This window comes from Ranitomeya imitator, chromosome 5 (assembly GCF_032444005.1).
Source record: "Ranitomeya imitator isolate aRanImi1 chromosome 5, aRanImi1.pri, whole genome shotgun sequence".
Classification (NCBI taxonomy): Eukaryota; Metazoa; Chordata; class Amphibia; order Anura; family Dendrobatidae; genus Ranitomeya; species Ranitomeya imitator.
This window is the reverse complement of record NC_091286.1, coordinates 583,757,818-583,901,996: the sequence shown is the minus strand read 5'-3', so window position 1 is coordinate 583,901,996 and position 144,179 is coordinate 583,757,818. Positions and strand designations below refer to the sequence as shown.

At 45.9% G+C, this 144,179-nt stretch overlaps 2 protein-coding genes across 2 annotated transcripts; both read left to right on the top strand.

Annotated features, from left to right (window-relative positions):
- Window positions 1-41,658: 41,658 nt before the first annotated feature.
- Window positions 41,659-104,944, top strand: LOC138638532 (apolipoprotein L3-like). Its single transcript, XM_069727912.1, has 4 exons — window positions 41,659-41,674; window positions 100,296-100,353; window positions 100,444-100,473; window positions 103,529-104,944. The coding sequence occupies exons 2-4, from the start codon at window positions 100,351-100,353 to the stop codon at window positions 104,288-104,290; spliced, it is 795 nt and encodes a 264-aa protein (XP_069584013.1). The 5' UTR covers window positions 41,659-41,674; window positions 100,296-100,350; the 3' UTR covers window positions 104,291-104,944.
- Window positions 104,945-107,812: 2,868 nt separating this feature from the next.
- Window positions 107,813-125,908, top strand: LOC138638531 (apolipoprotein L3-like). The gene is made up of 4 exons (XM_069727911.1): window positions 107,813-108,017; window positions 122,477-122,533; window positions 122,624-122,653; window positions 124,095-125,908. Exons 2-4 carry the CDS (start codon window positions 122,531-122,533, stop codon window positions 124,857-124,859), a joined length of 798 nt encoding a protein of 265 aa, XP_069584012.1. The 5' UTR covers window positions 107,813-108,017; window positions 122,477-122,530; the 3' UTR covers window positions 124,860-125,908.
- Window positions 125,909-144,179: the final 18,271 nt, after the last annotated feature.

Genomic DNA, 144,179 nt, shown 5'->3' with positions numbered 1-144,179 from the left:
GCCCAGTGCTGTTAACCTGTTAAATCCCACTGTCAATCTTTGTCATTTAATGTCTGCCGGCAGGTCTATGGTCTGTCATGGGCACCGATGGGTTGACTTGACAGCTGGGGGTCTGCTGATGACCCTAGCGCCTGTCATTACGATCAACCTGTGAAATCCTGCTCAGGGCTAATGCACTGTTATGTATGGCACAAGCAATCATATGATCGCAGCTTCAAGTATAACAAATACAGTAAAAAATTTAAAAAGAGTTTTTCAAAATATGGAGAAAAAAAATCAACCCTATGCTGCATTAAAAATAAAATAATTAAAAAAATCCACATATTTGGTATCACTCCATTTGTAAAGGTCCAATCTATCAAAATAAAAGAAATTAATCCAGTCGGTAGACAGAGTAACGAGAAAAGAAATAAAAAACGCCCTAATTACTTTTTTGGGCAGTCACAAAACTGCAATAAAATGCAATAAGTGGCGTATATCCAGACCCGGTGTTCAGCCACGCCAGATGGTTTTGCTTCAGGTCTGTGAACAAACAAGGCCCTACTCTTGCTGGCAATGTGGGTAGAACCAAAGGTGCACCTTGAGGGTGCCAGCTATTTACAGTGACAGTTTTTGGGCAATTCACCGTCGATTATCCTATTGTCCATTTTAAACCTGCAATAAGCATAAGCAAACATTTTTACACAGGTAACACCAATTATTGACAGTTTACTAGTCCCTGTAACGGGCTGGGAGCTGACCTCGGGTACTACGGGTTGCTCTACGCAGCACATTATGTAGAAAATGTTCAGCACAGCCAAAAGGAGGAGGTGCACGGTCATAGGTTCCCAAGCCTTTATGTAAAATGCAAGTGACTAGCACACTCCAAAAGTGTTGTGATGCAAAGTGGGGGTTTTATTTACATACAGTATTCACAAACGTTTCGGTCATTACTGGACCTTCATCAGTGTGCTAATATACTAGTATGCTTAGAGAAGCCCCGAGTAGCAAGGTTAGATTGCATCAATAAAAAGCCTGAAGACATATAGGTCGCGGGGGTAGGCACAAGCCGCAGAGATACAATGGTGTCACAAGTGACACTAACTGCTGGATGGAGCAGGAGCCACGCGGAATGTACTGCCAGTATGGGCTGCAAAATAGTGCGCATGAGGTAGACACAAGCTACTGAGATAGGGTAATGTGTAACGGACTGACACTATCTGCTGAATGAAGCAGGAGGCACGCGGTATGTACCGCCAGAATGGGCTGCAAAATAGTGCTCAAGGGGTAGGCACAAACTATGGAGATAAGATAGTGTGTCACAAACTGACGCTGTCTGCTGAATGAAGCAGGGGCCACACGGTATACACCGCCAGTCTGGGCTGCAAGAATAGTGTGCACTATCCGCCTCATCAGACACAGGAAGCACACGGTGTCCACGCGGTGTCATTCATCAGATAGTGTCAGTCCGTGACACATTACCCTATCTCAGTAGCTTGTGTCTACCTCATGCGCACTATTTTGCAGCCCATACCGGCAGTACATTCCACGTGGCTCCTTGTGATACACCATTGTATCTCTGCGGCTTGTGCCTACCCCCGCGACCTATATGTCTTCAGGCTTTTTATTGATGCAATCTAACCTTGCTACTCGGGGCTTCTCTAAGCATACTAGTATATTAGCACACTGATGAAGGTCCAGTAACGAATACTGTATGTAAATAAAACCATAAAAAATGGTGTGATGTCTGCTGTTTGAGCCCGCTGGTGTAGTCTCTTCTGTTTCAGGACGGTTTTGAGTCAAATCTTCTTCCGGTATTTCCAACTCGGGAAAATTAAAAAAAGGCACCACTAGCTTGATGTGCTTGAGTCCAAGACTGGGGAAAGTCTCCAAGAACGATATGGATTCTCTTTTCCTCTTGTTCCGTAGGTTGAGAAGTACCTGGGTCTTTCTCCTTGTCTCTCAGTTTGTTAGGGCACACTTTAAGATGATCCCTTGATACCGCAGTCGAGGTTTCACCTCCATCTTTGCTTATTAGACACCATTTGGTGTTATCAAAGTTTGATGGTAAGATGGTATATGGTTCTGCTTCCCACCGGTCATCAAGTTTATGTATACTCCTTTATCGTTTTAGCACTTGTTCACCTGGTGACAAGGGAATTGCAGGGGCACACTTATTATAGTTTCTCTCTTGTTTTTGTCATGCCTGGGACAAGCTTCTTTCCACACACTCTTGAACTTGGCGGTATTTCTGATATCGCTCAGTATCCCAATCCACATCTGGTGATGTTGCTTCTGGTGAGAGGACTCCCATTTCAAGATCCACAGGTAATTTGCAAGATCTTCCTCTCATCAGGTAAGCTGGAGTGCAGTAATTCACTGGGGTGTGATTGTACAGATCTACCAAGTCTGGCAACTTCTCTAGCCATAAGTTCCTTTTTTCTAAAGGCAAAGTTTTCAGTAAGTCAATTACCACTTGAATCATCTTCTCACACATACCATGGCTTGTGGATGGTACGGCGTTGTTCTTATCTTCTTACACTCGTACAGGTGACAGAATTCCTGGAATACTTCTGCTTCAAAGGCTGGGCCTTGGTCGGTGAGTACCTTTTCAGGGTAACTGTGTGGTCAACATAAGTGCTGCTGAAAGGCCTTGGCTGCCGTCTTCACTGTCTGGTCCTTTACAGGCACGACTACCAGGAATCTGGAATAATGGTTTACAATGGTCAGAGCGTAGACATAGCCTGACCGGCTTGGAGTTAACTTCACGTGGTCTAAGGCTACCAGTTCAAGTGGCTGTTTGGGGACTATGGGCTGTAGGGGTCTATGGGCTGTCATGGTCCATTCTGCGCAGGTTGCATGGGCAACACTCTCGGCACCACTTTTTGATGGCTTTTCTCATGCCAATCCAGTAAAACCTTCCATGAAGTAGGATCTCCAACTTCTTCCATCCAAAGTGTCCTGCTCCATCATGGTGTGCTTCCAGAACCATTGGCGCATCTTGTCTTGGGACTACCACCTGCCAGACCAGCTCGTGAGTGCATGGTTCTATATTCCTCCGACACAGCTTACCATCGTAGATGAACAATTTGCTCTTCTCCTCCACAACTGCTGAGTCTCTTGTGGAGCTTCTGGACCAGGGTGTGAATCGGCTTGTGTTAGCAGCTCTTTTACCAGATGGACTGCGGGGTCACTATCCAGCATCTCTGCCCATCCATGATTGGGCAATGGGTTCAGTGTGGCTTCTCCCTTGTCATTACGCTTGTCCTCACATAATGGGATTACTGAGTCACCCCGGGGCGATGGAAAGCTGGTAACTCAATCTCTTCAAGCTCTGGTAAATTGGACATCCTGGACAACGTATCGGCGTTTGCGTTCTTGTGCCCTGCACGGTACTTGATGGTGAATTCGTAGTTAGACAACCGGGCCATCCATCGTTGCTCCAAAGCACCTAGTTTTGCCGTCTCTAGTTGAGTCAGCGGATTGTTGTCCATGAAAACGGTGAATCTTGCTGAGGCCAGGTAGTGCTTGAACCACTCTGTTACCGCCCAGACTATGGCTAGAAACTCCAACTTGAAGGAACTGTAGTTTTCAGGCTTCCTGTCAGTGGGACGAAGCTTCCTGCTGGCGTAGGCAATTACTCTCTTTGTCTTTCTGCACCTGGGACAATGCTGTTCCCAATCCCACGTTGTTGGCGTCTGTGTAGAGCACAAACGGTTGGTCATAGTCAGGGTTAGCCAGTACCTCATCTCCCATGACAGCCAACTTCAACCGAGTGAAGGATCCTTCCAGCCTGTCATTCCACTCAAACGGAGTGCCCTTGCTCTTGGTCTTCTTGGATTGGCCCACTAACAGGTCTTGCAGTGGTGCAACTATCTTAGTAAAGTCTTTAATGAACCTTCGGTAGTAGCCTACCAACCTGAGGAACTGCGGAACTTCGTGGATGTTGCCAGGTTTCAGCTAGTTCCTGATCACGGTGACCAGCGTCGGACTGGAGTACCTTGGGCCCACCAGAGAAAAATCATTCTTGGGGCCCACCATGCCGTTTAAAAATACCACACAGGATAGATCCTATATACCACCCCACACACGAGAGCTGACAGATCCTCTATATACCACACCACACAGGACAGATCCTCTATATACTACACCACACAGGAGAGCTGACAGATCCTCTATATACTACACCACACAGGAGAGCTGACAGATCATCTATATACTACACCACACAGGATAGATCCTCTATATACTACACCACACAGGAGAGCTGACAGATACTCTATATACTACACCACACAGGAGAGCTGACAGATCCTCTATATACTACACCACACAGGAGAGCTGACAGATCCTCTATATACTACACCACTCAGGAGAGCTGACAGATACTCTATATACTACACCACACAGGAGAGCTGACAGATCCTCTATATACTACACGACACAGGAGAGCTGACAGATCCTCTATATACTACACCACACAGGAGAGCTGACGGATCCTCTATATACTACACCACACAGGATAGATCCTCTATATACTACACCACACAGGAGAGCTGACAGATCCTCTATATACTACACCACACAGGAGAGCTGACAGATCCTCTATATACTACACCACACAGGAGAACTGACAGATCCTCTATATACTACACCACACAGGAGAGCTGACAAATCCTCTATATACAACACCACACGGGAGAGCTGACAGATCCTCTACATACTACACCACACGGGAGAGCTGACAGATCCTCTATATACTACACCACACAGGAGAGCTGACAGATCCTCTATATGCTACACCACACAGGAGAGCTAACAGATCCTCTATATACTACACCACACAGGAGAGCTGACAGATCCTCTATATACTACACCACACAGGAGAGCTGACAGATCCTTCATATACTACACCACACGGGAGAGCTGACAGATCCTCTATATACTACACCACACAGGAGAGCTGACAGATCCTCTATATACTACACCACACGGGAGAGCTGACAGATCCTCTATATACTACACCACACGGGAGAGCTGACAGATCCTCTATATACTACACCACACAGGAGAGCTGACAGATCCTCTATATACTACACCACACAGGAGAGCTGACAGATCCTCTATATACTACACCACACAAGAGAGCTGACAAATCCTCTATATACTACACCACACAGGAGAGCTGACAGATCCTCTATATACTACACCACACAGGAGAGCTGACAGATCCTCTATATACTACACCACACAGGAGAGCTGACAGATCATCTATATACTACACCACACAGGAGACCTGACAGAACCTCTATATACTACACCACACAGGAGAGCTGACAGATCCTCTATATACTACACCACATAGGAGAACTGACAGATCCTCTATATACTGCACCACACAGGAGAGCTGACAGATCATCTATATACTACACCACACAGGAGACCTGACAGAACCTCTATATACTACACCACACAGGAGAGCTGACAGATCCTCTATATACTACACCACACAGGAGAGCTGACAGATCCTCTATATACTACACCACATAGGAGAACTGACAGATCCTCTATATACTACACCACACAGGAGAGCTGACAGATCCTCTATATACTACACCACATAGGAGAGCTGACATATCCTCTATATACTACACCACATAGGAGAACTGACAGATCCTCTATATACTACACCACACAGGAGAGCTGACAGATCCTCTATATACTACACCACATAGGAGAGCTGACATATCCTCTATATACTACACCACATAGGAGAACTGACAGATCCTCTATATACTACACCACACAGGAGAGCTGACAGATCCTCTATATACTACACCACACATGAGAACAGTAATATAGGTCCAGTGTGTGTAGTAAAATACTTACCGGTGGCCATATTCCACTGCAATGAAGAAGACAGAAGCAACGACACAGCGGCAGAAGACGGCGACTGCTGCGTATTTTATTACGCACAGGGAAGCTCTCTGTTGGGGGCGAGACATTGTTTTTATTAGTATGATTTTGGTATAGATGTGATTTTTTTCATCACTTGTTATAGCTTTTTTTGTGGAATTGTGGCGACCCGAAAAAAGGATATTTGGAATTCTTGAGTTGTTTCTGTTTACGGTGTTTACTGATCGAGTTAATTGTTTTTATATTTTGATAGATCGGACGTTTCTGAACCCAGCAATACCAAATATGTGTTGTTTTTTTTTTTTTTAAATATATTTATTTTCAATTGACTAAAAAGGGGTGATTTGAACTTTTAGGAATTTTTAAAATTTTGTTTTTACCTTTCACTGGTACAGATAGCCCGCTTAGAGGACATGAGGATGCGATCATCCGATCACATGTGCCATTAAATACAGTGATGCCACAGCATCACTGCAGATAGCAGAAATCACAGTCTCCTTTAAAGACTGGCCACAGGAAGAAGACCCCTGGCTGTCATTACAACCCATCGGTGACCCACGATCACATCATGGGCGCCAATGGGTTAGAGAATGATGCGCATGCATGTTGGCATGTGTTATATGCTGCTGTCAGAGATTGGCACTGGCATTTAACACGCGCCATACATGTAAGGCTGATGTCGTAAAGGTGTTACCTGAGGACCCCCTTCACCACTGTGTCACCTCTATTTTCCTGTGGGCTCCCTTCACCACTGTGTCACCCAATATCCTGTGGGCCCCCTCCCCCACTGTGCTACCTCTATTTTCCTGTGGGCCCCCTCCCCCACTGTGTCACCTCTATTTTCCCGCGGGCTCCCTCCCCAACTGTGTCACCTCTATTTTCCTGTGGCCCCCTCCCCCACTGTGCTACCTCTATTTTCCTGTGGGCCCCCTCCCCCACTGTGCTACCTCTATTTTCCTGTGGGCCCCCTCCCCCACTGTGCTACCTCTATTTTCCTGTGGGCCCCCTCCCCCACTGTGCTACCTCTATTTTCCTGTGGGCCCCCTCCCCCACTGTGCTACCTCTATTTTCCTGTGGGCCCCCTCCCCCACTATGCTACCTCTATTTTCCTGTGGGCCCCCTCCCCCACTGTGTCACCTCTATTTTCCTGTGGGCCCCCTCCCCCACTGTGTCACCTCTATTTTCCTGTGGACCTCCTCCCCCACTGTGTCACCCAATATCCTGTGGGCCTCCTCCCCCACTGTGCTACCTCTATTTTCCTGTGGGCCCCCTCCCCCACTGTGCTACCTCTATTTTCCTGTGGGCCCCCTCCCCCACTATGCTACCTCTATTTTCCTGTGGACCCTCCCCCACTATGCTACCTCTATTTTCCTGTGGACCCTCCCCCACTGTGCCACCTCTATTTTCCTGTGGGCCCCCTCCCCCACTGTGCTACCTCTATTTTCCTGTGGGCCCCCTCCCCCACTATGCTACCTCTATTTTCCTGTGGGCCTCCTCCCCCACTGTGTCACCTCTATTTTCCTGTGTGTCCCCTCTCCCACTGTCACCTCTATTTTCCTGTGGGCCCCCTACCCCACTGTGTCACCTCTATTTTCCTGTGGGCCCCCTCCCCCACTGTGCCACCTCTATTTTCCTGTGGACCTCCTCCCCCACTGTGTCACCCAATATCCTGTGGGCCTCCTCCCCCACTGTGCTACCTCTATTTTCCTGTGGGCCCCCTCCCCCACTGTGCTACCTCTATTTTCCTGTGGGCCCCCTCCCCCACTATGCTACCTCTATTTTCCTGTGGACCCCTCCCCCACTATGCTACCTCTATTTTCCTGTGGGCCTCCTCCCCCACTGTGTCACCTCTATTTTCCTGTGTGTCCCCTCCCCCACTGTCACCTCTATTTTCCTGTGGGCCCCCTACCCCACTGTGTCACCTCTATTTTCCTGTGGGCCCCCTCCCCCACTGTGCCATCTCTATTTTCCTGTGGGCCCCCTCCCCCACTGTGCCACCTCTATTTTCCTGTGGGCCCCCTCCCCCACTGTGTCACCTCTATTTTCCTGTGTCCCTTCCCCCACTGTCACCTCTATTTTTCTGTGGGCCCCCTCCCCCACTGTCACCTCTATTTTCCTGTGGGCCCCCTCCCCCACTGTCACCTCTATTTTCCTGTGGGCCCCCTCCCCCACTATGTCACCTCTGATTTCCTATGGGCCTAGTCAGAGAGGGAAAGGGGAGCCACAGTAAAATAGAGGTGGATGACACAATAGGGGAGGGGGTCCACAAGAAAATTAGAATATCACTGTGGGCCCCCTCCCCTAACTGCCTCTGTGCAGGCATCATAGAGTTATTTACTTACAGTCACAGTGACTCTGACTGCAGCCATCAGACTCCTTCTGCTCCACTGCTGCTTGGGTAGGACTGCAGTGCTGACCAATCACAGCACAGCTCCTTGCCTGAGCTGTGCTGTGAGCTCACACAAAGAAAACTAACGCTGATTGGCTGAATTGCAGCCAATCAGCGTTTACACTGCTGCCCAGGGCTTTGTGGATTGTGGAAGAGGAGCAGAGATCATACCCAGCACAGGAAACAGGTGACTGCGGCAGGTCAGCTGTGTGTGCCGCTGTGCATGTCTGCTCTCAGCCTCACAGTCAGCTGTTCCTTTGACTGTGCTGCTGGCTGGAGTGAGGGTCGGCACACACACACACACAGCTCTCCTGGCAGAGGAATGGCAGCGGCAGCAGGTGATGTGAAGGAGCTGCTCCTGCACTTCCCATCACCTGTGCAGTCTGCCAGCTGCGCCGTCTATACAATAAAGTGCGCACTGCTGTGCGCAAGCTATGAGCATGCAGGGCAGGCACAAATGAAGGAGGCAGGAGATGGGGGGCGGGGCCCACCGGAGGATCCTCCGGTGTCCCGGTGCCCCAGTCCGACCCTGACGGTGACCTTGTCAGGGTCCAGTGCCACTCCTTCAGCACTTACCACATGGCTCAGGTACTGCACTTTGGGCTTTAACAGGCGACAGTTAGATGGCTTTACTTTCAGGCCAAAGTTAGACAGAGCTTCAAACACCTTGGCCAGGTGTTTCAGGTGGTCTTCATATACAGTATCTTGGAGAAGACAATGACATCATCCAGGTACAACAGGAAAGTTTCAAAATTCTTGTGCCTGAGACAGCACTCTGTCATCCCCTGGAATGTTCCTAGTGCGTTGCACAGTTCAAACTGCATGTAGTTGAATTCAGAGAGGCCCATCAGTGTCGTGAATGCAGATTTTTTTCCTTATCCGCCTCTGCCACGGGAACCTGCCAATACCCACTAGTGAGATCTAAGGTGGAGAAATAGTTAGCAGATTTTAAAGCAGCTAATGACTCTTCGATTCTGGGCACCGAGTATGCATCCTTGTGTGTAATGCGGTTTATCTGCCTGTAATCAACACACATCCTCATTGTACCATCCTCTTTCCTGACGAGGACTAATGGAGCTGCCCAGGGGCTACAACTATCTCTGATTACCCCAGCCTCCTTCATCTCTCGTAACATACTTTTGGCACATTGGTAGTGAGCTGGAGGTACAGGTCGGTACCTCTCTTTAATGGGCAGATGACCTCCAGTGGGGATATGATGTTGAACCCTTTTTACCTGCCCAAAATCTAGTGGGTGCTTGCTGAATACCCGTTCATACTCATGGACCATCCAGTAAGTCCCTTGTTTTTGGTGTGATGCGGTAGAGTCAGTGCCTACGTGTAACTTCTGACACCAGTCCTCCAACTGCCCTGCAGAGCCATTGTCCTCTGTCTGGTCAGACGAGACCAAGTGTTCTGTTGCCTGTATTGCATTATTATTAACAGTGAACAGTTTAGCAAGTGTGGCATATCTGGGTAAGTGGACCTCCTTCTCCACAGTTAAGGACATGTACTGGTACCCTCCCCTTGCAGACATCACCCACCCCTCTGGCTGTCAGGATGGTGGGCCTGCTGTCTGAATACACAGGTTCTACTAGGGCCTGGTAGTCTTTACCTCTGAGGCCTATTGCTGCCCGACACCATATTAACATTTCACTCCTGGGGGGTATTGCAATGGGGATCGGATCACTCACTGTGACACATCCAAATTCTCCACCAGACAATTCTACCTGTTGTCTCTGCATCAGGGCTCTGATTTCTTTTTGCAGGACACGTTGCTCACTGGAACCAGCAGTTTCGGCCTCCTGTTGTAACAAGACAATAACCTCGGCAAGAAAGTTTTCTATGACCTAAGGTCCTCATGGGGTTAGATTCTTGTCAGTCAATATCAACAATCACCAGTCCTTGGGCCTTCAATTATACCCGCACCACCTTAATGGTTACCTCCTTGTACCCCACCTGTAGCAAAGGCTGGGCCATGGGTAATGTTTGAGTCAGCCCAATACCGTTTGTAGAGAATGTAAGGCATAGTCGTCACCTGAGAGCCGGTGTACAGTAAAGCTTTCATCAGGATACCGTTGATCACAATGGGAAGGACCAGTCATCCTCCGATGTACTTGGCTCGCCAGTTTTGTGGGCCTGGTCATCCTACCCTTGGGGGTTGGCCCTCTGCCCCAGGGGTCCCTCGTTAAAATGGCAGTACTTTGCGATGTGTCCTGCCTGGTTACAGCGGCGGCAGATGGGTCATCCATCCTGATAATAGTGGTCATTGTCTCTTCTTCGGATCGGTGGGATCCTTTTCTGTCGTCGCCAGGGGGCGTCCTCCGGACTGGAAGCCAGCTTGATTTTCTCCTTTGGGGATTCCTGCAGGGACAGCACAGTCCTGGCTAGTGCAGTGATGTTTTTAGTAAGCTCCTAGACCTGGAGGTGCAGTCCTGCCGAGGGATCATCATCCAGGATCCGTGTGTCGGCCTCAACGGAAACCTGAGGAAAGGATGCCACCTTCTGGTGGTACGTGAGGGCTGGACTCCTAGGGGGCACTGTGTGGCTGGGCTGAGGTTCATGCAGCACCCGGATTGCCCTGTCTTTAAATTGTGCAAAGTCCATGTAACGGGGTCTACTGGGCTGTAGTACCTCTTTCAGCACCCCCCGTGTTTCAGGAGGTCCACTCCGCGTCTGCTGGACTCGGAATTAAGGACGCTGGCTAGAATTTCTTGATTACATGGGAGCATATAAAAGCTGACTGCTACTCCAAGTATTTCCAGTCTAAAAGAACCCCCTTTATTTACAACACACAGAATATATAACACAGATACACAGGGCGGGCCAATAGAAAAAGCAGGCCAGACATACATTACAATAGCCGCAGGGGGCCGGAGCCTGCTGGTATTTACTGTGGGAATTACAAAGGTGGGGGAAGTCAGAAAGAGAATATCTTGTCCAGGGGCGCAACCTGTGGACTGATGCATTTCACATGGAAACTATTATACAGAATATATATATAGCATAACATATTCTTGGTGCTGGGGGTTCTGTAACACGGCTCCCCTTTTCAGTGACGTGATCGGCATACACAGTCTGATCTTTAACGGATCGGTTTGGGGATGACCGAAGTTTATGGGGTTGGTACAAGTTCCATTTGTCGACTTAGTCCATTGGCATTACCATTTTGTTAGCCGGGTCTGTAGTGGATGGTGAAGTCCAGAGGATGTAGGGCTAAACTCCACCGCAGCAATATGGCGTTGTCTCCGGAGACCCCATTAAGCCAGACTAGGGGATTATGGTCCGTTAGGAGGGAAAACTGTCGTCCATACAAATATGGTTGTAACTTTTTGATTGCCCAAACTATTGCCAGGCACTCCTTATCGATGACCGCATAGCTTAATTCACGGGGCAGTAGTTTCCAATTCAGGTAAGCTACTGGTTGTTCTTGGCCGTCCGGCCCGACTTGGCTTTGTACTGCCCCCAATCCAAACATAGAAGCATCTGTGTGGACAAGGAAACATTTAGTTGGATCGGGTGCGGCCAATACAGGGGTATTGGTGAGGGCGTCCTTTAGCTGGCGGAAGGTTTCCTCACACTCTGGGGTCCAGGTTACCTGGCGGGGTTGGTTCTTACGGGTCAGATCAGTGAGGGGCTTGGCTACGCTGCTGTAATTGGGAACGAATTTCCTGTAATACCCCGGTGTCCCTAGAAACGCCATGACCTGGGTTTTAGTGCGTGGGGTGGGCCATTTGGCTATGGCCTCAATCTTGGCTGGTTCTGGCCTCTGTTTCCCACTTCCCACCCAATGCCCTAAATACTGAACCTCTGCTTTGCCCACGTGACACTTGTTTGGGTTCAGGGTGATTCCGGCCTTGTGGATCCTGTCTAATACTGTCTCTAGGTGATTTAGATGCTCTTCCCATGTCGCGCTGTAGATAGCGATGTCTTCCAGGTAGGCACATGCATTGTCCTGGAGACCATCTAGAAGCCGGTCAGCCAACCTCTGGAAGGTCGCCGGGGCAGTCTTCATCCCGAATGGCATAACTCGAAACTGGAATAAGCCAAATGGGGTGACAAATGCCGACTTGGGAATAGCATCAGGACTAAGGGGAATCTGCCAGTAGCCTTTGCATAGATCGATGGTGGTCAAATACTTTGCCCCCGCCAGCCGGTCTAACAAGTCATCCACACGCGGCATGGGATATGCATCCGTCACTGTTTTCTCATTGAGCTTACGATAGTCTACACAAAACCGTGTAGTCCTATCCTTCTTGGGCACTAACACTACGGGGGATGCCCAGGGACTATCTGACTCTTCAATGACCCCTAAACGCAGCATCTCTTGTATCTCTTGCCGAATCCCTTCTCGTACAGACTCAGGGACGCGGAAGGGGGGTTGTCGTAGGGGGTTCTGATCCTGGGTCTCAACCTTGTGTTGTGCCAGGTGAGTGTACCCGGGTTTCCCCAAAAACATCCTCTGTCGCTGCCTCAACAACTTCTCCGCCTGCTGTCTCTCCCGGGGACCTAAGTCTTCACCCCAGTGTACCTGATCCCATGTTTTAGACTGAGTCATCTCCCCTAAGACATCAGGCAAGGGAAGTCCAGCTAAATCCTCTGCTTCAGGTGCACAGATGGCCACCACCTCTTCAGGGCGCTCACGATAGGGCTTCAGCATATTCACGTGGAACATGCGGATAACCCTGGGGTCGTCACAATCGGCGACATTATAGGTGGTGTCGGCTATTTTCCCCACTACCTGGTAGGGCTCCTGCCATGCAGCTTGGAACTTGTTCTGCCTTGTGGGCTCTAACACCAGGACCTTCTGCCCTATTTCCAAGGTACGTTCTCTGGCCCTCCGATTGTACCATACGCGCTGACGCCGCTGGGCCACCTGCATGTTCCCCCGTACAGCCTGGGTCAGCTCCTGTAGGCGGTCCCAGAATTCCAGCACATAGGGTACAATAGGAACCCCTTCTATGATGCCCTCCCCTTCCCAGTGTTCTAGCACTAAGTCTAGGGGTACCCTTACCCGTCTCTCGTATACCAGTTCGAATGGGGAGAACCCCATGGATTCTTGGGGCACCTCTCGATAGGCAAACAGGAGGTGAGGCAAGAATTTCTCCCAGTCCCTGTAGGTCCTGGTAAAAGTCCCAATGAGTTGTTTTAACATCCTGTTAAAGCGTTCACACAACCCATTGGTTTGCGGGTGGTACGGGGCGCTTCTAATGGACTTTACGCCGCACAGCTTCCACAGTTGGTTGGTCACCTCTGCTGTAAACTGGGTACCCTGGTCTGAGATAATCTCCCGGGGAAATCCAACCCGTGAGAAAACCTGGAGCAGGGCAGCCGCCACCGTCTCTGCCAGTATGTTAGGTAACGCAACCGCCTCTGGATACCGTGTGGCATAATCTACCACTGTCAATATATACCTTTTCCCTGATGGACTTGGTTTGGCTAACGGCCCTATCAGATTGACCGCTACTCGGCTAAATGGTTCCTCCACAATGGGGAGGGGACGTAATTTGGCCTTGCATCGATCTCCCCTCTTGCCAATGCGTAGGCAACTGTCACAGGTCTGGCAGTATTGACGAACATCATAGGTTACTCCCGGCCAAAAGAAGTTTTGTGTCAGACGATGCCTGGTGCGACTGACGCCGAAGTGCCCAGCCAAGGCTATGTCATGAGAGATTCACAGTAACTCCTGCCTATACTTCTTGGGAACTACCAGCTGTCATTTTATAGTTGGGCTCGTCCCTGTGTGGTGCTGCTCTGTGATCCGGTAGAGGAGTCCCTGCTTCCATATAATAATAATAATAATAATTTTATTTATATAGCGCCAACATATTCCGCAGCGCTTTACAAATTATAGAGGGGACTTGTACAGACAATAGACATTACAGCATAACAGAAATCACAGTTCAAAACAGATACCAGGAGGAGTGAGGGCCCTGCTCGCAAGCTTACAAACTATGGGGAAAAGGGGAGACACGAGAGGTGGATGGTAACAATTGCTTTAGTTATTCGGACCAGCTATAGTGTAAGGCTCAGGTGTTCATGTAAAGCTGCATGAACCAGTTACCTGCCTAAGTATGTAGCAGTACAGACACAGAGGGCTAATACTGCATAAAGTGTATGAGAACATGATGCGAGGAACCTTTTTTTTTTTTTTTTTTTTATTATAAATAGGACACACAGGGATCGTTAGGTTAATGCATTGAGGCGGTAGGCCAGTCTGAACAAATGAGTTTTTAGGGCACGCTTAAAACTGTGGGGATTGGGGATTAATCGTATTAACCTAGGTAGTGCATTCCAAAGAATCGGCGCAGCACGTGTAAAGTCTTGGAGACGGGAGTGGGAGGTTCTGATTATTGAGGATGCTAACCTGAGGTCATTAGCGGAGCGGAGGGCACGGGTAGGGTGGTAGACTGATACCAGGGAGGAGATGTAGGGTGGTGCTGAGCCATGGAGTGCTTTGTGGATGAGGGTAGTAGTTTTGTACTGGATTCTGGAGTGGATGGGTAGCCAGTGTAATGACTGGCACAGGGTAGAGGCATCGGTGTAACGGTTGGTGAGGAATATGATCCTGGCTGCAGCATTCAGGACAGATTGGAGCGGGGAGAGTTTTGCAAGAGGGAGACCGATTAGTAGAGAGTTACAATAGTCCAGACGAGAATGAATAAGTGAAACAGTCAGAGTTTTTGCAGAGTCGAAAGTAAGAAAAGGGCGAATTCTAGAAATGTTTTTGAGATGCAGGTAAGAAGAGCGAGCCAGTGATCGGATGTAGGGGGTGAATGAAAGGTCAGAATCAAGGATGACCCCCAAGGCAGCGGGCATGTTGCTTTGGAGTAATGGTGGAACCGCACACGGAGATGGCAATGTCAGGCAAAGGTAGGTTAGTAGAGGGAGAGAACACGAGGAGTTCAGTTTTTGACAGGTTTAGTTTCAGATAGAGGGAGGACATGATGTTAGAGACAGCGGTAAGACAATCACTGGTGTTTTCTAAAAAGGTCGGTGTGATATCGGGAGCAGAAGTGTATAATTGGGTGTCGTCAGCATAGAGATGGTACTGGAAACCAAATCTACTGATTGTTTGTCCAATAGGGGCAGTATACAACGAGAAGAGTAGGGGGCCTAGGACTGATCCTTGAGGAACCCCAACAGTAAGGGGAAGGTGAGAGGAGGAGGAACCAGCAAAACATACAGTGAAGGATCGGTCAGAGAGATAGGAGGAGAACCAGGAGAGAACGGTGTCCTTGAGGCCGATGGAGCGGAGCATAGTGAGGAGGAGCTGATGATCCACAGTGTCGAATGCTGCAGAGAGATCCAAGAGAATTAGCATGGAGTAGTAGTAGATATAAACTGTTCCCCTTCCAGTACCCCTCTCCCCTCCTGTGCCTTCCCCCGATATCCCTCCAATGAAGGATCCTCAAGTAACTCCTTCTTAAATTCATCTGGGGTGGCCCAAGAAATGTGTCTGGCTATGGGAATACGAGTAGGGCTGGGATGTCTTACCTGGGCCTCCTCTGAGTGTGATTCCGCCTACGCAGCTCGAGCTTGTCTCCGGGTGGTCACAGGATATGTCTCAGCCAGAGGGGCAACCGAAAAGGCAGACAACATGGGCCCCAAGTCATTTCCCAGCAAAATGTCTGCAGGCAAATCCTCCATCAAGCCGACCTCAACAAGGCCATCCCCAACTCCCCAGTTCAGGTGAATCCTGGCAGTGGGCAGTCGATGTATGGCTCCCCCTGCTACATGGACTGCCACTGTCCAGTCCGTCTTCTCTTGGACCCGGATGAGATGAGGCTTCACAAGGGTCAAAGTTGCTCCAGAATCTCTTAGTCCCTGCATGCGTTTCCCATTAACCCACACGGCCTGTCGATGCTGTTGTCGATTATCTGCCCGGGCTGCCTGCACGGGGTCTACTTCATGCAGCACTTCCTCCATGTCTTCCACCCCTTGGTTAGTTGTAGCCCCCAATGCCGGGTCAGCTTCGCCTTGGTAGCAGTGTACAGCGGCCCGGCGGAAGGTAGCTGTTCCCGCCTTTGGCCACTGGGTATGCTGAGTCCGGTTGGGACATGGTCTTTACAGGTGGCCCAGCTGACGGCAGGTGTGGCATCGCGCCCCAGGGGCACTGTGGTAGGCCGGGTTTCTAGCTGGTCCCCCTACAATCTTTGGTGGTTTGGGGCCCTCCAGGTCCATGGGCAGACCCCTAGTGACCATCTTTGATCCGGACAACTGAGGCCTCCTGGCGTCATGATGTTCATCGGCCAGACGAGCGGCTTCCTCAAGAGTCATTGGCCGCCTGTCCTGAAGCCATTCCTGTGTCTCGGGGTTTAGTCCATTAAAGAATCGTTCTAACAAGAAGAGCTGGATTATGTCCTCCTTAGTGGTTGCTTGGCTCCCTTGTACCCACTGTAGCAGTGACCGCCGTAATTTACAGGCCCATTCAGTGTGGGTATCGGTTACTCGTTTTATAAGTCCGCGGAACTTTTGGCGGTATGCCTCTGGTGTCAGCGCATACCGGGCCAAGATCACTTCTTTGATCTGCTCATAGTCCATACAGTCCTCATCAGGTACCGTGCGATAGGCGTCCGCTGCCCGGCTTGTCAGCTTGCTGGCCAGAATTTGAACCCGTTCCTCCGGCTTCACTTGATGAAGGGCACACTGCCGCTCAAAGTCCTGCAGAAAGCCATCAATGTCTTCCTCTGCCTCCCCCAACTGTCGGAAGGCATTATACTGGATCTTTTTGTGGCTTACTGTTGAAGGTACCTGGGCAGAGGCCAGAGCTCCCCTTGCTCACCGACTCTCCTCTCTTCGCTCTGCCATCTCCATCTTGGCCAGCTCCGTTTTGGTCCGCTCTGCCATCTCCATCTTGGTTAGCTCTATCCTGGTCCGCTCGGCCATCTCATCCTTCAGATCAGTACGCACATCAGCCATCACCTCTCGTATGATCTCTGCAGGGTTTGGGCCATAGAACGCCAGTCTGTTCTTTACCTCCCTCTGGAATTCAGTCTCCTCCACGTTCACATTGGGGGGCGCTACACTGTCGTGTTCCATGATGGCTGCTATCAAATCCGCTTTTGTTTTGTTGCTGGCAATTTACCCTCGGGCTTCCACCAGATCTTTTAGTGTAGTCCTCTTTAACTTCTGGTAGTTGTCATCCATTCATTCCTTTCCTCCTGTAGAAGGGATATCACATCCCACTGCTGCCACCAGTGTAACTGGGTCTACTGGGCTGTAGTACCTCTTTCAGTACCCTCTGTGTTTCAGGAGGTCCACTCCGCTTCTGCTGGACTCGGAATGAAGGACGCTGGCTAGAATTTCTTGATTACATGGGAGCATATAAAAGCTGACTGCTACTCCAAGTATTTCCAGTCTAAAAGAACCCACTTTATTTACAACACACAGAATATATAACACAGATACACAGGGCGGGCCAATAGAAAAAGCAGGCCAGACATACATTACAATAGCCGCAGGGGGCCGGAGCCTGCTGGTATTTACTGTGGGAATTACAAAGGTGGGGGAAGTCAGAAAGAGAATATCTTGTCCAGGGGCGCAACCTGTGGACTGATGCATTTCACATGGAAACTATTATACAGAATATATATATAGCATAACATATTCTTGGTGCTGGGGGTTCTGTAACACGGCTCCCCTTTTCAGCGACGCGATCGGCATACACAGTCTGATCCTTAACGGATCGGTTTGGGGATGACCGAAGTTTATGGGGTTGGGACAAGTTCCATTTGTCGACTTAGTCCATCGGCATTACCATTTTGTTAGCCGGGTCTGTAGTGGATGGTGAAGTCCAGAGGTTGTAGGGCTAAACTCCACCGCAGCAATCTGGCGTTGTCTCCGGAGACCCTATTAAGCCAGACTAGGGGATTATGGTCCCTTAGGAGGGAAAACTGTCGTCCATACAAATATGGTTGTAACTTTTTGATTGCCCAAACTATTGCCAGGCACTCCTTCTCGATGACCGCATAGCTTAATTCGGATTATTGTATGGCGAACCTAACTCTGTAGAGCATGCTGAGAAAACACTGTTGGCCCTGTGTCAGGGTCAGGAAGCGGCAGAATTATACTGCCAGAAATTTAGAAAATGGTCTGTGCTCACTAGATGGAATGAGGACGCTCCGGCAGCCATTTTCAGAAAGGGTCTTTCTGAAGCCCTTAAAGATGTTATGGTGGGGTTTCCCACGCCTGTTGGTTTGAGCGAATCTATGTCTCTGGCCATTCAGATAGATCGGGGCCTGCGCAAACGCAAAGTGGTGCACCATATGGCAGTGTCCTCTGAGCAGAGTCCTGAGCCCATGCAATGTGATAGGATTTTGACTAGAGCGGAACAGATGGGATACAGACGTCAGAATGGGCTGTGTTTTTACTGTGGTGATTCTGCTCATGCTATTTCTGATTGCCCTAAGCGTATTAAGAGGGTCGCTAGATCTGTTACCATTAGTACTGTGCAGCCTAAGTTTCTCCTGTCTGTGACCCTGATTTGCTCATTGTCATCTTTTTCTGTCATGGCTTTTGTGGATTCAGGCGCTGTTCTGAACTTAATGGACTTAGACTTTGCTAGGCGCTGTGGTTTTTCTTTGCAGCCTTTGCAGAGTCCCATACCCTTGAGGGGTATTGATGCTACACCATTGGCCAAGAATAAACCTCAGTATTGGACTCAGCTGACTATGTGCATGGCTCCTGCACATCAGGAAGATTGCCGTTTTCTGGTGTTGCATAATTTACATGATGTTGTTGTACTGGGTTTTCCATGGTTACAAGTACACAATCCAGTGCTGGATTGGAAATCAATGTCTGTGACTAGTTGGGGTTGTCAAGGGGTACATAATGACGTTCCTTTAATGTCAATTTCCTCTTCCCCCTCTTCTGATGTTCCTGAATTTTTGTCAGATTTCCAAGATGTATTCGATGAGCCCAAGTCCAGTTCCCTTCCTCCACATAGGGACTGTGATTGTGCTATTGACTTGATTCCTGGCTGTAAGTTCCCTAAGGGCCGACTTTTCAATCTGTCTGTGCCAGAGCATGCCGCCATGCGGAGCTATGTTAAGGAGTCTTTAGAGAAGGGTCATATTCGGCCGTCTTCGTCACCATTGGGAGCGGGATTTTTTTGTTGTTGCCAAGAAGGATGGCTCCTTTAGACCCTGTATTGATTATCGCCTTCTTAATAAGATCACAGTCAAATTCCAATACCCTTTACCTTTGCTCTCTGATTTGTTTGCTAGGATTAAGGGGGCTAGTTGGTTTACCAAGATTGACCTTCGAGGGGCATATAATCTTGTTCGTATTAAACAGGGTGACGAATGGAAAACTGCATTTAATACGCCCAAAGGCCATTTTGAATACCTGGTGATGCCTTTCGGGCTTTCTAATGCTCCTTCTGTATTTCAGTCCTTTATGCATGATATTTTCTGCAATTATCTTGACAAATTCTTGATTGTGTATTTGGATGATATTTTTATTTTTTCCAATGATTGGGAGTCTCATGTGAAGCAGGTCAGGATGCTATTCCAGATCCTTCGTGATAATGTTCTATTTGTGAAGGGGTCTAAGTGCCTATTTGGAGTTCAGAAGGTCTCTTTTTTGGGGTTTATTTATATGTTAAGGTCCAAGCCATTCATGACTGGATTCAACCCACATCTGTGAAGAGCCTTCAGAAATTTTTGGGCTTTGCTAATTTTTATCGCCGTTTCATTGCCAACTTCTCTAGTGTGGTTAAACCCCTGACCGATTTGACGAAGAAAGGCGCTGATGTGACTAATTGGTCCTCTGAGGCTGTTGAGGCTTTTCAGGAACTTAAACACCGATTTACTTCTGCCCCTGTCTTGCGTCAGCCGGATGTTTCTCTTCCTTTTCAGGTTGAGGTTGACGCTTCTGAGATTGGGGCAGGGGCCGTTTTGTCACAAAGGAAGTCTGATGGTTCCTTGATGAAGCCATGTGCCTTCTTTTCCCGAAAGTTTTCGCCTGCGGGACGCAATTATGATGTCGGCAATTGGGAGTTGTTGGCTATGAAGTGGGCATTTGAGGAGTGGCAACATTGGCTTGAGAGAGCCAAGCACCGCATTGTGGTCTTGACCGATCAAAAGAATCTGATTTACCTTGAGTCGGCCAAGCGGCTGAACCCTAGACAGGCTCGGTGGTCCCTGTTTTTCTCCCGTTTTGATTTTGTGGTCTCATATCTTCCGGGATCTAAGAATGTTAAGGCGGATGCCCTCTCTAGGAGTTTTTTGCCTGATTCCCCTGGAGTCCTTGAGCCGGTTGGCATTCTTAGGGAAGGGGTGATTCTTTCTGCCATCTCCCCTGATTTGCGGCGGGCGCTTCAGGAATTTCAGGCTGATAAACCTGACCGCTGTCCTGTAGGGAAGCTGTTTGTTCCTGATAGATGGACAAGTAAGGTAATTTCTGAGGTCCATTGTTCTGTGTTGGCCGGTCATCCTGGGATTTTTGGTACCAGAGATTTGGTTGCTAGGTCCTTTTGGTGGCCTTCCTTGTCGCGGGATGTGCGTTTTTTTGTGCAGTCCTGTGGGACCTGTGCCCGGGCTAAGCCTTGCTGTTCCCGTGCTAGTGGGTTGCTTTTGCCTTTGCCCATTCCGGAGAGGCCTTGGACGCATATTTCCATGGATTTTATTTTGGATCTTCCTGTGTCCCAGAGGATGTCTGTTATCTGGGTGGTTTGTGACCGGTTCTCTAAAATGGTCCATTTGGTACCTTTGCCTAAATTGCCTTCCTCCTCTGATTTGGTTCCATTGTTTTTTCAACATGTGGTTCGTTTGCATGGCATTCCGGAGAATATTGTGTCTGATAGAGGTTCCCAGTTTGTTTCCAGGTTTTGGCGGGCCTTTTGTGCTAGGATGGGTATTGATTTGTCTTTTTCTTCGGCGTTCCATCCTCAGACAAATGGCCAAACTGAGCGAACTAATCAGACCTTGGAAACCTATTTGAGATGCTTTCTGTCTGCTGATCAGGATGATTGGGTGACTTTTTTGCTGTTGGCCGAGTTTCCCCTTAATAATCGGGCCAGTTCGGCTACTTTGGTTTCGCTTTTCTTTTGTAATTTTGGTTTCCATCCTCGATTTTCTTCTGGGCAGGTTGAGCCTTCTGATTGTCCTGGTGTGGATTCTGTGGTGGACAGGTTGCAGCGGATTTGGGCTCATGTGGTGGACAATTTGACGTTGTCCCAGGAAAGGGCTCAGCGTTTTGCTAACCGCCGTCGGTGTGTTGGTCCTCGGCTTCGTGTGGGGGATTTGGTCTGGTTGTCCTCTCGTCATGTCCCTATGAAGGTTTCTTCCCCTAAGTTCAAGCCTCGGTTTATTGGTCCTTATAAGATTTCTGAGATTATCAATCCGGTGTCTTTTCGTTTGGCCCTTCCAGCTTCTTATGCCATCCACAATGTTTTCCATAGATCTTTGTTGCGGAGATATGTGGTGCCCGTTGTTCCATCTGTTGATCCTCCTGCCCCGGATTTGGTTGAGGGGGAGTTGGAATATGTGGTTGAGAAAATTTTGGATTCTCGTTTTTCAAGGCGGAAGCTTCAGTATCTTGTCAAGTGGAAGGGTTATGGCCAGGAGGATAATTCTTGGGTTGTTGCCTCCGATGTTCATGCCGCCAATTTGGTTCGTGCTTTTCATTTGGCTCGTCCTGATCGGCCTGGGGGCTCTGGTGAGGGTTCGGTGACCTCTCCTCAAGGGGGGGGTACTGTTGTGAATTCCGCTCTTGGGCTCCCTCCGGTGGTTGTAAGTAGTATTTTTGTGAGTTCTGCTCTTGGGCTCCCTCCTGTGGTTTTGAGTGGTATGGCTGCTTCTTGGATTTAGCTTCTGCAGCTGTTTTCACTGATCGTCTTATGGGCTCGGCTATATTAGTCTGGCCTTAGCCCTCATTCAATGCCAGTTGTCAATTGTTCCAGCCTGGAGTCATTGCTCTTTGGATTTTCCTGACACTCTGACCAGTTCTGCAAAGCTAAGTCCTTGCTTGTTCTTTGCAGTTCACTTATTGTGGACTTTGTTGTTCAGTACTGTCTTTGTTTTTGCTCATTTGTCCAGCTTATCAGTATGGATCTATTCAGCTAAGCTGGAAGCTCTGGGCAGCAGAATTTGCCCTCCACACCTTTAGTTAGGTGTGGAGTTTTTTTGCATTTCTCTGCGGTGGACTTTTTCTAGGTTTTATTACTGACCGCACAGTGCTCTTTCCTGTACTTTCCTATCTAGCTAGAAGTGGCCTCCTGTGCTAAATCTTGTTTCATACTATGTATGTCATTTCCTTCTCCTCTCACTGTCATTATTTGTGGGGGGATAATCTATCCTTTGGGGATCTTCTTTGAGGCAAGATAGTTTTCCTGCTTCTATCTTTAGGGGTAGTTAGCTCTTAGGCTGTGACGAGATGCCTAGGCAGAGTTAGGAGCATTCCACGGCTACTTCTAGTGTTGTGTTGAGCTTAGGGACTGCGGTCAGTATAGTTCCCACCTGCTCAGAGCTAGTCACATGTCACTCCTTAATCACCAGACCATAGCAGCTTGTCTCCATCCTGCACTCCGTTAGGGTCAACCTGTTTAATGGCCTGTAGTGGCTCCTGGAGATTAAGGGCATAGTGCCGTATGCTATCCTGTGTTCTTTGCTTGCCCCCGAAAAAACTCATTTTGATTTCTGCAGCGGTGCGGGTGTCAAAAGTGGTTTTAAGTTTGGCTAATATCTGCTTAACAGTTCTTTTTTCCTTATCCGGCCAGGATTTTACCTCTCTTAGGGCTGCGCCAATCAATTGACCAGTTAGAATGTTGACCTTTTGATGTCCTGTCAGGGCATATGCTTCAAATAGGCTGCATAACCTTTCTTTAAAATCACTTAGCGTACGGGATTCCCCTGAATATTGTGGCAGCCAGGCTGCTCCTGGTTTATAGGGCATGGATAGCGGCATAATAGGAGCTGTTACTGCGGCAGGGTCTGGCCTGTTTACAGGAGCTGCGGGCACTGGTGGTATCATGGGGCCTGCGGCTGCGACCGCCGCCAGTTCTCCTCCCGGATCAGACGTGTCCCTTCCCCCGTGCTAACCTTGCAGAGGCCTGACATCTCTCCTCCGGTGTCAGCAGCGGTTCCTTCTGCGATCTTTCAGAGGCTTCTCGCGATGTCCTCACTTGCAGCTCTCCTGCATGGTGTCCTCACTTGCGGCTCTCCTCTCAGCATGGCACCCACTTCCTCTTCTCGCTCTTTTGCCAGCTCCGCCCACGAAGGTACGCCTCCTTCTTCCCCTCGCGCTCCACACGGTGCAGAAATGGCGGCTTGCAGGCCAATTATCACAGTCTCTGGCACACAGTACCTGGTGATGCCAGGGCACGAAATCCTGTTCGTGATGCAAAAGTTGAGTCGCCCGCCAGGGTAGTGGGGTACTCGGTACCTGGTCCGGTCGCAATTAAAGGGGTGGTCACAGCGGCAGCGACCCGGTCCGTGGCCCTGGGCACTCAAGTAAAAGGGGAAAGGTCTTTAAAGTGTTCAATAAAGTTTGTATTTGTGACGCCACCTGTGTTTCTCGGTCAGAGGTGACCCATGCTGCTTAAAGGGGTCCTCTGGGGATGATGTTACTGCAGCAAAGATGGTGACGCTTCCCACAGGTGAAGCGGGGTCCCCAGGGCTCCTAAGGTGTATGGCAAGGATGGTGTTGTGGATGCCGGCAAATAAATGGAGGACACGGGGTTGCAGTCTTTACCTGGTTTACTGATGTTGTAGTCAGCCTCAGTCCAGGGTAGTGGCAACAGGTGTCCTTGGGGTCCCGGCAGCCTGAAGACAGGTGGAAATCCCTTTTTGCCAGGTCAGTTTGGGAGAATTCAACTATACGCTGGTTTCTAGTCCCTTGCTGCCTGTGGTGTCCTAACAAGGTTTTCTTGCTCTTCTGTCCTTGGACAGTATCTGCACAGTAGGCAACTTGAGCCATTCCTCTGGGGTCTCTTTACATGGTGACTCCCAGGCTCTGAAATGCTCCTGTACCTCAGGTTTAATATGGGCAAGTCACTTTTAGTTTCCTGCCTTCCGATTCTGCTGTGGGACTTGCAGTTCCACACAGCCTTGGGCTCCCTGTGTACAGTTTCTGTGCTCTGTTTAGAGGGGCCCAATCGCAGCCCTTCTCCAGCTCTTAGGTTCATCTGTGCTCCTTCATTCTCTGCTTGTCTGCACCAAATTGTCTACCTTGGTCTCCCTGGACCGACTGTCAACTCTTCCTCCAGACCAGGATGTATATTGAGGGACGCTCCCCTAAAACTGGGTTTAGAGCTCCCCCTTCTGGCCTGGAGTCAGAAAGTGTTGCATGTACAGCTTACCTGCCAAAGGGATCCCTCCTGTCCCCAAGCATGGCATTACCCTCCCCGAGAGGAAGGCAGCACCACTGTGGTACCCGGACTCCTGGGGTGCCATAGGCACATTATATTCCGAGGGGGCTGCATTATACTCATATTCTTTGGTTCATTTGGTTGCTATATAACCCTCAAATAACTTGTTCAAAATTTATCAGTATTACATAATGCACACATACAGTTGTGGCCAAAAGTATTGACACCCCTGCAATTCTGTCAGATAATACTCAGTTTCTTCCTAAAAATGATTGCAAACACAAATTCTTTGTTATTATTATCTTCATTTAATTTGTCTTAACTGAAAAAACACAAACAGAATTGTCCTAAAGCCAAATTGGATATAATTCTACACCAAACATAAAAAAGGGTGTGGACACTGTTCGAAAAATCATGCGACACTTCTCTAATTTGTGCAATTAACAGAACCTGTAACTTACCTGTGGCACCTAACAGGTGTTGGCAATAACTAAATCACACTTGCAGCCAGTTGACATGGATTAAAGTTGACTCAACCTCTGTCCTGTGTCCTTGTGTGTACCACATTGAGCATGGAGAAAAGAAGGAAGACCAAAGAACTGTCTGAGGACTTGAGAAACCAAATTGTGAGGAAGCATGAGCAATCTCAAGGCTACAAGTCCATCTCCAAAGACCTGAATGTTCCTGTGTCTACCGTGCTCAGTGTCATTAAGAAGTTTAAAGCCCATGGCACTGTGGCTAACCTCCCTAGATGTGGACAGAAAAGAAAAATTGACAAGAGATTTCAACGCAAGATTGTGCGGCTGTTGGATAAAGAACCTTGACTAACATCCAAACAAGTTCAAGCTGCCCTGCAGTCTGAGGGTACAACAGTGTCAACCCGTACTATCCATCGGCATCTAAATGAAAAGAGACTGTATGGTAGGAGACCCAGGAAGACCCCACTTCTTACCCTGAGACATTAAAAAGCCAGGCTGGAGATTGCCAAAACTTACCTGAAAAAGCCTAAAACGTTTTGGAAGAATGTTCTCTGGTCAGATGAGACAAAAGTTTTTGGGCAAAGGCATCAACATAAAGTTTACAGGAGAAAAAAAGAGGCATTCAAAGAAAAGAACACGGTCCCTACAGTCAAACATGGCGGAGGTTCCCTGATGCTTTGGGGTTGCTTTGCTGCCTCTGGCACTGGACTGCTTGACCGTGTGCATGGCATTATAAAGTCTGAAGACTACCAACAAATTTTGCAGCATAATGTAGGGCCCAGTGTGAGAAAGCTGGGTCTCCCTCAGAGGTCATGGGTCTTCCAGCAGGACAATGACCCAAAACACACTTCAAAAAGCACTAGAAAATGGTTTGAGAGAAAGCACTGGAGACTTCTATGGTGGCCAGCAATGAGTCCAGACCTGAATCCCATAGAACACCTGTGGAGAGATCTAAAATTGGCAGTTTGGAGAAGGCACCCTTCAAATATCATGGACCTGGAGCAGTTTGCCAAAGAAGAATGGTCTAAAATTCCAGCAGAGCATTGTAAGAAACTCATTGATGGTTACCGGAAGCGGTTGGTCGCAGTTATTTTGGATAAAGGTTGTGCAACAAAGTATAAGGCTGAGGGTGCCAATACTTTTGTCTGGCCCATTTTTGGAGTTTTGTGTGAAATGATCAATGTTTTGCTTTTTGCTTCATTCTCTTTTGTGTTTTTTCATTTAAGGCAAATTAAATGAAGATAATAATACCAAAGAATTTGTGATTGCAATCATTTTCAGGAAGAAACTGAGTATTATCTGACAGAATTGCAAGGGTGTCAATACTTTTGGCCACGACTGTAGGGTATTACATCCTCCTGGGTAAATTTAGTTGCTATATACCCGGTAATCTTCAAAAAACTTGTTCAAAATGTATCTGTATTATTTTGCTCATCCATAGGGTGTTACATCTTCTTGGGTACATTTTGTTGCTATATAGCCTCCAAAAAATTGTTCAAAATGTATCGGTATTATATTTCTCACTCATAGGGAATTACATATTCTTGGGCACATTTCGTTGGTATATAATCCTCCAAAAACTTGGTCAATATGTATCTGTATTATATTGCTCATCCTTAGGGTGTTACATATTCTTAGGTACATGTCATTGTTATATAAGCCTCCAAAAATTTATTCAAAATTTGAGGTATTATATTGCTCACCCATAGACTATTCTGTGGTCTGGAGTCCATTTCTTTGGTATATAACTCTAAAAAAAAACTTGTTCAAAATGTATCAGTATTATATTGCTCCCCCATAGTGTATTATAACTTCTTGGGTACATTTAGTCTCTCATCCATAGACTATTCCATGGTCTGGAGTACATTTCGTTGCTATATAACCCTCAAAATGCGTCTTCAAAAATTTAGGCTGTGTGCACATGTAGCAGATTTGGTGCGTTTTTCTTGGATTTTTTCTGCACAGATTTGTGACAAAACCTTAAACAAAACCTAATGCCAGCAAAGTGAATGAGAAACCTTACTTATCATACACATGTTGAGTATTTTTGACTTGCAGATTTGGTGCAGAAAATAATCTGCAGCATGACAATTCTCTGTGCATTTTTCACCATTGACTATACTCAAAATTACAGTTTGGTCACAGACGTTGACTCCAGTTTCCACCCATTCGTTCCTCATTTGTTTTGTTGTTTCCTGTTTTGGAGACATATTGCTTTAAGTTTCCGGTCTTGACGCTTTGATGTCTTACTTGGTCGACCAGTATGTTTGCCCTTAACAACCTTCCCATGTTGTTTGCATGTGGTCCAGATTTTAGACACAGCTGACTGTAAACAACCAACATCTTTTGCAACATTGCGTGATGATTTACCCTCTTTTAAGAGTTTGATAATTCTCTCCTTTGTTGAAATGGACATCTCTAGTATTGGAGCCAGGAAAGATATATATCTTGGTACCGTGCTAGCCAGTAGATAGAAAAATATTTAGAATTGCGAGTCCTCAGTGGTTGATACCTTTTAATGGCTAACTGAAAAGATGGTAACAAATTGCAAGCTTTCGAGACTACACAGGTCTCTTCATCAGGCATAGACTAAAAGAAATTCTGAAGAATCACATATTTATGCACAACATAGCACTGAGAAAAAAAAGGGGGGGGGGAACCATGGATAAGACAGGTGACATGAAGCAGAATTACCATGAGTACCATGAGATAAGGAATGTTTTATTGTCCTCTGATTAGAGTCTCTGTTGTGATGACCCCTCATAGTCTGAGGGGCAAGTTCCTTAGTTGATGTAAAAAGACACACAAAACAAAAAGAAAAGAAGCCACTCAACAAATGTTCGCACACCACCTGTTACGTATCAAAAAGGAACAACTTTAATGGGTAACACAACAATAAAAACATTTAAAAACAATACAACAAAACTCCCCCAGTCAGGCCCATAAAGCTCATAAATATATATATATATGCTGCATAAAGCATGTGAAATGTAAAGCCGGCTGTGTTCAAAGATAAGGTACCATGTAATGTTACGTGAAACAATACCGTAAAGAACCGGGCATCCAGAAGGTCTGGGCCCAAATGCCCCACAAGAAAACTCAGAGGGGGGAGGGAGAAGAAGGACAACATGCCCAACCCCCTCAAATAGGGTCCCCTAGAGAGCCTGGATGACTCTAGCGTCCGGTATACGAATGCCTGAGATATGTAATAGGGCCCTACCCACCCTATAGGTGTGAGCAGGGACAACAATACCTGGGCACACACTGCTGGAAGACCCCTAGGCTCACATAAATGGTACAACAACAGCCATATAATCACCTTCAATAGGAACAATAAACACGCAGCCACAAGTAGAGCAGGACCGACACGAGGGAGGACCCAACGCGTGTCGCGGTTACACGGACCGCTTCGTCAGGGGGAATGATGTAAAAAGACATAAATCCATGCAACACATTCATTCCTGCATTAAGACTGTCAAAGGTCGTCATCAGTTTATATTCCCAGACTCTTCTGTCTCTCTGAGATGTGAAGTTACCTTTTAACACAAGTAATTTCATGTCCATAATGTTATGATTTGGGAGACAAAAATGTATTGCCACAGGTAGATCCATTCTTTTTTCTCTTATTGTATGGCGATGAGAGTTCATTCTTGTTCTCAGTTTCTGCCCTGTCTCCCCCACATACAGACCCCCAGTTGGACATTTAGTACAAATAATTAGGTACACCACATTAGATGTGATGCAGCTGAAAGTACCAGGTATTTTGTAGTCCTGAGGTGAATTGGGGATTCTTTATCTTGTCCGTGGTCATTATAAATGGACAGGTTTTACTTTTTTTATGATTGCAAGGAAAGGTACCTGCAGCTGTTGGAGAGGACAGGGAGCTCTTGACAATGATGCTTCTTAGATTTGGGGGCTGCCTAAAACACCTTGCAATCAGAAAAAAAGTAAAACCTGTCCATTTATAATGACCATCAGGACTACAAGATACCAGGTACTTTCAGCTGCATCACTTCTAATGTGGTGTACCTAAATACTTTAGTATCGGAGCCATGATTCATGTCAGTCCACTTGGTGCAACAGCTCTCCAAGATGTAATCACTCCTTTTTAGGTGCAGATTAACGAGCAGATCTAATTTGATGCAGGTGTTAGTTTTGTGTATGAAATTTAACAGGGTGATTCCATAATTTTTTCCTCAGAATTGAGTGATTCCATAATTTTTTCCCTATGCTTGGTTAAAAAAGTAAGCATTACTGACTACTACATTTTTGTTCTTGATTTCTTTTAGTGTTTCTTAACGCTGGAAAGTTGCCATTTGAAATGACTTTAGTTTTGTGCCATGTCTTTGATCTGCTTTTTCTCTACAAAATTAAACAACTGAATGAACATCCTCCAAGGCCGGTGATTCCATAATTTTTGCCAGGGGTTGTATAACCCTCAAAAGTACATAGCCTTTATGAGTCTAGGAGTAGCAATACATGACAATGTAAGCAGAATCTGTGTGAGCCCCTCCTTTTATGTATAATACAGGTTGTATCTGAGTCCCTTATTTCTGGCAGTTCTTGCTTCCTTCATAAATAGAACTGAAATTTCCTATTTCGCAATTAAAACAATCAAATTTGACTTACTTAAAATGTATATATATATATATATATATATATTAATCCTTTTTAAAATGATTCTTAACTATTTTCCTGTAAAATGCAATTCCTTGTCGGTTTTGGATGTTTTATTGTCACTCCTTAAAGTGGTGTGACACCATTGTTCTCAGCAGGGATCTGGGGTCATAAATGCTTCCAGGGGTCTTCCCCATGCTGTTTTCCTTCCATTTAGCCCTTTTCTCATCCACTCCAACATTTTCACTGCCCCCAGACCTCTTGTAGGGCCTGCCGGGGGAGGGGGGGGGGGGGGGGTTAGCATTTTTGTCCTCGCTCATCTCTTATAGTTACCATTCATATTAGACCCTGCAGTTTACCTTTTAAATTGTTTTTTTTTTGTTTGCTGTAAATTTGTACTGAATAAAGATTGACTATTGTTGAGGGGAGGGGGTCCCGCAGTATCTTAGTGCTTCAATTACCGGGTAGATCAGAAGTCTGTTTTCTGAGCACGTCAGCCAGCACCACTAGCCATAGTCCATTCTTCTCTTCTACCTCTAATGTAGATGGTGAGAAGGAGAAATGTGGCGCCCCAGGGTCCTGGTCATCACAGTAGTATTGCTTTCCTCATGGGGAGAGTGATGTTACGTTTGAAGGCAAGAAGGGATAACTGTAACCAGGTAACACAAGCATGCAACACATTCACACTCCATGCCACCAGAGGGAGCTTTTGATCTTATTTACTAGGTGACTCCCCATATATATATCTGGTAGTTTATAGGGAAAGTCAGTCAGTTCTTGCAAGGAAACAGACTGGACCAGTCTGAGACAGAAGAGGGTTTGTGGAGCTGTGTAGCCGCAGTGCAGCAGTTCCTGTATAGAGACATTCAGAAAGCTGAATACATTGCAGTGAACATGCAGGAGAGCAAAGCACAGGAGAGGATACCAGGGGGAGACCATCCCTGAGCAGGCTGCCTCCTTCTGAGGCGCAGAAACTGGTAGCCGGAACACCGAGGATTGTAAGGCCCTCTACGACTTACATCAGAGACCGGCAGGCCAGCTGTACTCCCCGTTACCTGTCTGCCTTAGTACCCAGGAGGCACGGTGACACCCTTAGAGGCTGGAGCTTGCTAGAGTCCCTATAAACCACCTCAAGTCACCAGTCATACGGGTCGTGTCCTATCTTATACGGGGGACAGAGAGAGAAAACATCTGTGAGGACCTTATTTGAAGCCATAGGCAGTAAGGGACTAAAACACCACGGCGCTAGAGGAAGGCTTTGATTTCCACCTGGATCAGGGGACTCCTAACTTGCCTCCAAGCCGGCCGGACCCTGCCTGCCCTGTGATCTGGTGCCCTTGACTGTGGCTGCCTGAAGTCGACAGTAAACCAGGTAAAGAGACTGCAACCCTGTGTCCTCATTCTTTACTGCGCTATTCACCATCTTCCATCTACACACCGGAAGCCCTGGGGACACACTTCGCCTGTGGGAAGTTATACCATCTAGCTGCCATAACATCACCCCAGAGGACCCCTTAAAGCAGTGTCTTTCCCCACTGACCGAATACCACAGGTGGCGTCATGAACACAAACTTTATTCCCTTCAAAGACCTTTCCCCTTTTACATGGGTGCCCAGGGCCACGGATCGGGTCCCCACCGTGACATCCCCCTGTGAACGCAGGACCCGTTACAGAGTACCCCACGGCCCTGGCCGGCGACTCAGAAACATGGGAGCACAGCATCAACAAAGGCTCTTTCTCCCTGTATACTGCTGTCAGCTTTGGTGTGCTCTTCTCCTCTTCAGGTTTTCTGATGTGCTGCTCCCAAAAATAAGATCAAACTGGATATAAAACACAAACTATCAACCACATAAGAAGAAAATGTAGGATGGAGGCAGTGGAGTCATTAAATCTTAGATCAGACCCCCAAGCAAATTCAGACCTTACCAGTAAATAAATACAAATACTAGACCGAACCTTAAAATGAGTCCAGAACCCAGCATTAGTTCAAACCCCAGGCCAGACTTCAGCACTAGAATAGAAAGTCAAATAAATAAAAACTCCAGACTAGATGCCTACATTAATTCAGAACCCAAAAAAGGCCCCATAATTAATTCAGTCCTTAGACCAGACCTGTCACGATCCATTTTTGGATCTGTGGCAGATTAAAAATTTTTTCCTTTCAGGCCATCTGGGGTTATTGTCAGTGTTTTTTCCCCCAGTTGCCTGCTGGTCACCACCAGCCATCTCCACCACATTACAGTCAAAGTGCCCTGGAATTAAAGCTCTGCCTGTGGAGAGCTGTACCAACTCTGCTGCATCACCCTCAGCCCCAGCGGACACCTTTAAGCAGCGTTGGCTAAGACCTTTATTGCCGAGTACCACAGGTGGAGTCACGAACAAACTTTATAAACTTTATTCCCATTTACTTCAACCCCTTTTATTAGACGAACGCCCAGGGCCATGGAACGGGTCACTGCCACTGTGACATATCCCGTTTAGATTCGGCCCAGTTCCGAGTACCCCACAGTCCTAGTGGGCGCTCCAACTGCTGCCTCTCAGTCGTAGGGTAAGTTCACACTAGGCATCAGCCGTAGTCTTCTGTAACAGCACAGAGTGACCAAGAGTGAAAGGTAAATTGCTGAATAGCTTATAGTATATATATGGGGGTGATCACTGGGGCGGCAATGTTTATATATGAGGTCAGTGAGCCAAGCCCAGGCTATGACACACAGTGGGGGAGTTTCTTCAACTACGAGAAATCTTTCACTTCACTTACAATGCAGCTTCCATTTCTGCACGGATAGATCTTGGTAAGTAGACAGCCATATACTTCTTATAATGCAATCAATACATGCTAATAATCTGTGCACAAAAAGGATATCCCAAATTCTACCATACGAAATTCACACATGGATACTGTAATGAGATATCATGGAATAGTGACCGCTGTAAGGAATATTGCATTTGTAATAGTCAAAAAATTCTCAGCATTTTTTTACTGGCAGCGCAGATAACAAGTCTATCAGTGTGATATACAGGTTTAACAATGCAAAGTATAGGAGAAGCTTTGTAATTTCTTTGTATTTTACCATACTGGAAAAACAGTGATGGCACACTGATGACACACTGATGGCACACTGACACATTGATGATACACTGATGGCACACTGGTGACATATTGATGGCACACCGATGGCACACTGACACATTGATGATACACTGATGGCACACTGGTGACATATTGATGGCACACCGATGGCACACTGAGGGCACACTGCTGACTACAACTATTAAAAGATGTAAAAAACAGGGTATTTGGTTGATACGTTTTTTGCAAAAAATGTATACTAAGCTGCTCTACCAATCTTCACGGTATACCCTTATCAGAGCAGTCCTAACTAATGTATGCAATCCCTATCTGATGTATTTAAAAACCTGATCATCTGTATATAACCTGTGTGAACAGGGTTCAGAGAGGAAAAATCCATGTGTGCATACAGGGTAGAACAGCTATTGTGCAGATAGCCCAAGAGGAGTGGTGGAACTCCCCAGTCTTGTAGACACAAGAGAACAATTATGGAAACAGGAACACATGGGCTACTTGCACAGTGAACAAGTCTGTATGATCATGTTCACACACCACCAAGAAACCTGAAGACACAAAAGAGAATAGTAAAACCAAAAACACTCAGTTTGAAAAAATGTTGCAGTAATCCGCAAGTGCTAGTAAAAGATGTAAAAAACAGGGTATTTGGTTGATACGTTTTTTGCAAAAAATGTATACTAAGCTGCTCTACCAATCTTCACGGTATACCCTTATCAGAGCAGTCCTAACTAATGTATGCAATCCCTATCTGATGTATTTAAAAACCTGATCATCTGTATATAACCTGTGTGAACAGGGTTCAGAGAGGAAAAATCCATGTGTGCATACAGGGTAGAACAGCTATTGTGCAGATAGCCCAAGAGGAGTGGTGGAACTCCCCAGTCTTGTAGACACAAGAGAACAATTATGGAAACAGGAACACATGGGCTACTTGCACAGTGAACAAGTCTGTATGATCATGTTCACACACCACCAAGAAACCTGAAGACACAAAAGAGAATAGTAAAACCAAAAACACTCAGTTTGAAAAAATGTTGCAGTAATCCGCAAGTGCTAGTAAAAGATGTAAAAAACAGGGTATTTGGTTGATACGTTTTTTGCAAAAAATGTATACTAAGCTGCTCTACCAATCTTCACGGTATACCCTTATCAGAGCAGTCCTAACTAATGTATGCAATCCCTATCTGATGTATTTAAAAACCTGATCATCTGTATATAACCTGTGTGAACAGGGTTCAGAGAGGAAAAATCCATGTGTGCATACAGGGTAGAACAGCTATTGTGCAGATAGCCCAAGAGGAGTGGTGGAACTCCCCAGTCTTGTAGACACAAGAGAACAATTATGGAAACAGGAACACATGGGCTACTTGCACAGTGAACAAGTCTGTATGATCATGTTCACACACCACCAAGAAACCTGAAGACACAAAAGAGAATAGTAAAACCAAAAACACTCAGTTTGAAAAAATGTTGCAGTAATCCGCAAGTGCTAGTAAAAGATGTAAAAAACAGGGTATTTGGTTGATACGTTTTTTGCAAAAAATGTATACTAAGCTGCTCTACCAATCTTCACGGTATACCCTTATCAGAGCAGTCCTAACTAATGTATGCAATCCCTATCTGATGTATTTAAAAACCTGATCATCTGTATATAACCTGTGTGAACAGGGTTCAGAGAGGAAAAATCCATGTGTGCATACAGGGTAGAACAGCTATTGTGCAGATAGCCCAAGAGGAGTGGTGGAACTCCCCAGTCTTGTAGACACAAGAGAACAATTATGGAAACAGGAACACATGGGCTACTTGCACAGTGAACAAGTCTGTATGATCATGTTCACACACCACCAAGAAACCTGAAGACACAAAAGAGAATAGTAAAACCAAAAACACTCAGTTTGAAAAAATGTTGCAGTAATCCGCAAGTGCTAGTAAAAGATGTAAAAAACAGGGTATTTGGTTGATACGTTTTTTGCAAAAAATGTATACTAAGCTGCTCTACCAATCTTCACGGTATACCCTTATCAGAGCAGTCCTAACTAATGTATGCAATCCCTATCTGATGTATTTAAAAACCTGATCATCTGTATATAACCTGTGTGAACAGGGTTCAGAGAGGAAAAATCCATGTGTGCATACAGGGTAGAACAGCTATTGTGCAGCTAGCCCAAGAGGAGTGGTGGAACTCCCCAGCTTAGTATACATTTTTTGCAAAAAACGTATCAACCAAATACCCTGTTTTTTACATCTTTTACTAGCACTTGCGGATTACTGCAACATTTTTTCAAACTGAGTGTTTTTGGTTTTACTATTCTCTTTTGTGTCTTCAGGTTTCTTGGTGGTGTGTGAACATGATCATACAGACTTGTTCACTGTGCAAGTAGCCCATGTGTTCCTGTTTCCATAATTGTTCTCTTGTGTCTACAAGACTGGGGAGTTCCACCACTCCTCTTGGGCTATCTGCACAATAGCTGTTCTACCCTGTATGCACACATGGATTTTTCCTCTCTGAACCCTGTTCACACAGGTTATATACAGATGATCAGGTTTTTAAATACATCAGATAGGGATTGCATACATTAGTTAGGACTGCTCTGATAAGGGTATACCGTGAAGATTGGTAGAGCAGCTTAGTATACATTTTTTGCAAAAAACGTATCAACCAAATACCCTGTTTTTTACATCTTTTACTAGCACTTGCGGATTACTGCAACATTTTTTCAAACTGAGTGTTTTTGGTTTTACTATTCTCTTTTGTGTCTTCAGGTTTCTTGGTGGTGTGTGAACATGATCATACAGACTTGTTCACTGTGCAAGTAGCCCATGTGTTCCTGTTTCCATAATTGTTCTCTTGTGTCTACAAGACTGGGGAGTTCCACCACTCCTCTTGGGCTATCTGCACAATAGCTGTTCTACCCTGTATGCACACATGGATTTTTCCTCTCTGAACCCTGTTCACACAGGTTATATACAGATGATCAGGTTTTTAAATACATCAGATAGGGATTGCATACATTAGTTAGGACTGCTCTGATAAGGGTATACCGTGAAGATTGGTAGAGCAGCTTAGTAAACATTTTTTGCAAAAAACGTATCAACCAAATACCCTGTTTTTTACATCTTTTACTAGCACTTGCGGATTACTGCAACATTTTTTCAAACTGAGTGTTTTTGGTTTTACTATTCTCTTTTGTGTCTTCAGGTTTCTTGGTGGTGTGTGAACATGATCATACAGACTTGTTCACTGTGCAAGTAGCCCATGTGTTCCTGTTTCCATAATTGTTCTCTTGTGTCTACAAGACTGGGGAGTTCCACCACTCCTCTTGGGCTATCTGCACAATAGCTGTTCTACCCTGTATGCACACATGGATTTTTCCTCTCTGAACCCTGTTCACACAGGTTATATACAGATGATCAGGTTTTTAAATACATCAGATAGGGATTGCATACATTAGTTAGGACTGCTCTGATAAGGGTATACCGTGAAGATTGGTAGAGCAGCTTAGTATACATTTTTTGCAAAAAACGTATCAACCAAATACCCTGTTTTTTACATCTTTTACTAGCACTTGCGGATTACTGCAACATTTTTTCAAACTGAGTGTTTTTGGTTTTACTATTCTCTTTTGTGTCTTCAGGTTTCTTGGTGGTGTGTGAACATGATCATACAGACTTGTTCACTGTGCAAGTAGCCCATGTGTTCCTGTTTCCATAATTGTTCTCTTGTGTCTACAAGACTGGGGAGTTCCACCACTCCTCTTGGGCTATCTGCACAATAGCTGTTCTACCCTGTATGCACACATGGATTTTTCCTCTCTGAACCCTGTTCACACAGGTTATATACAGATGATCAGGTTTTTAAATACATCAGATAGGGATTGCATACATTAGTTAGGACTGCTCTGATAAGGGTATACCGTGAAGATTGGTAGAGCAGCTTAGTATACATTTTTTGCAAAAAACGTATCAACCAAATACCCTGTTTTTTACATCTTTTACTAGCACTTGCGGATTACTGCAACATTTTTTCAAACTGAGTGTTTTTGGTTTTACTATTCTCTTTTGTGTCTTCAGGTTTCTTGGTGGTGTGTGAACATGATCATACAGACTTGTTCACTGTGCAAGTAGCCCATGTGTTCCTGACTACAACTATTGCCTACTCTTGCTGATTGCTAGGAGAGCAGGCAACAATGGTGTGAGATGTTTTCATGACCGAGCGCCTGGGAACAGTGTAAACTGTACAGCTTTTCCCCCGGCACCGATACATGTCACACTGATGACACATGGATGTGATTCGTGTGTCATCAGTGTGCACATGTGCGGCACTGGTGCTGGTTAAAAATTGACATAGCTGTGAATTTTTCACATTGACACATGGTCCGTGTGAACATCCTGACATGTGCACACCACCATTGAATACAATGGGTGTACTGTATGTGTGTTTGTATTCTCGGTTCTTAACCCCTTTCTGAACTTAGACGTACTATCCCGTCGAGGTGCCCTGGGCCTATCTGACTCTGGACGGGATAGTACGTCATATGCGATCGGCGGCGCTCACGGGGGGAGCGCCGCCGATCGCGGCCAGGTGTCAGCTGCTTATCGCAGCTGACATCCGGCACTATGTGCCAGGAGCGGTCACGGACCGCCCCCGGCACATTAACCCACAGCACACCGCGATCAAAGATTATCGCGATGTGCCGGCGGTACAGGGAAGCACCGAGCAGGGAGGGGGCTCCCTGCGGGCTTCCCTGAGCCCCCCCGCAGCAATGCGATGTGATCGTGTTGCTGCGAGGGTCTTACCTCCCTCCCTGCTTGCTGCAGGCCCGGTTCCAAGATGGCCACGGATCCGGGTCCTGCAGGGAGGGAGGTGGCTTCACAGAGCCTGCTCAGAGCAGGCACTGTGAAGCCTGCACTGCTCTAAGTCAGATCAGTGATCTGACAGTGTGCTATGCACACTGTCAGATCATTGATCTGTGATGTCCCCACCTGGGACAAAGTAAAAAAGTTTTTAAAAAAATTCCAAATGTGTAAAAAAAAATAAAAAAAAATATTCCTAAATAATGAAAAAATATATATATATTATTCCCATAAATACATTTCTTCATCTAAATAATAAAAAAAAAACAATAAAAGTACACATATTTAGTATCACCGCATCCGTAACGACCTGACCTATAAAACTGGCCCACTAGTTAACCCCTTCAGTAAACACCGTAAGAAAAAAAAAAACGAGGCAAAAAACAACGCTTTATTATCATAGCACCAAACAAAAAGTGGAATAACACGCGATCAAAAAGACAGATATAAATAACCATGCTACCGCTGAAAGCGTCATCTTGTCCCGCAAAAAACGAGCCACCACACAGCATCATCAGCAAAAAAATAAAAAAGTTATAGTCCTGAGAATAAAGCGATGCAAAAATAATTATTTTTTCTGTAAAATAGTTTTTATCGTATAAAAGCGCCAAAACATAAAAAAATGATATAAATGAGGTATCGCTGTAATCGTACTGACCCGAAGAATAAAACTGCTTTATCAATTTTACCAAACGCGGAACGGTATAAACGCCTCCCCCAAAAGAAATTCATGAATAGCTGGTTTTTGGTCATTCTTCCTCACAAAAATCGGAATAAAAAGCGATCAAAAAATGTCATGTGCCCGAAAATGTTACCAATAAAAACGGCAACTCGTCCCGCAAAAAACAAGACCTCACGTGACTCTGTGGACCAAAATATGGAAAAAATTATAGCTCTCAAAATGTGGTAACGCAAAAAATATTTTTTGCAATAAAAAGCGTCTTTCAGTGTGTGACGGCTGCCAATCATAAATATCCGCTAAAAAAACTCACTATAAAAGTAAATGAAACCCCCCTTCATCACCCCCTTAGTTAGGGAAAAATTAAAAAAATGTATTTATTTCCATTTCCCCATTAGGGCTAGGGCTAGGGTTAGGGCTAGGGTTAGGGCTAGGGTTAGGGCTAGGGTTAGGGTTAGGGTTAGGGCTAGGGTTAGGGCTAGGGTTAGGGCTAGGGTTAGGGTTAGGGCTAGGGTTAAGGCTAGGGTTAGGGTTGGGGCTACAGTTAGGGTTGGGACTAAAGTTAGGGTTAGGGTTTAGATTACATTTACAGTTGGGAATAGGGTTGGGATTAGGGTTAGGGGTGTGTCAGGGTTAGAGGTGTGGTTAGGGTTACCGTTGGAATTAGGGTTAGGGGTGTGTTTGGATTAGGGTTTCAGTTATAATTGGGGGGTTTCCACTGTTTAGGCACATCAGGGGCTCTCCAAACACGACATGGCGTCCGATCTCAATTCCAGCCAATTCTGCGTTGAAAAAGTAAAACAGTGCTCCTTCCCTTCCGAGCTCTCCCGTGTGCACAAACAGGGGTTTACCCCAACATATGGGGTATCAGCGTACTCAGGACAAATAGGACAACAACATTTGGGGTTCAATTTCTCCTGTTACCCTTGGGAAAATACAAAACTGGGGGCTAAAAAATAATTTTTGGGGGAAAGTTTTTTTTTTATTTTCACGGCTCTGCGTTACAAACTGTAGTGAAACACTTGGGGGTTCAAAGCTCTAACAACACATCTAGATGAGTTCCTTAGGGTGTCTAGTTTCCAAAATGGTGTCACTTGTGGGGGGTTTCTACTGTTTAGGTACATTAGGAGCTCTGCAAACGCAATGTGACACCTGCAGACCATTCCATCTAAGTCTGCATTCCAAATGGAGCTCCTTCCCTTCCGAGCCCTCCCATGCACCCAAACAGTGGTCCCCCCCCCCCCACTTATGGTGTATCAGCGCACTCAGGACAAATTGGACAACAAATTTTGGGGTCCAATTTCTCCTGTTACCCTCGGGAAAATACAAAACTGGGGGCTAAAAAATAATTTTTGTGGGAAAAATTTTTTGTTTTATTTTTACGGCTCTGCATTATAAACTTCTGTGAAGCCCTTGGTGGGTCAAAGCGCTCACCACACATCTAGATAAGTTCCTTAGGGGGTCTACTTTCCAAAATGGTGTCACTTGTGGGGGGTTTCAATGTTTAGGCACATCAGTGGCTCTCTAAACGCAACATGGCGTCCCATCTCAATTCCTGTCAATTTTGCATTGAAAAGTCAAACGGCGCTCCTTCCCTTCCGAGCTCTCCCATGCGCCCAAACAGTGGTTTACTCCCACATATGGGGTATCAGCGTACTCAGGACAAATTGTACAACAACTTTTTGGGTCCAATTTCTTCTCTTACCCTTGGGAAAATAAAAAATTGGGGGCGAAAAGATAATTTTTGTGAAAAAATATAATTTTTTATTTTTACGGTTCTGCATTATAAACTTCTGTGAAGCACTTGGTGGGTCAAAGTGCTCACCACACCTCTAGATAAGTTCCTTAGGGGGTCTACTTTCCAAAATGGTGTCACTTGTGGGGGGTTTCAATGTTTAGGCACATCAGTGGCTCTCCAAACGCAACATGGTGTCCCATCTCAATTCCTGTCAATTTTGCATTGAAAAGTCAAACTGCGCTCCTTCCCTTCCGAGCTCCCCCATGCGCCAAAACAGTGGTTTACCCCCACATATGGGGTATCAGCGTACTCAGGACAAATTGTACAACAACTTTTGGGGTCCATTTTCTCCTGTTACCTTTGGTAAAATAAAACAAATTGGAGCTGAAGTAAATTTTTTGTGAAAAAAAGTTAAATGTTCATTTTTATTTAAACAATCCAAACGTTCCTGTGAAGCACCAGAAGGGTTAATAAACTTCTTAAATATGGTTTTGAGCACCATGAGGGGTGCAGTTTTTTTTTAGAATGGTGTCACACGTGGGTATTTTCTATCATATAGACCCCTCAAAATGACTTCAAATGAGATGTGGTCCCTAAAAAAAAATGGTGTTGTAAAAATGAGAAATTGCTGGTCAACTTTTAACCCTTATAACTCCCTAACAAAAAAAAATTGGGTTCCAAAATTGTGCTTATGTAAAGTAGACATGTGACAAATGTTACTTATTAAGTATTTTGTGTGACATATCTCTGTGATTTAATTGCATAAAAATTCAAAGTTGGAAAATTGCGAAATTTTCATAATTTTTGCCAAATTTCCATTTTTTTCACAAATAAACGCAGGTACTATCAAAGAATTTTTACAACTATCATGAAGTTCAATATGTCACGAGAAAACATTGTCAGAATCACTGGGATCCGTTGAAGCGTTCCAGAGTTATAACCTCATAAAGGGACAGTGGTCAGAATTGTAAAAATTGGCCCGGTCATTAACGTGCAAACCACCCTTGGGGGTAAAGGGGTTAAAAAACGGACAGCATATGGACAGGAAATACAGACCTGTGAAGGGGCCTTACCTTGTATTGAATTTATTGTCTGTATATGTCACCACTTAACTGTAAAGTACTGTTTATGATATACATACGCTATCAAATGAAACCTGTCAGGTCCTCAAATGCTATAAACCTGCAGATATGGGGTTAATCTGGAGGTTAATAACGTTCTAAAGCTTCTGTATTGGAATCACAGCTACTGGGAGAAAATTAACTTTATTGCTCCTGCAGCTGCCGCCTCTCAGTCACAGTCACTGATCAGTATACTGCTGCGGCTGTAAAGCTTTCAGTGCAATGGCCACAGAGCTAAGGAAAACTAGTAACCTGTGTGCCTGAGCTTGCAGCCATCTTACAGGTCATTCAGCCGTAGTCTTATGCAGCACAATGACCTGGAGGGTCTATTGCTGAATGGAGCTTATATATGGGGGTGATCACTGGGGCGGCAATGTTTATATATGAGGTCAGTGAGCCAAGCCCAGGCTATGACGCACAGTCGGGGAGTTTCAGTTCTTCAACTAAAATAAATCTTTTGCTTTCTCTTACATTTCAGCTTCCCTTTCTGCACTGATAGATCTTGGTAAGTAGACAGCAATATGCTTCTTATAATGCAATCAATACATACCAATAATCTGTGCGCAAAAAGGATATCACAAATTCTACCATACTAAATCCACACATGGATACTGTAATGAGATATCGTGTAATAGTGGCTGCTGTAAGGATTATTGCATTTGTAATAGTCAAATACTTCCAGCGTTTTTTTTACTGGCAGCACGGATGACAAGGCACAATACAAGTCTATGGGTCTGTGTAAAACCCAAAAGTCATTATCTCTGTAAATTAGAATACTTTATAACACCAGCTTGAAAAAATGATTTTACAATCCGAAATGTTGGCCTACTGAAATGTATGTTCAGTAAATGCACTCAATACTTAGTCGGGGCTTCTTTTGCATCAATTACTGCATCAATGCGGCATGGCATGGAGGTGATCAGCCTGTGGCACTACATATTAACATCGTTTTTAAGGTTTAAGGAAGACTTTAAGTCCATCTAGTTCAACCCACATCCTAACCTAACATGCCGTAACATGTTGATCCAGAGGAACACAAAAAAACCCTTATGGCAAACACTAAGCTCCACATTGGGGAAAAAAATTCCTTCTTGACTCTACATACAGCAATCAGACTAGTTCCCTGGATCAACGCCCTATCAAGGAATCTAGTATATATAACCTGTAACATTATACTTTACAAGAAAGGCATCCAGTCCCCTCCTAAATTTTAGTAATGTAACACTCATTACAACATCATACGGCAGAGTGTTCCATAGTCTCACTGCTCTCACAAAGAATCCACTGCTGAGGTGTTATGGAAGCCCAGGTTGCATTGATAGCAGCCTTCAGCTCATCTGCATTGTTGGGTCTGGGGTCTCTCATCTTCCTCTTGATGATATTCCATAGATGCTCCATGGGGTTAAGGTCAGGCAAGTTTGCTGGCAAATCAAGCACAGTGATACTGTTGTTTGTAAACCAGGTATTGGTACTTTTGGCAGTGTGGACAGGTGCCAAGTCCTGCTGGAGAATGAAATTTCCATCTCCAAAAAGCTTGTTGGCAGAGGGAAGCATTAAGTGCTCTACAATTTCCTGGTAGACGGCTGCACTGACTTTGGTCTTGATAAAACACAGTGGACCTACACCAGCAGATGACATGGCTCTCCAAACCATCACTGATCGTGGAAACTTCACACTAGACCTCAAGCAGCTTGGATTGTGGCCTCTCCACTCTTCCTCCAGACTCTGGGACCTTGATTTCCAAATTAAATGCAAAATTTACTTTTGTCTGAAAATGACTCCTTGAACCACTGAGCAACAGTCCAGTTCTTTTTCTCCTTGGCCCAGGTAAGATGCTTCTGGTGTTGTCTATTGGTCATGAGTGGCTTGACACACGGAATGCAACACTTGTAGCCCTTGATTGTGGAGCCTACTGAAACAGACTTTGGAAGCCTTTGAAGGTGTTTTTTGGTGTTTTTTGTTAGTTATTTATTCTGTGATAATGACTTTGGGGTTTTCATTGGCTGTAAGCCATAATCATCAACAGAAATAAACACTTGAAATAGATCACTCTGTTTGTAATGACTCTATATAATATACGAGTTTCACTTTTTGTATTGAAGAGCTGAAATAAATTAACTTTTTGATGATATTATAACTTTGTGAACTTTCTGTACATGCAAACCACCAAACCTTAACTACATTTGTCTTTTCTTCCCTAATTAAAATCTAAAATTATTTGGAATGACATGAATGCGTGAATAATATTGCCATACTGTACAGAATTATACCACTATACTGAGCATGTAAACCATACAGCATAACTGTATAGATGAATACTGAATATGAATAAATATGAATAAATAGTCCTGTTCCGCAGGACTGGCGCATAGCAAATGTGGTGCCAATATTCAAAAAGGGTTCTAAAAGTGAACCTGGAAATTATAGGCCAGTAAGTCTAACCTCTATTGTTGGTAAAATATTTGAAGGGTTTCTGAGGGATGTTATTCTGGATTATCTCAATGAGAATAACTGTTTAACTCCATATCAGCATGGGTTTATGAGAAATCGCTCCTGTCAAACCAATCTAATCAGTTTTTATGAAGAGGTAAGCTATAGGCTGGACCACGGTGAGTCATTGGACGTGGTATATCTCGATTTTTCCAAAGCGTTTGATACCGTGCCGCACAAGAGGTTGGTACACAAAATGAGAATGCTTGGTTTGGGGGAAAATGTGTGTAAATGGGTTAGTAACTGGCTTAGTGATAGAAAGCAGAGGGTGGTTATAAATGGTATAGTCTCTAACTGGGTCGCTGTGACCAGTGGGGTACCGCAGGGGTCGGTATTGGGACCTGTTCTCTTCAACATATTCATTAATGATCTGGTAGAAGGTTTACACAGTAAAATATCGATATTTGCAGATGATACAAAACTATGTAAAGCAGTTAATACAAGAGAAGATAGTATTCTGCTACAGATGGATCTGGATAAGTTGGAAACTTGGGCTGAAAGGTGGCAGATGAGGTTTAACAATGATAAATGTAAGGTTATACACATGGGAAGAAGGAATCAATATCACCATTACACACTGAACGGGAAACCACTGGGTAAATCTGACAGGGAGAAGGACTTGGGGATCCTAGTTAATGATAAACTTACCTGGAGCAGCCAGTGCCAGGCAGCAGCTGCCAAGGCAAACAGGATCATGGGGTGCATTAAAAGAGGTCTGGATACACATGATGAGAGCATTATACTGCCTCTGTACAAATCCCTAGTTAGACCGCACATGGAGTACTGTGTCCAGTTTTGGGCACCGGTGCTCAGGAAGGATATAATGGAACTAGAGAGAGTACAAAGGAGGGCAACAAAATTAATAAAGGGGATGGGAGAACTACAATACCCAGATAGATTAGCGAAATTAGGATTATTTAGTCTAGAAAAAAGACGACTGAGGGGCAATTTAATAACCATGTATAAGTATATAAGGGGACAATACAAATATCTCACTGAGGATCTGTTTATACCAAGGAAGGTGACGGGCACAAGGGGGCATTCTTTGCGTCTGGAGGAGAGAAGGTTTTTCCACCAACATAGAAGAGGATTCTTTACTGTTAGGGCGTGAGAATCTGGAATTGCTTGCCTGAGGAGGTGGTGATGGCGAACTCAGTCGAGGGGTTCAAGAGAGGCCTGGATGTCTTCCTGGAGCAGAACAATATTGTAACATACAATTATTAGGTTCTGTAGAAGGACGTAGATCTGGGGATTTATTATGATGGAATATAGGCTGAACTGAATGGACAAATGTCTTTTTTCGGCCTTACTAACTATGTTACTATGTTACTATGTTAACACCAGAGCTGAATACACTGCATTCTTTCAGAACATGTATTGGGCATGCACTTTAAGCATGTGCCTGAATGTGATGTCAATGTTACTGTAAAAGTCAGAAGGACAGTAAAACCTAGGATTTACCGGTCAATCTGGACATTCACCGAGGCCGTCGGTAAAAGCTCAAAATGAAAAGTAAAATTGGACTTTTACCGGTGAAGTCTTGGTAAATGTTAACATTTCTCAACAGCGTTGGTAAAAGTCAGATGTATTCCATATAAACGAACGATTTTGGACTTTTACCTGGGCGAATTGGTAAATCTTTACATTTACCAGCATGTGTTGGTAAAAGTAACTTTGAGTCACAGAATTCTGACTCTGACCAGCAGATGATGGTGGTAAAAGTTAACTAAACGCAATTTCCGACTCTGATGAAGGCCTTAATCGTTAGAAATATTTTTATTCTTGAAAATGCAAATGCAAATGAACAAAGACAAATAGGGAAATGCAAATAGAAAACATTTATGTTGCAAAATACTTCTCAAAAATGATAAATTAATGCAAATACAAGAATAACGCAACTTCAAAACTATGTAATTCTGTAATTGTAGGAAAATACTTCTCAAAAATGACAAATTAACGCAAATACAAGAATAATGCAACTGCAAAACTATGTAATTCTGTAATTGTGACTAGGAATAAGCGGATAGATCCATCCAGACCCGTTATCTGAGCGGATAACGGGCCGTACGGATATGGATAATCCCGATATCTGTCGGATATATCCATGCCTTCCGATAATGCATGTTTCATGCATCATCGGAAGGCATGGATGTTGCGAGTGTGCAGGGCAGACAGGTATAAAGCTAAATTGCAACTTACCGGAGGTTTCCCAGGTCGCGTCGTCCGCGTTCTCCTTCAGCGTCACATGACTGCATACATCACCACGCAAGTGAAGCATGCGTAAGTCATGTGACACAACTCGTGTCACATGACTTATGCACCTGTCACTTTCGTGGTGACGTATGCAGTCATGTGACCCGGGAGAAGGAGGATGCGGCCGGCCGATGAGACCTGGGGAGCCTCTGGTAGCCTCCGGTAAGTAGTGCTCTTTAAGTGGCGGAGAAGGGGGGTCTGGCCAGAGTGCAGGATGACCCTAGTGGGCGGGAAGTTCCTACTGCAGTGATGCAGCAAGGATCTCCTCGCTCAGGTATGCCCCGGCCAGGTCCCCAGCATCACTGGTGACGGCAGGGATGCCCTACGGCGTGCAGGGAGTCTCCCCCGCATCACTGGTGACGCAGGAGGGATGTCCCTGCACACGGATAGTTGTCCCATAGACTTATATGGGACGCGGATAGAATCTGGATCCACTCGGATCTCGGTCTTATCCGTACGGATAGACGGATATCCAGCTATCCACTCAACTCTAATTGTGACCCGTTAAATTGCACTTAATTTTTCATCTGAATGAAAAAGACATACAACAAACACAAAAGAGGAACTATTTGTTGCAACACGGTTGGGAATTGTGACACTTTGAATGGCATTTCATTTTTGCAAGCTTACAAACACATTTCTTGTTTAGGCACTTCTTTAAACAGTTTCATTTCTTCAATCCCTGACCTCCCACGAACAATTGCTGGGAAAACGCTGTGCGAAGGCTGATCTGAACTTTTTCACATCCTGCAATCCTATGCTATGAAATTTTCCTGACAGATAGTGAACTGATTGCGATAATATAATGCATTTAGGATCCCAGCGGTAGTCCCCACTTGGTAGAAGTCATCTTCTTTTTTTATAATAATCGCAATGATTGACTTAGGGTCCATTTTTGAACGGTCGACGTCTGGAATTCTGATTCTGATGTTCTGTCCAATGTTAGGTTCGGGTAATTTTTGACTGGAATATTTCAACATTTTCTTGGCCTGTGTTTCAAGTCCTTCTCTTGCAGCTTTTCGAACTCTTCTGACCGCACCAATTCTTCTATTGATTGTATGCGAAATCAAAACGTCAGGTTGCTGATCATCATGAAGTTCTCCATTCTTCTTAGAAGGCTTTGACTCGACACTTTTTTCTTTTAGATCTTCATTATTCTTGGAGGGCAAAATTGGTGGAGTTTCATATGCTGTTAAGGTGTGCGAACAGTTGGATAAGTCCAAACCTTCTCCTTCCGTTGTGAACAGCTGATGACAGTTGGATTCATCCGAAGCTTCTGCTGCTGTCGGTGCTGACGTGTGATGAAAGTTAGATTCATCTGACCCTTCGGCTTCTGTTGGTGATGTCGGATCACTAGGTTCCTCTTGCAAACCAACAAACATTTTTTCAAGATCTTCTTCTGAAGACAGATTTCTGATCCCATCACTAGGAATTTTGGAGGTAGCTACACCCATCTGCATTGGTACTCCGAACATAGCTTCATAGGGCGAGCATTTTATTCCCTCATGGTATGCTCTATTTTTCATTGCTTGTAAAAAGCGAAGGCCCTCAGACCACTTGGGTGTCTTATTTGTTTCCATCCACGTTGACAACATTTTTTCAATGTCTTGATTTGCTCTTTCCACGGAGCCTTGGGAATGGCTGTGTCTTGGTTTACCTTGTTACAAAATTCCCTCCCATTATCAGAATGCAGAATACACGGGGCACCAAAAGTGGAAAAAATGTCAAGGAGGTGGTACGCAACCTCTTCTGCTGTTTTAGTGCATAAAGCAAGTAGAAGAACAAATTTAGTGACGTGGTCTTGATAGACGAATATGAACTTGAAATCATTATCACAATTGGATTGCATGTCAATGAGATCAACTTGAGCACGAGAATTCATTTCACTGTGTAGGATGGGTTTCACAACAAGGCCTTTTTTGGTAATCTTCTGTTTTTTCTGGCATGGCTGGCAGTCGCAGATAAATAACTATTGACTCCGTTGTGACATTTTTGAACTTACGGTTCACCTCCTTTAGGATCCTGGTCCGCCCTCCGTGGCCAGTACTGATGTGCGCATTATGAATGACACTAAAGAGTTCTGCACACCTAACGTAATGCAACACGTTCTCTTTTTCACACGAGATTGGTGCAATTAACTTTTCATCATTTCCGACGGTCATGATGTCGTACCTCTTCAAACACCTGTAGTGAATACTCTGTTTAGGTACCACCACCTTAGCCTCCTTCACTTCTTTCAATATATTCTCATATTTATCGTCCGTGAGATAAAAATTATTGTCTCGCTTTTTCTCCACCACTTCATTCAAGAGCTCCGAAAAACGATCGTTCATTTCCTCACTCATGATCTGACAATCAGCTAGTGCCTGTGCAGCTTTGACAGGCAGTTGGCTATGCAGCTTTGAGCAGTATGTGCAGCTTGCAAAACACTCAGGCAGTCGTCCAGCATGAGGACACAAACAGGAAGTACGCCCATTTACCCACACTGCTTGGCAAGAATCCCATGTTGTTTTGCAATAGGGTTACTCAGCATTGTGTGAAAGACTGTACAACAGCACCATCTACTGGTCTATCACTGCCATTGATGAGTTAGTGATTTTCTTCAGGCAGTGATTGGGCAGCAATCTAAGAAGAGAACCCCAGGAAACTAGGACTTGAGGCAGGAGCTATTTTAGGGAGAGTGAGAGGACTGGTGCTGTGCTGACTAGACTGAGCCCAGACAGGGCTGTTGCACTATTACCTTCCAGCCTTTTCTCGGAATGCGCTGTCTTCCGATTCCCCTGATCAGAGATTACGGTGCTCGGGTGGAACAGACAGTTCATGGCACCCAGCAACTCCGGCTCAGAGCTTATCTGCATATCTTCTGGTTCTACTACATTGGCGTGGCAACGGTAAATCGTGTGAGCGGTGTTAGCGTCCACCTTGCAAGGGGCCCTTGGAAAGACTTTGGACTCTGCGCTCTACAGGAAGCTAAGTACAGGACAATTTATACACTACTACACCGGCAGCGTGTTTACTTCTTGTAACTTTTTGTGAGAGGGTGCTGCGGAACACTGATACCCTAAGATTCATAGGATGTTCTCTTTTGCATATTTTAGTGTGGGGTTAGTGGTTGTATGTTAGCGGGAAGTGGGCACTTTTTGTATGATCGGAACAATAATCATAGGATAGTCAGGATTGACATCTGTATAGAATGTACATACGTTACAGGGTAGCAGATACCTTGCAGGGTAGCAGATTTTGTTCATTGTTATTACCATATTTTCCCCATTTACTCTTTTTACATTTATAAAAATTTTGAACACTGTGTCCTCCATTTCCTCGCCCGCAGTGGCTTACACTTTTTATTATACCCTTCTCAGCTACATTTACCAAGAAGCCGTGGTAAATGTGCACATTTACAAACAGCGCTTGGTTAAAGTCAGATGTTCCATCTTCACACCACATAATTCTGACTTTTACCAACGCTGTAGAGAAATGTGAACATTTACCAAGAATTCACCGGTAAAAGTCCAATTTTACTTTTCATTTTGAGCTTTTACCGACGGCCTCGGTGAATGTCCAGATTGACCGGTAAATCCTAGGTTTTCCATCCTTCTGACTTTTACAGTAACATCAATATAGCCTATTAGAGATGACTGGATCTTTTCAAATTTAAATGTGTCGCTTTCTACAAATTTTCCCCCAATTTTTGATTTGCGGTGAATAAATTTGCAGGAATCTCAATACTGGAAAGCTTGTAATTGCTCTGAAAATACATGTTAGGGAAATGAAAGAGAGAGAACACAGCTCACCATAAGAGCTTATACTTTACCATCAAGAGAGAGAAAGAGAGGAGCCCGCTGATCATAAGAGTTACCCAATGACTGTGGAGATGGAAAATTATTCTGCCATTGTTACAGAACCCCCAGCACCAAGAATATGTTATGCAGTATATATTATGTATAATAGGTTCCATGTGAAATGCATCAGTCCACAGGCTGCGCCCCTGGGGAGAGAGGACAAGATATCTCCCTTCTGTCCTCCTCCACCTTTGTAATTCCCCCAGTAAATATCGGCAGGCTCCGGCCCCCTGCGGCTATTGTAATGTATGTCTGGCCTGCCGCTTTTTCTAGTGGCCTGCCCTGTGTATCTATGTTATATATTCTGTGTGCTGTAAATAAAGTGAGTTCTTTTAGACTGGAAATACGTGGGTTAGCAGTCAGCTTTTATATGCTCTCACGTAACCAAGGAATTCCAGCCAGCGTCCTTCATTCAGAATCCAGCAAAAGCAGAGTGGACCTCCTGAAACACGGGGTGGTACTGAAAGATGTACCCCAGCTTGTTAGATCCCGTTACACTGGTGGCAGACAGCGGGATCTGATACCCCTTCTACAGGAAGAAAGGAATGAATGGAAGACAACTACCAGAAGTTAAAGAGGACTACATTAAAAGATCTGGTGGAAGCCCGAGGGTTAATCGCCAGCAACAAAACAAAAGCGGATTTGATAGCAGCCATCATGGAACACGACAGTGCAGCGCCCCCCAATGTGAACGTGGAGGAGACTGAATTCCAGAGGGAGGTAAAGAACAGACTGGCGTTCTATGGCCCAAACCCTGCAGTAGAGATCATACGAGAGGTGATGGCTGATGTGCGTACTGATCTGAAGGAAAAGATGGCCGAGCGGACCAGGATAGAGCTAGCCAAGATGGAGATGGCAGAGCGGACCAAAGTGGAGCTGGCCAAGATGGAGATGGCAGAGCGGAGAGAGGAGAGTCAGCGAGCAGGGGGAGCTCTTGCTTCCGCCCAGGTACCTTCAACAGTAAGCCACAAAAAGATCCAGTATAATGCCTTCCGACAGTTGGGGGAGGCAGAGGAAGACATTGATGGCTTTCTGCAGGACTTTGAGCGGCAGTGTGCCCTTCACCAAGTGAAGCCGGAGGAACGGGTTCAGATTCTGGCCAGCAAGCTGACAGGCCGGGCAGCGGACGCCTATCGCACGTTACCTGATAAGGACTGTATGGACTATGAGCGGATCAAAGAAGTGATCTTGGCCCGGTATGTGCTGACACCAGAGGCATACCGCCAAAAGTTCCGCTGACTTATAAAACGAGTAACCGATACCCACGCTGAATGGGCCTGTAAATTACGGCGGTCACTGCTACAGTGGGTAAAAGGGAGCCAAGCAACCACTAAGGAGGACGTAATCCAGCTCTTCTTGTTAGAACGATTCTTTAATGGACTAAACCCCGAGACACAGGAATGGCTTCGGGACAGGCGGCCAATGACTCTTGGGGAAGCCGCTCATCTGGCCAATGAACATTATGACGCCAGGAGGCCTCAGTTGTCCGGATCAAAAATGGTCACTAGGGGTCCGCCCATGGACCTGGAGGGCCCCAAACCACCGAAGATTGTAGGGGGACCAGCTAGAACCCCGGCCTACCACAGTTCCCCTGGGGTGCGATGCCACACCTGCCATCAGCTGGGCCACCTGCAAAGACAATGTCCCAACCGGACTCAGCATACCCAGTGGCCAAAGGCGGGAACAGCTACCTTCTGCCGGGCCGCTGGACACTGCTACCAAGGCGAAGCTGACCCGGCATTGGGGGCTACAATTAACCAAAAGGTGGAAGACATGGAGGAAGTGCTGCATGAAGTAGACCCCGCACAGGCAGCCCGGGCAGATAATCGACAACAGCTTCGACAGGTCATGTGGGTTAATGGGAAACGCATGCGGGGACTAAGAGATTCCGGAGCAACTTTGACCCTTGTGAAGCCTCATCTCATCCGGGACCAAGAGAAGACGGACCGGACAGTGGCAGTCCGTGTAGCAAGGGGAGCCATACATCAACTGCCCACTGCCAGGATTCACCTGAACTGGGGAGTTGGGGATGGCCTTGTTGATGTCGGCTTGATGGAGGATTTGCATGCAGACGTTTTGCTGGGAAATGACTTGAGGCCCATGTTGTCTGCCTTCTCGGTTGCCCCTCTGGCTGAGACATATCCTGTGACCACTCGGAGACAAGCTCGAGCTGCGGAGGTGGAATCACACTCAGAGGAGGCCCAGGTAAGAGATCCCAGCCCTAGACGTATTCCCATAGCCAGACACATTTCTTGGGCCACCCCAGATGAATTTAGGAGGGAGTTACTTGAGGATCCTTCATTGGAGGGATATCGTGGGAAGGCACAGGAGGGGAGAGGGGTACTGGAAGGGGAACAGTTTATATGGAAGCAGGGACTCCTCTACCGGATCACAGAGCAGCACCACACAGGGACGAGCCCCACTATAAAACGACAGCTGGTAGTTCCCAAGAAGTATAGGTAGGAGTTACTGCGAATCTCTCATGACATACCCTTGGCCGGGCACTTCGGCGTCAGTCGCACCAGGCATCATCTGACACAAAACGTCTTTTGGCCGGGGGTAACCTATGATGTTCGTCAATACTGCCAGACCTGTGACAGTTGCCAGTGCATAGGCAAGAGGGGAGATCGATGCAAGGGCAAATTACGCCCCCTCCCCATTGTGGAGGAACCATTTAGCCGAGTAGTGGTCGATCTGATAGGGCCGTTAGCCAAACCCAGTCCGTCAGGGAAAAGGTATATATTGACAGTGGTAGATTATGCCACACGGTATCCAGAGGCGGTTGCGTTACCTAACATACTGGCAGAGACAGTGGCGGCTGCCCTGCTCCAGCTTTTCTCACGGGTTGGATTTCCCTGGGAGATTATCTCAGACCAGGGTACCCAGTTTACAGCAGAGGTGACCAACCAACTGTGGAAGCTGTGCGGCGTAAAGTCCATTAGAAGTGCCCCGTACCACCCGCAAACCAATGGGTTGTGTGAACGCTTTAACGGGACGTTAACCCCTTCCCGACCCATGACGCCACGTAGGCGTCATGAAAGTCGGTGCCAATCCGACCCATGACGCCTATGTGGCGTCATGGAAAGATCGCGTCCCAGCAGATCGGGTGAAAGGGTTAACTCCCATTTCACCCGATCTGCAGGGACAGGGGGAGTGGTAGTTCAGCCCAGGGGGGGTGGCTTCACCCCCCCCGTGGCTACGATCGCTCTGATTGGCTGTTGAAAGTGAAACTGCCAATCAGAGCGATTTGTAATATTTCACCTATTATAACGGGTGAAATATTACAATCCAGCCATGGCCGATGCTGCAATATCATCGGCCATGGCTGGAAATACTAATGTGCCCCCACCCCACCCCACTGATCGCCCCCCCAGCCCTCCGATCTGCCCGGTACACTGCTCCGGCTCCCCTCCGTCCTGTGCTCCGCTCCCCCCCGTGCTCTTGTCTGCTCCCCCCGTGCTCCAATCACCCCCCCGTGCTCCAATCACCCCCCCTGCACTCCGATCCACCCCCCCGTGCTCCGTTCCACCCCCCGTGCTCCGTTCCACCCCCCCGTGCTCCGTTCCACCCCCCCGTGCTCCGTTCCACCCCTCCCGCGTTCCGATCCACCACCCCCGTGCTCCGATCCCCCCTCATGTTCCCCCCGTGCTCCCCCCCACCCCATCATACTTACCAATCCTGCCGGGGTCCGTCTGTCTTCTCCCTGGGCGCCGCCATCTTCCAAAATGGCGGGCGCATGCGCAGTGTGCCCGCCGAATCTGCCGGCCGGCAGATTCGTTCAATGTGCATTTTGATCACTGAGATATAATCTATCACAGTGATCAAAATAAAAAAATAATAAATGACCCCCCCCGCCCCCTTTGTCACCCCCATAGGTAGGGACAATAAAAAAATAAAGAATTTTTTTTTTTCCACTAATGTTAGTATAGGGTTAGGGTTAGGGGTAGGGTTAGGGGTAGGGTTAGGGGTAGGGTTAGGGCTAGGGCTAGGGTTAGGGTTAAGGTTTCGGTATGTGCACACGTATTCTGGTCCTCTGCGTATTTTTCCACTGCGGATTTGATAAATGCGCAGTGCTAAACCGCTGCGGATTTATCGCGGATTTACCGCGTTTTTTCTGCGCCTTTCACTACGGTTTTACAACTGCGATTTTCTATTGGAGCAGTTGTAAAACCGCTGCGGAATCCGCAGAAAGAAGCGACATGCTGCGGAATGTAAACCGCTGCGTTTTCGTGCAGTTTTTCCGCAGCATGTGTACAGCGATTTTTGTTTCCCATAGGTTTACATTGAACTGTAAACTCATGGGAAACTTCTGCGGATCCGCAGCGTTTTCCGCAGCGTGTGCACATACCTTTAGAATTAGGCTATGTGCACACGGTGCGGATTGGCCGCTGCGGATTCGCAGCAGTGTTCCATCAGGTTTACAGTACCATGTAAACCAAATCCGCTGTGCCCATGGTGCGGAAAATACCACGCGGAAACGCTGCGTTGTATTTTCCGCAGCATGTCAATTCTTTGTGCGGATTCCGCAGCGTTTTACACCTGTTCCTCAATAGGAATCCGCAGGTGAAATCCGCACAAAAACACTGGAAATCCGCGGAAAATCTGCAGGTAAAACGCAGTGCCTTTTACCCGCGGATTTTTCAAAAATGATGCTGAAAAATCTCACACGAATCCGCAACGTGGGCACATAGCCTTAGGGTTAGGGTTGGAATTAGGGTTGTAGCTAGGGTTGTGATTAGGGTTATGGCTACAGTTGGGATTAGGGTTAAGGGTGTGGGGGGGTTAGTGTTGGAGGTAGAATTGAGGGGTTTCCACTGTTTAGGCACATCAGGGGTCTCCAAACGCAACATGGCGCCACCATTGATTCCAGCCAATCTTGTATTCAAAAAGTCAAATGGTGCTCCCTCACTTCCGAGCCCCGACGTGTGCCCAAACAGCGGTTTACCCCCACATATGGGGTACCAGCATACTCAGGATAAACTGCGCAACAATCACTGGGGTCCAATTTCTCCTGTTACCCTTGGGAAAATAAAAAAATGCTTGCTAAAACATCATTTTTGAGGAAAGAAAAATGATTTTTTATTTTCACGGCTCTGTGTTGTAAACGTCTGTGAAGCACTTGGGGGTTCAAAGTGCTCACCACATATCTAGATAAGTTCCTTGGGGGGTCTAGTTTCTAAAATGGGGTCACTTGAGGGGGGTTTCTACTGTTTAGGCACACCAGGGGCTCTGCAAACGCAACGTGACGCCCGCAGACCATGCCATCAAAGTCTGCATTTCAAAAGTCACTACTTCACTTCTGAGCCCCGACATGTGCCCAAACAGTGGTTTACCCCCACACATGGGGTATCAGCGTACTCAGGAGAAACTGGACAATAACTTTTGGGGTCCAGTTTCTCCTGTAACCCTTGGGAAAATAAAAAATTCTGGGCTAAATAATTATTTTTGAGGAAAGAAAACTTATTTTCACGGCTCTGCATTATAAACTTCTGTGAAGCACTTGGGGGTTCAAAGTGCTCACCACACATCTAGATAAGTTTATTTTGGGGTCTAGTTTCCAAAATGGGGTCACTTGTGGAGGGTTTCTACTGTTTAGCCACATCAGGGGCTCTGCAAATGCAACGTGACGCCCGCAGACCATTCCATCTAAGTCTGCATTCCAAATGGCGCTCCTTCCCTTCCGAGCCCTCCCATGCGCCCAAACAGTGGTTCCCCCCACATATGGGGTATCAGCACACTCAGGACAAATTGGACAACAAATTATGGGGTCCAATTTTTCCTGATACCCTCGGGAAAATACAAAACTGGGGGCTAAAAAATAATTTTTGTGGGAAAAAATTTTTGTTTTCTTTTTACGGTTCTGCATTATAAACTTCTGTGAAGCACTTGGTGGATCAAAGTGCTCACCACATCTCTAGATAAGTTCCTTAGGGGGTCTACTTTCCAAAATGGTGTCACTTGTGGGGGGTTTCAATATTTAGGCACATCAGTGGCTCTCCAAATGCAACATGGCGTCCCATCTGAATTCCTGTCAATTTTGCATTGAAAAGTCAAACGGCGCTCCTTCCCTTCCGAGCTCTCCCATGTGCCCAAACAGTGGTTTACCCCCACATATGGGGTATCAGCGTACTCAGGAGAAACTGGACAACAACTTTTGGGGTCAAATTTCTCCTGTTACCCTTGGGAAAATAAAAAATTGCAGGCTAAAAGATCATTTTTGAGAAAATAATTTTTTTTTTTCATGGCTCTGCGTTATAAACTTCTGTGAAGCACTTGGGGGTTCAAAGTCCTCACCACACATCTAGATTAGTTCCTTTGGGGGTCTAGTTTCCAAAATGGGGTCATTTGTGGGGGATCTCCAATGTTTAGGCATACAGGGGCTCTCCAAACGTGACATGGTGTCCGCTAATGATTGGAGCTAATTTTCCATTTAAAAAGCCAAATGGCGTGCCTTCCCTTCTGAGCCCTGCCGTGCGCCCAAACAGTGGTTTACCCCCACATATGGGGTATCAGCGTACTCAGGACAAACTGGACAAGAACATTTGGGGTCCAATTTCTCCTATTAACCTTGGCAAAATAGGAAATTCCAGGCTAAAAAATCATTTTTGAGGAAAGAAAAATTATTTTTTATTTTCATGGCTCTGCGTTATAAACTTCTGTGAAGCACCTGGGGGTTTAAAGTGCTCAATATGCATCTAGATAAGTTCCTTGGGTGGTCTATCTTACAAAATGGGGTCACTTGGGGGGAGCTCCAATGTTTAGGCACACAGGGGCTCTCCAAACGTGACATGGTGTCCGCTAACAATTGGAGCTAATTTTCCATTCAAAAAGTCAAATGGCGCGCCTTCCCTTCTGAGCCCTGCCGTGTGCCCAAACAGTGGTTTACCCCCACATATGAGGTATCGGCGTACTCGGGAGAAATTGCCCAACAAATTTTATGATCCATTTTATCCTATTGCCCATGTGAAAATGAAAAAATTGAGGCAAAAAGAATTTTTTTGTGAAAAAAAGTACTTTTTCATTTTTACAGATCAATTTGTGAAGCACCTGAGGGTTTAAAGTGCTCACTAGGCATCTAGATAAGTTCCTTGGGGCATCTAGTTTCCAAAATGGGGTCACTTGTGTGGGAGCTCCAATGTTTAGGCACACAGGGGCTCTCCAAACGTGACATGGTGTCCGCTAAAGAGTGGAGCCAATTTTTCATTCAAAAAGTCAAATGGCGCTCCTTCCCTTCCAAGCCCTGCCGTGCGCCCAAACAGTGGTTTACCCCAACATATGAGGTATCAGTGTACTCAGGACAAATTGGACAACAACTTTCGTGGTTCAGTTTCTCCTTTTACCATTGGGAAAATAAAAAAATTGTTGCTAAAAGATAATTTTTGTGACTAAAAAGTTAAATGTTCATTTTTTCCTTCCATGTTGCTTATGCTGCTGTGAAGTACCTGAAGGGTTAATAAACTTCTTGAATGTGGTTTTGAGTACCTTGAGGGGTGCATTTTTTAGAATGGTGTCACTTTTGGGTATTTTCAGCCATATAGACCCCTCAAACTGACTTCAAATGTGAGGTGGTCCCTAAAAAAAATGGTTTTGTAAATTTCGTTGTAAAAATGAGAAATCGCTGGTCAAATTTTAACCCTTATAACTTCCTAGCAAAAAAAAATTTTGTTTCCAAAATTGTGCTGATGTAAAGTATACATGTGGGAAATGTTATTTATTAACTATTTTGTGTCACATAACTCTCTGGTTTAACAGAATAAAAATTCAAAATGTGAAAATTGCGAACTTTTCAAAATTTTCGCCAAATTTCCGTTTTTATCACAAATAAACGCAGAATTTATTGACCTAAATTTACCAATAACATGAAGCCCAATATGTCACAAAAAAACAGACTCAGAACCGCTAGGATTCGTTGAAGCGTTCCTGAGTTATTACCTCATAAAGGGACACTGGTCAGAATAGCAAAAAACATCAAGGTCTTTAAGGTCAAAATAGGCTGGGTCATTAAGGGGTTAAAACAACTCATTGGGACTTTTACTAGGACCTACAGGGACTGGGAGAAATTCTTGCCTCACCTCCTGTTTGCCTATCAAGAGGTGCCCCAAGAATCCACGGGGTTCTCCCCATTCGAACTGGTATACGGGAGACGGGTAAGGGGACCCCTAGACTTAGTTCTAGAACACTGGGAAGGGGAGGGCATCATAGAAGGGGTACCTATTGTACCCTATGTGCTGGAATTCCGGGACCGCCTACAGTAGCTGACCCAGGCTGTACGTGGGAACATGCAGGTGGCCCAGCGTATGGTACAATCGGAGGGCCAGAGAGCGCACCTTGGAAATAGGACAGAAGGTCCTGGTGTTAGAGCCCACTAGGCAGAACAAGTTCCAAGCTGCATGGCAGGGGCCCTACCAGGTAGTGGGGAAAATAGCCGACACACCTATAATGTCACCGATTGTGACGACCCCAGGGTTATCCGCATGTTCCACGTGAATATGCTGAAGCCCTATCAGGAGCGCCCTGAAGAGGTAGTGGCCATCTGTGCACCTGAAGCAGAGCATTTAGCCAGACTTCCCTTGCCTGATGTCTTAGGGGAGAGGACTCAGTCTAAAACATGGGACCAGGTACACTTGGGTGAAGACCTAGGCCCCCGGGAGAGACAGCAGGCGGAGGAGTTGTTGAGGCAGCGACAGAGGATGTTTTCAGGGAAACCCGGGTACACTCACCCGGCAAAACACAAGGTTGAGACCCAGGATCAGACCCCCCTGCGATAACCTCCCTTCCGTGTCCCTGAGTCTGTACGAGAAGGGATGCGACAAGAGATACAAGAGATGTTGCGTTTAGGGGTCATTGAAGAGTCAGAGAGTCCCTGGGCATCCCCCGTAGTGTTAGTGCCCAAGAAGGATGGGAGTACACGGTTTTGTGTAGACTATCGTAAGCTCAATGAGAAAACAGTGACGGATGCGTATCTGTTGTGAATTCCGCTCTTGGGCTCCCTCCGGTGGTTGTAAGTGGCACTTTTGTGAGTTCTGCTCTTGTGCTCCCTCTTGTGGTTTCTAGCGGTATGGCTGCTCCTTGGAGTTAGCTGTCTTCAGCTGCCTTCACTTATCGTCTCTTCTGCTCCGCTATTTAAGTCTGGCTCTTTCTTCAGCCTGTGCCACTTGTCAATGTTTCCTGGCTGGATTCACATCTCTGCTTGGATTCTCCTGGTTTCCTGACCAGTTCTGCAAAGATAAGTTGTGGCTTTGCTCATTTCAGTCCACATGTTGTGGACTTATTGTTCTGTGCATTCTATATTTGCCCAGCTTGTCATTATGGATTTTTTCTGTTATCTAGAAGCTATGGGAAGCAGATTTACCCTCCACACCTTTAGTCAGGTGTGGAGATTTGGTAAACTCTGTGTGGATTGTTTTGTAGTTTTTATACTGACCGCACAGTATCCTTTCCTGTCCTATCTATCAAGCTAGACTGGCCTCCTATGCTAAAATCTGATTTCATCTCTGCGTATGTTATTTTCCCCTCCTCTCACCGTCAATATTTGTGGGGGGCTATCTTTCCTTTGGGGATTTTCTCTGAGGCAAGATAGGTTTCCTGTTTCCATCTTTAGGGGAAGTTAGATCTTAGGCTGTGCCGAGGGGTCTAGGGAGCGTCAGGCAACCCCCACGGCTATTTCTAGTTGCGCTGCTAGGTTCAGGGTCTGCGGTCAGTACAGATACCACCTCCTTCAGAGCTTGTCTCATGTTGTTCCTAAACCACCAGATCAAAACAGTACAAGTGGCCAAAAATGAATTAAATGTATCTCAAAAGAAGGAAAAGAAAGTTTTGAACCATTTTTTTTTCTGTGCTTTGGTTTGTCTTTTTTTTTTTCCTCTTGATATCTGGGTGGTTCAGGATATATGTTTTGGCATGGAGGTTCAGGGTTTGTTTTCTCGTGTGGATCAACTGGCTGCAAGAGTACAGAGTATCCAGGACTATGTTGTCCAGACTCCGGCTTTAGAGCCCAGAATTCTTACTCCTGATTTGTTTTTTGGGGACAGATCCAAGTTTTTGAATTTTAAAAATAACTGCAAATTGGTTTTTGCTTTGAAACCCCGTTCTTCAGGTGATCCCATTCAGCAGGTGAAAATCATCATATCCTTGCTGCGTGGTGGTCTGCAAGACTGGGCTTTTTGTCTTGAAACAGGGGATCCGGCATTATTGAATGTAGATGCATTTTTTCAAGCACTCGGATTATTGTATGACTAACCTAATTCTGTGGATCATGCAGAAAAAACCCTGTTGGCTTTGTGTCAAGGTCAGGAAGAGGCAGAGTTATACTTCCAGAAATTTAGAAAATGGTCTGTGCTCACTAAATGGAATGAAGAGGCTCTGGCTGCTATTTTCAGAAAAGGTCTTTCTGAAACCCTTAAAGATGTTATGGTGGGCTTTCCTACGCCTGCCGGTTTGAGCGAATCTATGTCTCTAGCCATTCAGATTGATCGGCGTCTGCGCGAGCGCAAAGCTGTGCACCATATGGCAGTATACTCTGAGCAAAGTCCTGAACCTATGCAATGTGATAGGATTTTGACTAGAATAGAACGGCAGGAATTCAGACGTCAGAATAGGTTGTGTTTTTACTGTGGTGATTCGGCTCATGTTATCTCTGATTGCCCTAAGCGTACTAAGAGAGTCGCTAGGTCTGTTGCCATTAGTACTATACAGCCTAAATTCCTCTTATCTGTGACTCTGATTTGCTCATTGTCGTCTTTTTCTGTCATGGCATTTGTGGATTCAGGCGCTGCCCTGAACTTAATGGACTTAGAATTCGCCAGGCGCTGTGGTTTTTCCTTGCAGCCTTTGCAGAGCCCTATTCCTTTGAGGGGCATTGATGCTACACCCTTGGCCAAGGATAAACCTCAGTTCTGGACACAGATGACTATGTACGTGGCTCCTGCACATCAGGAAGATTGCCGTTTTCTGGTGTTGCATAACCTGCATGATGTTGTTGTGCTGGGATTTCCATGGTTACAGGAACATAATGCTGGATTGGAAAACTATGTCGGTGACTAGTTGGGGTTGTCGAGGAGTACATAGTGACGTTCCTTTGATGTCAATTTCCTCTTCCCCATCTTCTGAGGTCCCTGAGTTTTTGTCGGATTTCCAGGATGTATTTGATGAGCCCAAGTCCAGTTCCCTTCCTCCACATAGGGACTGTGATTGTGCTATTAACTTTATTCCTGGTTGTAAGTTCCCTAAGGGCCGACTTTTCCATCTGTCTGTGCCAGAGCATGCCGCCATGCGGAGCTATGTTAAGGAATCTTTGGAGAAAGGGCATATTCGGCCCTCTTCGTCACCATTGGGAGCGGGTTTCTTTCTTGTTGCTAAGAAGGATGGCTCCTTGAGACCCTGTATTGATTATCGTCTTCTTAATAAGATCACGGTCAAATTCCAATACCCCTTGCCTTTGCTTACTGATTTGTTTGCTCAGATTAAGGGGGCTAGTTGGTTTACTAAGATTGACCTCCGAGGGGCATATAATCTTGTTCGTATTAAACAGGGTGATGAATGGAAAACTGCATTTAATACGCCCGAAGGCCATTTTGAATAACTTGTGATGCCATTTGGGCTCTCTAATGCTCCATCTGTGTTCCAGTCTTTCATGCATGATATTGTCCGCAATTATCTTGATAAATTCATGGTCGTATATTTGGATGATATTTTGATTTTTTCCAATGATTGGGAGTCTCATGTGAAGCAGGTCAGGATGGTGTTCCAGATCCTTCGCGATAATGCTTTATTTGTGAAGGGGTCTAAGTGCCTATTCGGAGTTCAGAAGGTCTCTTTTTTGGGTTTTGTTTTTTCTCCCTCGTCTATAGAAATGGATCCTGTTAAGGTCCAAGCTATTCATGACTGGATCCAACCCACATCTGTGAAGGGTCTTAAAAATTTTTTGGGCTTTGCTAATTTCTATCGCCGTTTCATTGCCAACTTTTCCAGTGTGGTTAAGCCCCTTACTGATTTGACAAAGAAAGGCGCTGATGTGATGAATTGGTCCTCTGAGGCTGTTGAGGCCTTTCAGGAGCTTAAACGCCGATTTACTTCTGCCCCTGTGTTGCGTCAACCGGATGTTTCTCTTTCTTTTCAGGTTGAGGTCGACGCTTCTGAGATTGGGGCAGGGGCCATATTGTCTCAGAGGGAGTCTGATGGTTCTTTGATGAAACCGTGTGCCTTTTTTTCCAGAAAGTTTTCGACTGCGGAACGCAATTATGATGTCGGCAATCGGGAGTTGTTGGCTATGAAGTGGGCGTTTGAGGAGTGGCGACATTGGCTTGAGGGAGTTAAACACCGTGTTGTGGTACTGAGCGATCATAAGAATCTGATTTACCTCGAGTCGGCCAAGCGGCTGAATCCTAGACAGGCTCGATGGTCCCTGTTTTTCTCCCGTTTTGATTTTGTGGTCTCGTATCTTCCGGGATCTAAGAATGTTAAGGCTGATGCCCTCTCTAGGAGTTTTTCGCCTGATTCTCCTGGAGTCCTGGAGCCGGTTGGCATTCTTAAGGAGGGGGTGATTCTTACTGCTATCTCCCCTGATTTGCGGCGAGTGCTTCAGGAATTTCAGGCTGATAGGCCTGACTGCTGTCCAGTGGGGAAGCTGTTTGTTCCTGATAGATGGACAAGTAAGGTAATTTCTGAGGTTCATTGTTCAGTGTTGGCTGGTCATCCTGGGATTTTTGGTACCAGAGATTTGATTGCTAGGTCCTTTTGGTGGCCTTCCTTGTCTCGCGATGTGCGTGCTTTTGTGCAGTCCTTTGGGACTTGCGCCCGGGCCAAGCCTTGCTGTTCCCGCGCTAGTGGGTTGCTTTTGCCTTTGCCGGTCCCTGAGAGGCCCTGGACGCATATTTCCATGGATATTATTTCGGATCTTCCTGTTTCCCAGAAGATGTCTGTTATCTGGGTTGTTTGTGACCGGTTCTCTAAAATGGTCCATTTGGTACCTTTGCCTAAGTTGCCTTCCTCCTCAGATCTGGTTCCATTGTTTTTTCAGCATGTGGTTCGTTTGCATGGCATTCCAGAGAATATTGTGTCTGACAGAGGTTCCCAGTTTGTCTCTAGGTTTTGGCGGGCTTTTTGTGCTAGGATGGGCATTGATTTGTCTTTTTCTTAGGCGTTTCATCCTCAGACTAATGGCCAAACTGAGCGAACTAATCAGACCTTGGAGACCTATTTGAGATGCTTTGTGTCTGCTGATCAGGATTGTTATGACCTGGTGGTTAAGAGCACACGGAATGACCTGATAGTTACCAATAATATAGGACGAGCTCTGGGACGTGGGAACTCTGCTGACCGCAATCCCTAATCCTATCACACACACTAGAAATAGCCGTGGAGCGCTCCTGACGCTCCCTATGCGCCTCGTCACAGCCTAAGGACTAGCTAGCCCTGAAGATAGAAAAATAAGCCTATCTTGCCTCAGAGAAATTCCCCAAAGGAAAAGGCAGCCCCCCACATATAATGACTGTGAGTAAAGATGAAAACACAAACACAGAGATGAAATAGATTTAGCAAAGTGAGGCCCGACTTACTGAACAGACCGAGGATAGGAAAGGTAGCTTTGCGGTCAGCACAAAAACCTACAATAGACCACGCAGAGGACGCAAAAAGACCCTCCGCACCGACTAACGGTACGGAGTCGCTCCCTCTGCGTCCCAGAGCTTCCAGCAAGCAAGAAAATACAAAATAGCAAGCTGGACAGAAAAAATAGCAAACAAAATAAACCCAAGCAGAACTTAGCTTATGCAGGAAAGACAAGCCACAAGAACGATCCAGGAGAGAGCAAGGCCAATACTGGACCATTGACTGGAGGCAAGGAGCAAATAACTAAGTGGAGTTAAATAGAGCAGCACCTAACGACTTAACCTCGTCACCTGTGAAAGGAAACTCAGAAGCCGCAGCCCCACTCACATCCACCAGAGGAAGCCCATGGAAAGAACCAGCCGAAGTACCATTCATGACCACAGGAGGGAGCTCGACAACAGAATTCACAACAGTACCCCCCCCTTGAGGAGGGGTCACCGAACTCTCACCAGAGCCCCCAGGCCGACCAGGACGAGCCAAATGAAAGGCACGAACCAGATCGGCAGCATGTACATCGGAGGCAAAGACCCAAGAATTATCTTCCTGACCATAACCCTTCCACTTAACCAGGTACTGGAGTTTCCGTCTCGAAATACGAGAATTCAAAATCTTCTCCACCACATACTCCAACTCCCCCTCAACCAAAACCGGGGCAGGAGGATCAACGGATGGAACCACAGGTGCCACGTATCTCTGCAACAATGACCTATGGAATACAATATTGATGGAAAAAGAAGCTGGAAGGGTCAAACGAAACAACACAGGATTAAGAACCTCAGAAATCCTATACAGACCAATGAAACGAGGCTTAAACTTAGGAGAGGAAACCTGCATAGGAATATAACGAGACGACAACCAAACCAAATCCCCAACACGAAGTCGGGGACCCACACAGCGCCGGCGGTTAGCGAAACGTTGAGCCTTCTCCTGGGACAAGGTCAAATTGTCCACCACATGAGTCCAAATCTGCTGCAACCTATCCACCACAGTATCTACACCAGGACAGTCCGAAGACTCAACCTGCCCTGAAGAGAAACGAGGATGGAAACCAGAATTGCAGAAAAACGGCGAAACCAAAGTAGCCGAGCTGGCCCGATTATTAAGGGCAAACTCAGCCAAAGGCAAAAAGGACACCCAATCATCCTGGTCAGCAGAAACAAAGCATCTCAGATATGTTTCCAAAGTCTGATTGGTTCGTTCAGTTTGGCCATTTGTCTGAGGATGGAAAGCCGAGGAAAAAGACAAATCAATGCCCATCCTAGCACAAAAGGCCCGCCAAAACCTCGAAACAAACTGGGAACCTCTGTCCAAAACGATGTTCTCCGGAATGCCATGTAAACGAACCACATGCTGGAAAAACAATGGCACCAAATCAGAGGAGGAAGGCAATTTAAACAAGGGTACCAAATGGACCATCTTAGAGAAGCGATCACAAACCACCCAAATGACCGACATCTTTTGAGAGACAGGGAGATCCAAAATAAAATCCATAGAGATATGCGTCCAGGGCCTCTTCGGGACCGGCAAGGGCAAAAGCAACCCACTGGCACGAGAACAGCAGGGCTTAGCCCGAGCACAAGTCCCACAGGACTGCACAAAAGAACGCACATCCCGCGACAGAGACGGCCACCAAAAGGATCTAGCCACCAAATCTCTGGTACCAAAGATTCCAGGATGACCAGCCAACACCGAACAATGAACCTCAGAGATAACTCTACTCGTCCATTTATCAGGGACAAACAGTTTCTCCGCTGGGCAACGGTCAGGTCTATTAGCCTGAAATTTTTGCAGCACCCGCCGCAAATCAGGGGAGATGGCAGACAAAATTAACCCCTCTTTGAGAATTCCCGTCAGCTCAGGCAAACCCGGAGAGTCGGGCACAAAACTCCTAGACAGGGCATCAGCCTTCACATTCTTAGAGCCTGGAAGGTACGAAACCATAAAGTCAAAACGGGAGAAAAACAGCGACCAACGAGCCTGTCTAGGATTCAACCGTTTGGCAGACTCGAGATAAGTTAAATTCTTGTGATCAGTCAAGACCACCACACGATGCTTAGCTCCTTCAAGCCAATGACGCCACTCCTCGAATGCCCACTTCATGGCCAGCAACTCTCGATTGCCAACATCATAATTACGCTCAGCAGGCGAAAACTTCCTGGAAAAGAAGGCACGTGGTTTCATCACCGAGCCATCAGAACTTCTTTGCGACAAAACAGCCCCTGCTCCAATCTCAGAAGCATCAACCTCGACCTGAAACAGGAGCGAAACATCTGGCTGGCACAACACAGGGGCAGAGGAAAAACGACGCTTCAACTCCTGAAGAGCTTCCACAGCAGCAGAAGACCAATTGACCACATCAGCACCCTTCTTGGTTAAATCAGTCAACGGTTTAGCAACACTAGAAAAATTATTGATGAAGCGACGATAAAAATTAGCAAAGCCCAGGAACTTTTGCAGACTCTTCAGAGATGTCGGCTGAGTCCAATCATAAATGGCCTGGACTTTAACAGGGTCCATCTCGATAGTAGAAGGGGAAAAAATGAAATCCAAAAATGAAACCTTCTGAACACCAAAGAGACACTTTGACCCCTTCACAAACAAAGAATTAGCACGCAGGACCTGAAACACCATTCTGACCTGCTTCACGTGAGACTCCCAATCATCCGAGAAGACCAAAATATCATCCAAGTATACAATCAGGAATTTATCCAGGTACTCTCGGAAGATGTCATGCATAAAGGACTGAAATACTGATGGAGCATTGGAAAACCTGAATGGCATAACCAGGTACTCAAAATGGCCCTCGGGCGTATTAAATGCTGTTTTCCATTCATCGCCCTGTTTAATACGCACAAGATTATACGCACCACAAAGATCTATCTTGGTGAACCAACTGGCCCTCTTAATCCGAGCAAACAAATCAGGCAGCAGCGGCAAGGGGTACTGAAATTTGCCTGTGATTTTATTAAGAAGGTGGTAATCAATACAAGGTCTCAACGAACCATCCTTCTTGGCCACAAAAAAGAACACCGCTCCCAATGGCGACGACGACAGGCGAATATGACCCTTCTCCAAGGATTCCTTTACATAATTCCGCATAGCGGCGTGCTCAGGCACAGACAAATTGAACAGTCGACCTTTAGGAAACTTACTACCAGGAATCAAAACGATTGCACAATCGCAATCCCTATGAGGAGGTAGGGCACTGGATTTGGGCTCATCAAATACATCCCGGTAATCCGACAAGAACTCTGGGACTTCAGAAGGGGTGGATGATGAAATAGACAGAAATGAAACATCACCATGTACCCCCTGACAACCCCAGCTGGACACAGACATAGATTTCCAATCTAACACTGGGTTATGGACCTGTAGCCAAGGCAACCACAAAACGACCACATCATGCAGATTATGCAACACCAAAAAGCGAATATCCTCCTGATGTGCAGGAGCCATGCACATGGTGAGTTGGGCCCAGTACTGAGGCTTATTCTTGGCCAAAGGCGTAGCATCAATTCCTCTCAATGGAATAGGATACTGCAAGGGCTCTAAGAAAAAACCACAGCACCTAGCATACTCCAAGTCCATCAAATTCAGGGCAGCGCCTGAATCCACAAATGCCATGACAGAATAGGATGACAAAGAGCAGATCAAAGTAACGGACAAAAGAAATTTCGACTGTACCGTACCAATGGTGGCAGACCTAGCGAAACGCTTAGTGCACTTAGGACAATCGGAGATGACATGAGTGGAATCACCACAGTAAAAACACAGCCCATTCCGACGTCTGTGTTCTTGCCGTTCAGCTCTGGTCAAAGTCCTATCACATTGCATAGGCTCTGGTTTATGCTCAGATAATACCGCCAAATGGTGCACAGTTTTACGCTCACGTAAGCGTCGATCGATCTGAATGGCCAAAGACATAGACTCATTCAGACCAGCAGGCATGGGAAATCCCACCATGACATCCTTAAGGGCTTCAGAGAGACCCTTTCTGAAAATTGCTGCCAGAGCACATTCATTCCACTGAGTGAGCACAGACCACTTCCTAAACTTCTGACAATATATCTCTACCTCATCCTGACCCTGACACAGAGCCAGCAAGATTTTCTCTGCCTGATTCACTGAATTTGGTTCATCATAAAGCAATCCAAGCGCCAGAAAAAACGCATCAATATCACGCAATGCAGGGTCCCCTGGCGCAAGGGAAAATGCCCAGTCTTGAGGGTCACCACGCAACAAGGAAATCATGATTTTTACTTGTTGAACTGGGTCACCAGAGGAGCGGGGTTTCAAAGCTAGAAACAGTTTACAATTATTTTTGAAATTCAGAAACTTAGCTCTATCTCCAGAAAATAAATCAGGCATAGGAATTCTAGGTTCTAACATAGGATTCTGAACCACAAAGTCTTGAATGTTTTGTACTCTTGCAGTGAGATGATCCACACAAGAGGACAGACCTTTAATGTCCATCACTACACCTGTGTCCTGAACCACCCAAATGTCTAGGGGAAAAGAAAGACAAAACACAGTGCAAAGAAAAAAAATGGTCTCAGAACTTCTCTTTTCCCTCTATTGAGAAGCATTAGTACTTTGGGCCTCCAGTACTGTTATGACCTGGTGGTTAAGAGCACACGGAATGACCTGATAGTTACCAATAATTTAGGACGAGCTCTGGGACGTGGGAACTCTGCTGACCGCAATCCCTAATCCTATCACACACACTAGAAATAGCCGTGGAGCGCTCCTGATGCTCCCTATGCGCCTCGTCACAGCCTAAGGACTAGCTAGCCCTGAAGATAGAAAAATAAGCCTATCTTGCCTCAGAGAAATTCCCCAAAGGAAAAGGCAGCCCCCCACATATAATGACTGTGAGTAAAGATGAAAACACAAACACAGAGATGAAATAGATTTAGCAAAGTGAGGCCCGACTTACTGAACAGACCGAGGATAGGAAAGGTAGCTTTGCGGTCAGCACAAAAACCTACAATAGACCACGCAGAGGATGCAAAAAGACCCTCCGCACCGACTAACGGTACGGAGTCGCTCCCTCTGCGTCCCAGAGCTTCCAGCAAGCAAGAAAATACAAAATAGCAAGCTGGACAGAAAAAATAGCAAACAAAATAAACCCAAGCAGAACTTAGCTTATGCAGGAAAGACAGGCCACAAGAACGATCCAGGAGAGAGCAAGGCCAATACTGGAACATTGACTGGAGGCAAGGAGCAAAGAACTAAGTGGAGTTAAATAGAGCAGCACCTTAAGACTTAACCTCGTCACCTGTGAAAGGAAACTCAGAAGCCGCAGCCCCACTCACATCCACCAGAAGAAGCCCATGGACAGAACCAGCCGAAGTACCATTCATGACCACAGGAGGGAGCTCGACAACAGAATTCACAACACAGGATGATTGGGTGTCTTTCTTGCCGTTGGCCGAGTTTGCCCTTTATAATCGGGCTAGTTCGGCTACTTTGGTTTCACCTTTCTTTTGTAATTTTGGTTTTCATCCTCGTTTTTCTTCTGGGCAGGTTGAGCCTTCTGATTGTCCTGATGTTGATTCTGTGGTGGACAGGCTGCAGCAGATTTGGACTCATGTGGTGGACAATTTGACGTTGTCTCAGGAAAGGGCTCAACGTTTTGCTAACAGCCGTCGGCGTGTTGGTCCCCGGCTTCGTGTGGGGGATTTGGTTTGGTTGTCTTCTCGTCATGTTCCTATGAAGGTTTCTTCTCCTAAGTTTAAGCCTCTGTTTATTGGTCCTTATAAAATTTCTGAAATTATTAATCCGGTGTCTTTTCGTTTGGCTCTTCCAGCCTCTTTTGCCATTCATAATGTTTTCCATAGATCTTTGTTGCTGAGATATGTGGTGCCCGTTGTTCCCTCAGTTGACCCTCCTGGCCCGGTGTTGGTTGAGGGAGATTTGGAATATGAGAAGATTTTGGATTCTCGTTTTTCGAGGCGGAGGCTTCAGTATTTTGTCAAGTGGAAGGGTTATGGCCAGGGGGATAATTCTTGGGTTGTTGCCTCCGATGTCCATGCTACCGATTTGGTTCGTGCTTTTCACTTGGCTCGTCCTGATCGGCCTGGGGGCTCTGGTGAGGGTTCGGTGACCCCTCCTCAATGGGGGGGTACTGTTGTGAATTCCGCTCTTGGGCTTCCTCTGTTGGTTGTAAGTGGCACTTTTGTGAGTTCTGCTCTTGGGCTCCCTCTTGTGGTTTCTAGTGGTATGGCTGCTCCTTGGGGTTAGCTGTCTTCAGCTGCCTTCACTTATCGTCTCTTCTGCTTCGCTATTTAAGTTTGGCTCTTTCTTCAGCCTGTGCCACTTGTCAATGTTTCCTGGCTGGATTCACATCTCTGCTTGGATTCTCCTGGTTTCCTGACCAGTTCTGCAAAGATAAGTTCTGGCTTTGCTCATTTCAGTCCACATGTTGTGGACTTATTGTTCTGTGCATTCTATATTTGTCCAGCTTGTCATTATGGATTTTTTCTGTTAGCTGGAAGCTCTGGGAAGCAGATTTACCCTCAACACCTTTAGTCAGGTGTGGAGATTTTGTAAACTCTGTGTGGATTGTTTTGTAGTTTTTATACTGACCGCACAGTATCCTTTCCTGTCCTATCAAGCTAGACTGGCCTCCTATGCTAAAATCTGATTTCATCTCTGCGTATGTTATTTTCCCCTCCTCTCACCGTCAATATTTGTGGGGGCTATCTTTCCTTTGGGGATTTTCTCTGAGGCAAGATAGGTTTCCTGTTTCCATCTTTAGGGGAAGTTAGATCTTAGGCTGTGCCGAGGGGTCTAGGGACCGTCAGGCACCCCCCACGGCTATTTCTAGTTGCGCTGCTAGGTTCAGTGTCTGCGGTCAGTACAGATACCACCTCCTTCAGAGCTTGTCTCATGTTGTTCCTAAACCACCAGATCATAACACGTATCCTATGCCGCATGTGGATGACTTGTTAGACCGGCTGGCAGGGGCAAAGTATTTGACCACCATCGATCTATGCAAAGGCTACTGGCAGATTTCCCTTAGTCCTGATGCTATTCCCAAGTCGGCATTTTTCACCCCGTTTGGCTTATTCCAGTTTCGAGTTATGCCATTCGGGATGAAGACTGCGCCGGCGACCTTCCAGAGGCTGGCTGACGGCTTCTGGATGGTCTCCAGGACTATGCGTGTGCCTACCTGGATGACATCGTCATCTACAGCGCGACATGGGAAGAGCATCTAAGTCACCTAGAGACAGTATTAGACAGGATCCACAAGGCCGGAATCACCCTGAACCCAAACAAGTGTCACGTGGGCAAAGCAGAGGTTCAGTATTTAGGGCATTGGGTGGGAAGTGGGAAACAGAGACCAGAACCAGCCAAGATTGAGGCCATAGCCAAATGGCCCACCCCACACACTAAAACCCAGGTCATGGCGTTTCTAGGGACAGCAGGGTATTACAGGAAATTCGTTCCCAATTACAGCAGCATGGCCAAGCCCCTCACTGATCTGACCCGTAAGAACCAACCCCACCAGGTAACCTGGACCCGAGAGTGTGAGGAAGCCTTCCACCAGCTAAAGGACGCCCTCACCAATACCCCTGTATTGGCCGCACCCGATCCAACTAAACGTTTCCTTGTTCACACAGACACTTCTATGTTTGGATTGGGGGCAGTACTAAGCCAAGTCGGGCTGGACGGCCAAGAGCACATGATAGCTTACCTGAGTTGGAAACTACTGCCCCGTGAAGTGAGCTATGCGGCCATCGAGAAGGAGTGCCTGGCAATAGTATGGGCACTCAAAAAGTTACAACCATATTTATATGGATGACAGTTTTCCCTCCTAACGGACCATAATCCCCTAGTCTGGCTTAATCGGGTCTCCGGAGACAACGCTAGATTACTGCGGTGGAGTTTAGCGCTACAACCTCTGAACTTCACCATCCACTACAGACCCGGCAAACAAAACGGTAATGCCGATGGACTAAGTCGACAAACGGAACTTGTACCAACCCCATAAACTTCGGTCATCCCCAAACCGATCCGTTAAGGATCAGACTGTGTATGCCGATCGCGTCGCTGAAAAGGGGAGCCATGTTACAGAACCCCCAGCACCAAGAATATGTTATGCAGTATATATTATGTATAATAGGTTCCATGTGAAATGCATCAGTCCACAGGCTGCGCCCCTGGGGAGAGAGGACAAGATATCCCCCTTCTGTCCTCCCCCACCTTTGTAATTCCCCCAGTAAATATCGGCAGGCTCCGGCCCCCTGCGGCTATTGTAATGTATGTCTGGCCTGCCGCTTTTTTCTATTGGCCTGCCCTGTGTATCTGTGTTATATATTCTGTGTGCTGTAAATAAAGTGAGTTCTTTTAGACTGGAAATACGTGGGGTAGCAGTCAGCTTTTATATGCTGTCACGTAACCAAGGAATTCCAGCCAGCGTCCATCATTCAGAATCCAGCAAACGCAGAGTGGACCTCCTGAAACAAGGGGTGGTACTGAAAGAGGTACCCCAGCTTATTAGACCCCGTTACAGCCATACAAACTGTGCTCTACTGGGAACCACTGACCTGAAAATGATGTTAGCCCATGCCCTGGTGTCGGGCAAGTATTTTTTAAACCGTGAATCGAATCAGAAAATGTTTGAATTTGTGTGAAATCATGAATTTCAGGAGATTCAACTTGTTCCTCCTCATATCAATCCACTCAACTCTACTTACAATGTCACTAATTGAAGAAAACATCAATCTGTTTTCATTCACAGTCATTTATCTACTAGTCCCACCCCACCATCTTGTACTCCTCATTCCCAGAATAGTATTAGTATTATTCTTAGAGGTTTTTATACTATTGAGTAGGGTTGAGCGACTTTTAGTTTTTTAGACCTACAAGTTGGGTTCGCGAAACCCGACTATCTCAAAAGTCGAGTCGAGTGGAATCGTCCGATTATCGTGAAAAGTCGGGGATCGACCGAAATACGAAACCCAATGCAAATCTATGGGGAAGCATAGTCGGCAGTGAGTGGAGGCCAGGAAAACACCTACAGTGCCCATTTTAATGGCAAAAACATCCATTCTTGGTACTGAAGCTTGTCAATCTTAATTTACCTTATAATAATAGTTAGGCATTGGAAATTGGGGGTCATTTGGCTAAAGTTGTGGGGGGTAAGACTGGTTCAAGTATTTAGTGGGCCCAGGAAATCTGGACCACGTCACGGCAGTGGAGCAGGGAGAGGTAAGTATTTCAACTTTGCAAGTGCTGTGATCCTGAGCAAGCAGGGGGGGCCCACTCGTTGGCATTGGCACTGGCATAGGGCCCCTCAAAGTGCGGCGGTGTGTTTGCATGGCGGGTGGCGCCTCCCACCGGCAGCGACACTTTTGCGTACTATGAGGGGCCCTGTGCCAGTGACGTCGCCAACGAGTATTCCTCCCCCCACCTGATGAAGGAACCTGCACTTTCATCTGCATCTTCCTCTTTGTTCCCGTGTAAGGTGGTATGGTATGCGGGAAGGGGAACCTGACTTTCAGCAGGGTCACAATCTTGCTGTGTAGCGTGCACGGGGAATGTTGCGTTATGGTCAATGTACCAGCAGACTCATCTATCACTGGCTGGGCAATGGGCAGGATGAGGAGGAAACACAAATATAGGCCCAAAGAATAAAGTGGGCTAAATGCAGTTCAAAATTGGTAACAGGACTAACCAGGGGGCATTGCTTTGTTCAGTGGAGGACAACTGTAATGAGAGGCTGACACAGAGAGTAGGCCCAAATCAGTAAGTAGTCTAAATGCAGTTCAAAATTGGCAACAGTAGTAAACAGGCGGAACAGCTTTGTTCAGTGGAGGAGAACAGCAAGGAGCCGCAGACACCGATAGTAGGCCCCAACCCAACTAGTAGGCCAAATGCAGTCTAACATTAACAACAACTTAACGAGAGCCTGAAAATGGAAGTTCAGGACAGGAAACCAGGAGAACAGCAAGGAGCGGCAGACACTGTTAGTAGACCCCAACCAAACTAGTAGGCCCACTGCAGTTTTAAAATTCAGATAGGCTGAAAACCTGATAATTGCAGGTCATTTTTTTTAAAGAGGACAGCTGTATTGAGTGGCGCAGCCAGACACTACAAGTAGGCCTTACACCACAAAGTTGGCTCGACGCAGGTTTAAAAAGGTTACATGGGTACACGGTCTGCATTGGTGTGCTCAGTGGAGGAAAATTGGAAGGAGGGACCGCAGAAAGACTTAGTAGGCCTAAAATAACAAAATAGGCTCTATTCAGCTTCGATTATGTGGCAACCTGGAGAACACCTTGGAGCGGCAGACACCGTCTCTACGACCCAGCCCCAACTTGTAGGCCTAATGCAGTGTTGTTTCAACAACTACTTAACGAGAACTAGAAGATAGAGGCTATGGAGAGGCAACCTGGAGAACACCTTGGAGCGGCAGACACCGTCTCTACGACCCAGACCCAACTTGTAGGTCTAATGCAGTGTTGTTTCAACAACTACTTAACGAGAGCTAGAAGATAGAAGCTATGGAGAGGCAACCTGGAGAACACCTTGGAGCGGCAGACACCGTCTCTACAACCCAGACCCAACTTGTAGGCCTAATGCAGTGTTGTTTCAACAACTACTTAACGAAAGCTAGAAGATAGAAGCTATGGAGAGGCAACCTGGAGAACACCTTGGAGCGGCAGACACCGTCTCTACGACCCAGACCCAACTTCTATGCCTAATGCAGTGTTGTTTCAACAACTACTTAACGAGAGCTAGAAGATAGAAGCTATGGAGAGGCAACCTGGAGAACACCTTGGAGCGGCAGACACCGTCTCTACGACCCAGACCCAACTTGTAGGCCTAATGCAGTGTTGTTTCAACAACTACTTAACGAGAGCTAGAAGATAGAAGCTATGGAGAGGCAACCTGGAGAACACCTTGGAGCGGCAGACACCGTCTCTACGACCCATACCCAACTTGTAGGCCTAATGCAGTGTTGTTTCAACAACTACTTAACGAGAGCTAGAAGATAGAAGCTATGGAGAGGCAACCTGGAGAACACCTTGGAGCGGCAGACTCAGTTTGTAGACCACGACGAAACTTGTGGCCCCAATGCAGTTTTATAATTCTGACAAGCTGAAAATCCGCCTTTTTTTTTTTTTTTTTTAGAGTAGGACAGCTGTATTAAGTGGCGCAGACAGACACTGCTAGTAGACCTTACACCACAAAGTAGGCTCACTGCAGGATGACAAAAAGTTACATGGGTACACGGTCGGCATTGGTGTGCTCAGCGGAGGACAAATGGAAGGAGGGACCGCAGACAGACTTAGTAGGCCGAAAATAAAAAAAATTAGGCTCAAAGCAGTTAGAATTATCTTGCAGAGGTACACAGGCAGCATTGGTGTGGTCAGCGGTGGACAATTGGAAGGAGGGACCGCAGACACTTAGTAGGCCTAAAATAAAAAAATTAGGCTCAAAGCAGTTTGAATTATCTTGTAGAGGTACACAGGCAGCATTGGTGTGGTCAGCGGTGGACAATTGGAAGGAGGGACCGCAGACACTTAGTAGACCTAAAATAAAAAAAATTAGGCTCAAAGCAGTTTGAATTATCTTGCAGAGGTACACAGGCAGCATTGGTGTGGTCAGCGGTGGACAATTGGAAGGAGGGACCGCAGACACTTAGTAGGCCTAAAATAAAAAAATTTGGCTCAAAGCAGTTTGAATTATCTTGCAGAGGTACACAGGCAGCATTGGTGTGGTCAGCGGTGGACAACTGGAAGGAGGGACCGCAGACACTTAGTAGGCCTAAAATAAAAAAATTAGGCTCAAAGCAGTTTAAATTATCTTGCACAGGTACACAGGCAGCATTGGTGTGGCAGCGGTGGACAATTGGAAGGAGGGACCGCAGACACTTAGTAGGCTGTTGTGAATTCTGTGGCAGAGTTCACTCCTGTGGTCACAAGTGGTACTTCGGCTGATTCTCTCTGGGAGCTTCCGTTTGTGGAGGAAAGTGGTACTGCAGCTTCTGAGTTTCCTCCCTCAGGTGATCTGGTGAGGTCGTTAGGTGCTTCTCTACTTAACTCCACCTAATGCTTTGATCCATGCTTCCTGTCAATGTTGCAGTGTTGGACTTGTTTTTCCCTGGATCATTCCTGTGGCCTGCTGCTGCTGCATAGCTAAGTTCTTCTTTGCTATTTGTTTGCTATTTTTTCTGTCCAGCTTGTCTATTTGTTTTGCTGGAAGCTCTGGGACGCAAAGGGTGTACCTCCGTGCCGTTAGTTCGGTACGGAGGGTCTTTTTGCCCCCTTTGCGTGGTTTTCTTTAGGGTTTTGTGTGGACCGCAAAGTTATCTTTCCTATCCTCGCTCTGTTAAGAAAGTCGGGCCTCACTTTGCTGAATCTATTTCATCTCTACGTTTGTCTTTTCATCTTAACTCACAGTCATTATATGTGGGGGGCTGCCTTTTCCTTTGGGGTATTTCTCTGAGGCAAGGTAGGCTTATTTTTCTATCTTCAGGCTAGTTAGTTTCTCAGGCTGTGCCGAGTTGCATAGGCAGAGTTAGGCGCAATCCACGGCTGCCTCTAGTAGTGTTTGGAGAGGATTAGGGATTGCGGTCTGCAGAGTTCCCACATCTTAGAGCTCGTTCTATTATTTTGGGTTATTGTCAGATCACTGTATGATCGCTATGTCCATTGTGATACTGAATTGCCTATCATAACAGTACAGGAAGCCAAAAGTGCTAATGATTCTCAATAGAGGGAAAAAAGAAGTTCTGAGACCATTTTTTCTCCTGTGCACTGTGATTTGTCTTTTTTTTCCTCTAGACATTTGGGTGGTTCAGGACACAGGTGTAACAATGGACATTAAAGGTCTGTCTTCATGTGTAGATCAGCTCACGGCAAGAGTTCAAGATATTCAAGATTTTGTGGTTCAGAATTCTTTGTTAGAACCGAGAATTCCTATTCCAGATTTGTTTTTTGGAGATAGAACTAAATTTCTGAGTTTCAAGAATAATTGTAAACTGTTTGTGGCCTTGAAACCTCGCTCCTCTGGTGACCCAGCGCAACAGGTTAGGATCGTCATTTCTTTTTTGCGTGGCGACCCTCAGGACTGGGCATTTTCTCTTGCGTCAGGAGATCCTGCATTAAGTAATATCGATGCGTTTTTCCTGGCGCTTGGATTGCTGTACGATGAGCCTAATTCAGTAGATCAGGCAGAAAAAAATTTGCTGGCTCTTTGTCAGGCTCAGGATGAGATAGAGGTATATTGCCAGAAATTTAGAAAATGGTCCGTGCTCACTCAATGGAATGAATCTGCGCTTGCAGCTATATTCAGAAAGGGTCTCTCTGAAGCCCTTAAGGATGTCATGGTGGGATTTCCTATGCCCGCTGGTTTGAATGAGTCTATGTCTTTGGCCATTCAGATCGGTCGACGCTTGCGTGAGCGTAAATCTGTGCACCATTTGGCGGTATTACCTGAGATTAAACCTGAGCCTATGCAGTGCGATAGGACTATGACCAGAGTTGAACGGCAAGAACACAGACGTCTGAATGGGCTGTGTTTCTACTGTGGTGATTCCACTCATGCTATCTCTGATTGTCCTAAGCGCACTAAGCGGTTCGCTAGGTCTGCCACCATTGGTACTGTACAGTCAAAATTTCTTCTGTCCGTTACCTTGATATGCTCTTTGTCATCGTATTCTGTCATGGCGTTTGTGGATTCAGGCGCTGCCCTGAATTTGATGGACTTGGATCATGCTAAGCGTTGTGGGTTTTTCTTGGAGCCCTTGCAGTGTCCTATTCCATTGAGAGGAATTGATGCTACGCCTTTGGCCAAGAATAAGCCTCAATACTGGACCCAGCTGACCATGTGCATGGCTCCTGCACATCAGGAGGTTATTCGCTTTCTGGTGTTGCATAATCTGCATGATGTGGTCGTGTTGGGGTTGCCATGGCTACAAGCCCATAATCCAGTATTGGATTGGAATTCCATGTCGGTGTCCAGCTGGGGTTGTCAGGTGGTACATGGTGATGTTCCATTTCTGTCAATTTCGTCATCCACCCCTTCTGAGGTTCCAGAGTTCTTGTCTGATTACCGGGATGTATTTGATGAGCCCAAGTCCGATGCCCTACCTCAGCATAGGAATTGTGATTGTGCGATCAATTTGATTCCTGGTAGTAAATTGCCAAAAGGTCGACTGTTTAATTTATCCATGCCTGAGCACACCGCTATGCGCAGTTATGTGACGGAATCCCTGGAGAAGGGGCATATTCGCCCGTCATCGTCGCCATTAGGAGCAGAGTTCTTTTTTGTAGCCAAGAAGGATGGTTCGCTGAGACCGTGTATAGATTACCGCCTTCTTAATAAGATCACTGTTAAATTTCAGTACCCCTTGCCATTGTTATCTGATTTGTTTGCTCGGATTAAGGGGGCTAGTTGGTTCACTAAGATAGATCTTCGTGGTGCGTATAATCTGGTGAGAATCAGGCAAGGCGATGAATGGAAAACTGCATTTAATACGCCCGAGGGTCATTTTGAGTATCTAGTGATGCTGTTCGGACTTGCCAATGCTCCATCAGTGTTTCAGTCTTTTATGCATGACATCTTCCGAGAGTACCTGGATAAATTCCTGATTGTGTACTTGGATGACATTTTGATCTTCTCGGATGATTGGAAGTCTCATGTGAAGCAGGTCAGAACGGTTTTTCAGGTCCTGCGTGCTAATTCTTTGTTTGTGAAGGGATCAAAGTGTCTCTTTGGTGTGCAGAAGGTTTCATTTTTGGGGTTCATCTTTTCCCCTTCTACTATCGAGATGGATCCGGTTAAGGTCCAAGCCATCCATGATTGGACTCAGCCGACATCTCTGAAAAGTCTGCAAAAGTTCCTGGGCTTTGCTAATTTTTATCGTCGCTTCATCTGCAATTTTTCTAGTGTTGCCAAACCATTGACCGATTTGACCAAGAAGGGTGCTGATTTGGTCAATTGGTCTTCTGCTGCTGTGGAAGCTTTTCAAGAGTTGAAGCGTCGTTTTTCTTCTGCCCCTGTGTTGTGTCAACCAGATGTTTCTCTTCCGTTCCAGGTCGAGGTTGATGCTTCTGAGATTGGAGCAGGGGCTGTTTTGTGACAGAGAGGTTCTGGTTGCTCAGTGATGAAACGATGCGCTTTCTTTTCCAGGAAGTTTTCGCCTGCTGAGCGAAATTATGATGTGGGCAACCGAGAGTTGCTGGCCATGAAGTGGACATTCGAGGAGTGGCGTCATTGGCTTGAAGGAGCTAAGCATCGCATGGTGGTATTGATTGATCATAAGAACTTGACTTATCTCGAGTCTGCCAAGCGCTTGAATCCTAGACAAGCTCGTTGGTCGTTGTTTTTTGCCCGTTTTGACTTTGTGATTTCGTACCTTCCGGGCTCTAAAAATGTGAAGGCGGATGCTCTGTCTAGGAGTTTTGTGCCTGACTCTCCGGGTTTATCTGAGCCGGCGGGTATCCTCAAGGAAGGAGTAATTGTGTCTGCCATCTCCCCTGATTTGCGGCGGGTGCTTCAAAAATTTCAGGCTAATAAACCTGATCGTTGCCCAGCGGAGAAACTGTTTGTCCCTGATAGGTGGACGAATAAAGTTATCTCTGAGGTTCATTGTTCGGTGTTGGCTGGTCATCCTGGAATCTTTGGTACCAGAGAGTTAGTGGCTAGATCCTTTTGGTGGCCATCTCTGTCACGGGATGTGCGTACTTTTGTGCAGTCCTGTGGGATTTGTGCTCGGGCTAAGCCCTGCTGTTCTCGTGCCAGTGGGTTGCTTTTGCCCTTGCCGGTCCCGAAGAGGCCTTGGACACATATCTCTATGGATTTTATTTCAGATCTTCCCGTTTCTCAAAAGATGTCAGTCATTTGGGTGGTCTGTGATCGCTTTTCTAAGATGGTCCATCTTGTACCCTTGTCTAAATTGCCTTCCTCCTCTGATTTGGTGCCATTGTTCTTCCAGCATGTGGTTCGTTTGCATGGCATTCCAGAGAATATTGTTTCTGACAGAGGTTCCCAGTTTGTTTCGAGGTTTTGGCGAGCCTTTTGTGGTAGGATGGGCATTGACTTGTCTTTTTCCTCGGCTTTCCATCCTCAGACTAATGGCCAGACCGAACGAACCAATCAGACCCTGGAAACTTATCTGAGATGCTTTGTTTCTGCCGATCAGGATGATTGGGTGTCCTTTTTGCCTTTGGCTGAGTTCGCCCTTAATAATCGGGCCAGCTCGGCTACCTTGGTTTCGCCATTTTTCTGCAATTCTGGGTTCCATCCTCGTTTCTCTTCAGGGCAGGTTGAGTCTTCGGACTGTCCTGGTGTGGATACTGTGGTGGACAGGTTGCAGCAGATTTGGACTCAGGTAGTGGACAATTTGACCTTGTCCCAGGAGAAGGCTCAACGTTTCGCTAATCGCAGACGCCGTGTGGGTCCCCGACTTCGTGTTGGGGATCTGGTTTGGTTATCTTCTCGTCATATTCCTATGAAGGTTTCCTCTCCTAAGTTTAAACCTCGTTTTATTGGTCCGTATAGGATTTCTGAGGTTCTTAATCCTGTGTCTTTTCGTCTGACCCTCCCAGATTCTTTTTCCATACATAACGTATTCCATAGGTCATTGTTGCGGAGATACGTGGCACCTATGGTTCCATCTGTTGAACCTCCTGCCCCGGTTTTGGTGGAGGAGGAATTGGAGTATATTGTGGAGAAGATTTTGGATTCTCGTGTTTCAAGACGGAAACTCCAGTATCTGGTTAAATGGAAGGGTTATGCTCAGGAAGATAATTCCTGGGTTTTTGCCTCTGATGTCCATGCTCCCGATCTTTTTCGTGCCTTTCATGTTGCTCATCCTGGTCAGCCTGAGGGCTCTGGTGAGGGTTCGGTGACCCCTGCCTCAAGGGGGGGGGTACTGTTGTGAATTCTGTGGCAGAGTTCACTCCTGTGGTCACAAGTGGTACTTCGGCTGATTCTCTCTGGGAGCTTCCGTTTGTGGAGGAAAGTGGTACAGCAGATTCTGAGTTTCCTCCCTCAGGTGATCTGGTGAGGTCGTTAGGTGCTTCTCTACTTAACTCCACCTAATGCTTTGATCCATGCTTCCTGTCAATGTTCCAGTGTTGGACTTGTTTTTCCCTGGATCATTCCTGTGGCCTGCTGCTCTGCATAGCTAAGTTCTTCTTTGCTATTTGTTTGCTATTTTTTCTGTCCAGCTTGTCTATTTGTTTTGCTGGAAGCTCTGGGACGCAAAGGGTGTACCTCCGTGCCGTTAGTTCGGTACGGAGGGTCTTTTTGCCCCCTTTGCGTGGTTTTCTTTAGGGTTTTGTGTGGACCGCAAAGTTATCTTTCCTATCCTCGCTCTGTTAAGAAAGTCGGGCCTCACTTTGCTGAATCTATTTCATCTCTACGTTTGTCTTTTCATCTTAACTCACAGTCATTATATGTGGGGGGCTGCCTTTTCCTTTGGGGTATTTCTCTGAGGCAAGGTAGGCTTATTTTTCTATCTTCAGGCTAGTTAGTTTCTCAGGCTGTGCCGAGTTGCATAGGCAGAGTTAGGCGCAATCCACGGCTGCCTCAAGTGTTGTTTGGTGAGGATTAGGGATTGCGGTCTGCAGAGTTACCACGTCTCAGAGCTCGTTCTATTATTTTGGGTTATTGTCAGATCACTGTATGTGCTCTGATCGCTATGTCCATTGTGATACTGAATTGCCTATCATAACAGTAGGCCTAAAATATCATCAACATTTTGGGTAGCCAGACGAGTCCTTTTTTCGGTCAATATTGAACCAGCAGCACTGAATACTCTTTCTGATAGCACACTAGCTGCTGGGCAAGCAAGCTCCTGCAATGCATATTCTGCCAATTCAGGCCATGTGTCTATTTTGGATGCCCAGTAATCAAATGGGAATGACGGCTGAGGGAGAACATCGATAAGGGATGAAAAATAGTTAGTAACCATGCTGGACAAATTTTGTCTCCTGTCTCTCTGAATTGATGCTGCAGTACCTGTCCTGTCTGCGGTCATTGCGAAATCACTCCACAACATGGTCAGAAAACTCCTCTGTCCAACGCCACTTCTGATTTGTGCAATTCTAACACCTCTGCCCTGTTGCCCCCTGCAGCTCGTGTGAGAACCATCACCGGCGCTGTGTGCTGGGAATGCCTGTATCAAACAGTCTACAAGAGTTGCTTGTTTGGTTGCTAATATTTGTTCGAGGTTCTCATGTGGCATGATATTTTGCAATTTGCCTTTATAGCGAGGATCAAGGAGGCAGGCCAACCAGTAATCATCATCGCTCATCATTTTAATAATGCGTGGGTCCCTTTTGAGGATACGTAAGGCATAATCCGCCATGTGGGCCAAAGTTCCAGTTGTCAAATCTGCGGTTGTGCTGGGTTGAGGGGCAGTTTCAGGCACATCGACGTCACTTGTCTCCCTAAAAAAAAACAGAACCCCGCCTTGCAACACCACCAGTTGCTATTGGCCCCGGAGAAGCTTCCTCATTCAAAAAATACTCATCCCCATCATCCCCCTCGTCCTCCTCCTCTTCGCCCGCTACCTCGTCCTGTAGACTGCCCTGACCAGACAATGGCTGACTATCATCAAGGCTTCCCTCTTCCTCGGCTGCAGACGCCTGCTCCTTTATGTGCGTCAAACTTTGCATCAGCAGACGCATTAGGGGAATGCTCATGCTTATTATGGCGTTGTCTGCACTAACCAGCCGTGTGCATTCCTCAAAACACTGAAGGACTTGACACAGGTCTTGTACCTTCGACCACTGCACACCTGACAACTCCATGTCTGCCATCCAACTGCCTGCCCGTGTATGTGTATCCTCCCACAAATACATAACAGCACGCCTCTGTTCGCACAGTCTCTGAAGCATGTGCAGTGTGGAGTTCCACCTTGTTGCAACGTTGATGATTAGGCGATGCTGGGGACGGTTCAAAGACCGCTGATGGTTCTGCATACGGATGGAGTGCAAGGGCGAACGGTGGATATGCGAGCAAAGTCTGCGCACTTGGAGGAGCAGGTCGGGTAACCCTGGATAACTTTTCAGGAAGCACTGCACCACCAGGTTTAAGGTGTTAGCCAGGCAAGGAATGTGTTTCAGTTGTGAAAGGGCTATGGCAGCCATAAAATTCCTTCCGTTATCACTCACTGCCTTGCCTGCCTCAAGATGTACAGTGCCCAGCCATGACTGAGTTTCTTTCTGCAAGAACTCGGACAGAACTTCCGTGGTGTGTCTGTTGTCACCCAAACACTTCATTGCCAATACAGCCTGCTGACGCTTGCCACTAGGTGTCCCATAATGGCACACCTCGTGTGCAACAGTGGCAGCTGCGGATGGAGTGCTTGTGCGACTGCGGTCTGTGGACGAGCTCTCGCTTCTGCAGGAGGACGAGGAGGAGGAGGAGGGGGGACGAACGCCTACAACCAACTGTTTCCTAGACCGTGGGCTAGGCAGAACTGTCCCAATATTGCTGTCCCCTGTGGACCCTGCATCCACCACAGTAACCCAGTGAGCCGTGATGGACACGTAACGTCCCTGGCCATGCCTACTGGTCCATGCATCTGTTGTCAGGTGCACCTTTGTACTCACAGATTGCCTGAGTGCATGGACGATGCGGTCTTTTACATGCTGGTGGAGGGCTGGGATGGCTTTTCTCGAAAAGAAGTGTCGACTGGGTAGCTCGTAGCGTAGTTCAGCGTAGTCCATCAGGGCTTTGAAAGCTTCGCTTTCAACTAACCGGTAGGGCATCATCTCTAATGAGATTAGTCTAGCAATGTGGGCGTTGAAACCCTGTGTACGCGGATGCGAGGATGAGTACTTCCTTTTCCTAACGAGAGTCTCATGTAGGGTGAGCTGGACTGGAGAGCTGCAGATCGTGGAACTAGCGGGCGTGCCGGTGGACATGGCAGACTGAGAGAGGGTTGGAGATGGTATTCTTGCTGGTGCCCTACATGCAGTGTTTCCTACTACGAAACTGGTGATTCCCTGACAGCTTTCGCCTGGCGACGAAATCTGCACATTTGCTGCAGGTGGTGCGGGAAATGGTGGGCTTACTGTTGTGAATTCTGTTATCGAACTCCCTCCTGTGGTCATGAATGGTACTTCGGCGAGTTCTGTCCATGGACTCCCTCTGGTGGCTGTGAGTGGAGCTGCTGCTTCTGAGGTTCCTTCCACAGGTGACTTAGTTTATTCTTTGGCTGGCTGCTCTATTTAACTCCACTCAGATCGTTACTCCTTGCCAGCTGTCAATGTTCTTGTACTGGTTCAGTTCATTCTTGGATCTTTCTGGTGACCTGTCTACTCCAGCAGAAGCTAAGTCCCTGCTAGTTAATTATTTGTTCATTGTTTTTTGTCCAGCTTGCTATCATGATTTTGCCTTGTTAGCTGGTAGCTCTAGGATGCAGAGTGGCACGGTGCGGAGGTCTTTTTGCACACTCTGCGTGGTTTTTTGTAGTTTTTTGTGCTGACCGCAAAGATACCATTCCTATCCTCAGTCTGTTTAGTAAGTCTGGCCTCCCTTTGCTGAAACCTATTTCATTTCTGTGTTTGTGACTTTCATCTTTACTCACAGTCAATATATGTGGGGGGCTGCCTTTTCCTTTGGGGAATTTCTCTGAGGCAAGGTAGGCTTTATTTTCTATCTTTAGGGCTAGTTAGCTCTTAGGCTGTGAAGAGGCGTCTAGGCAGAGTTAGGTACGCTCCACGGCTATTTCTAGTGTGTGTGATAGGATTAGGGGTTGCGGTTAGCAGAGCTCCCACTTCCCAGAGCTTTGTCCTGTGTTAGTTTAACTATCAGGTCGTTCCGGGTGCTCCTAACCACCAGGTCCATAACAGCTTACAGTGAGGGAAGGGATGTAGCGTAGCTGACTAGCTTCATTGGCCGAGGGTGCTACAACCTTAAGGGACGTTTGGTACTGAGTCCAGGCTTGCAAATGCATGGTGGTTAAATGTCTACGCATGCAACTTGTATTTAGACTTTTAAGATTCTGACCTCTGCTTAAGGTAGTTGAACATTTTTGACAGATGACTTTGCACTGATCATTTGGATGTTTTTTAAAAAAATGCCAGACTGCACTCTTTCTACTATCGGATACCTTTTCAGGCATTGCAGACTGAGCTTCTTTAAACGTATGTCCACGCTGTCCTACAACTGGTTTTGCAATGCGTTTTTGGCCAGATACGGGCGTGGCAGATGGAACCTGTTGCGATGTTGATGCCTTCTGCGGTTCCTCCTCCTCCGCTTCAGAGCTACTGCCGCCTGCACCCTGTTCCCCCAATGGCTGCCAATCGGGGTCAACAACTGGGTCATCTATGACCTCCTCTTCTATCTCGTGTGCAACTTCGTCTCTGTCACCATGGAAGCCGGTGGTATAGCGTTCGTGATGGGGCACCGTAGTCTCATCAGGGTCTGCTTCTGGATCAGTACACCGCGAGGGCAATGTTGTGGTCTGAGTCAAAGGAACAGCATAGTAATCTGGCTGTGGCTGTGCATCTGTGCACTCCATGTCCGATTCAACTTGTAATTGGCATGGCCTGTTAACTGTTTCACTTTCTAACCCAGGAACGGTATGTGTAAAGAGCTCCATGGAGTAACCCGTTATGTCGCCTGATGCATCCTTCTCTGTTGTTCTTGGTGAAGAAGACAAGGAAGCGACTTGTCCCTGATCGTGAACATCCACTACCGACGCGCTGCTTTTACATTTATCAGTTTCAGAAGAGGAGGCGAAAGAGCTAGAGGCTGAGTCAGCAAAGGAAAGCCAAAACTTGTTCTTGCTGCTCCGGCTTTAAAAGCGGTTTTCCTACTCCCAGAAAAGGGAGCGTTCGAGGCCTTGTGTAGCCAGATGACGAACCTGGCTCAACAAATCGAGACTTAGGTGCTATATTGCTTTTCCCACGACCACCTGATGCTCCACCACCACTACCATCATTACCAGCTGGCAATGACCGCCCACGGCCACAACCTCTTCCACCAGACTTCCTCATTGTTTGAAAAACGTGAGCAAACTAACTGTATTTGTTACTGTAAAACCAGTTACAAGGTGAACTCAAACTTCTGTTGGATTTATATATCCCTTTATAGGTGGGTTAGACTGCAGGGAAAATCCGGCCCAATGTATAACAGTACACAGCTTCAGTGGCCGACAGATATGCCACTAACAGGACTGAGGCAGATGCAGACACTAACAATTTAAATCTCCCCCTTTTTATTTTTTCTGGGAGAATATTGAAGAAATGTGGCCCACTTTCATACAGTATATGTTCTGTGGCACAAAATTTGAGACAGGTGGCGCACACACAGGAGTGGCACTGAAGCGGAAATGCCAATCTTAATCTCCCACAATTTTTTTTTCAGGGAGAATTGAAAACAAATCTGACCCAGTATTACAAACTGGGTTTAATGTGGCACACAATTTGAGACAGGTGGCACACATTGGAGTGGCACTGAAGCAGAAATGCCAATCTTAATCTCCCACAATTTTTTTTTTCAGGGAGAATTTTAAAGAAATCTGACCCAGTATTACACACTAGGTTTAATGTGGCACACAATTTGAGACAATCAATTCTGTAAAAAGCAAATCAAGGCAGCAAAGATTGAGACAGAGAGACTCATTGCCAGAGAGAGTAAAAATAATCCCAAAATATTCTTTAACTACATAAATAGTAAGAAACTAAAAAATGATAGTGTTGGCCCCCTTAAAAATAGTCTGGGTGAAATGGTGGATGAGGATGAGGAAAAAGCCAATATGCTAAATGACTTTTTTTCATCAGTATTTACACAAGAAAATCCCATGGCAGACAATATGATCAGTGATAAAAATTCCCAATTAAATGTCACCTGCTTAACCCAGCAGGAAGTGCGGCGGCGTCTAAAAATCACTAAAATTGACATAATAACAGGGTCTGTACCACAGGACTGGCGTATAGCAAATGTGGTGCCAATATTCAAAAAGGGGACAAAAACTGAACTTGGAAATTATAGGCCAGTAAGCTTAACCTCTACTGTCGGTAAAATCCTGGAGGGCATTCTAAGGGATGCTATACTGGAGTATCTGAAGAGGAATAACCTCATGACTCAGTATCAGCGCGGGTTTACTAGGGACCGTTCATGTCAGACTAATTTGATTAGTTTCAATGAAGAGGTAAGTTCCGGATTGGACCAAGGGAACCCAGTGGATGTAGTGTATATGGACTTTTGAAAAGCTTTTGATACGGTGCCACACAAAAGGTTGATACATAAAATGAGAATAATGGGGATAGGGGAAAATATGTGCAAGTGGGTTGAGAGCTGGCTCAGGGATAGGAAACAAAGGGTGGTTATTAATGGAGCACACTCGGACTGGGTAGCGGTTAGCAGTGGGGTACCACAGGGGTCAGTATTGGGCCCTCTTCATTTTAACATATTTATTAATGACGTTGTAGGGAGCATTCAGAGTAGAATTTCAATATTTGCAGATGACACTAAACTCTGCAGGGTAATCAATACAGAGGAGGACAATGTTATATTACAGGTTGATTTATGTAAACTAGAAGCTTGGGCTGATAAATGGCAAATGAGCTTTAATGGGGATAAATGTAAGGTCATGCACTTGGGTAGAAGTAATAAGATGTATAATTATGTGCTTAATTCTAAAACTCTGGGCAAAACCGTCAATGAAAAAGACCTGGGTGTATGGGTGGATGACAAACTCATATTCAGTGGCCAGTGTTAGGCAGCTGCTACGAAGGCAAATAAAATAATGGGATGCATTAAAAGAGGCATAGATGCTCATGAGGAGAACATAATTTTACCTCTATACAAGTCACTAGTTCGACCACACTTAGAATACTGTGCACAGTTCTGGTCTCCGGTGTATAAGAAAGACATAGCTGAACTAGAGCGGGTGCAAAGAAGAGCGACCAAGGTTATTAGAGGACTGGGGGGTCTGCAATACCAAGATAGGTTATTACACTTGGGGCTATTTAGTTTGGAAAAACGAAGACTAAGGGGTGATCTTATTTTAATGTATAAATATATGAGGGGACAGTACAAAGACCTTTCTGATGATCTTTTTAATCATAGACCTGAAACAGGGACAAGGGGGCATCCTCTGCGTTTGGAGGAAAAAAGGTTTAAGCATAATAACAGACGCGGATTCTTTACTGTAAGAGCAGTGAGACTATGGAACTCTCTGCCATATGATGTTGTAATGAGTGATTCATTACTTAAATTTAAGAGGGGACTGGATACCTTTCTGGAAAAGTATAATGTTACAGGGTATATACACTAGATTCCTTGTTATGGCGTTGATCCAGGGAACTAGTCTGATTGCCGTATGTGGAGTCAGGAAGGAATTTTTTTCCCCAATGTTGAGCTTACTCTTTGCCACATGGGTTTTTTTTGCCTTCCTCTGGATCAACATGTTAGGGCATGTTAGGTTAGGCTATGGTTTGAACTAGATGGACTTATAGTCTTCCTTCAACCTTAATAACTATGTAACTATGTAAAAGAAATTTGACCCAGTATTACACACTAGGTTTAATTTGGCACACAATTTGAGACAGGTGGCACACACAGGAGTGGCACTGAAGCTGAAACGCCAATCTTAATCTCCCACTATTTTTTTTTCAGGGAGAATTTTAAAGAAATCTGACCCAGTATTACACACTAGGTTTAATGTGGCACACAATTTGAGACAGGTGGCACACACAGGAGTGGCACTGAAGCAGAAATGCCAATCTTAATCTCCCACTATTTTTTTTTCAGGGAGAATTTAAAAGAAATCTGACCCAGTATTACACACTGGGTTTAATGTGGCACACAATTTGAGACAGGTGGCACACACTGGAGTGGCACTGAAGCTGAAATGCCAATCTTAATCTCCCACTATTTTTTTTCAGGGAGAATTTTAAAGAAATCTGACCCAGTGTTACACACTAGGTTTAATGTGGCACACAATTTGAGACAGGTGGCACACACGGGAGTGGCACTGAAGCAGAAATGCCAATCTTAATCTCCTACTATTTTTTTTCAGGGAGAATTTAAAATAAATCTGACCCAGTATTACACACTGGGTTTAATGTGGCACACAATTTGAGACAGGTGGCACACACTGGAGTGGCACTGAAGCTGAAATGCCAATCTTAATCTCCCACTATTTTTTTTTTCAGGGAGAATTTAAAAGAAATCTGGCCCAGTATTACACACTAGGTTTAATGTGGCACACAATTTGAGACAGGTGGCACACACAGGAGTGGCACTGAAGCAGAAATCCAATCTTAATCTCCCACTATTTTTATTTATGGGAGAATTGGCAAGAAATCAGGCCCACTGTTAGACTGTATGTTTTCTGTGCCAGAAAATGAGACACAGATGCCACACACATGACTGCCACTGATACAGATTTGCCATTTTTAATCTGCACCCTTTTTTTTTTCTTCAGGGAGACTAGTGAATAAATCTGGCCCACTGTATTAAGGTACCGTCACACTTTAGCGACGCTGCAGCGATACCGACAACGATTCGGATCGCTGCAGCGTCGCTGTTTGGTCGCTGGAGAGCTGTCACACAGACAGCTCTCCAGCGACCAACGATCCCGAGGTCCCCGGTAACCAGGGTAAACATCGGGTAACTAAGCGCAGGGCCGCGCTTAGTAACCCGATGTTTACCCTGGTTACCATCGTTAAAGTAAAAAAAACAAACGCTACATACTTACCTACCGCTGTCTGTCCTCGGCGCTCTGCTTCTCTGGTCTGGCTGTGAGCACAGCGGCCGGAAAGCAGAGCGGTGACGTCACCGCTCTGCTTTCCGGCTGCCCGACGCTCACAGCCAGTGCTGGAGGAGTGCAGAGAAGCTGAGCGCCGAGGACAGACAGCGGTAGGTAAGTATGTAGCGTTTGTTTTTTTTACTTTAACGATGGTAACCAGGGTAAACATCGGGTTACTAAGCGCGGCCCTGCGCTTAGTTACCCGATGTTTACCCTGGTTACCAGCGAAGACATCGCTGAATCGGCGTCACACACGCCGATTCAGCGATGTCAGCGGGACCTCAACGATCAAAAAATGGCCCAGGCCATTCCGACACGACCAGCGATCTCCCAGCAGGGGCCTGATCGCTGGTACGTGTCACACATAGCGAGATCGCTACTGAGATCGCTGTTGCTGTGACTCAGCAGCGATCTCGCTAGCGATCTCACTATGTGTGACGGGGCCTTAAGAGTCTATTTTCTGTGGCAGAAAGTGGCTTGAAGAGATATAACGAAACAAACAAAAAAAAGGGACTGTACTACAATTACTATCTCCCTGCAGTAATCTCAGCAATGTATGGCAGCCAGCAATAACAAGGAGTGGACTGCTGCACAAAAAAAGTCAACAGTGTGGACAAACAAACAAGAAAGCTGTGCAGAAAGGAAGGAACAACAGGATTTGTGCTTTGAAAAAAGCAGTTGGTTTGCACAGCGGTGTACAAACAGCAAAAAAAATGTAGTCTCCACTGTCCCTGCAAACAAAAGGTGGTGTTGGACAGTGGAAATCGCTACAGCACAAGCCGTTTGGGGGTTAATGGACCCTGCCTAACGCTATCCCTGCCTCTGACGAAGCGGCAGCAACCTCTCCCAATACTCAGATCAGCAGCAGTAAGATGGCGGTCGGCGGGAACGCCCCTTTATAGCCCCTGTGACGCCGCAGAAAGCAAGCCAATCACTGCAATGCCCTTCTCTAAGATGGTGGGCACTGAGACCTATGTCATCATGCTGCCCACACTCTGCGTCCACCTTCATTGGCTGAGAAATGGCGCTTTTCGCGTCACTGAAACGCGACTTTGGCGCGAAAGTCGCGTACCGCATGGCCGACCCCACACAGGGATCGGGTCGGGTTTCATGAAACCCGACTTTGCCAAAAGTCGGCAACTTATGAAAATGACCGACCCGTTTCGCTCAACCCTACTATTGAGTTTTATAGTATTGAGTTTTGAGTTCTGTGTTGAGTTTTATAGTATTGAGTTTGTATATGTATTAATCCTTTTGCTAAGAAGGCCCTAAAAATTTTCAATGCAAGCAATTACCTTCTTTAGTCACATGCCTAGTGAAAGGAAGTCCTCCTGTGTGCAATCTAAGTGTCACATGGTCTGTCAGTATATACACTTTACTTTACTGAAGGCCACAGAGGCTCCAACACCATTAAGCAAAAGGCACGCCTAACGAAACGCCACCATGAAGACCAAGGAGATATCCAAACAAGTCAGGAACAAAGTTGTTGAGAAGTACAAGTCAGGGTTGGGTTAAAAAATATATACATATCCCAATCTCTGATGATTCCCCGGATCACCATCACCATTATCATCAAATGGAAAGAACATGATACCACAACAAATCTGCCAGGAGATGGTGCCCACCAAAACTCTCAGCCCGGGCAAGGAGGGCATTAATCAGAGAGGCAGCACGGAGAACAAAGGTAACCCTGTTACCAACAAGAGAATGACCTAAAGCATACTGCTAAAGCAACACTCAAGTGGTTTAAGGGGAAATGTGAAAATGTTTTGGAGTGGACCAGTCAGTGCCCAGACCTTAATCCAATTGATAATCTCTGATCAGACTTGAAGATTGCTGTTCACCAGAGGAAACCATCTAACTTGAAGCAGCTGGAGCCGTTGTGCCTTGAGGAAGGGGCAAATATCCAAGTAGCAAGATGGGGAAAGCTAATTGAGACTTCTCAAAAGCAACTTGCAGTTGTAGTTACTGCAAAAGGAGGGTCTTAAAAGCACTGACTGGGAGTGAATAGTTATGTACACTGAAGTTTTCAGTTATTTTGTCATATTTGTTGTTTGCTTCACAAGAAAACCACATTTTCACAGTAGTAGGCATGATCTTTTCATGAACTGCTGCAAACACTGAAAAAAGGGAAATTTCAGGTTGTGAGGTAGCAAAACACGAAAAATGCCAAGGTGGGTGAATAACTTTTGCAATCCATTGTATAGTGAATACACCAGTGCACCCAATGAAAGACCTCAAGATGCAATGCTGACACACTGTTGCTATTGCTGGAGATAAATTATGGTTCTGTGCTCCCCGTAATAGTTTGACAATGACCAGTACATGCAAAGAGCCTCCACTTTCTTAGTATAATGAAGACAACTCCTTAAGAGGCAATATCATACTTACTTCTCATCTCTCACCTTAGTTTGCCATTTATATTTTGTTCTATTTAGCAACCTTATTTCCATTATTTAATCTGTGCGATAATTATTTTCCTACTATGTACATATTAAATGTTCAGGTGTTGGTAGCAATTTAATCAAATTGCTGCTTTTAAGGAGTTGTCTTGGTGTATGGTGTTGAAGTTTAACCCCTTTCCAACATCGGGCGTAATAGTACGCCAATGTCAGACTCCCTTCCTTTGTTGTGGGCTCCAGCACTGAGCCCACATCTTTTCCAGCACGTCAGCTATTTTGAACAGCTGACATGTGCCTCAAACAGCCATGGGCGGAATTGCGATCCAGCAGTGGCTGTTAACTAGTTAAAGGCCACAGTTAAACTCTGACAGTGGCATTTAACACGCACTTCAGGCAAGCTCTCCGGAAATCCTGCACATTGGCACCCGTGTCACATGTCCGTGGGTTGCCAATGGGTTGGCTTGACAACCAGAGGTCTCCAGCACACCTCTATGGTTGTCATTGCCGAATTGCTATAAGTGCCGTCCGATGGTCGTCGCTCATATTAAGTGAGCATTCTGCTACATACAGGCAATTTGATCATTGCCTGTATGTAGCAGACCCAGTCTGGTTATTGCAACTTCTAGTCTCCCATGTAGACTATTTATGCATGCCAAAAGTAAAAAAAAATGTTGTTAAAAATATATATCTAAAAAAATATATAAAAGTTCAAATCACCCCCCTTTTACCCCATTCAAAATACACATATTTAGTATTGCCACATTCAAAATCGACCGTACCTATCAAACTTTATAAATAATTAACCCAATCGGGAAATGGCGTAACGAGAAAAAACTGAAAACGCCAGAATTACGCTTTTTTGGTCACCGCAACATTGCATTAAAATGCAATAACAGGGTGTGAGGAGTCGAGTTTCCTCTGCTGCACAGGGGGAATCTCGATCCGTGTCTGCTGCGGTCTCCCATTCTGCATCGGCCGCAGTGGGGTCTGCTCAGCGGAGATGTCGCTCCCAGCGTCTCGCTGAGGCTGATTCTGTGCATAGGGTTACTACTGCCTTTCTGGCTTTCCTATGGTACGCTGCACTGATCTGCGGCGAGCAGGCTTCTCTGGGACTAAGTCCTTATTTACACACACTGAGCATGCCCAGGGCAAGATCTCCCGTTGGAGGTCGAGGGTCACATGCTCAGGTACTGCAGCACTTCCCATTGGTCCTCCAGGAAGGTCCTGAAAGGGCAAAATTTCGGTAGCAGCTTCCTGTGCTGCAACTATATAAGCTGCGCATGACCGCACGGCCATGCGCTAGTATTGTTTTGATATTATGTGTGTGTGTAGATGGATGTATTTTGAAGGATGAAAGCTCCTAAATATCCCATTCCTAGTGTTGTTGTCTGTTTGTGAATGGAGGTAGCTATCTAGCGCCCGACTAGCCATCAGCACGTAACACACATTACAGCTACCAGTTGCTGTGTCCGCCTGTATGGCGCCGTGCGCTTTCTCTGCGCTTTCCTGACCCAAGCCTGGGTGGTTAGTGGCATCCGTCAGTGCGGCACCGCACGCACTCTCGTGCCTTTATATATTATTATTTATGTTTCTCTGACACCCCAGTTGTGGTGTCGAGCGGATGAGGTCTTCTGAACTCAAATCCTCAGTCTCGGGTTTGAGATTAGAGACTTCTTGCTTGCGCTCTATGTGCGGTACCGCGGTCCTGTGACGCAACAGGGTCGCTTCCTTCACACAGGGTGAAGTTAACCCATGTGTGTATTCTTATACTACCGCCATATAGTCCGTCTTTACTAGCAGCAGGGTTTTTACCTGCACGGTGGACCTCGGACTGCGAACGCACCTAGTTCCATATCATCTTATACTTGGTGCGTTCCGCCAGTCCCTAACATAATACTAGCTCCAAGGTCTGACTAGTAAATGGCGGACATTCAGCAATCTTTGCGGTATATCCAGCAGCTGGAGGGTAGTTTGGCAGCTCTCGAGAGCTCAACCTCAGCTGTGGATGTTACCGCAGTTGCTGTACAGGCTGCTAGCGTGGCTGCAGCAACCTTGTCCACTGCCACCCCTGTTCCGACATTATCTCGCCTCCCGTTGCCAGAAAAATTTTCTGGAGATTGCAAAACTTGTAGGGGATTCGTGAGTCAGTGCTCTATCCATCTCGAGCTCCTGGCTGCACGTTTTCCTACAGAGCGGGCTAAGGTGGGATTTATTGTGTCTCTCTTGTCGGACAGGGCGTTGGAGTGGGCTACGCCGCTGTGGGAGCGTGGTGATCATGTGGTGCAGAGTGCTCCGTTGTTCCTGAGCACTCTGAAAAAGGTCTTTTTAGGACCTCAAGTCACCCATGACACAGGGTTCCAACTACTGGCATTAACTCAGGGTGAGTCCTTGGTCAGCCATTTTTCCGTCCGCTTCCGTACTTTAGCTTCCGAGCTGGAGTGGTCGAATAAAGCCCTTATCCCCATATTTTGGAGGGGCCTGGCTGATCACATTAAGGACGCTCTGGCCACTAGGGAGATTGCTGCCACACTGGAGGAATTAATAACTGTCTCCACTCGTATTGACCTCCGTTTTAACGAGCGGAGGTTAGAGCGAGCCCAGTGTAGGCAGAGGTTTCGGCTGGCTCCCACCTTCGCCAAACCTTTGCAATCTCCAGTCCAGGCATCCGAGTCACATGAGGCCTTAGAGGTGACACGAGCGGGATCCAAATCTCAGTCTGCCCGTGCACATAAGGTCCGTCATGTTTGCCAGCAGTCAGGACATCTTGCCTCCAAGGGTCCTCAGTGGTTGGGGAAACGTCAGCGTCTAGTGGCAGTTGGAGGAGGTACACTAGACACGGCGACGTTTGCCTCAAAGTTGTCCTTCAAGGGGACAATTACCATAGGCCCATCCACTCTTATGGTCGAGCTATGCGTGGATTCTGGGGCAGAGGGTAACTTTATGTCTTCCGCTTTTGCCCAGCGTCACGCAATACCCTTGGTGATGCTCGCCTAGCCAGTAACCGTTCGAGTGGTAAATGGGTCAACACTACCCTCATAGATTACCCACCAAACCATTCCTTTCACGCTTTCTGTGTCTCCATCACATCAGGAGATAATCTCCCTATTAGTCATTCCTGAGGAAATTGATGAGGTCCTGTTGGGGATACCATTGCTTCGCTACCATTCTCCTCATATTGAGTGGTCCTCTGGGAGAATTTTGGGATGGAGTAAATCCTGCGAGGGTAGATGCCAGAGGGAGTGCGTTCAGGTTGCTTCTACACAGGTACCCGCAGATCTTTCCTCTCTCCCCAAGCACTATTGGCCCTATGCAGACGTGTTCTCCAAAAGAGCTGCGGAGACCCTTCCGCCTCACCGCCCCTATGACTGTCCTATTGACCTCTTGCCTGGTGCTGAGCCTACCCGGGGTCGAGTCCATCCGTTATCTCTCCCGGAGACGGAGGCAATGTCTCAGTACATCCAAGAAAATCTGGCAAGAGGATTCATTAGGAAGTCAGTGTCACCGGCAGGGGCTGGGTTCTTCTTCGTACAGAAGAAGACTGGAGACTTACGTCCATGCATAGACTACAGGGGTCTTAACGCCATCACCGTTAAGAACAAGTACCCTTTACCCCTGATATCTGAGCTGTTTGATAGGCTACAGGGAGCGAGGGTATTTACAAAGTTAAATCTGCGGGGTGCTTACAACCTGATTCGCATCTGTGAGGGGGATGAATGGAAGACGGCTTTTAACACCAGGGATGGGCACTATGAATATCTGGTGATGCCCTTCGGGCTCTGTAATGCCCCAGCCGTTTTCCAAGACTTTGTGAACGACATCTTCCGGGACATGCTCACCACCTCGGTCGTAGTCTATCTGGATGATATTCTCATCTTCTCTCCAGATATTGACTCCCATCGGAGAGATGTTCGCAAAGTCTTCGACCTCTTACGGGCAAACTGCCTCTACGCCAAGTTGGAGAAGTGTGTGTTTGAGCAGGAGTCCTTGCCCTTCCTTGGTTATATCATCTCTGCCCAGGGTTTGGCTATGGATCCTGCCAAGCTACAGGCTGTAATGGACTGGCAGGAACCCCATTCTCTTAAAGCGGTGCAGCGCTTTATGGGGTTCATTAATTACTATCGCCAGTTCATTCCACACTTCTCAACTTTGGTAGCTCCCTTGGTTGCCCTCACCAAGAAGGGAGCAAATCCCAAGTTGTGGTCAGAGGAGGTCTCCAAAGCCTTTCTCTCGATCAAGTTACATTTCGCTAGCGCTCCCATCCTACATCGCCCCGATGTTGATAAACCATTTATCTTGGAGGTGGATGCCTCATCCGTTGGTGCTGGAGCAGTCCTTTTCCAAAAAAATGCTCAAGGTCGGAAGCATCCTTGCTTCTTCTTCTCCAAGACCTTCACACCAGCGGAGAGGAATTATTCCATCGGGGACAGGGAGTTGCTAGCCATGAAGTTGGCTTTTTCAGAGTGGAGACATCTCTTGGAGGGAGCTCGCTTTCCGTTCCAAGTCTTCACTGACCACAAGAACTTGGTATATCTACAAACGGCCCAGCCGCTGAATTCTCGCCAGGCTAGATGGTCCCTGTTCTTCTCCCGGTTCCATTTTACTCTCCATTTTCTCTCCGGGGAGAAGAACGTTCGTGCCGACGCTCTCTCCCGCTCCGTAGTGTCATCTGAGGAGGATGAGGAGGAGCCTCGGCTTATTGTCCCTTCTGAGAGCCTGAGAACTGTAGCTCCGGTTTCGCTAGAGTCTGTGCCCCCGGGCAAGACTTTCGTGCCAGCTAACTTGCGACCGGAGGTTCTCTCTTGGGCTCACTCCTCCAGAGTGGGTGGGCATTTTGGGACCAAGAGGACATCTGAGCTTTTGCGAGAACATACTGGTGGCCGCATATGGCCCGAGATGTCAGGGACTATATTCAGACGTGCGTTTCTTGCGCCCAGAATCAGTCTCCTCGGCAACGGCCTGCTGGGTTGCTTTACCCTCTACCGGTGGCAGACAGGCCCTGGGAGATGGTCGGGATGGACTTTGTGGTGGGCTTACCCAAGTCGCGTAGCTGCTCCATTATTTGGGTTGTCACCGACCATTTCTCTAAGATGGTGCATTTGGTGCCGCTTCCTCGGTTACCTTCAGCACGGGCCTTGGCGGTGTTGTTCATTAAGCATGTTTTCCGATTGCATGGTATGCCTGATAAGATTGTCAGCGATCGGGGTCCCCAGTTCGCGTCTCGGTTTTGGAGAGAGCTCTGCCGTTTACTCAGCATAGAGTTAAACCTCTCCTCTGCATACCATCCCGAGACGAATGGGTTGGTGGAGAGAACCAACCAGACTCTGGTGACATATTTGCGACATTTCGTCTCTGCTAGGCTTGCCTTGAACAACGCCCTAGCCGATTCCACTGGTCAGACTCCTTTTCTCCTTAATTACGGCCAGCATCCGCGTGTCCCTGTGCCCATGCCCGTGTCATCCACCGATTCTAGAGTGGCAGGCTGGGCGGTGGAGGCATGTGACATCTGGGACCGCACACAGGATGCCATCCGGGCCTCCAAGGAGAGAATGAGGGTTTCGGCTGATACACACCAGCGCCCCGCTCCGGTCTTTGCTCCTGGCGACTTAGTGTGGCTCTCCGCCCGTAACATTAGGCTGCGAGTTGAGTCGACTAAGTTTGCTCCTCGCTACATTGGCCCATTTAAGGTTCTGGAACAGGTCTACCGTTTGGCTATTCCTCCACGCCTTGGTATCACCGATACTTTTCACGTTTCCCTCTTAAAGCCTGTTCATTTGTCCCGGTTTTCTGAGTCATCTGCTGGGACATCGGGTTCATCCACGGATGAGTTTGAGGTGAATGCTATTGTGGGGTGCAAGGTGGTACGTGGCAAGAAATTTTATCTGGTGGACTGGAAGGGTCACAGCCCAGAGGATAGAACCTGGGAGCCTGTGGAGCACATTCGGACTCCGCTGCACATTGCAGCTTTTGAGCGTAGTGAGGCTCAAGGAGGGGGGGGCCCTAGGAGGGGGGGTAATGTTAGGAGTCGAGTTTCCTCTGCTGCACAGGGGGAATCTCGATCCGTGTCTGCTGCGGTCTCCCATTCTGCATCGGTCGCAGTGGGGTCTGCTCAGCGGAGACGTCGCTCCCAGCGTCTCGCTGAGGCTGATTCTGTGCATAGGGTTACTACTGCCTTTTCTCGCTTTCCTATGGTACCCTGCACTGATCTGCGGCGAGCAGGCTTCTCTGGGACTAAGTCCTTATTTACACACACTGAGCATGCCCAGGGCAAGATCTCCCGTTGGAGGTCGAGGGTCACATGCTCAGGTACTGCAGCACATCCCATTGGTCCTCCAGGAAGGTCCTGAAAGGGCAAAACTTCGGTAGCAGCTTCCTGTGCTGCAACTATATAAGCTGCGCATGACCGCACGGCCATGCGCTAGTATTGTTTTGATATTATGTGTGTGTGTAGATGGATGTATGTCGAAGGATGAAAGCTCCTAAATATCCCATTCCTAGTGTTGTTGTCTGTTTGTGAATGGAGGTAGCTATCTAGCGCCCGACTAGCCATCAGCACGTAACACACATTACAGCTACCAGTTGCTGTGTCCGCCAGTACGGCGCCGTGCGCTTTCTCTGCGCTTTCCTGACCCAAGCCTGGGTGGTTAGTGGCGTCCGTCAGTGCGGCACCGCACGCATTCTCGTGCCTTTATATATTATTATTTATGTTTCTCTGACACCCCAGTTGCGGTGTCGAGCGCATGAGGTCTTCTGAACTCAAATCCTCAGTCTCGGGTTTGAGATTAGAGACTTCTTGCTTGCGCTCTATGTGCGGTACCGCGGTCCTGTGACGCAACAGGGTCGCTTCCTTCACACAGGGTGAAGTTAACCCATGTGTGTATTCTTATACTACCACCATATAGTCCGTCTTTACTAGCAGCAGGGTTTTTACCTGCACGGTGGACCTCGGACTGCGAATGCACCTAGTTCCATATCATCTTATACTTGGTGCGTTCCGCCAGTCCCTAACACAGGGGTTCAAAAGATTGTATCTGCACCAAAATATCATTAAAAACGTTAGCTCGGCGTGCAAAAAATAGGCCCTCACCCAACCCGAGATCATGCAAAATGGAGACGCTACGGGTATCGGGAAATTACGCTCCTTTTTTTTAACAAACTTTGGACTTTGGAAAAAAAATGTCACCACTTAGATACAGTGGAAAAAAAGTATTTAGTCAACCAGCAATTGTGCAAGATCTCCCACTTAAAAAGATGAGAGAGGCCTGTAATTGACATCATAGGTAGACACAACTATGAGAGTCAAAATGAGAAAACAAATCCAGAAAATCACCTTGCCTGATTTGCAAGATTTATTTAGCAAAATATGGTGGAAAATAAGTATTTGGTCACCTAGAAACATGCAAGATTTCTGGCTCTCACAGACCTGTAACTTCTTCTTTAATAGGCTCCTCTGTCCTCCACTCATTACCTGTAATAATTGCACCTGTTTGAACTTGTTATCAGTATAAAAGACACCTGTCCACAACCTCAAACAGTCACACTCCAAACTCCACTATGGGAAATACCAAAGAGCTGTCAAAGGGCACCAGAGACAAAATTGTAGCCCTGCACCAGGCTGGGAAGCCTGAATCTACAATAGGCAAGCAGCTTGGTGTGATGAAATCAACAGTGGGAGCAATAATAAGAAAACGGAAGACATACAAGACCACTGATAATCTCCCTTGATCTGGAGCTCCACGCAAGATCTCACCCCGTGGGGTCAAAATGATCACAAGAATGGTGAACAAAAATCCCAGAACCACATGGGGGACCTAGTGAATGACTTGCAAAGAGCTGGGACCACCTTAACAAAGGCTACCTTCAGTAACACACTATGCCGCCAGGGACTCAGATCCTGCAGTGCCAGACGTGTCCCCCTGCTTAAGCCAGTACATGTCCGGGCCCATCTGAATTTTTTAGAGAGCATTTGGATTATCCAGAAGAGTATTGGGAGAATGTCATATGGTCTAATGAAACCAAAGTAGAACAGTTTGGTAGAAACAAAACTCGTCGCGTTTGGAGGAGACAGCATGCTGAGTTGCATCCAAAGAACACCATACCTACAGTGAAGCATGGGGGTGACAACATCATGCTTTGGGGCTGCTTCTCTGCAAAGGGTCCTGGATGACTGATCCGTGTACATGAAAGAATGAATGAGGCCATGTATCGTAAGATTTTGAGTGCAAACCTCCTTCTATCAGCAAGGGCATTGAAGATGAAACGTGGATGGGTCTTCCAGCATGATAATGATCCCAAGCACACCCCCAGGGCAATGAAAGAGCAGCTTCGTGAGAAGCATATGAAGGTCCTGGAGTGACCTTGCCAGTCTCCAGATCTCAACTCCATAGAAAGCCTTTGGAGGGAGTTGAAAGTCCATGTTGTCCAGTGACAGGTCAAAAACATCACTGCTCTAGAGATCTGCATTGTGGAATGGAACAACTTACCACCAACAGTGTGTGCCAACCTTGTGAAGACTTACAGTAAACGTTTGACCTGTCATTGCCAACAAAGGATATATAATAAAATATTGAGATAAACTTTTGTTAATGACCAAATATTTATTTTCCAACATACTGTAATTTGCTAAATAAATCTTGCCAAATCGGACAAGGTGATTTTCTGGATTTTTTTTCTCATTTTGACTCTCATTACAAATTGACTTTTTGGCACATCTCTCGACAACGTTGATATTAGTTGTGTTTGTTGCTCAGGCCCAAAACAATTACAACACGTACCATATCTTCTACTTTTCTCTTCCAGTGTAATTGTGAAAACAGATTTAAGTTTTGTCTTCTTTGAAAAAAAAAGTCCTAAAATGGTGAGTAAAATAAGCTTTCTTCTGGGTTACACCTAGCACACTATAATTATTTATTTTTCTCATTTATTTTCATTTTCATTCTTGTTATAGGCAGATGGAAATAAAAACAGCCTGGAGTTGGTAAGGACTAATTTTGTTACCAAAGTTCTATAATTCACTAAAACACCAACTTTCTAAGTTTCTGCAGAATAAAGGCCTCATACACATGGCATGTGTTACCTGTACATAGCTTTAGGCATTTTTGGGGGTTCAAACACTAAATGTCCCCATACACATTATGCTAAAATTGGTTGACACCATTGATATAGGAACAGCCAACAATATTATGTATAATGGGGCATCTGTACTGTCCGTCTTAAGATGATGTTGAGAAATAAAAAGATACAGCCATTGGGAGGTTCTATTGCTTATCCTTTTGTTTGACACAGTGATAAAACTATTCTGGCAGAAAATCTCTTACAGAGAACACATTCTTCTCCCACTATGAATATCCTCCCCAGAGCGCATTCCTGGTCAGAGTAAGATTCTTAAGGTACCGTCACACATAACAATATCGTTAACGATATTGTTGCTTTTTGTGATGTAGCAACGATATTGTTAACGAAATCGTTATGTGTGACAGCGACCAACGGTCAGGCCCCTGCTGGGAGATCGTTGGTCGCTGGGGAAAGTCCAAGACTTTATTTCGTCGCTGGATCACCCGCTGATATCGCTGAATCGGCATCTTCACTGGTAACCAGGGTAAACATCGGGTTACTAAGCGCAGGGCCGCGCTTAGTAACCCGATGTTTACCCTGGTTACCATTGTAAATGTAAAAAAAAAACAGTACATACTTACATTCCGGTGTCTGGTCACGTCCCTCGCCTTGAGCTTCCCGCACTGACTGTGAGCGCCGGTCGGCCGTAAAGCAGAGCACAGCGGTGACGTCACCGCTCTGCTTTACGGCCGGTGCTTACAGTCAGTGCGGGAAGCTGAAGGCGAGGGACGTGACCAGACACCAGAATGTAAGTATGTAGTGTTTTTTGTTTTTACATTTACAATGGTAACCAGGGTAAACATCGGGTTACTAAGCGCAGCCCGGCCCGGGTCAAAAACCTCCGAGTCCCCCCACCTCCAAGTCTCATGACCTTAATTAGCGGTACCACATGACCGCTCACTCAGGACGAAGGCGCTGCGGCGCCGCGGGACAGAGCCGGAGCCGGAGGGATGTAGGCGCGGCGTGTGGGACAGACAGGCAGCTGACAGGTGAGTATGAGGGACGGGGGGCGGGGGGGAGGATGGAAAGCCACCCGCACCATGCAAGATGGCCCGGGAGAAGGAGCGGGGAGTGGGTGGAGAGATGAGCCATACATAGGGAGGGGGGAGGGGGAATTATGAGCGCCATCACCAGCCATGCATAGGGAGGGGGGGGGGGGAATTATGAGCGCCATCATCAGCCATGCATAGGGAGGGGGGAGGGGGAATTATGAGCGCCATCATCAGCCATGCATAGGGAGGGGGGGAATTATGAGCGGCCTCATCAGCCATGCATAGGGAGGGGGGGGGATTATGAGCGCCATCATCAGCCATGCATAGGGAGGGGGGGGGGGAATTATGAGCGCCATCATCAGTCATGCATAGGGAGGGGGGGAGGGGGAATTGTGAGCGCCATCACCAGCCATGCAAAGGGAGGGGGGGGGAATTATGAGCGCCATCATCAGCCATGCATAGGGAGGGGGGGTGAATTATGAGCGCCATCAGCCATGCATAGGGAGGGAGGGGGGGGAATTATGAGCCATGCATACAGGAGGAGGGGAGGGGGATATGAGCCATGGCCATTATACAATATGGAGCATCATGTGGGGTCATTATACAGTATGGAGCATCATGTGCGGCCATTATACAGTATTGAGCATCATGTGGGGCCATTATAAAGTATGGAGCATCATGTGCGGCCATTATACAGTATGGAGCATCATGTGGGGTCATTATACAGTATGGAGCATCATGTGGGGTCATTATACAGTATGGAGCATCATGTGCGGTCATTATACAGTATGGAGCATCATGTGCGGCCATTATACAGTATTGAGCATCATGTGGGGCCATTATAAAGTATGGAGCATCATGTATGGCCATTATACAGTATGGAGCATCATGTGCGGTCATTATACAGTATTGAGCATCATGTGCGGCCATTATACAGTATGGAGCATCATGTGCGGTCATTATACAGTATTGAGCATCATGTGCGGTCATTATACAGTATTGAGCATCATGTGAGGTCATTATACAGTATGGAGCACTGTGTGGCCATTATACAGTATGGAGCATCATGTAGGGCCATTATACAGTATGTGGAGCACTGCGTAGCCATTATACAGTATGGAGCACTGCGTGGCCATATTTTTTGGGTTTTAATTATTGTATATGAAACAGTGTGATCAGCAGTGCTGAATGGGTGTGGTTGGGACTTGGATATGGGTGTGATTAGTAGTGAAATGGGTGTGGTCAGAGGCGTGGCCCAAAGTTTGCCGTGGCGCACTACGTGCGCCGCAACCTTTACACCTTTTTCCCTTCTTCAAAAGTTGGGGGTATGGTACCGCATTTCCCAGATCACAGCAAGTACCGCAAATCCCATAGGGAATGAATGAAACCAAACGCAGTGTTGCCGTAAGTGATCCGTTACGCGGCAGATGCAGAAAAACTGCCGGATCTGCTGCAAAAGGCGACTTTCACATCAGCGATTCTTGCCAAAGTCACTGCGGATAGTGTCATTCTCACCAATGGGGGAGGCAGCACTAAAAGTGCCTAGGGCAGCAGAACCTCTAAATACGGCCCTGATCATGATTACTTGTAATGTAAGAGCAATCTAAAAAAAATCTGTGAATCCCCAACCTAAAGGTCCTAATATTTGCTGACTGAGTCTCTATAGCATTTTCAATAAATGTCATACCCCATAGGATAGATGCTAGGATGCAGAAATATCACTCTCATCTTCCCAAGTAGGTCGTAATCTGTTTTCTAAAAATCCTCTTCCAAAATGCAAGAAAATAAGGCTGTTGTGATACCACCATTTCCTCCAGCATTGCTCATAAATGGTCTTAATTTATAAATCTATTACTTTTTAGTCATTGTGAGTGAAATAAAATGATACCATAATGAATCTTCCTTTTCTCTTCTTTTTTTTAATAGCTGAATGATATTAAAAACCTAAGAGGAATATTGACCGATTTGCTGAATACTATTGCTGATTGCTCCACAGAACTGCTAAGAATTGCTGATGACCTGGATGAATTTCACAGAGGAGCCACCATTGCCAGTGTCACGGGAAGTTCAGTTGGACTTGCTGGAGGCATCACCACCGTTGTAGGCCTCATTTTGGCCCCATTTACTGCAGGGGCGTCTCTGATTGTCAGTGGTGTCGGGGCCGGTGTTGCGGCAGTTGGAGGAATCACAGGGGCATCGGCTTCTATTGCCGATACTGTGACTATGAAAAATAAATGCAGCCGAGTAGAAGAGATTGTAAAGGCAGTGAATCTAGAGATGGATAAGTTTCAAATGGCTTCAAAAAAGTTGGATTCATTAATTACTTATATATCAAAGAAACAAGAAGTTGACAGTCCTGATGCAGCCAGGGCTGTGGGGAGAGGTGCATATGCTGCATTAGAGGTTGGCAGATTGATTCAGCTGGGCAAGGTGTCAGCCACTGTGGCTCGAGGGGCACAGATAGCAGCTCGGGGGGCCCAGGTATTTGGAGTGGTTTCAGGGGTTTTGGCCGGGTTGTTTATATTCGTTGATGGTTTTTTCATTTACAAGGGATCAGTGGATATACATCAAGGGAGTAAGACAAAGCAGGCTGCACAAATAAGAGAATGTGCTGAGGAGATTAAACAGTTACAGAAAGATTTCCAAAAGTTAAATGAGGATTTGGTGCCAGAGAGTAATAGCAAATGATGGGGAGATGCCTTCAGAAAGGTTTCATACAGCAGAATACTAATTATATCTGGACATCTACATCATTAGGGTATGTTCACACGTTCCTGATTTCCATCCTTTTTTTTTCAGGACTGAAACTGCAGCTCTTGGCAGAAAACGCAGGTCCTTTTTTTGGTCCTTTTTTGATGCGTTTTTTGATGCGTTTTTTTATCCTTTTTTTTATCCTTTTTTTGCAGTTTTCTATGCAGAGTCCTAACCCTACCCCTAACCCTACCCCTACCCCTAACCCTACCCCTAACCCCACCCCTAACCCTAACCCTAACCCTACCCCTACCCCTAACCCTACCCCTAACCCTACCCCTACCCCTAACCCTAACCCTACCCCTAACCCTAACCCTAACCCTACCCCTACCCCTAACCCTATTCTAACCTTAGTGGGGAAAAAAAAATTCTTAATTTTTTTACTGTCCCTACCTATGGGGGTGACAAAGGGGGGGGGTGTCATTTACTATTTTTTTATTTTGATCACTGAGATAGGTTATATCTCAGTGATCAAAATGCACTTTGGAAAGAATCTGCCGGCCGGCAGATTCGGCGGGCGCACTGCGCATGCGCCCGCCATTTTGCAAGATGGCGGCGCCCAGGGAGAAGACGGCCGGACGGACACCGGGACGCCGGGTAAGTATAAGGGGGGGAGATTAGGGCACGGGGGGGGCATCGGAGCACTGGGGGGGGGGCATCGGAGCACGGGGTGGGGCATCGGAGCACGGGGGGCGGGATCGGAGCACGGGGGGGCAGCCACACTCCGCCCACGCACTTGCGCCCGCTCCCCCGCACTTCCTGCTGCAGCGGTTCTGCACATCAAACCGCAGTAAAACCCGCAGATATATTTTTGATCTGCGGGTTTTACTGCGGTTTTGACCTCACAATGGAGGTCTATGGGTGCAGAACCGCTGCGGTTCAGGAAAAAGAAGTGACATGCTCCTTCTTTTTTCCCGCAGCTAATCAGCGCGGCTTTTTTTTTTAATTTCCGCATCATGTGCACAGTGGGTCCTGTTTTCCATAGGGTACAGTGTACTGTACCCTGCATGGAAAACAGCTGCGGAACCGCAGCGGCAAAACCGCTGCGGTTCCGCAGTAAAAAACGCACTGTGTGAACATGGCCTTAATAAGACTTCAGTGCAGAATCTTGGTGGAATTAGTGCAGCCTCCAAGGAAAAGAAAACATGTTGGACGCAGACCTGAGCACTTGGTACAAAATATCAGTGATGGCATGCAAAGGCCGAAGATCTTTATTCCAATTAATAAACCACTGGCTTCATGTGGATCACATCTCTGCATTGCAGATGGCTACTGGAGACACCAACATTGTATTTGTCTCTTACCAAAAAATCCTCTAATAGAAAACAAAAGGGGACGAAGAAGCCGACAGTGTGAAAAACTAAAAAAATTTAAATTCACCCGGTCGCAAAAGAGGCTAATATTCGAAGTCTTGTGTTATGTTTGATAACCCTTGTGAGAAACTGCTTGTTCAAAGTCCATCACCATAGAAGGTTGTGTCCAATGTTCTCTTTTCTTGGAATTTCTCACGAAAATATTTTTTGGTGTTTCTGATATCTTCCTACAATATCCATTATCTTTGTTATCATTAATTAAAGCGTAAAGTGAGGCTGACAGCTGATACTTCGTGCCCAAACTATGGAAAGGAAGCATGTATCCGACACTGGCTGCTTCATTCCAGACCAATATGGTTTTCTCTGAAAGGCTACAGAAATTCTGCATACATTTAAAAACTGGAACCATTCACACAATTGACTAGTTGAAAAAGCCGATCACCAGCGGCACTGGGTAGGAAAAAACCACACAGGACCAGGCTTTTTGGAACTGTTGCCCATGTGGCATGGTCCCCAAATGGCTTTTAAATGTATATGTTTTCTCTAAAATGCCACATGCCTATGGTTTGGTCAGCATGTGTCAGTTGTCAGCTTCCCTTTATGAACATAATTTTTTTCTAAAAACAATACGAAATCTAACATGCTTTTAACATCCATTTATACTGTAATATATCTCAATGATGATACTTTCTTTATTTCCGCTATGCATGTTTTAATGTTTTAAATTAAAGTTCAAATCTCAGATTTTCTCCAATTTATTTGCTTATAGAGGGATTTTGCTCTTAATTTAATACCATTGTTCCCTTGAGTATTCTGTTTTCCAATTATTTTATGTTTATTTTTTTATTCACCGTACAGCTCCAGAGATTTAGTCCTTATTACTTGTTGCTAATTTTTATGATCTTTTCCAAGGGGACAGTGCTCACAAGTCAATAATTCAGAACAGCCTAAAAACAGGCCCATGAAGAATCCTGTGGGCCAAACCCCCTTACTTGTGATGAAAAATTGAATACTTAAGAGAGCATCAGATATAAAATAAGGCAAAAAATTGACATTTTTGACCTGGGGACAGGACAGTTCAAGTGCTTTCTGAAGCCCAAGCCAAATAACTGTTGCCTTTATATACTACCTATCTACTTAATCGATAAGCTGGTGTGCAGTTCCCAAGTCAAAAATTTGTCATGGGACCTAATAAACTAAAATTATACCAATGAGTATTGTCTACTGTATTATTTCAACTTCTTTTTTCAGTATACCAACATGTATGTCCCGACTCAAGCGGGGAGGATGTTCATTTGGCTTTTTTGGTTACTGGAACTCTATAAGTGTATGTGCACACGTTGCGGATTTGCCTCTGGAATTTTTTGTGCAGATTCTGCATCTCTTGGCAGAAAACGCAGGTGCATGCAGCGGTCACCGGGGCGTCGCGCGGAGCCGGAAAGGTCGGTTCCTGATCCGGGGGGGGGGGGGGGGGGCCACCGGAGGGTGAGTATGTAACTATTTTTTATTTTTTTTATTATTTTTAACATTAGATATTTTTCTATTCATGCTGCAAAGGCAGTATGAATAGTAAAAAGGTGGTCACACAGGGTTAATAGCAGCGTTAACCGAGTGTGTTACACCGCTGTCAATGCTGCCATTAACCCTGTGTGAGCGCTGACCGGAGGGGAGTATGCGGACGCCGGGCACTGACTGCGGAGAGGAAGGAGAGGCCATTTTCTTCCGGACTGTGGCTGTCTCTGATTGGTCGCGGCAGCTATGACAGACAGCTGCCGGGACCAATCAGCGAATGAATAACCGTGACAGAAAGAAGGACAGACAGACAGAAAGACAGAAGTGACCCTTAGACAATTATGATATTCATGAGCTATTAAATGAAACCTGTCAGGTCCTCAAATGCTATAAACCTGCAGATATGGGGTTAATCTGGAGGTTAATAACGTTCTAAAGCTTCTGTATTGGAATCACAGCTACTGGGAGAAAATGAACTTTATTGCTCCTGCAGCTGCCGCCTCTCAGTCACAGTCACTGATCAGTATACTGCTGCGGCTGTAAAGCTTTCAGTGCAATGGCCACAGAGCTAAGGAAAACTAGTAACCTGTGTGCCTGAGCTTGCAGCCATCTTACAGGTCATTCAGCCGTAGTCTTATGCAGCACAATGACCTGGAGGGTCTATTGCTGAATGGAGCTTTTATATGGGGGTGATCACTGGGGCGGCAATGTTTATATATGAGGTCAGTGAGCCAAGCCCAGGCTATGACGCACAGTAGGGGAGTTTCAGTTCTTCAACTAAAAGAAATCTTTCACTTTCACTTACATTTCAGCTTCCCTTTCTGCACTGATAGATCTTGGTAAGTAGACAGCCATATGCTTCTTATAACGCAATAAATGCATGCTAATAATCTGTGCGCAAAAAGGATATCCCAATTCTACCATACCAAATCCACACATGGATACTGTAATGAGATATCGTGTAATAGTGGACGCTGTAAGGATTATTGCATTTGTAATAGTCAAATACTTCTCAGCGTTATTTTTTACTGGCAGCACGGATGACAGGGCACAATACAAGTCTATGGGTCTGTGTAAAATACATCTTTTAATTTCTTTTGCCATACCACAAAAACACTTATGGCACATACAGGTGCTTCTCACAAAATTATAATAAAAAAAAGTTAATTTATTTCAGTTCTTCAATACAAAAAGTGAAACTCATATATTATAGAGAGTCATTACAAACAGAGTGATCTATTTCACGTGTTTATTTCTGTTAATGTTGATGATTATGGCTTACAGCCAATGAAAACCCAAAAGTCATCATTATCTCTTTAAATTAGAATACTTTATAACACCAGCTTGAAAAAATGATTTTTCGATCCGAAATGTTGGCCTACTGAAATATATGTTCAGTAAATGCACTCAATACTTGGTCGGGGCTTCTTTTGCATCAATTACTGCATCAATGCGGCTTGGCATGGAGGTGATCAGCCTGTGGCACTGCATAATAACATAGTTTTTAAGGTTTAAGGAAGACTTTAAGTCCATCTAGTTCAACCCATAGCCTAACCTAACATGCCCTAACATGTTGATCCAGAGGAAGGCAAAAAAAACCTTATGGCAAACACTAAGCTCCACATTGGGGAAAAAAATTCCATCCTGACTCTACATATGGCAATCAGACTAGTTCCCTGGATCAACGCCCTATCAAGGAATCTAGTGTATATAACCTGTAACATTATACTTTACAAGAAAGGCATCCAGTCCCTTCTTAAATTTTAGTAATGAAACACTCATTACAACATCATACGGCACAGAGTTCCATAGTCTCACTGCTCTCACAGTAAAGAATCCACTGCTGAGGTGTTATGGAAGCCCAGGTTGCTTTGATAGCAGCCTTCAGCTCATCTGCATTGTTGGGTCTGGGGTCTCTCATCTTCCTCTTGATGATATTCCATAGATTCTCCATGGGGTTAAGGTCAGGCGAGTTTGCTGGTCAATCAAGCACAGTGATACTGTGGTTTGTAAACCAGGTATTGGAACTTTTGGCAGTGTGGACAGGTGCCAAGTCCTGCTGGAGAATGAAATTTTCATCTACAAAAAGCTTGTTGGCAGAGGGAAGCATGAAGTGCTTTAAAATTACCTATACGTCTGTGCTGACTTTGGTCTTGGTAAAACACAGTGGACCTACACCAGCAGATGACATGGCTCCCCACACCATCACTGATTGTGGAAACTTCACACTAGACCTCAAGCAGCTTGGATTGTGGCCTCTCCACTCTTCCTCCAGACTCTGGGACCTTGATTTTTAAATTAAATGCAAAATTTATTTTCATCTGAAAATGACTCCTTGAACCACTAAGCAACAGTCCCGTTCTTTTTCTCCTTGGCCCAGGTAAGATGCTTCTGGCGTTGTCTATTGGTCATGAGTGGCTTGACACAAGGAATGCAACACTTGTAGCCCATGATTGTGGAGCCTACTGAAACAGACTAAGGGACATTTTTAAATGATTTGGAAGCCTTTGAAGGTCTTTTTTGTTAATTATTTATTCTAATTTACTAAGATAATGACTTTGGGGTTTTCATTGGCTGTAAGCCATAATCATCAACAGAAATAAACACTTGAAATAGATCACTCTGTGTCAGAGGCGTAGCTAGGGTTTCACCTTAGGGGGGCGAAACACCTGAGTGGGCCCCTAACCAGCTAAACCTAATTACAACTACGGTTGCGCACTCTAATTGTGAATATAGTGGAACCTCAGAATATGACCGCACTGTTATTGAAAATAAATCTATATACAAAAACAAACATTGATTTTACTGCCATATTGTAACCATATAGTGGTAGATACCAGTTCTGCAGACCATATAAGAGATTGCACTACAGTCATAGATGGTGACTTACAGCTGACGTTTTCTCTGATGGAGTCATTCGCTTTCCCATCTTTTCCATCTGGCCCACACTGACATGACAACAACACATCTGACTCCTCACATTTCCTGCACTGTCCCCATCTTTCCCCAATCTGCACAAACTCCTCATCCTGCTGATATCCCAATACTGAGCCTCTGCTGCCGTATGTCTCCCTATTACTGCACCTACTGTGTGGTACAATAACGGCTCCTCTTACCACCCCACATAATAATGCCACCACTGTGCTCCGTACATAGTAATAATGACTCCTTTGTGCTCTCTATAGAGTAAAATTGCCTCCTAGAAAATATTAATGCCCTTTGCTAGTGCCCTCCACATTTTTGACCTAGAAAGTAATAATACCCCATATGCAACTTTGATGGTCACAATACTCTGAGTGCCCCTATAACAATAATGCTTAAGTGCCCACTTAACATTTAATAATGTCCCCTAAGTTTCCTCATGTACTGCTCCATTATACACAGTATGGTGAGCTCAAAGCTTCCCTATACAAATTATGATTCTACAACTCCCCTATACACCGTATGATGTTCGCACTGCTCCCGTGTAGAAAGTATAAGCCCACTGCTCCCCTTTACACAGTATAATGCTGACAGAGCTCCACTATAGAAAGTATAACCCCCAGAGCCCCACTATATACAGTGTAATGGGCCAACAGCTCCCATATGCACAATTTAATGCCTTCACAGTTCACTATACAAAGTATGGTGGGTCGACAGCTCCCTTATACACAGTACGATTGGCCAGCAGCTCCCTTATACACAGTATGATGGGCCCGCAGCTCCCTTATACACAGTATGATTGGCCCGCAGCTCCCTTATACACAGTATGATGGGCCCGCAGCTCCCTTATACACAGTATGATTGGCCCGCAGCTCCCGTGTACACAGTATGATGGGCCCGCAGCTCCCCAATACACAGTATGATTGGCCCGCAGCTCCCCAATACACAGTATGATTGTCCCGCAGCTCCCGTATACACAGTATGATTGGCCCGCAGCTTCCTTATACACAGTATGATGGGCCCGCAGCTCCCTTATACACAATATGATGGGGCCACAGCTTCCTTATACACAGTATGATGGGGCCACAGCTCCCTTATACACAGTATGATGGGCCCGCAGCTCCCTTATACATAGTATGATGGGTCCGCAGCTCCCCTATACACAGTATGATTGGCCCGCAGCTCCCCTATACACAGTATGATGGGCCCGCAGCTCCCTTATACACAGTATGATTGGCCCGCAGCTCCCTTACACACAGTATGATAGGCCTGCAGCTCCCTTATACACAATATGATGGGCCCGCAGCTCCCTTACACACAGTATGATGGGCCCGCAGCTCCCTTATACACAGTATGATGAGCCCGCAGCTCCCTTATACACAGTATGATGGGCCCGCAGCTCCCTTATACACAGTACGATTGGCCCGCAGCTCCCTTACACACAGTATGATGGGCCCGCAGCTCCCTTATACACAGTACGATGGGCCCGCAGCTCACGATCATGATTTGGCAGTCTGCAGTCATATAAAGGCTGCAGACATTTATTCCAAGCCTTTATCAACTTTATAGTAAAAAATTGTTTATTATTAAATTATTAAAGCACCTCTGTAGCAGGGTTTTTTTTTCTACCGCTGGAATGGTGCTTTAAGCGCACTATTTTGTAGCACTGCTGCAGTGCCGCGGCTCAAACTTGTGAGCGCAGCTTCTGACTGGCCAGAAGTGAGAAGTTATGTCACAAGCGCTCAATGTAAGACTATGAGAGCGAAGAACATACCAGAACGAGGCTCCCATAGACTTACATGATTAGTGACCTCTGCACCGCTCCATGAAACACTGCAGGAGACGGAGCTGAGGTGAAAACCGATGAAAACCCCTGAAGGTGAGTATTAGACAGGGGGCAGGGGACTTGGATTTTCAGCTCCGCTCCAGCAGTGAAATAAAAAAAAATACTGGAGTGGTGCTGTAAATGTGATGCAGCTCTTGGTTACTGTATGGGGCTTCTTATACTAGTACTCATAGAAGACCCAAGTGGTACGTATCAAAAGCCCCCTACCCCCCCCCCAGACAGCAAATATTACATGTGATGAAGTACATATAATAAAATAACATAAAACATTATATTCAGCCCCAACAATACCCCCATCATCTCACATCCACCCCCTCAGTGCCATGTCCACACCTCACCCACAACACCCCCATGGTCTCACACTCACCCTCCAGTGCCCTGTTTCCCCTCCCCCACAACACCCCCATGGTCTCACATTCACCCTCCAGTGCCCTGTCTCTCCTCCCCACAACAACCCCATGGTCTCACATTCACCCTCCAGTGCCCTGTCTCCCCTCTCCCACAATACCCCCATGGTCACATTCACCCCCCAGTACCCTGTCTCCCCTCCCCCACAATACCCCCATTGCCTCACATTCACCCCCCAGTGCCCTGCCTCCCTCACCTACTTTCAGTCCCTACAATACCCCCATTGCCTCACATTCACCCCCCAGTGCCCTGCCTCCCTCACCTACTTTCAGTCCCTACAATACCCCCATTGCCTCACATTCACCCCCCAGAGCCCTGTCTCCCCTCTTCCACAATACCTCCATGGTCTCACATTTTCCCCCCCCGAACCCTGTCCTCCCTCACCTACTTTCAGCGCCCACAATACCCCAATGGTCTCACATTCACCTCACAGTAACGTACCTGAATTCAGTAAAGCTAATAAGTTCCATCCTCACTTACTGATGAAGTTTGCCGGCAGGACCAGGAAGTGTCTCTGTGAGAGTGAAATGGCACTAGGACCCAGCGTGCACACTGCACAGAGTGAAGATTCAGAGCTGCAGCCTAGGAAAAGCATGATCAGGTCAGACAGACAGGCAATACCATTCACTGCAGGAGGGAGACTGCAGCCGGCCACTGTGCTAGCAGCGTGCAGAATCTCCGTCAGACGGGAGCACATACTGCTCTGCTCCTATGCTGTGATCTGCCTCCTCACAGAAGTGGCAGTGCCGGCTCCCAGTGGGCCCCTTCATGTGACAGGGCCCGGGGCGACGGCCCCCTCTGCCCCCCCAGTAGCTACGCTACTGCTCTGTGTGTAATGACTCTCGTATATAATATACAAGTTTCACTTTTTGTATTGAAGAGCTGAAATAAATTAACTTTTTGATGATATTATAACTTTGTGAACTTTCTGTACATGCAAACCACCAAACCTTAACTACATTTGTCTTCTCTTCCCTAATTAAAATCTAAAATTATTTGGAATGACATGAATGCGTGAATAATATTGCCATACTGTACAGAATTATACCACTATACTGAGCACATAAACCGTACAACATAACTGTATAGATGAATACCAGAGCTGAACACACTGCATTCTTTCAGAATCATCCCTTTAACATGTATTGGGCATGCACTTTAAGCATGTGCCTGAATGTGATGTCAACATAGCCTATTAGAGATGACTGGATCTTTTCAAATTTAAATTTGTCGCTTTCTAGAAATTTTCCCCCAATTTTTGATTTGCAGTGAAAAAATTTGCATGAATCTCAATACTGGAAAGCTTGTAATTGCTCTGAAAATACATGTTAGGGAAATGAAATAGAGAGACCCCAGCTCACCATAAGAGCTTATACTTTACCATCGAGAGAGATAAAGAGAGGAGCCCGCTGATCATAAGAGTTACCCAATGACTGTGGAGATGGAAAATTATTCTGCCATACAAACTGTGCTCTACTGGGAACCGCTGACCTGAAAATGATGTTAGCCCATGATCTGACTCTCCACCAGGCTGAGAAATGGTCTCGGGCAAGTATTTTTTTAAAACCGTGAATCGAATCTGAAAATGTTTGAATTTGTGTGAAATCATGAATTTCAGGAGATTCAACTTGTTCCTCCTCATATCAATCCACTCAACTCTACTTACTATGTCACTAAGTGAAGAAAACATCAATCTGTTTTCATTCACAGTCATTTATCTACTAGTCCCACCCCACCATCTTGTTCTCCTCATTCCCAGAATTTTGTTAGTATTATACTTAGAGGTTTTTATATTATTGAGATATTGAGTTTTATAGTATTGAGTTTTGAGTTTTGTGTTGAGTTTTATAGTATTGAGTTTGTATGTGTATTCATCCTTTTGCTATGAAGGCCCTAAAATTTTTCAATGCAAGCAATTACCTTCATTAGTCACATGCCTAGTGAAAGGAAGTCCACCTGTGTGCAATCTAAGTGTCACATGGTCTGTCAGTATATACACTTTACCTTTCCTGAAAGGCCACAGAGGCTCCAACACCATTAACCAAACACCATGAAGACCAAGGAGATATCCAAACAAGTCTGGGACCAAGTTGTTGAGAAGTACAAGTCAGGGTTGGGTTAAAACATATATACATATCCCAAATTCTGATGATTCCCCAAATCGCAATCACCATTTTCATCAAATGGAAAGAACATGATACCACAACAAATCTGCCAGGAGACGGTGCCCACCAAAACTCTCAGCCCGGGCAAGGAGGGCATTAATCAGAGAGGCAGCACGAAGAACAAAGGTAACCCTGTTACCAACAAGACAATGACCTAAAGCATACTGCTAAAGCAACACTCATGTGGTTTAAGGGGAAATGTGGAAATGTTTTGGAGTGGACCAGTCAGTGCCCAGACCTTAATCCAATTGATAATCTGTGGTCAGACTTGAAGATTGCTGTTCACCAGAGGAAACCATCTAACTTGAAGGAGCTGGAGCAGTTTTGCTTTGAGGAAGGGGCAAATATCCAAGTAGCAAGATGGGGAAAGCTAATTGAGACTTCTCAAAAGCAACTTGCAGTTGTCGTTACTGCAAAAGGAGGGTCTTAAAAGCACTGACTGGGAGTGAATAGTTATGTACACTGAAGTTTTCAGTTATTTTGTCATATTTGTTGTTTGCTTCACAAGAAAGCCACATTTTCACAGTAGTAGGCATGTTTTTTTCATGAACTGCTGCAAACCCTGAAAAAAGGGAAATTTCAGGTTGTGAGGTAGCAAAACACGAAAAATGCCAAGGGGGTGACTACTTTTGCAAGCCATTGTATAGTGAATACACCAGTGCACCCAATGAAAGACCTCAAGATGCAATGCTGACACACTGTTGCTATTGCTGGAGATAAATTATGGTTCTGTGCTCCCCGTAATAGTTTAACAATGACCAGTACATGCAAAGAGCCTCCACTTTCTTAGTATAATGAAGACAACTCCTTAAGAGGCAATATCATACTTACTTCTCATCTCTCACCTTAGTATGCCATTTATATTTTGTTCTATTTAGCAACCTTATTTCCATTATTTAATCTGTGTGATAATTATTTTCCTACTATGTACATTTTAAATGTTTAGGTGTTGGTAGCAATTTAATCAAATTACTGCTTTTAAGGAGTTGTCTTGGTGTATGGCGTTGAAGTTTAACCCCTTTCCAACATCGGGCGTAATAGTACGCCAATGTCAGACTCCCTTCCTTTGTTGTGGGCTCCAGCACTGAGCCCACATCTTTTCCAGCACGTCAGCTATTTTTAACAGCTGACATGTGCCTCAAACAGCCATGGGTGGAATTGCGATCCAGCCGTGGCTGTTAACTAGTTAAAGGCCACAGTTAAACTCTGACAGTGGCATTTATCATGCGCTTCAGGCAAGCGCTCCGGAAATCCTGCCCATTGGCACCCGTGTCACATGACCGTGGGTTGCCTATGGGTTGGCTTGACAACCATAGGTCTCCAGCAGACCTCTATGGTTGTCATTGCCGAATCATATAAGTGCCGTCCGGCGCTCATAGTAAGTGAGCAATTCTGCTACATACAGGCAATTTGTTCATTGCTTGTACGTAGCAGAGCCAGTCAGGTTATTGCAACTATTAGTCTCCCATGTAGACTATTTATGCATGCCAAAAGTAAAAAAAAAATGTTGTTAAAAATATATACGGTATATAAAAAAATATATAAAAGTTCAAAACACCCCCCTTTCACCCCATTCAAAATAAACTAATTAAAAAAAAATATATATACACATATTTGGTATTGCCACGTTCAGAATTGAACCTATCTATCAAACTTTATAAATAATTAACCCAATCGGGAAATGGCGTAACGAGAAAAAACTGAAAACACCAGAATTACGTTTTTTTGGTCACTGCAACATTGCATTCAAATGCGATAATGGGGGTTTAAAAGATTGCATCTGCACCAAAATAGCATTAAAAATGTTAGATACAGTGGAAAAAAGTATTTAGTCAACCAGCAATTGTGCAAGTTCTCCCACTTAAAAAGATGAGAGAGGCCTGTAAATGATATCATAGGTAGACAACAACTATGAGAGTCAAAATGAGAAAACAAATCCAGAAAATCCACCTTGCCTGATTTGGCAAGATTTATTTTCCAAAATATGGTGGAAAATAAGTATTTGGTCACCTAGAAACATGCAAGATTTCTGGCTCTCACAGACCTCTAACTTCTTCTTTAACCCCTTTCTGACATTAGATGTACTATCCCGTCGAGGTGGGGTGGGCCCCTATGACCACCGACGGGATAGTACGTCATATGCGATCGGCCGCGCTCATGGGGGGAGCGCGGCCGATCACTGCCGGGTGTCAGCTGCCTATCGCAGCAGACATCTGGCACTATGTGCCAGGAGCGGTCACGGACCGCTCCCGGCACATTAACCCCCGGCACACCGCGATCAAACATGATTGCGATGTGCCGGCGATACAGGGAAGCATCGCGCAGGGAGGGGGCTCCCTGCGGGCTTCCCTGAGCCCCCGCAGCAACGCGATGTGATCGCGTTGCTGCGAGGGTCTCCTCACCTCCCTCCCAGCTCCAGGACCGGATCCAAGATGGCCGCGCCATTCGGGTCCTGCAGGGAGGGAGGTGGCTTCACAGAGCCTGCGTAGAGCAGGCACTGTGAAGCCTGCAGCACTGTAAGTCAGATTGGTGATCTGACAGAGTGCTATGCAAACTGTCAGATCATCGATCTGTGATGTCCCCCCCTGGGACAAAGTAAAAAAGTTTAAAAAATTTTTTCCAAATGTGTAAAAAAAAATAAAAAAAATCCTAAATAATGAAAAATATATATATATTATTTCCATAAATACATTTCTTTATCTAAATAAAAAAACAAACAATAAAAGTACACATATTTAGTATCGCCGAGTCCGTAACGACCCGACCTATAAAACTGGCCCACTAGTTAACCCCTTCAGTAAACACCGTAAGAAAAGTAAGAAACAAAAAAAAAAACGAGGCAAAAAACAACGCTTTATTATCATACCGCCAAACAAAAAAGTGGAATAACACGCGATCAAAAAGACGGATATAAATAACCATGGTACCGCTGAAAACAACATCTTGTCCCACATAAAATGAGCCGCCAAACAGCATTTTCAGCAAAAAAATAAAAAAGTTATAGTCCTGAGAATAAAGCGATGCAAAAATTATTTTTTCTATAAAATAGTTTTTATCGTATAAAAGCGCCAAAACATTAAAAAATGATAAATGAGGTATCGCTGTAATCGTACTGACCCGAAGAATAAAGCTGCTTTATCAATTTTACCAAACGCGGAACGGTATAAACGCCTCCCCCAAAAGTAATTCATGAATAGCTGGTTTTTGGTCATTCTGCCTCACAAAAATCGGAATAAAAAGCGATCAAAAAATGTCACGTGCGCAAAAATGTTACCAATAAAAACATCAACTCGTCCCGCAAAAAACAAGACCTCACATAACTCTGTGGACCAAAATATGGAAAAATTATAGCTCTCATAATGTGGTAACGCAAAAAATATTTTTTGCAATAAAAAGCGTCTTTCAGTGTGTGACGGCTGCCAATCATAAAAATCCGCTAAAAAACCCGCTATAAAAGTAAATCAAACCCCCCTTCATCACCTCATTAGTTAGGGCTAGGGTTAAAGCTAGGGCTAGGGTTAGGGCTAGGGTTAGTGCTAAGGTTAGGGCTAGGGCTAGGGTTAGGGCTAGGGTTAGGGCTAGGGTTAGGGTTAGGGTTGGGGCTAGGGTTAAGGCTACAATTAGGGTTGGGGCTAAAGTTACGGTTAGGGTTTAGATTACATTTACGGTTGGGAATAGGGTTGGGATTAGGGTTGGGATAAGGGTTAGGGGTGTGTCAGGGTTAGAGGTGTGGTTAGGGTTACTGTTGGGATTAGGGTTAGGGGTGTGTTTGGATTAGGGTTTCAGTTATAATTTGGGGGGTTTCCACTGTTAAGCACATCAGGGGCTCTCCAAACGCGACATGGCGTCCGATCTCAATTCCAGCCAATTCTGCGTTGAAAAAGTAAAACAGTGCTCCTTCCCTTCCGAGCTCTCCCGTGTGCCCAAACAGGGGTTTACCCCAACATGTGGGGTATCAGCGTACTCAGGACAAATTGGACAACAACTATTGGGGTCCAATTTCTCCTGTTACCCTTGGGAAAATACAAAACTGGGGGCTAAAAAATAATTTTTGTGGGAAAAAAAAAGATTTTTTATTTTCACGGCTCTGCGTTATAAACTGTAGTGAAACACTTGGGGGCTCAAAGTTCTCACAACACATCTAGATAAGTTCCTTGGGGGGTCTAGTTTCCAATATGGGGTCTCTTGTGGGGGGTTTCTACTGTTTAGGTACATTAGGGGCTCTGCAAATGCAATGTGACACCTGCAGACCATTCCATCTAATTCTGCATTCCAAATGGCACTCCGTCCCTTCCGAGCCCATCCATGTGCCCAAACAGTGGTTCCCCCCCACATATGGGGTATCAGCGCACTCAGGACAAATTAGACAACAAATTTTGGGGTCCAATTTCTCCTGTTACCCTCGGGAAAATACAAAACTGGGGGCTAAAAAATAATTTTTGTGGGAAAAAATTTTTGTTTTATTTTTACGGCTCTGCATTATAAGCTTCTGTGAAGCCCTTGGTGGGTCAAAGCGCTCACCACAAATCTAGATAAGTTCCTTAGGGGGTCTACTTTTCAAAATGGTGTCACTTGTGGGAGGTTTCCACTGTTTAGGTACATTAGGGGCTCTGCAAATGCAATGTGACACCTGCAGACCATTCCATCTAAGTCTACATTCCAAATGGCGCTCCTTCCCTTCCGAGCCCTCCCATGCGCCCAAACAGTGGTTCCCCCCCACATATGGGGTATCAGCACACTCAGGACAAATTGGACAACAAATTATGGGGTCCAATTTTTCCTGATACCCTCGGGAAAATACAAAACTGTTTTTGTTTTGTTTTTACGGTTCTGCATTATAAACTTCTGTGAAGCTCTTGGTGGATCAAAGTGCTCACCACATCTCTAGATAAGTTCCTTAGGGGGTCTACTTTCCAAAATGGTGTCACTTGTGGGGGGTTTCAATATTTAGGCACATCAGTGGCTCTCCAAACGCAACATGGCGTCCCATCTGAATTCCTGTCAATTTTGCATTGAAAAGTCAAACGGCGCTCCTTCCCTTCCGAGCTCTCCCATGCGCCCAAACAGTGGTTTACCCCCACATATGGGGTATCAGCGTACTCAGGTCAAATTGTACAACAACTTTTGGGGTCCAATTTCTTCTCTTACTCTTGGGAAAATAAAAAATTTGGGGTGAAAAGATATTTTTTGTGAAAAAATATGATTTTTTATTTTTACGGTTCTGCATTATAAACTTCTGTGAAGCACTTGGTGGATTAAAGTGCTCACCACACCTCTAGATAAGTTCCTTAGGGGGTCTACTTTCCAAAATGGTGTCACTTGTGGGGGGTTTCAATGTTTAAGCACATCAGTGGCTCTCCAAACGCAACATGGCGTCCCATCTCAATTCCTGTCAATTTTGCATTGAAAAGTCAAACGGCGCTCCTTCCCTTCCGGGCTCTCCCATGTGCACAAACAGTGGTTTACCCCCACATATGGGGTATCAGCGTACTCAGGACAAATTGTACAACAACTTTCGGGGTCCATTTTCTTCTCTTACTCTTGGGAAAATAAAAAATTGGGGGCGAAAAGATAATTTTTGTGAAAAAATATGATTTTTTATTTTTACGGTTCTGCATTATAAACTTGTGAAGCACTTGGTGGATCAAAGTGCTCACCACACCTCTAGATAAGTTCCTTAGGGGGTCTACTTTCCAAAATGGTGTCACTTGTGGGGGGTTTCAATGTTTAGGCACATCAGTGGCTCTCCAAACGCAACATGGCATCCCATCTCAATTCCAGTCAATTTTGCATTGAAAAGTCCAATGGCGCTCCTTAGCTTCCGAGCTCTGTCATGCGCCCAAACAGTGGTTTACCCCCACATATGGGATATCAGCGTACTCAGGACAAATTGTACAACAACTTTTGGGGTCCATTTTCTCCTGTTACCCTTGGTAAAATAAAACAAATTGGAGCTGAAATAAATTTTTTGTGAAAAAAAGTTAAATGTTCATTTTTATTTAAACATTCCAAAAATTCCTGTGAAACACCTGAAGGGGTAATGAACTTTTTGAATGTGGTTTTGAGCACCTTCAGGGGTGCAGTTTTTAGAATGCTGTCACACTTGGGTATTTTCTATCATATACACCCCTCAAAATGACTTCAAATGAGATGTGGTCCCTAAAAAAAAATGGTGTTGTAAAAATGAGAAATTGCTGGTCAACTTTTAACCCTTATAACTCACTAACAAAAAAAAATTTTGGGTTCCAAAATTGTGCTGATGTAAAGTAGACATGTGGAAAATGTTACTTATTAAGTATTTTGTGTGACATAGCTCTGTGATTTAATTGCATAAAAATTCAAATTTGGAAAATTGTGAAATTTTCAAAATTTTCGCCAAATCTCCATTTTTTTCACAAATAAACGCAGGTAATATTAAAGAAATTTTACCGCTATCATGAAGTACAATATGTCACGAGAAAACAGTGTCAGAATCACTGGGATCCGTTGAAGCGTTCCAGAATTATAACCTCATAAAGGGACAGTGGTCAGAATTGTAAAAATTGGCCCGGTCATTAACGTGCAAACCACCCTTGGGGGTAAAAGGGTTAAGAGGCTCCTGTGTCCTCCACTCATTACCTGTAGTAATAGCACCTATTTGAATGTGTTATCAGTTTAAAAGACACCTGTCCACAACCTCAAACACAGTTACACTCCAAACTCCACTATGGGGAATACCAAAGAGCTGTCAAAGGACACCAGAGACAAAATTGTAGCCCTGCACCAGGCTGGGAAGCCTGAATCTGCAATAGGCAAGCAGCTTGGTGTGATGAAATCAACAGTGGGAGCAATAATAAGAAAATGGAAGACATACAAGACCACTGATAATCTCCCTTGATCTGGGGCTCCACGCAAGATCTCACCCCGTGGGGTCAAAATGATCACAAGAATGGTGAACAAAAATCCCAGAACCACATGGGGGGACATAGTGAATGACCTGCAAAGAGCTGGGACCACCGTAACAAAGGCTACCATCAGTAACACACTACGCCGCCAGGGACTGAGATCCTGCAGTGTCAAACGTGTCCCCCTGCTTAAGCCAGTACATGTCCGGGCCCGTCTGAATTTGTTAGAGAGCATTTGGATTATCCAGAAGAGTATTGGGAGAATGTCAAATGGTCTGATCAAATCAAAGTAGAACAGTTTGGTAGAAACAAAACTCGTCGTGTTTGGAGGAGACAGCATGCTGAGTTGCATCTAAAGAACACCATACCTTCTGTGAAGCATGGGGGTGACAACATCATGCTTTGGGGCTGCTTCTCTGCAAAGGGTTCAGGATGACTGATCCGTGTGCATGAAAGAATGAATGAGGCCATGTATCGTGAGATTTTGAGTGCAAACCTCCTTCTATCAGCAAGGGCATTGAATATGAAGTGTTGATGGGTCTTTCAGCATGATAACGATCCCAAGCACACCCCCAGGGCAACGAAAGAGCAGCTTCATAAGAAGCATATGAAGGTCCTGGAGTGACCTTGCCAGTCTCCAGATCTCAACCTTATAGAAAAACTTTGGAGGGAGTTGAAAGTCCATGTTGCCCAGCGACAGGCCCAAAACATCACTGCTCTAGAGGAGATCTGCATTGAGGAATGGGACAACATACCAACAACAGTGTGTGCCAACCTTGTGAAGAGTTACAGAAAACGTTTGACCTCTGTCATTGCCAACAAATGATATATAACAAAATATTGAGATGAACTTTTGTTAATGACCAAATATTTATTTACCAACATACCGTAATTTGCAAAATAAATCTTGCCAAATCAGACAAGGTGATTTTCTGGATTTTTTTTCTCATTTTGACTCTAATTACAGAGTGACTTTTTGGCACATCTCTCGACAACATTAATATTAGTTGTGTTTGTTGCTCAGGCACAAAACAATTACAACACGTACCATATCTTCTACTTTTCTCTTCCAGTGTAATTGTGAAAACAGATTTAAGTTTTGTCTTCTTTGAAAAAAAAGTCCTAAAATGGTGAGTAAAATAAGCTTTCTTCTGGGTTACACCTAGCGCACTATAATTATTTATTTATCTCATTTATTTTCATTTTCATTCTTGTTATAGGCAGATGGAAATAAAAACCGCCTGGAGTTGGTAAGGACTAATTTTGTTACCAAAGTTATATAATTCACTAAAACACCAACTTTCTAAGTTTCTGCAGAATAAAGGCCTCATACACATGGCATGTGTTACCTGTACAGTGGGATATAGGATCTCTACAACTATCCCTAGTACATAGCTTTAGGCATATTTTGGGGTCCAAACACTAAATGCCCCCATACACATTATGCTAAAATTAGTTGACCCCATTAATATAGGATGAGCCAACAATATTGTGTATAATGGGGCTTCTGTACTGTCCCTTTTAAGATGATGTTGAGAAATAAAAAGATACAGCCATTGGGAGGTTCTACTGCTTATCCTTTTGTTTGACACAGTGATAAAACTATTCCAGCAGAAAATCTCTTATAGAGAACACTTTCTTCTCCCACTATGAATATCCTCCCCAGAGCGCATTCCTGGTCAGAGTAAGATTCTACTTAGTCCTCCAGGACCGGCTTGACACGTTGTCTGTAGCCCACTTCTTACTAGCTGCCTACGGAGATCATGCCTCCACCAGCTCTATTCATGCTACAGCAGGTACTCGCTGAACGTGAAGAATCTTTCTTAGTAAGTTAGTCACAAAGGTCAATATGTGTCGCTGTGACTTCCTATCCGGTTTCTGCGTCTTCGGTCATTGGATGTCAATCATCTTCTATAGCACGTTTCTTAACTTTAATCTTTTATTCCCAGTCGCTGCACACTTCCCACTTGTGGTCTACCGACTAACAGGAGTTCTTATCCCCTTCAAGATCTATGGATTACTAACTCTAACCAGGAGCTAGTTTCCCAAAAAATGTAACTCCTCCTCACCTGGGCTGATACTACTTATGTCCTTCAAGATCTATCAATTACTAACTGTAACCAGGAACAAGTTTCTTGAAAATGCCCATGTAACTCTTCCTCACCTGGGCTGATACTAATTTTTAACCCTTCCTAGGTTAACACACTACTGCAGAGCCCTAAGCAAGTAAAATTACATTTAAAACAAATGCATCATACTCAAAGACTAGTTTTACAGCAAGTCTTTAGAAAGGGTGCCGACACTTCTTCCACACCTGTACAACACAATCAGATTCACTATCATGATTACTTGTAATGTAAGAGCAATCTAAAAAAAATCCGTGAATCCCCAACCTAAAGGTCCTAATATTTGCTGACTGAGTCTCTATAGCATTTTCAATAAATGTCATACCCCATAGGATAGATGCTAGGATGCAGAAATATCACTCTCATCTTCACAAGTAGGTCGTAATCTGTTTTCTAAAAATCCTCTTCCAAAATGCTAGAAAATAAGGCTGCTGTGATACCACCATTTCCTCCAGCATTGCTCATAAATGGTCTTAATTTATAAATCTATTACTTTTTAGTCATTGTGAGCGAAATAAAATGATACCATATTGAATCTTCCTTTTCTCTTCTTTTTTTTTAATAGCTGAATGATGATATTAAAAACCTAAGAGGAATATTGACCGATTTGCTGAATACTATTGCTGATTGCTCCACAACGCTGCTAAGAATTGCTGATGACCTGGATGAATTTCACAGAGGAGCCACCATTGCCAGTGTCACGGGAAGTTCAGTTGGACTTGCTGGAGGCATCACCACCGTTGTAGGCCTCATTTTGGCCCCATTTACTGCAGGGGCGTCTCTGATTGTCAGTGGCGTCGGGGCCGCTGTTGCGGCGGTTGGAGGAATCACAGGGGCATCGGCTTCTATTGCCGATACTGTAAATATGAAAAATAAATGCAGCCGAGTAGAAGAGATTGTAAAGGCAGTGAATCTAGAGATGGATAAGTTTCAAAAGGCTTCAAAAAATTTGGCTTCATTAATTACTGATATATCAGAGCAACAAGTAGTTGACAGTCCTGATGCAGCCAGGGCTGTGGGGAGAGGTGCATATGCTGCATTAGAGATTGGCAGATTGATTCAGCTGGGCAAGGTGTCAGCCACTGTGGCTAGAGGGGCACAGATAGCAGCTCGGGGGGCCCAGGTATTTGGAGTGGTTTCAGGGATTTTGGCTGGGTTGTTTATATTTGTTGATGGCTTTTTCATTATCAAGGGATCAGTGGATATACACCGGGGGAGTAAGACAGAGCAGGCTGCACAAATAAGAGAATGTGCTGAGGAGATTGAAAAGATACAGAAAGAATTTCAAAAGTTAAATGAGGATTTGGTGCCAGAGAATAATAGCAAATGATGGGGAGATGCCTTCAGAAAAGTTTCATACAGCAGAATACTAATTACGGTATATCTGGATATCTACATCATTAATAAGACTTCAGTGCAGAATCTTGGTGGAATTAGTGCAGCCTCCAAGGAAAAGAAAACATGTTGGATGCAGACTTTTGGTACAAAATATCAGTGATGGCATGCAAAGGCCGAAGATCTTTATTCCAATTAATAAACCACTGGCTTCATGTGGATCACATCTCTGCATTGCAGATGGCTACTGGAGACACCAACATTGCATTTGGCTCTTACCAAAAAATCCTCTAATAGAAAACAAACGGGGAAGAAGAAGCCGACAGTGCAAAAAAACTAAAAAATTGAAATTCACCCGGTCGCAGAAGAGGCTAATATTCGATGTTATATTATGTTTGATAACCCTTGTGAGAAACTGCTGGTTCAAAGTCCATCACCATGGAAGGTTATGTGTCCAATGTTCTCTTTTCTTGGAATTTCTCACGAAAATATTTTTTTGGTGTTTCTGATATCCTCCTACAATATCCATTATCTTTGTTATCATTAATTAAAGCGTAAAGTGAGGCTGACAGCTGATGCTTGCTGCCCAAACTATGGAAAGGAAGCATGTATCAGACAATGGTTGCTTCATTCCAGACCAATATGGTTTTCTCTGAAAGGCTACAGAAATTCTGCATACATTTAAAAACTGGAACCATTCACACAATTGACTAGTTGAAAAAGCCGATCACCAACGGCCACTGGGTAGGAAAAAACCACACAGGTCCAGGCTTTTTGGAACTGTTGCCCATGTGGCATGGTCCCCAAATGGCTTTTAAATGTATGTGTTTTCTCTAAAATGTCACATGCCTATGGTTTGGCCAGCATGTGTCAGTTGTCAGCTTCCCTTTATGAACATTATTTTTTTCTAAAAACAATACGAAATCCAACATGCTTTTAACATCCATTTATACTGTAATATATCTCAATGATGATACTTTTTTTTATTTCCGCTATGCATGTTTTAATGTTTTAAATTAAAAATCTCAGATTTTCTCCAATTTATTTACTTATAGAGGGATTTTGCACTTAATTTAATACCACTGTTCCCTTGAGTATTCTGTTTTGCAATTATTATTTTTTTTTTTTATTCACCGTACAGCTCCAGAGATTTAGTCCTTATTACTTGTTGCTAATTTTTATGATCTTTTCCAAGGGGACAGTGCTCACAAGTCAATAATTCAGAACAGCCTAAAAAGAGGCCCATGAAGAATCCTGTGGGCCAAACCCCCTTACTTGGCCATATTTGTCACTAGGCCCTTGAGGGCACGTGCCTAGGGCGGCAGGATGCGGGGGGCGCACTTGAGCAAGGTTTTTTTTTTTTTTTTAGAAAGTGTGGGGTCAAGCGCGTATTCATCACTTTAATGAGCGGTACCACGTGACCGCTCATACAGGAAGGAAGACGCTGCAGAGGTGCCGGGAAGTTCTGCGCCGCTGGTGAGAGAAAGGTGAATATGACAGGGTAGGAGGATGGGAGGAGGATGGGGGAGCCTTGCACACAGGGTGGGATGATGGGGGAGCCGTGCACACAGGGTGGGAGGATGGAGGAGCCGTGCACACAGGGTGGGATGATGGGGGAGCCGTGCACACAGGGTGGGAGGATGGGGGAGCCGTGCACACAGGGTGGTGGAGCCATGCATACAGGATGGGAGGATGGGGGAGCCGTGCACACAGGGTGGGAGGATGGGGGAGCCGTGCACACAGCGTGGGAGGATTGCGGAGCCGTGCACACAGGGTGGGAGGATGGGGGAGCCGTGCACACAGCGTGGGAGGATGGGATGGGAGAGCCGTGCACACAGGATGGAAGGATGGGGGAGCCGAGCCATGCATACATGGTGGGGGAGCCGTGCACAAGGGTGGGAGGATGGGGGAGCCGAGCCATGAATACAGGGTGGGGGAGCCATGCACACAGGGTGGGAGGATGGGGGAGCCATGCACACAGGGTGGGAGTATGGGGAGCCGAGCCATGCATACAGGATGGGGGAGCCATGCATACAGGATGGGAGGATGGAAGAGCCATGTATACAGGATGGGAGAATGGGGGAGCCATGCATACAGGATAGGAGGATGGAGGAGCCGAGCCATGCATACAAGATGGTAGGATGGGGGAGCCATGCATACAGGGTGGGAGGATGGGTGAGCCATGCATACAGGATGGGAGAATGGGGAAGCCATGCATGCAGTATGGGAGGATGGAGGAGCCATGCATACAGGATGGGAGGATGGAGGAGCCATGCATACAGGATGGGAGGATGGGGGAGCCATGCATGCAGGGTGGGAGGATGGGGGAGCTGAGCCATGCATACAGGATGAGAGGATGGGGGAGCCATGCATACAGGATGGGAGGATGGGGGAGCCATAAATACAGGATGGGAGGATGGGGGAGCCATGCATGCAGGGTGGGAGGATAGGGGAGGTGAGCAATGCATACACGATGGGAGGATGGGGAGCCATGCATACAGGATAGGAGGATGGAGGAGCCGAGCCATGCATACAAGATGGTAGGATGGGGGAGCCATGCATACAGGGTGGGAGGATGGGGGAGCCATGCATACAGGATGGGAGAATGGGGGAGCCATGCATGCAGGATGGGAGGATGGAGGAGTCATGCATACAGGATGGGGGAGCCATGCATGCAGGGTGGGAGGATGGGGGAGCCGAGCAATGCATACAGGATGGGAGGATGGGGGAGCCATGCATACAGGATGGGAGGATGGGGGAGCCATGAATACAGGATGGGAGGATGGGGGAGCCATGAATACAGGATGGGAGGATGAGGGAGCCATGCATGCAGGGTGGGAGGATGGGGGAGCCGAGCCATGCATACAGGATGGGAGGATGGGGGAGCCATGCATACAGGATAGGAGGATGGTGGAGCCATGCATACAGGGTGGGGGAACCATGCATACAGGGTGGGAGGATGGGGGAGCCGAGCCATGCATACAGGATAGGAGGATGGGGAGCCGAGCCATGCATACAAGATGGGAGGATGGGGGAGCCGAGCCATGCATACAAGATGGGAGCATGGGGGAGCCAAGCCATGCATACAACATGGGAGGATGGGGGAGCGTAGCCATGCATACAAGATGGGGGAGCCGAGCCATGCATACAGGATGGGAGGATGGGGGACATGTATGAGGAAACATTACTGGGGAATGGGGGCATGTATGACGAAACAGTATGGGGGAATGTGGGGCATATATGAGGAAGCAATATGGGGATGGGTGCAGACAGTATGGGGAGCGAACGAGGGAATGTGTGTGGACACAGTATGAGTAGCAATGTGAAAAATGGATGTGGGCAGAGTACGGGGAGTGAGGGTGATGGGATGTGTGCAGACAAATTATGGGGAGTCAGGTGAGCAGGCAGTATAGAAAGTGAATATATAAGGAGACAGGATGGTGAACAAGGGGGATGTGTAAGGAGACAGTTTGAGGAGGGAGGGGAATAGTGTGAGGAGACAGTATGGGGGCAGAATAGTGAGTGGGCACAGAATAGAAGCTGAGTAGTGGGGGCATAGCATGGAGGGACAGTGTAAGGGCACAACCAGGAGGGGACAGTATACCAAGGAGGGGGAGTGTGATGAGAGAGTACAGTATAAATACTGAGCCCTATAGGGGGACACTGAGAGGACAGTGTGGAGAGGGGGCCGGCATGGAAAGCAGATGTCAGTGTAAAGAGCATGTACCATAAGAGGGACAGTGTGGGGGTCATGTTTTGTGCAGACAATATAGTGAGGGGCAATTTTTCATTCAGGAGCATTATAATGACACTTGTATCTTTAACCCCTTTACCCCCAAGGGTGGTTTGCACGTTATGGACCGGGCCAATTTTTACAATTCTGACCACAGTCCCTTTATGAGGTTATAACTCTGGAACGCTTCAACGGAGCCCAGTGATTCTGACATTGTTTTCTCGTGACATATTGTACTTCATGATAGTCATAAAATTTCGTTGATATTACCTGCGTTTATTTGTGAAAAAAACGGAAATATGGCAAAAATTTTGAAAATTTCGCAATTTTCCATCTTTGAATTTTTATGCAATTAAATCACAGAGATATGTCACACAAAATACTTAATAAGTAACATTTCCCACATGTCTACTTTACATCAGCACAATTTTGGAACCAAAATTTTTTTTTGTTAGGGAGTTATAAGGGTTAAAAGTTGACCAGCAATTTCTCATTTATACACCATTTTATTTTAGGGACTACATCTCATTTGAAGTCATTTTGAGGGGTCTATATGATAAAAAATACCCAAGTGTGACACCACTCTAAAAACTGCACCCCGCAAGGTTCTCAAAACCACATTCAAGAAGTTTATTAACCCTTCAGGTGTTTCACAGGAATTTTTGCAATGTTTAAATAAAAATTAACATTTAACTTTTTTTCACAAAAAATTTACTTCAGCTCCAATTTGTTTTATTTTACCAAGGGTTACAGGAGAAAATGGATCCCAAACCTTGTTGTACAATTTGTCCTGAGTACGCGGATACCCCATAAGTGGAGGTAAACCACTGTTTGGGAGCATGACAGAGCTTGGAAGCGAAGGAGCGCCATTTGACTTCTCAATGCAAAATTGACTGGAATTGAGATGGGACGCCATGTTGCGTTTGGAGAGCCACTAATGTGCCTAAACATTGAAACCCCCCACAAGTGACACCATTTTGGAAAGTAGACCCCCTAAGGAACTTATCTAGATGTGTGGTGAGCACTTTGACCCACCAAGTGCTTCACAGAAGTTTATAATGCAGAACCGTAAAAATAAAAAATCATTTTTTTTTTCACAAAAATTATCTTTTCGCCCCCAATTTTTTATTTTCCCAATGGTAAGAGAAGAAATTGGAACAAAAAAGTTGTTGTACAATTTGTCCTGAGTACGCTGATACCCCATATGTGGGGGTAAACTGTTGTGAGTTCTGTTGTCGGGCTCCCTCCTGTGGTCATGAATGGTACTTCGGCTGGTTCTGTCCATGGACTTTCTCTGGTGGCTGTGGGTGTTTCTGAGTTTCCTTCCTCAGGTGACGAGGTTAATTCGTTAGCTGGCTGCTCTATTTAACTCCACTTAGATCTTTGCTCCAGGCCACCTGTCAATGTTCCAGTATTGGTCTAGTTCACTCCTGGATCGTTCTTGTGACCTGTCTTCCCAGCAGAAGCTAAGTGACTGCTTGTTTTTCTCTGGTTTGCTATTTTTCTGTCCAGCTTGCTATTTCGATTGTTCTTGCTTGCTGGAAGCTCTGGGACGCAGAGGGAGCGCCTCCGCACTGTGAGTCGGTGCAAAGGGGCTTTTTGCGCCCTCTGCGTGGTCTTTTTGTAGGTTTTTGTGCTGACCGCAAAGTAACCTTTCCTATCCTCGGTCTGTTCAGTAAGGCGGGCCTCACTTTGCTAAATCTATTTCATCTCTGTGTTTGTATTTTCATCTTTACTCACAGTCATTATATGTGGGGGGCTGCCTTTTCCTTTGGGGAATTTCTCTGAGGCAAGGTAGGCTTTATTTTTCTATCTTCAGGGCTAGCTAGTTTCTTAGGCTGTGCCGAGTTGCATAGGGAGTGTTAGGCGCAATCCACGACTATTTCTAGTGTGGTTGATAGGATTAGGGATTGCGGTCAGCAGAGTTCCCACGTCCCAGAGCTCGTCCTATATTATCAGTAACTATCAGGTCATTCCGTGTGCTCTTATCCACCAGGTCCATTATTGTCCTGACCACCAGGTCATAACAGTACAGGTAGCCCAAAGTACTAATGCATCTCAATAGAGGGATAAGAGAAGTTCTGAGACCATTTTTTTTTCTTTGTAGTGTGTTTTGTCTCTCTTTTCCCCTTTACATCTGGGTGGTTCAGAACAAAGGTGTAGACATGGACATTCAAGGTCTGTCCTCTTTGATGGATAATCTCACTATAAGTGTACAAAACATTCAAGATTTTGTGGTTCAGAATCCGATGTCAGAGCCTAGGATTCCAATTCCAGATTTGTTTTTTGGTGATAGATCTAAGTTCTTGAATTTCAAAAATAATTGTAAATTGTTTCTTGCCTTGAAACCTCGCTCCTCAGGTGACCCTGTTCAACAAGTAAAGATTATTATTTCTTTGTTACGCGGTGACCCTCAAGACTGGGCATTTTCCCTTGCGCCAGGAGATCCGGCATTGCGTGATGTTGATGCGTTTTTCCTGGCGCTTGGATTGCTTTATGACAAACCTAATTCAGTGGATCAGGCAGAGAAAATCTTGCTGGCTCTGTGTCAGGGTCAGGATGAAGCGGAGATATATTGTCAGAAGTTTAGAAAGTGGTCTGTGCTCACTCAGTGGAATGAATGTGCCCTGGCAGCAATCTTCAGAAAGGGTCTCTCTAAAGCCCTTAAGGATGTCATGGTGGGATTTCCCATGCCTGCTGGTCTGAATGAGTCTATGTCTTTGGCCATTCAGATCGATCGACGCTTGCGTGAGCATAAAGCTGTGCACCATTTGGTGGTACTATCTGAGCATGGACCTGGGCCTATGCAATGTGATAGGATTTTGACCAGAGCTGAACGGCAAGAACACAGACGTCGGAATGGGCTATGTTTTTACTGTGGTGATGCCACTCATGCTATCTCCAATTGTCCTAAGCGCACTAAGCGGTTCGCTAGGTCTGACACCATTGGTACTGTACAGTCTAAATTTCTATTGTCCGTTACTCTGATTTGTTCTTTGTCATCCTATTCTGTTATGGCATTTGTGGATTCAGGCGCTGCCCTGAATTTGATGGACTTGGAGTATGCTAGGCGCTGTGGTTTTTTCTTGGAGCCCTTGCAGTATCCTATTCCATTGAGAGGAATTGATGCTACGCCTTTTGCCAAGAATAAGCCTCAGTACTGGACCCAATTGACCATGTGCATGGCTCCTGCACATCAGGAGGATATCCGCTTTCTGGTGTTGCATAATCTGCATGATGTGGTCGTTTTGGGGTTGCCATGGCTACAGGTTCATAATCCAGTATTGGACTGGAAATCTATGTCTGTGTCCAGCTGGGGTTGCCAGGGGGTACATGGTGATGTTTCATTTTTGTCTATTTCGTCTTCCACTCCTTCTAAAGTTCCAGAGTTTTTGTCGGATTATCGGGATGTATTTGATGAACCCAAAGCCAGTGCCCTACCTCCTCATAGGGATTGCGATTGTGCAATTAATTTGATTCCTGGTAGTAAGTTTCCTAAGGGCCGATTGTTCAATTTATCTGTGCCAGAACACACCGCTATGCAGAGTTATATAAAGGAATCCTTGGAGAAGGGTCATATTCGCCCGTCGTCGTCACCATTGGGAGCAGGGTTCTTTTTTGTGGCCAAGAAGGATGGTTCTTTGAGACCTTGTATTGATTACCGCCTTCTCAATAAAATTACAGTCAAATTTCAGTATCCTTTGCCGTTGCTGTCTGATTTGTTTGCTCGTATTAAAGGGGCTAGTTGGTTCACCAAGATAGATCTTCGAGGGGCGTATAATCTTGTGCGTATTAAACAAGGCGATGAATGGAAAACAGCATTTAATACGCCCGAGGGCCATTTTGAGTACCTGGTTATGCCATTCGGGCTTTCCAATGCTCCATCAGTATTTCAGTCCTTTATGCATGACATCTTCCGAGAGTACCTGGATAAATTCCTGATTGTATATTTAGATGACATTTTGGTCTTTTCAGATGATTGGGAGTCTCATGTGAAGCAGGTCAGAATGGTGTTCCAGGTCCTTCGTGCGAATTCCTTGTTTGTGAAGGGGTCAAACTGTCTCTTTGGAATTCAGAAGGTTTCATTTTTGGGGTTCATTTTTTCCCCTTCTACTATCGAGATGGACCCTGTTAAAGTCCAAGCCATTTACGATTGGACTCAGCCGACATCTGTGAAGAGCCTGCAAAAGTTCCTGGGCTTTGCTAATTTTTATCGGCGCTTCATTGCTAATTTTTCTAGTGTTGCTAAACCGTTGACTGATTTGACCAAGAAGGGTGCTGATGTGGTCAATTGGTCTTCTGCAGCTGTACAGGCTTTTCAGGAGTTGAAGCATCGTTTTTCTTCTGCCCCTGTGCTGTGCCAGCCAGATGTTTCGCTCCCGTTTCAGGTTGAGGTTGATGCTTCTGAGATTGGAGCTGGGGCTGTTTTGTCGCAAAGAAGTTCTGATGGCTCGGTGATGAAGCCATGTGCTTTCTTTTCTAGAAAGTTTTTGCCTGCTGAGCGCAATTATGATGTTGGTAATCGAGAGTTGTTGGCCATGAAGTGGGCATTCGAGGAGTGGCGTCATTGGCTTGAAGGAGCCAAGCATCGCGTGGTGGTCTTGACAGATCACAAGAATTTGACTTATCTTGAGTCTGCCAAACAGTTGAATCCGAGACAGGCTCGATGGTCGTTATTTTTCTCCCATTTTGATTTTGTGGTTTCGTACCTTCCGGGCTCTAAGAATGTGAAGGCTGATGCCCTGTCAAGGAGTTTTGTGCCTGACTCTCCGGGTGTTCCTGAGCCGGCGGGTATTCTCAAAGAGGGGGTAATTTTGTCTGCCATCTCCCCTGATTTGCGGCGGGTGCTGCAAAAATTTCAGGCTGATAGACCTGACCGTTGCCCAGCAGAGAAACTGTTTGTCCCTGATAGATGGACTAGTAGAGTTATCTCTGAGATTCATTGTTCAGTGTTGGCTGGGCATCCTGGAATCTTTGGTACCAGAGATTTGGTGGCTAGATCCTTTTGGTGGCCGTCTTTGTCACGGGATGTGCGTTCTTTTGTGCAGTCCTGTGGTACTTTGTCATGATCCCAATGGCAGGGAATCACAAAAGGACAAGCACAAACGAGCTCTAGGGTGATGGAACCTGAGCTGACCGCGACCCTAAACCTAAACACACAAATAATAATAGCCGGGGAACGTGCCTACGTTGATCCTAGACGTCTCGCACCAGCCGAAGATCTAACTTCCCCTATTAGAAGAAACACAGACCTCTCTTGCCTCCAGAGAAATCCCCCACAGAAATAGCAGCCCCCCACGTATAATGACGGTGAAATGAGAGGAAGGCATATACGCAGTAAGAAAACAGATTAAGCAAAATGAGGCCCGCTAAAACTAGATAGCAGAGGATACAAAAGTAAACTGCGCGGTCAGCTAAAAACCCTTCAAAAAACCATCCTGAAATTACTTGAACTCATGTTCCAACTCATGGAACATGAGGAGCAATTACAGCCCACTAGAGCAACCAGCAGCAAAGAAACACGTATCTGCAAGCTGGACAAGACAAAATAAAGCAAAACGTGGAACAAGGAAATCAAAAACTTAGCTTGTCCTGAAGATTACTGAAGCCAGAAGCTGAGGTAACAAAACACTCTGATAACCTTGATAGCCGGCCAGGAAATGACAAGAAAGCCTGGTTAAATAGGAAACTCCCATATCCTGATAGAACAGGTGGACACCAGAGACAGCAGAACACAAATCACCCAGTACCATCAGTAACCACCAGAGGGAGCCCAAAAACAGAACTCACAACAGTACTTGTGCTCGGGCTAAGCCCTGCTGTTCTCGTGCCAGTGGGTTGCTTTTGCCCTTGCCAGTCCCGAAGAGGCCCTGGATGCATATTTCTATGGATTTTATTTCGGATCTCCCCGTCTCTCAAAAGATGTCGGTCATTTGGGTGGTTTGTGATCGCTTTTCTAAGATGGTCCATTTGGTACCCTTGTCTAAGTTGCCTTCCTCCTTTGATTTGGTGCCACTATTTTTCCAGCATGTGGTTCGTTTACATGGTATCCCGGAGAACATCGTTTCTGACAGAGGTTCCCAGTTTGTTTCGAGGTTTTGGCGATCTTTTTGTGCTAGGATGGGCATTGATTTGTCTTTTTCCTCGGCTTCCCATCCTCAGACAAATGGCCAAACCGAACGAACTAATCAGACTTTGGAAACATATCTGAGATGCTTTGTTTCTGCTGATCAGGATGATTGGGTGTCCTTTTTGCCGTTGGCTGAGTTCGCCCTTAATAATCGGGCCAGCTCGGCTACTTTGGTTTCGCCGTTTTTCTGCAATTCTGGTTTCCATCCGCGTTTCTCTTCAGGGCAGGTTGAGTCTTCGGACTGTCCTGGTGTAGATACTGTGGTGGATAGGTTGCAGCAGATTTGGACTCATGTGGTGGACAATTTGACATTGTCCCAGGAGAAGGCTCAACATTTCGCTAACCGCCGGCGTTGTGTGGGTTCCCGATTTCGTGTTGGGGATTTGGTTTGGTTTTCGTCTCGTTATGTTCCTATGAAGGTTTCCTCTCCTAAGTTTAAGCCTTGTTTCATTGGTCCGTATAAGATTTCTGAGGTTATCAATCCTGTGTCATTTCGTTTGGCCCTTCCTGCTTCTTTTGCCATCCATAATGTGTTCCATAGGTCATTGTTGCGGAGATACGTGGCGCCTGTGCTTCCATCCGTTGATACTCCTGCCCCGGTGTTGGTTGAGGGGGAGTTGGAGTATGTGGTGGAGAAGATTTTGGATTCTCGTATTTCGAGACGGAAACTCCAGTACCTGGTCAAGTGGAAGGGTTATGGTCATGAAGATAATTCCTGGATTTTTGCCTCTGATGTTCATGCTGCCGATCTGGTGCCTTTCATTTGGCTCGTCCTGGTCGGCCTGGGGGCTCTGGTGAGGGTTCGGTGACCCCTCCTCAAGGGGGGGTACTGTTGTGAATTCTGTTGTTGGCTCCCTCCTGTGGTTATGAATGGTACTTCGGCTGGTTCTGTCCATGGACTTTCTCTGGTGGCTGTGGGTGTTTCTGAGTTTCCTTCCTCAGGTGACGAGGTTAATTCGTTAGCTGGCTGCTCTATTTAACTCCACTTAGATCTTTGCTCCAGGCCACCTGTCAATGTTCCAGTATTGGTCTAGTTCACTCCTGGATCGTTCTTGTGACCTGTCTTCCCAGCAGAAGCTAAGTGACTGCTTGTTTTTCTCTGGTTTGCTATTTTTCTGTCCAGCTTGCTATTTCGATTGTTCTTGCTTGCAGGAAGCTCTGGGACGCAGAGGGAGCGCCTCCGCACCGTGAGTCAGTGCGGAGGGTCTTTTTGCGCCCTCTGCGTGGTCTTTTTGTAGGTTTTTGTGCTGACCGCAAAGTAACCTTTCCTATCCTCAGTCTGTTCAGTAAGTCGGGCCTCACTTTGCTAAATCTATTTCATCTCTGTGTTTGTATTTTCATCTTTACTCACAGTCATTATATGTGGGGGGCTGCCTTTTCCTTTGGGGAATTTCTCTGAGGCAAGGTAGGCTTTATTTTTCTATCTTCAGGGCTAGCTAGTTTCTTAGGCTGTGCCGAGTTGCATAGGGAGCGTTAGGCGCAATCCACGGCTATTTCTTGTGTGGTTGATAGGATTAGGGATTGCCGTCAGCAGAGTTCCCACGTCCCAGAGCTCGTCCTATATTATCAGTAACTATCAGGTCATTCCGTGTGCTCTTATCCACCAGGTCCATTATTGTCCTGACCACCAGGTCATAACAGTAAACCACTGTTTGGGCGCATGGGAGAGCTCGGAAAGGAAGGAGCGCCGTTTGACTTTTCAATGCAAAATTCACAGGAATTGAGATGAGACGCCATGTTGCGTTTGGAGAGCCACTGATGTGACTAAACATTGAATCCCCCCACAAGTGATACCATTTTGGAAAGTACACCCCCTAAGGAACTTATCTAGATGTGTGGTGAGCACTTTGACCCACCAAGAGCTTCACAGAAGTTTATAATGCAGAGCCGTAAAAATAAAACAAAAATTTTTTCCCACAAAAAAATTATTTTTTACTCCCCAGTTTTGTATTTTCCCGAGGGTAACAGGAGAAATTGGACCCCAAAAGTTGTTGTGCAATTTGTCCTGAGTGCGCTGATACCCCATATGTGGGGGGGAACCACCGTTTGGGCACATGGGAGGGCTCGGAAGGGAAGGAGCGCCATTTGAAATGCAAACTTAGATAAAATGGTCTGCAGGCATCACATTGCGTTTGCAGAGCCCCTAATGTACCTAAACAGTAGAAACCCCCCACAAGTGACCCCATATTGGAAACTAGACCCCCCCACGAACTTATCTGGATGTGTTGTGAGAACTTTGAACCCCCATGTGTTTCACTACAGTTTATAACGCAGGGCCGTGAAAATAAAAAATCTTTTTTTTTCCCACAAAAATTATGTTTTAGCCCCCAGTTTTGTATTTTCCCAAGGGTAACAGGAGCAATTGGACCCCAAAAGTTGTTGTCCAATTTGTCCTGACTACGCTGATACCCCATATGTTGGGGTGAACTCCTGTTTGGACACACGGGAGAGCTCGGAAGGGAAGGAGCACTGTTTTACTTTTTCAACGCAGAATTGGCTGGAATTGAGATCGGACGCCATGTCGCGTTTGGAGAGCCCCTGATGTGTCCAAACAGTGGAAACCCCCCAATTATAACTGAAACCCTAATCCAAACACACCCCTAACCCTAATCCAAACGGTAACCCTAACCACACCTCTAACCCAGACACACCCCTAACCCTAATCCCAACCCTATTTCCAACCGCAAATGTAATCCAAACCCTACCCCTAACTTTAGCCCCAACCCTAACTGTAGCCTTAACCCTAACTGTAGCCCTAACCCTAGCCCTAACCCTAGCCCTAACCATAACCCTAGCCCTAACCCTAGCCCTAGCCCTAACCCTAGCCCTAACCCTAGCCCTAGCCCTAACCCTAACCCTAACCCTAGCCCTAACCCTAGCCCTAGCCCTAACCCTAACCCTAGCCCTAACCCTAACCCTAGCCCTAACCCTAACCCTAGCCCTAACCCTAATGGGAAAATGGAAATAAATACATTTTTTTAATTTTTTTATTTTTCTCTAACTAAGGGGGTGATGAAGGGGGGTTTGATTTACTTTTATAGCGGGTTTTTTAGCGGATTTTTATGATTGGCAGCCGTCACACACTGAAAGACGCTTTTTATTGCAAAAAATATTTTTTGCGTTACCACATTTTGAGAGCTATAATTTTTCCATATTTGAGTCCACAGAGTCATGTGAGGTCTTGTTTTTTGCGGGACGAGTTGACGTTTTTATTGGTAACATATTTGGGCACATGACATTTTTTGATCGCTTTTTATTCCGATTTTTGTGAAGCAGAATTACCAAAAACCAGCTATTCATTAATTTCTTTTGGGGAAGGCGTTTATACCGTTCCGCGTTTGTTAAAATTGATAAAGCAGTTTTATTCTTCGGGTCAGTACGATTACAGCGATACCTCATTTATATCATTTTTTTATGTTTTGGCACTTTTATACGATAAAAACTATTTTATATAAAGAATAATTATTTTTGCATCGCTTTATTCTGAGGACTATAACTTTCTTATTTTTTTGCTGATGTTGCTGTATTGCAGCTCGTTTTTTGCGGGACAAGATGCCGCTTTCAGCGGTACCATGTGTTATGATTAGGTAAATCAGAACCACAATGGACCTTGAAGTTCAGAGCACACAAAGTGACCTGACAATAACCAAAAGACATAGGACGAGCTCTGAGACGTGGGAACTCTGCTGACCGCAATCCCTAATCCTATCCAACCACACAAGAGGCAGCCGTGGATTGCGCCTAACGCTCCCTATGCAACTCGGCACAGCCTGAGAAACTAGCTAGGCCTAAGATAGAAAAATAAGCCTACCTAGCCTCAGAGAAATACCCCAAAGGAAAAGGCAGCCCCCCACATATAATGACTGTGAGTAAAGATGAAAATACAAACGCAGAGATGAAATAGATTTAGCAAAGTGAGGCCAAACTTACTGAACAGACCGAAGATAGGAAAGATAACTTTGCGGTCAACACAAAACCCTACAAACAACCACGCAGAGGGGGCAAAAAGACCCTCCGCACCGACCAACGGTACGGAGGTGCTCCCTCTGCGTCCCAGAGCCTCCAGCAAGCAAGAAAAACCAATCAAGCAAGCTGGACAGAAAAAATAGCAAACAAAAATAACACAAGCAAAACTTAGCTTATGCAGAGCAGACAGGCCACAGGAACGATCCAGGAGGAAGCAAGACCAATACTAGAACATTGACTGGAGGCCAGGAGCAAAGCACTAGGTGGAGTTAAATAGAGCAGCACCTAACGACTTAACCTCAACACCTGAGGAAGGAAACTCGGAAGCCGCAGTACCACTCACATCCACCAACAGAAGCTCATAGACAGAATCAGCCGAAGTACCACTTGTGACCACAGGAGGGAGCTCTGCCACAGAATTCACAACAACCATGGTTATTTATATCCTTCTTTTTGATCGCGTGTTATTCCACTTTTTGTTCGGCGGTATGATAATAAAGCGTTGTTTTTTGTCTCGTTTTTTTTTTTTCTTACGGTGTTTACTGAAGGGGTTAACTAGTGGGACAGTTTTATAGGTCGGGTCGTTACGGACGCGGCAATACTAAATATGTGTACTTTTATTGTTTTTTTATTTAGATAAAGAAATGTATTTATGGGAATAATATTTTTTTTTTTCATTATTTAGTTTTTTTTTTTTTTTTTTTACACATTTGTAAAAAAAATGTTTAACTTTTTTACTTTGTCCCAGGGGGGGACAATACAGATCGGTGATCTGCCAGTTTGCACAGCACTCTGACAGATCACCGATCTGTCTCAGAGCGCTGCAGCGTTACCAAGTGCCTGCTCTGAGCAGGCACTTGGTAAGCCACCTCCCTCCCTGCAGGACCCGGATCCGCGGCCATTTTGGATCCGGGACTTGCTGCAGGAAGGAGGTAGGAGACCCCCGGAGCAACGCGATCCCCCTCCCTGCGCGATGCTTCCCTGCACCGCCGGCACATCGCGATCATGTTTGATTGCGGTGTGCCGGGGGTTAATGTGCCGGGGGCGGTCCGTGACCGCTATTGGCACATAGTGCCGGATGTCAGCTGCGATAAGCAGCTGACACCCGGCCGCGATCGGCCGCGCTCCCCCGTGAGCGCGGCCGATCGCCTATGACATACTATTCCGTCCTTGGGAAGTAAAGCCCACCCCACATGGACGGAATAGTACGTCTAATGGCAGAAAGGGGTTAAGGGTGTCATGTGGAGATTTTCTGCAAAAGAACGGAGAAGATGTAAGTCTGCAGAGATGAGCTGTGGATGAGAAAACTCATCATGGGATCTGGACCAGATGAAGAAAAGGAGAACGACTCCAGAGACGACGTCATCTATAAGGTACCTGGATGCAAATGTTATTTGTGATACTGACTAACTCTCATGTTTTTATTTATATTAGGAGCATTAAAGGGGATGTTCAGGTTTGTGATGAGTCTGCAGTCATTCTTTGTGACTGCAGACTTCTGAATTCTCACAGTGCGCCCTGCACGCTGTCAGGATTCTCTCGTGCTGGGGATTTACATAGATGCGGTCACATGCTTACTAGACATATGTGGCCTCTGTCAATGAAAATGAACTGAGTGAGGCCGGGCATGTCTTGTCAGAATGTGGTCAGAAGTATACAAATCACATACTTGTACTGACATGACTGTTCACCGGCAAAGGAGAACCCTAAAAGTGTGCAGTGCATGCGTTGTGAGAATTCAGAAGCTGCGATGTCAGGATTCAGCTCTGCAGGTTCCAGTAGTCGTCACATGGACACTTCACCTATATGCGACTTTCATACTCATGCTCCTGTGACAACGAGCTTCTCTTCTGCTTCTCTGTTTTTCACTGAACATTGAGAGCATTAGGGAGAGGAGCTCGTCGGTACATGACTAAGTGTGCAAACCGCATATGTCCTGTGGGGGGAGGCGCCAAAATGAATTCTTGCCCCTGGTGCCAGAAAACCTAAATACACCTCTGACGGTATGCTACTGCGAGCGGTGATTACGGGGTCCGGTGGAGGGAGGTCTGTGCACAGGCAGTGAGGCAGGGACTGAAGGTGTGCACAGCGAGAGAATGGACACCCGGAGACTGCCCGTCCCAGTCTACGCCGTAGCCTGGAGCCTCATTATCATAGGAATATGTCAGTTAATAAATTGTTCTCCTAAATCTTTGTAGTGTAGTTTTAGGTCAGAGAGAGATGGTTAGGGATTAGCTAGGAAGGTGCATAGACAGGTAGTGATGGCTTCTTGCGGACATGTGCGGCAATTGCGGTTTTTGCACTTGCGGTGATACAAAAAACACTGCTAGCAGTGGTTTTTTCCATTGCTGCAAGTACCGCATTTGCCAGATCGCGGCAAAACCGCAAGCACCACACATGTCCGCAAGTCCCATAGGGAATAAATGAGACCGAACGCAGTGTTGCTGTAAGTGATCCGTTACATGGCAGATGTGGAAAAACTGTCGGATCTGCTGCAAAAGGCGACTTTCACATCAGCGATTTATGGCAAAGTCACTGCCGATAGTGTCATACTCACCAATGGGGGAGGCAGCACTAAAAGTGCCTAGGAACCTCTAAATACGGCCCTTACCCCTTCAGATTTCTGTAATGGAATGGATACAAAAGCACTGCAGATCCGCACAAAAGAAGTTACGTGCTCCTTCTTTTAATCCGCAGCTTTTCCGTGCAGAATTTTCCGCACCATTAGCACAGCATATTTTTTCCATTGATTTACATTGTACTGTAAATCACTAGCGGATCTGCAGTGTTTCTGCATGGAAAAAAACGCTGCGGATCCGCAGGAAATCCGCAACATGTGCACATAGCCTTAGCATGATTTATATGTATACTAAGAGATTTCTAGCCATACATGCGAAGCAGAAAGTAAAAACAAAATGTGAACATGACCCAATAGTGATTTGTCAAAGTAATCACACAACCTGGCCACTAGGCTTATTCAGCGAATGTCTTAGACTCTTGAGAAATTTTCCCAAGAAAAGGCTTAACTGGATACAAAAGAAGATTGAAACTTCATTTAAAGGAATTGTTCCATAAAAGACAACCCATTTACTATAATGATGGTCCATTATTCATTGCACCCAAGCACCCCCCAGGAAACAGCTTATTTTATAAGAGGAAATATAGAATGAGCAGCAATGTACTCTTGGACTATAAGGCCATGTTCACACAATGCGTTTTTTACTGCGGAACCGCCGCGATTTTGCCACTGCGGGTCCGCAGCTGTTTTCCATGCAGGGTACAGTACAATGTACCCTATGGAAAACAGGAACCACTGTGCCCACATTGCGGAAATGCACTAAAAAAGCCGCGCTGAATAGCTGCGGTAAAAAAGAAGGACCATGTCACTTCTTTTTGTGGAACTGCAGCGGTTCTGCACCCATTGACCTCCATTGTGAGGGTCAAACCCGCAGTAAAACCCGCAGACGAAAAAAATATCTGCGGGTTTTCTGCGGTTTGTGGTGCAGAACCGCTGCAGCAGGAAGTGCGGGGGCGGAGTGTGGCTGTCCCCCCGTGCCCCAATCCCACCCCCCCATGCTCCGATGCCACCCCCATGCTCCGACGCCCCCCCGTGCCCTCATCTCCCCCCCTTATACTTACCGGACCTCCCAGTGTCCGTCCGTCCATCTTCTCCCTGGGCGCCGCCATCTTCCAAAATGGCGGGCGCATGCGCAGTGTGCCCGCCGAATCTGCCGTCCGGCAGATTCGTTCCAGGCACATTTTGATCACTGTGAACCTCACAGTGATCAAAAAAAAAAAAAAGTAAATGACCCCCCCTCTTTATCACCCCCATAGGTAGTAACAATAATAAAATAAAGAATTTATTTTTATTTTTTCCCCCCACTAGAGTTAGAACTAGGGTTAGGGTTAGGGGTAGGGTTAGGGTTAGGGGTAGGGTTAGGGGTAGGTTTAGGGGTAGGGTTAAGGTTAGGGGTAGGGGTAGGGTAAGGGGTAGGGTTAGGGGTGGGGTTAGGGTATTTTCAGCCATTTTAACCCTAAAAAAACTTCCTAGAAAACACACAGACTCTGCAGAGAATACTGCATAAAAAACCGCACTAAAAACCGCATCAAAAAACGCATCAAAAAACGCACCAAAAACGCACCTGCGTTTTCTGCCAAGAGCTGCGGTTTTTAGTGCAGAAAAAACAGCAGGGAAATCAGGAACGTGTGAACATGGCCTTAGACTACTCCAGTCTGTCAATACAATAAGGAATGCTTGTTTCTCTGCTCTAGCTTACAGACAAGGTGCTGGGCAGGGGATTGTCCATTTATATTGTCCATTTACAGCTCTGGCAAATATTAAGAGACCACTGCAAAATGTTCAGTTTGTCTGATTTTTCTCTTTATAGGGATATTTTTGAGTAAAATATAAATTGTTCTTTTATTCTAGAAACTTCTGACAACGTCTCCGAATTTCCAAACAATAAATTTTGCATTTTTTTTTCTGAAAAGGAGAAATGGTCAAAATTTAAAAAAATAACCAGTGCTTTCAGATCTCATATAACGCAATGAAAAAAAGTTCATAATAATTTAGAAACAACAATACTAATGTTTTAACTCAGGAAGAGTTCAGAAATCAATATTTTGTCGAATAACCATGATTTTTAATCACAGCTTTCATGCGTCTTGGCATGCTTTCCACCAGTCTTTCACACTGCTTCTTCTTTGATGGCTTGTTGTGATTATCCATCATCCTCTTGGTCACATTCCAGAGGTTTTCAATGGGGTTCAGGTCTGGAGATTGGGCTGCCCATGACAGGGATTTGATGTGGTAGTCTCTTAATTTTTGCCAGAGCTGTGTATTGTCCATTTTTCTCATTAACCCCTTTCTGACCTCGGACGGGATAGTACGTCCGAGGTCAGATTCCCTGCTTTGATGCAGGGCTCCGCGGTGAGCCCGCATCAAAGCCGGGACATGTCAGCTGTTTTAAACAGCTGATATGTGCCCGTAATAGGCGCGGGCAGAATCGCGATCTGCCCGCGCCTATTAACTAGTTAAATGCCGCTGTCAAACGCAGACAGCGGCATTTAACTACCGCTTCCGGCCGGGCGGCCGGAAATGATCGCATCGCCGACCCCCGTCACATGATCGGAGGTCGGCGATGCTTGTACATTGTAACCATAGAGGTCCTAGAGACCTCTATGGTTACTGATCGCCGGTAGCTGTGAGCGCCACCCTGTGGTCGGCGCTCACAGCACACCTGCAATTCTGCTACATAGCAGCGAACATCAGATCGCTGCTGTGTAGCAGAGGCGATCGGGTTGTGCCTGCTTCTAGCCTCCCATGGAGGCTATTGAAGCATGGCAAAAGTTAAAAATAAAAGTTAAAAAAATGTGAAAAAAATAAAAAAAATATAAACGTTTAAATCACCCCCCTTTCGCCCCAGTCAAAATAAATCAATAAAAAGAAAATCAAACTTACACATATTTGGTATCGCCGCGTTCAG

What these genes read in the sequence shown, in the direction of transcription:
- LOC138638532 (XM_069727912.1), top strand. An exon ending in ATAAAAACAGCCTGGAGTTG is followed by an intron (nt 100,474 to 103,528) that starts GTAAGGACTAAT and finishes TTTTTTTAATAG; the next exon opens with CTGAATGATATTAAAAACCT.
- LOC138638531 (XM_069727911.1), top strand. An exon ending in ATAAAAACCGCCTGGAGTTG is followed by an intron (nt 122,654 to 124,094) that starts GTAAGGACTAAT and finishes TTTTTTTAATAG; the next exon opens with CTGAATGATGATATTAAAAA.